This window comes from Oncorhynchus masou, chromosome 21 (genome assembly GCF_036934945.1).
Source record: "Oncorhynchus masou masou isolate Uvic2021 chromosome 21, UVic_Omas_1.1, whole genome shotgun sequence".
In the NCBI taxonomy this organism is placed as follows: Eukaryota; Metazoa; Chordata; class Actinopteri; order Salmoniformes; family Salmonidae; genus Oncorhynchus; species Oncorhynchus masou.
Genome location: NC_088232.1, coordinates 51,837,188 through 51,981,366, shown reverse-complemented (window position 1 = coordinate 51,981,366; position 144,179 = coordinate 51,837,188). Strand labels below are relative to the sequence as shown.

Here is a 144,179-nt window from a genome sequence, read left to right as displayed (position 1 = left end):
GGAGTGAGGGTTTTTAAGTAAGCAGAAAAGGTCTTTAAACTATGGTTGAACCGACAAAACATAGCTCTGGGGTGTTTTAGATAAGGCAGTGAGTGCATTCCTAGGTTTTCCATTAATTAGAACTGTCAGCTAAGTGGTGATCGATAATGGTGAGGGATCAAAAGTTAATTTAGTTGTGTTGTGTGTCCTGTGTATGTGCTAGTGGGTCAGAATGAACTTTGAATGAACTTTTAAAGTTCCCTTGTCTCGGTCGAGAGGAGGAGATTCATTACAGAAGCATTGAAATGACGTCATGTTATTGTATATAAACTGTTGCTCGTGGTAACGTGGCAGCGCGCTCCGAGAATAAATACTTTTATCTATTATTGATAAGACTGGTCTCCGTCTATTTTATGCAAACAAGAATCTTACAAATTCTCATAAAATAGATTAAGGGAATTCAATTAATGAAAACATATTGGAATAATTAAATTACAGTAACAGCAGTCCCCAGGTTTTTTTTATATGCAAAATAATAAATTAAACAGAGGATGTTGACGCCAGTCTGTGTGTTCAGTACCCGGTAGGTTTTAATTTAAACCATCCATAGTTAAACCCAACAAGTCATTTGATATTTAATAACCCAGAAATCAATTGACACCTCAGCTTATTACATCAAACAAATGCTGATAATAGATTAAATAAGAAACCCAAGATTTAACTTTTATAGATTCTTGGTTCTGTCAATAAAGATATTCAACTGATAATTCCATGTTGAATGTTTCTTTCCTTCTTATCTATTTCAGGCTGCATAGCTACACTGATCTCTGCAGAGGTAGGTTGTCTCCCAATGCCAGATCATTTCACACTCTTATACTGGTAGATTAACATAGTGTAAAGAAATTGCTCTATTCTCAGTGTATTGACATGCAATGTTGTAGTCTGTATTAAGGAATAAGGTATCATTGTTATTATTATAAAAAGATAATTTGTCTTAATTATTGCTTGTACTATTTATATCCCAACAATATTATGGGCTATATGGTTGTGTATTTCAGAGTAATGTAACACACATGAACGGTAGGTAATTTATTAAATATAATTTCAATAAAAATCTGTATTAAGTAGCTACTACGATGTTAAATAAACTGATATTTTGTAATTAGATAACAACCAATAAACTGGTTAAAAGCTACAATTGAATAACATTAACATTGAGTCATTTAGCAGACACTCTTATCCAGAGTAACTTACAGGAGCAATTAGGGTTAAGTGCCTTGCTCAAGGGCACATACAATTTTTTCACCAAGTCGGCTCAGAGATTTAAACCAACAACCTTTTTGTTTACTTGCCCAATGCTCTTAACCGCTAGACTTCCGCCCAACAACAAAGCATTCATTCATCCAAATGACAATGACTCATGACTCAGTGATATTCCACAACTACCATTTGTCATTGATTACTTATGTCACTTTTCCTCTGCTACTTGTCAAAATCTTAGAGCCACATCAGTGGAGCCCGGAAAACAGGTTAGTGTTCACAAGCATGTAGCCACACTCGCATCTGCTAACCATCAAATTTGATTTGAGTTATTGAGCGATATTGTCGCTGTTTTTTGTTGTTGTGGTAAATTCCATGCCATAGTGGCTTTGACCTCTATATGGACAAAATGAAGCCTGTTATTTCAATTTTTTTTTCTGGAACAGAATGACGAACAATGCCTCACAAGGGGCCTGCAATTCAACAACACTGAATCAAGCCATTTCTAGGGTAAGTCTGTCCAGGTAGAGATGAGGTAAACATTAACAAAAAAAATGAAGGATGAGTATTATTGGAATCGAGCTTTTACAGCATTGCTACAAGTGTCCATGTTTTTTAATGACAGAAGCTTCATAAAACGTAGGCCTATGTAATAGGCAGTAATATCAGCACAACCAATCAGAACCGTTAAAACATCAGCAACATGGTCCTATTTGTTGTTCGATAGTGCCCTCTGGTGGCAAACCAATTAATAGCACCTACACCTGTTATTTGTAAACATTCATGCACAAAAAAAATTGTTATCTTGTTACATTTGTTCTCTGTACAAATGTATTAACGTATCTGTCTTCCTATTTAGATTTCTAAAGCTGTAGACACCCTGACTAACCAACTGTCCTGTGAGGGAGGGAACAACCAAAGCTTTCCCGAAGAGAAGTTCAGCGTGCTGCAACAGGACCTCAGACAGATTATGAAACTGGCCTTAAAAGTCTTCCTTCATTTGGTACTTAATCTTTTCATACTAAGACCTCACTCGCACATTTTACTAAACTAAGAATCGTATTATTATTAAATAAGAATCATATCAGTATTAACTAAGAATCATATCAGTATTAACTAAGAATCATATTAGTATTAACTAAGAATCCCTATGGCAACTGCTTGGTCTCGGTCCACATGTCACTCAGAGTTAGTATTAAATCAAGAATCATATATAGATAGGTGGTGTCAAAGGAAGGCCCCAAAAAATTGTCAAAAACTCCAGCCACACTAGTCGTAGACTGTTCTAAGAATCATATTAGTAAGTCTAACCAAAGAATAACAGATTCTATCAAGTATTAACTAACAGAATCAAATGGCTACCCAGACTATTTGCGTTGTCCCGCTCCCCCCACCCCCTACACTGCTGCTTCTCTATGTTTATATTATGCATAAAAACTCATACATGTACATATTACCTCAATTACATCGACGAACCTGTGACCACCGCACATTGACTCTGTACCAGTATTAACCTAAGAATGACTCTATACCAGTACCCCCTTAACTCCAAGAATCCAGTACCCCTTGTATATAACCTCCACATTGACTCTATACCAGTACCCCCTGTATATAGCCTCCACATTGACTCTGTACCATCATATATAGTCCACATTGACTATACCAGTATCCCCTGTATATAGCCTCCACATTGACTCTGTACCAGTAACCCCTGTATATAGCCTCCACATTGACTCTGTACCAGTAACCCCTGTATATAACCTCCACATTGACTCTATACCAGTACCCCTGTATATAACATCACATTGACTCTATACCAGTACCCCCTGTATATAACATCCACATTGACTCTATACCAGCATCCCCTGTATGTATCCACATTGACTCTAAAGTACCCCCTGTATATAACCTCCACATTGACTCTATAGGACCAAAAACTCCCCCTGTATGTAACCTCCAAATTGACTCTATACCAGTACACCCTGTATATAACCTCCACATTGTCTATACCAGTACCCCCTATATAAGCCTCTACATTGACTCTGTACCGTACCCTCTATAGCCTATTGACTCTATACCAGTACCCCTATATAGCCTCCACAATGACTCTGTACCAGTACCCCTGTATATAGCCTCCACATTGACTCTATACCAGTACCCCCTGTATATAGACACCAAAATGACTCTGTACCAGTACCCCTGTATATAGCCTCCACATTGACTCTGTACCAGTAACCCCTGTATATAACCTCCACATTGACTCTATACCAGTACCCCCTGTATATAGCCTCCACAATGACTCTGTACCAGTACCCCCTGTATATAGCCTTCACATTGACTCTGTACCGTAATACCCTGTATATAGCCTCCACATTAACTCTATACCAGTACCCCCTGTATATAACATCCACATTGACTCTATACCAGCATCCCCTGTATATAACCTCCACATTGACTCTATACCAGTACCCCCTGTATATAACCTCCACATTGACTCTATACCAGTACCCCCTGTATATAACCTCCAGATTGACTCTATACCAGTACCCCCTGTATATAACCTCCACATTGACTCTATACCAGTACCCCCTGTATATAGCCTCCACATTGACTCTGTACCGTAATACCCTGTATATAGCCTCCACATTGACTCTATACCAGTACCCCCTGTATATAGCCTCCACATTGACTCTGTACCAGTACCCCTGTATATAGCCTCCACATTGACTCTATACCAGTACCCTCTGTATATAGCCACCACATTGACTCTATACCAGTACTCCCTGTATATAGCCTCCACATTGACTCTATACCAGTACCCCTGTATATAGCCTCCACATTGACTCTGTACCAGTACCCTCTGTATATAGCCTCCACATTGACTCTGTACCAGTACCCCCTGTATATAGCCTCCACATTGACTCTGTACCGTAATACCCTGTATATAGCCTCCACATTGACTCTATACCAGTACCCCTGTATATAGCCTCCACATTGACTCTGTACCGTAATACCCTGTATATAGCCTCCACATTGACTCTATACCAGTACCCCCTGTATATAGCCTCCACAATGACTCTGTACCAGTACCCCCTGTATATAGCCTCCACATTGACTCTATACCAGTACCCCCTGTATATAGCCTACACATTAACTCTATACCAGTATCCACTGTATATAACCTCCACATTGACTCTATACCAGTACCCCCTGTATATAGCCTCTACATTGACTCTGTACCAGTACCCCCTGTATATAGCCTCCACATTGACTCTATACCAGTACCCCCTATATATAGCCTCTACATTGACTCTGTACCGTAATACCCTGTATATAGCCTCCACATTGACTCTATACCAGTACCCCCTGTATATAGCCTCCACAATGACTCTGTACCAGTACCCCCTGTATATAGCCTCCACATTGACTCTATACCAGTACCCCCTGTATATAGCCTCCACATTGACTCTGTACCAGTACCCCCTGTATATAGCCTCCACATTGACTCTATACCAGTACCCCCTGTATATAGCCTCCACATTGACTCTGTACCAGTACCCCCTGTATATAGCCTCCACATTGACTCTGTACCGTAATACCCTGTATATAGCCTCCACATTGACTCTATACCAGTACCCCCTGTATATAGCCTCCACATTGACTCTATACCAGTACCCCCTGTATATAACCTCCACATTGACTCTATACCAGTAACCCCTGTATATAACCTCCACATTGACTCTATACCAGTACCCCCTGTATATAGCCTCCACATTGACTCTATACCAGTACCCTGTATATAGCCTCCACATTGACTCTATACCAGTACCCCTGTATATAGCCTCCACATTGACTCTGTACCAGTACCCCCTGTATATAGCCTCCACATTGACTTTGTACCGTAATACCCTGTATATAGCCTCCACATTGACTCTATACCAGTACCCCCTGTATATAGCCTCCACATTGACTCTATACCAGTACCCCCTGTATATAGCCTCCACATTGACTCTGTACCAGTACCCCCTGTATATAGCCTCCACATTGACTCTGTACCAGTACCCCCTGTATATAGCCTCCACATTGACTCTATACCAGTACCCCCTGTATATAGCCTCCACATTGACTCTATACCAGTACCCCCTGTATATAACCTCCACATTGACTCTATACCAGTACCCCCTGTATATAACCTCCACATTGACTCTATACCAGTACCCCCTGTATATAGCCTCTACATTGACTCTGTACCAGTACCCCCTGTGTATAGCCTCCACATTGACTCTGTACCGTAATACCCTGTATATAACATCCACATTGACTCTACACCAGTGCCCCCTGTATATAACCTCCTGATTGACTCTATACCAGTACCCCCTGTATATAACCTCCACATTGACTCTATACCAGTAACCCCTGTATATAACCTCCACATTGAATAAATACCAGTACCCCCTGTATATAGCCTCCACATTGACTCTATACCAGTACCCACTGTATATAACCTCCACATTGACTCTATACCAGTACCCCCTGTATATAGCCTCTACATTGACTCTGTACCAGTACCCCCTGTGTATAGCCTCCACATTGACTCTGTACCGTAATACCCTGTATATAGCCTCCACATTGACTCTGTACCAATACCCTGTATATAACCTCCACATTGACTCTGTACCGTAATACCCTGTATACAGCCTCCACATTAACTCTATACCAGTACCCCTGTATATAACATCCACATTGACTCTATACCAGTATCCCCTGTATATAACCTCCACATTGACTCTATACCAGTACCCCCTGTATATAACCTCCACATTGACTCTATACCAGTAACCCCTGTATATAACCTCCACATTGACTCTATACCAGTACCCCCTGTATATAGCCTCCACATTGACTCTGTACCAGTACCCCTGTATATAGCCTCCACATTGACTCTATACCAGTACCCCCTGTATATAGCCTCCACATTAACTCTATACCAGTACCCCTGTATATAACATCCACATTGACTCTATACCAGTACCCCCTGTATATAACCTCCACATTGACTCTATACCAGTACCCCCTGTATATAGCCTCCACATTGACTCTATACCAGTACCCCCTGTATATAGCCTCCACATTGACTCTATACCAGTACCCCCTGTATATAGCCTCCACATTGACACTATACCAGTACCAACCTGTATATAGCCTCCACATTAACTCTATACCAGTACCCCCTGTATATAGCCTCCACATTGACTCTGTACCAGTACCCCCTGTATAGCCTCCACATTGACTCTCCAGTACCCCCTGTATATAACCTCCACATTGACTCTATACCAGTACCCCTGTATATAGCCTCCACATTGACTCTATACCAGTACCCCCTGTATATAGCCTCCACATTGACTCTGTACCGTACCCCTGTATATAGCCTCCACATTGAATCTATACCAGTACCCCCTGTATATAGCCTCCACATTGACTCTATACCAGTACCCCCTGTATATAGCCTCCAAATTGACTCTATACCAGTATCCCCTGTATATAACCTCCACATTGACTCTATACCAGTACCCCCTGTATATAACCTCCACATTGACTCTATACCAGTACCCCCTGTATATTACCTCCACATTGACTCTATACCAGTACCCCTGTATATAGCCTCCACATTGACTCTATTCCAGTACCCCCTGTATATAGCCTCCACATTGACTCTATACCAGTACCCCCTGTATATAGCCTCCACATTGACTCTATACCAGTACCCCTGTATATAACCTCCACATTGACTCTATACCAGTATCCCCTGTATATAACCACCACATTGAATCTATATCAGTACCCCCTGTATATATCATCCACATTGACTCTATACCAGTACCCCTGTATATATCCTCCACATTGACTCTGTACCGTAATACCCCTGTATATAGCCTCCACATTGACTCTATACCAGTACCCCTGTATATAACCTCCACATTGACTCTGTACCAGTACCCCTGTATATAGCCTCCACATTGACTCTATACCAGTACCCCCTGTATATAGCCTCCACATTGACTCTGTACCAGTACCCCTGTATATAGCCTCCACATTGACTCTATACCAGTACCCCCTGTATATAGCTTCCACATTGACTCTATACCAGTACCCCTTGTATATAGCCTCCACCTTGACTCTATACCAGTACCCCCTGTATATAACCTCCACATTGACTCTATACCAGTACCCCCTGTATATACCTCCACATTGACTCTATACCAGTACCCCTGTATATAACCTCCACATTGACTCTATACCAGTACCCCCTATATATAGCCTCTACATTGACTCTGTACCAGTACCCCCTGTATATAGCCTCCACATTGACTCTGTACCGTAATACCCTGTATATAGCCTCCACATTGACTCTATACCAGTAACCCCTGTATATAGCCTCCACAATGACTCTGTACCAGTACCCCCTGTATATAGCCTCCACATTGACTCTGTACCAATACCCTGTATACAGTCTCCACATTAACTCTATACCAGTACCCCTGTATATAACATCCACATTGACTCTATACCAGCATCCCCTGTATATAACCTCCACATTGACTCTATACCAGTACCCCTGTATGTAACCTCCACATTGACTCTATACCAGTACCCCCTGTATATAACCTACACATTGACTCTATACCAGTACCCCCTGTATATAGCCTCCACATTGACTCTGTACCAATACCCTGTATATAGCCTCCACATTGACTCTATACCAGTACCCCCTGTATATAGCCTCCACATTAACTCTATACCAGTACCCCCTGTATATAACATCCACATTGACTCTATACCAGTACCCCCTGTATATAACCTCCACATTGACTCTATACCAGTACCCCCTGTATATTACCTCCACATTGACTCTATACCAGTACCCCCTGTATATAACCTCCACATTGACTCTATACCAGTACCCCCTGTATATAGCCTCCACATTGACTCTGTACCGTAATACCCTGTATATAGCCTCCACATTGACTCTATACCAGTACCCCTGTATATAGCCTCCACATTGACTCTGTACCAGTACCCCCTGTATGTAGCCTCCACATTGACTCTATACCAGTACCCCCTGTATATAACCTCCACATTGACTCTATACCAGTACCCCCTGTATATAACCTCCACATTGACTCTATACCAGTACCCCTGTATATACCTCCACATTGACTCTATACCAGTACCCCCTGTATATAACCACCACATTGAATCTATATCAGTACCCCCTGTATATATCATCCACATTGACTCTATACCAGTACCCCCTGTATATATCCTCCACATTGACTCTATACCAGTACCCCTGTATATAGCCTCCACATTGACTCTATACCAGTACCCCCTGTATATAACCTCCACATTGACTCTGTACCAGTACCCCTGTATATAGCCTCCACATTGACTCTATACAAGTACCCCTGTATATAGCCTCCACATTGACTCTGTACCAGTACCCTCTGTATATAGCCTCCACATTGACTCTATACCAGTACCCCCTGTATATAGCTTCCACATTGACTCTATACCAGTACCCCTGTATATAGCCTCCACCTTGACTCTATACCAGTACCCCCTGTATATAACCTCCACATTGACTCTATACCAGTACCCCCTGTATATAACCTCCACATTGACTCTATACCAGTACACCCTGTATATAACCTCCACATTGACTCTATACCAGTACCCCTATATATAGCCTCCACATTGACTCTGTACCAGTACCCCCTGTATATAGCCTCCACATTGACTCTGTACCAATACCCTGTATATAGCCTCCACATTGACTCTATACCAGTACCCCCTGTATATAGCCTCCACATTGACTCTGTACCAGTACCCCCTGTATATAGCCTTCACATTGACTCTGTACCGTAATACCCTGTATATAGTCTCCACATTAACTCTATACCAGTACCCGCTGTATATAGCCTCCACATTGACTCTATACCAGTACATCCTGTGTATAACATCCACATTGAGTCTATACCAGTACCCCCTGTATATAACCTCCACATTGACTCTATACCAGTACCCCTGTATATAACCTCCACATTGACTCTATACCAGTACCCCCTGTATATAGCCTCCACATTGACTCTGTACCGTAATACCCTGAATATAGCCTCCACATTGACTCTATACCAGTACCCTCTGTATATAGCCTACACATTGACTCTGTACCAGTACCCCTGTATATAGCCTCCACATTGACTCTATACCAGTACCCCCTGTATATAACCTCCACATTGACTCTATACCAGTACCCCCTGTATATAACCTCCACATTGACTCTATACCAGTACCCCCTGTATATAACCTCCACATTGACTCTATACCAGTACCCCCTGTATATAGCCTCCACATTGACTCTATACCAGTACCCCCTGTATATAGCCTCCACATTGACTCTGTACCAGTACCCCTGTATATAGCCTCCACATTGACTCTATACCAGTACCCCTGTATATACCTCCACATTGACTCTATACCAGTACCCCTGTATATAACCTCCACATTGACTCTACATCAGTACCCCTGTATATATCATCCACATTGACTCTATACCAGTACCCCTGTATATATCCTCCACATTGACTCTGTACCAGTACCCCCCTGTATATAGCCTCCACATTGACTCTATACCAGTACCCCTGTATATAACCTCCACATTGACTCTGTACCAGTACCCCTGTATATAGCCTCCACATTGACTCTATACCAGTACCCCCTGTATATAGCCTCCACATTGACTCTGTACCAGTACCCCTGTATATAGCCTCCACATTGACTCTATACCAGTACCCCCTGTATATAGCCTCCACATTGACTCTATACCAGTACCCCCTGTATATAGCCTCCACATTGACTCTATACCAGTACCCCCTGTATATAACCTCCACATTGACTCTATAACAGTACCCCCTGTATATAGCCTCCACATTGACTCTATACCAGTACCCCCTGTATAGAACCTCCACATTGACTCTATACCAGTACCCCCTATATAGCCTCCACATTGACTCTGTACCAGTACCCCTGTGTATAGCCTCCACATTGACTCTGTACCGTAATACCCTGTATATAGCCTCCACATTGACTCTATACCAGTACCCCTGTATATAGCCTCCACATTGACTCTGTACCAGTACCCCCTGTATATAGCCTTCACATTGACTCTGTACCGTAATACCCTGTATACAGTCTCCACATTGACTCTATACCAGTACCCCCTGTATATAACATCCACATTGACTCTATACCAGTACCCCCTGTATATAACCTCCACATTGACTCTATACCAGTACCCCCTGTATATAACCTCCACATTGACTCTATACCAGTACCCCCTGTATATAACCTCCACATTGACTCTATACCAGTACCCCCTGTATATAGCCTCCACATTGACTCTGTACCGTAATACCCTGTATATAGCCTCCACATTGACTCTATACCAGTACCCCTGTATATAGCCTCCACATTAACTCTATACCAGTACCCCCTGTATATAACATCCACATTGACTCTATACCAGTACCCCCTGTATATAACCTCCACATTGACTCTATACCAGTACCCCCTGTATATAACCTCCACATTGACTCTATACCAGTACCCCTGTATATAACCTCCACATTGACTCTATACCAGTACCCCTGTATATAGCCTCCACATTGACTCTGTACCGTAATACCCTGTATATAGCCTCCACATTGACTCTATACCAGTACCCCTGTATATAGCCTCCACATTGACTCTGTACCAGTACCCCTGTATGTAGCCTCCACATTGACTCGATACCAGTACCCCTGTATATAACCTCCACATTGACTCTATACCAGTACCCCTGTATATAGCCTCCACATTGACTCTATACCAGTACCCCTGTATATTACCTCCACATTGACTCTATACCAGTATCCCCTGTATATAACCACCACATTGAATCTATATCAGTACCCCTGTATATATCATCCACATTGACTCTATACCAGTACCCCCTGTATATATCCTCCACATTGACTCTGTACCGTAATACCCTGTATATAGCCTCCACATTGACTCTATACCAGTACCCCCTGTATATAACCTCCACATTGACTCTGTACCAGTACCCCTGTATATAGCCTCCACATTGACTCTATACAAGTACCCCCTGTGTATAGCCTCCACATTGACTCTGTACCAGTACCCCTGTATATAGCCTCCACATTGACTCTATACCAGTACCCCCTGTATATAGCCTCCACATTGACTCTATACCAGTACCCCTTGTATATAGCCTCCACCTTGACTCTATACCAGTACCCCCTGTATATAACCTCCACATTGACTCTATACCAGTACCCCTGTATATTACCTCCACATTGACTCTATACCAGTACCCCTGTATATAACCTCCACATTGACTCTATACCAGTACCCCTGTATATAGCCTCTACATTGACTCTGTACCAGTACCCCTGTGTATAGCCTCCACATTGACTCTGTACCGTAATACCCTGTATACAGTCTCCACATTAACTCTATACCAGTACCCCTGTATATAACATCCACATTGACTCTATACCAGTATCCCCTGTATATAACCTCCACATTGACTCTATACCAGTACCCCCTGTATATAACCTCCACATTGACTCTATACCAGTACCCCTGTATATAACCTCCACATTGACTCTATACCAGTACCCCTGTATATAGCCTCCACATTGACTCTGTACCGTAATACCCTGTATATAGCCTCCACATTGACTCTATACCAGTACCCCTGTATATAGCCTCCACATTAACTCTATACCAGTACCCCTGTATATAACATCCACATTGACTCTATACCAGTACCCCCTGTATATAACCTCCACATTGACTCTATACCAGTACCCCTGTATATTACCTCCACATTGACTCTATACCAGTACCCCTGTATATAACCTCCACATTGACTCTATACCAGTACCCCTGTATATAGCCTCCACATTGACTCTGTACCAGTACCCTGTATATAGCCTCCACATTGACTCTATACCAGTACCCCCTGTATATAGCCTCCACATTGACTCTGTACCAGTACCCCTGTATATAGCCTCCACATTGACTCTATACCAGTACCCCTGTATATAACCTCCACATTGACTCTATACCAGTACCCCTGTATATTACCTCCACATTGACTCTATACCAGTACCCCCTGTATATAGCCTCCACATTGACTCTGTACCAGTACCCCCTGTATGTAGCCTCCACATTGACTCTGTACCAGTACCCCTGTATATAGCCTCCACATTGACTCTGTACCAGTACCCCCTGTATATAGCCTCCACATTGACTCTATACCAGTATCCCCTGTATATAACCACCACATTGACTCTATATCAGTACCCCTGTATATATCATCCACATTGACTCTATACCAGTACCCCTGTATATATCCTCCACATTGACTCTATACCAGTACCCTGTATATAGCCTCCACATTGACTCTATACCAGTACCCCCTTATATAACCTCCACATTGACTCTATACCAGTACCCCTGTATATAGCCTCCACATTGACTCTATACCAGTACCCCCTGTGTATAGCCTCCACATTGACTCTATACCAGTACCCCTGTATATAGCCTCCACATTGACTCTATACCAGTACCCCTTGTATATAGCCTCCACATTGACTCTATACCAGTACCCCTGTATATAACCTCCACATTGACTCTATACCAGTACCCCTGTATATTACCTCCATATTGACTCTATACCAGTACCCCCTGTATATAACCTCCACATTGACTCTATACCAGTACCCCTGTATATAGCCTCCACATTGACTCTATACCAGTACCCCCTGTATATAGCCTCCACATTGACTCTGTACCAGTACCCCTGTATATAGCCTCCACATTGACTCTATACCAGTACCCCTGTATATAGCCTCCACATTGACTCTGTACCAGTACCCCCTGTATATAGCCTCCACATTGACTCTATACCAGTACCCCTGTATATTACCTCCACATTGACTCTATACCAGTATCCCCTGTATATAACCTCCACATTGAATCTATATCAGTACCCCTGTATATATCATCCACATTGACTCTATACCAGTACCCCTGTATATATCCTCCACATTGACTCTGTACCGTAATACCCTGTATATAGCCTCCACATTGACTCTATACCAGTACCCCTGTGTATAGCCTCCACATTGACTCTGTACCAGTACCCTCTGTATATAGCCTCCACATTGACTCTATACCAGTACCCCCTGTATATAGCTTCCACATTGACTCTATACCAGTACCCCTTGTATATAGCCTCCTGATTGACTCTATACCAGTACCCCTTGTATATAACCTCCACATTGACTCTATACCAGTACCCCTATATATAACCTCCTGATTGACTCTATACCAGTACCCCCTGTATATAGCCTCCACATTGACTCTATACCAGTACCCCTGTATATAGCCTCCACATTGACTCTGTACCGTAATACCCTGTATATAGCCTCCACATTGACTCTATACCAGTACCCCTGTATATAGCCTCCACATTGACTCTGTACCAGTACCCCCAGTATATAGCCTCCACATTGACTCTATACCAGTACCCCTGTATATAGCCTCCACATTGACTCTATACCAGTACCCCTGTATATAACCTCCACATTGACTCTATACCAGTACCCCTTGTATATAACCTCCACATTGACTCTATACAAGTACCCCCTATATAACCTCCTGATTGACTCTATACCAGTACCCCTGTATATAACCTCCTGATTGACTCTATACCAGTACCCCTGTATATAACCTCCACATTGACTCTATACCAGTACCCCTGTATGTAGCCTCCACATTGACTCTGTACCAGTACCCCCTTTATATAGCCTCCACATTGACTCTGTACCGTAATACCCTGTATATAGCCTCCACATTGACTCTGTACCAGTACCCCCTTATATAACCTCCACATTGACTCTGTACCAGTAATACCCTGTATATAGCCTCCACATTGACTCTATACCAGTACCCCCTGTATATAGCCTCCACATTAACTCTATACCAGTACCCCCTGTATATAGCCTCCACATTGACTCTATACCAATACCCCTGTATATAGCCTCCACATTGACTCTGTACCAGTACCCCTCTGTATATAGCCTCCACATTGACTCTGTACCAGTACCCCTGTATATAGACTCCACATTGACTCTGTACCAATACCCTGTATATAGCCTCCACATTGACTCGATACCAGTACCCCTGTATATAGCCTCCACATTAACTCTATACCAGTACCCCTGTATATAGCCTCCACATTGACTCTGTACCAGTACCCCCTGTATATAGCCTCCACATTGACTCTGTACCAATACCCTGTATATAGCCTCCACATTGACTCTATACCAGTACCCCCTGTATATAACATCCACATTGACTCTATACCAGTACCCCTGTATATAACCTCCACATTGACTCTATACCAGTACCCCCTGTATATAACCTCCACAATTGACTCTATACCAGTAACCCCTGTATATAACCTCCACATTGACTCTATACCAGTACCCCTGTATATAGCCTCCATTGACTCTATACCAGTACCCCTGTATATAGCCTCCACATTGACTCTGTACCAGTACCCTGTATATAGCCTCCACATTGACTCTATACCAGTACCCCCTGTATATAGCCTCCACATTGACTCTGTACCAGTACCCCCAGTATATAGCCTCCACATTGACTCTGTACCGTAATACCCTGTATATAGCCTCCACATTGACTCTATACCAGTACCCACTGTATATAGCCTCCACATTGACTCTATACCAGTAACCCCTGTATATAACCTCCTGATTGACTCTATACCAATACCCCCTGTATATAACCTCCACATTGACTCTATACAAGTACCCCTATATATAACCTCCTGATTGACTCTATACCAGTACCCCTGTATATAACCTCCTGATTGACTCTATACCAGTACCCCCTGTATATAACCTCCACATTGACTCTATACAAGTACCCCTGTATATAACCTCCACATTGACTCTATACCAGTACCCCCTGTATATAACCTCCACATTGACTCTATACCAGTACCCCCTGTATATAACCTCCACATTGACTCTATACCAGTACCCCCTGTATATAACCTCCACATTGACTCTATACCAGTACCCCCTGTATATTACCTCCACATTGACTGTACACCAGTACCCCCTGTATATAGCCTCCACATTGACTCTATACCAGTACCCCCTGTATATAGCTTCCACATTGACTCTGTACCATAATACCCTGTATATAGCCTCCACATTGACTCTATACCAGTACCCCTGTATATAGCCTCCACATTGACTCTATACCAGTACTCCCTGTATATAGCCTCCACATTGACTCTATACCAGTACCCCTGTATATAGCCTCCACATTGACTCTATACCAGTACCCCCTGTATATAGCCTCCACATTGACTCTATACCAGTACCCCCTGTATATAACCTCCACATTGACTCTATACCAGTACCCCCTGTATATAGCCTCCACATTGACTCTATACCAGTACCCACTGTGTATAACATCCACATTGACTCTATACCAGTACCCCCTGTATATAACCTCCTGATTGACTCTGTACCGTAATACCCTATATATAGCCTCCACATTGACTCTATACCAGTACCCCTGTATATAGCCTCCACATTGACTCTGTACCGTAATACCCTATATATAGCCTCCACATTGACTCTATACCAGTACCCCCTGTATATAGCCTCCACATTGACTCTATACCAGTACCCCTGTATATAACCTCCACATTGAATATATACCAGTACCCCCTGTATATTACCTCCACATTGACTCTATACCTGTACCCCTGTATATAACCTCCACATTGACTGTACACCAGTACCCCCTGTATATAGCCTCCACATTAACTCTATACCAGTACCCCTGTATATAGCCTCCACATTGACTCTGTACCGTAATACCCTGTATATAGCCTCCACATTGACTCTATACCAGTACCCCCTGTATATAGCCTCCACATTGACTCTATACCAGTACCCCCTGTATATAACCTCCTGATTGACTCTATACCAGTACCCCCTGTATATAACCTCCACATTGACTCTATACAAGTACCCCCTATATATAACCTCCTGATTGACTCTATACCAGTACCCCCTGTATATAACCTCCTGATTGACTCTATACCAGTACCCCCTGTATATAACCTCCACATTGACTCTATACAAGTACCCCTGTATATAACCTCCACATTGACTCTATACCAGTACCCCCTGTATATAACCTCCTGATTGACTCTATACCAGTACCCCTGTATATAACCTCCACATTGACTCTATACCAGTACCCCCTGTATATAACCTCCACATTGACTCTATACCAGTACCCCCTGTATATAACCTCCACATTGACTCTATACCAGTACCCCCTGTATGTAACCTCCACATTGACTCTATACCAGTACCCCCTGTATATAACCTACACATTGACTCTATACCAGTACCCCCTGTATATAGCCTCCACATTGACTCTGTACCAATACCCTGTATATAGCCTCCACATTGACTCTATACCAGTACCCCTGTATATAGCCTCCACATTAACTCTATACCAGTACCCCTGTATATAACCTCCACATTGACTCTATACCAGTACCCCTGTATATAACCTCCACATTGACTCTATACCAGTACCCGCCTGTATATTACCTCCACATTGACTCTATACCAGTACCCCCTGTATATAACCTCCACATTGACTCTATACCAGTACCCCCTGTATATAGCCTCCACATTGACTCTGTACCGTAATACCCTGTATATAGCCTCCACATTGACTCTATACCAGTACCCCTGTATATAGCCTCCACATTGACTCTGTACCAGTACCCCTGTATGTAGCCTCCACATTGACTCGATACCAGTACCCCTGTATATAACCTCCACATTGACTCTATACCAGTACCCCCTGTATATTACCTCCACATTGACTCTATACCAGTACCCCTGTATATAGCCTCCACATTGACTCTGTACCAGTACCCCTGTATATAGCCTCCACATTGACTCTGTACCAGTACCCCCTGTATATAGCCTCCACATTGACTCTGTACCAGTACCCCTGTATATAGCCTCCACATTGACTCTATACCAGTATCCCCTGTATATAACCACCACATTGACTCTATATCAGTACCCCTGTATATATCATCCACATTGACTCTATACCAGTACCCCCTGTATATATCCTCCACATTGACTCTGTACCGTAATACCCTGTATATAGCCTCCACATTGACTCTATACCAGTACCCCTTTATATAACCTCCACATTGACTCTGTACCAGTACCCCTGTATATAGCCTCCACATTGACTCTATACCAGTACCCCTGTGTATAGCCTCCACATTGACTCTGTACCAGTACCCTCTGTATATAGCCTCCACATTGACTCTATACCAGTACCCCCTGTATATAGCTTCCACATTGACTCTATACCAGTACCCCTTGTATATAGCATCCACATTGACTCTATACCAGTACCCCTGTATATAACCTCCACATTGACTCTATACCAGTACCCCTGTATATAGCCTCCACATTGACTCTATACCTGTACCCCTGTATATAACCTCCACATTGACTCTATACCAGTACCCCTGTATATAGCCTCCACATTGACTCTGTACCGCAATACCCTGTATATAGCCTCCACATTGACTCTATACCAGTACCCCTGTATATAGCCTCCACATTGACTCTGTACCAGTACCCCTGTATATAGCCTCCACATTGACTCTATACCAGTACCCCTGTATATAACCTCCACATTGACTCTATACCAGTACCCCCTGTATATTACCTCCATATTGACTCTATACCAGTACCCCCTGTATATAACCTCCACATTGACTCTATACCAGTACCCCCTGTATATAGCCTCCACATTGACTCTATACCAGTACCCCCTGTATATAGCCTCCACATTGACTCTGTACCAGTACCCCCTGTATGTAGCCTTCACATTGACTCTATACCAGTACCCCCTGTATATAACCTCCACATTGACTCTATACCAGTATCCCCTGTATATAACCTCCACATTGAATCTATATCAGTACCCCCTGTATATATCATCCACATTGACTCTATACCAGTACCCCCTGTATATATCCTCCACATTGACTCTGTACCGTAATACCCTGTATATAGCCTCCACATTGACTCTATACCAGTACCCCCTGTATATAACCTCCACATTGACTCTGTACCAGTACCCCTGTATATAGCCTCCACATTGACTCTATACAAGTACCCCCTGTGTATAGCCTCCACATTGACTCTGTACCAGTACCCTCTGTATATAGCCTCCACATTGACTCTATACCAGTACCCCTGTATATAGCTTCCACATTGACTCTATACCAGTACCCCTTGTATATAGCCTCCACATTGACTCTATACCAGTACCCCCTGTATATAACCTCCACATTGACTCTATACCAGTACCCCCTGTATATAACCTCCACATTGACTCTATACCAGTACCCCTGTATATAACCTCCACATTGACTCTATACCAGTACCCCCTATATATAGCCTCTACATTGACTCTGTACCAGTACCCCTGTATATAGCCTCCACATTGACTCTGTACCGTACCCCTGTATATAGCCTCCACATTGACTCTATACCAGTACCCCCTGTATATAGCCTCCACATTGACTCTGTACCAGTACCCCCTGTATATAGCCTTCACATTGACTCTGTACCAGTAATACCCTGTATACAGCCTCCACATTAACTCTATACCAGTACCCCTGTATATAACATCCACATTGACTCTATACCAGTATCCCCTGTATATAACCTCCACATTGACTCAATACCAGTACCCCCTGTATGTAACCTCCACATTGACTCTATACCAGTACCCCCTGTATATAACCTCCACATTGACTCTATACCAGTACCCCCTGTATATAGCCTCCACATTGACTCTATACCAGTACCCCTGTATATAGCCTCCACATTGACTCTATACCAGTACCCCTGTATATAGCCTCCACATTAACTCTATACCAGTACCCCCTGTATATACCTCCACATTGACTCTATACCAGTACCCCCTGTATATAACCTCCACATTGACTCTATACCAGTACCCCTGTATATAGCCTCCACATTGACTCTGTACCGTAATACCCTGTATATAGCCTCCACATTGACTCTATACCAGTACCCCTGTATATAGCCTCCACATTGACTCTGTACCAGTACCCCTGTATATAGCCTCCACATTGACTCGATACCAGTACCCCTGTATATAACCTCCACATTGACTCTATACCAGTACCCCTGTATATTACCTCCACATTGACTCTATACCAGTACCCCTGTATATAGCCTCCACATTGACTCTGTACCAGTACCCCCTGTATGTAGCCTCCACATTGACTCTGTACCAGTACCCCCTGTATATAGCCTCCACATTGACTCTGTACCAGTACCCCTGTATATAGCCTCCACATTGACTCTATACCAGTATCCCCTGTATATAACCACCACATTGACTCTATATCAGTACCCCCTGTATATATCATCCACATTGACTCTATACCAGTACACCCTGTATATAACCTCCACATTGACTCTATACCAGTACCCCTGTATATAGCCTCCACATTGACTCTGTACCAGTACCCCCTGTGTATAGCCTCCACATTGACTCTGTACCGTAATACCCTGTATATAGCCTCCACATTGACTCTATACCAGTACCCCTGTATATAGCCTCCACAATGACTCTGTACCAGTACCCCCTGTATATAGCCTCCACATTGACTCTGTACCGTAATACCCTGTATACAGCCTCCACATTAACTCTATACCAGTACCCCCTGTATATAACATCCACATTGACTCTATACCGGCATCCCCTGTATATAACCTCCACATTGACTCTATACCAGTACCCCTGTATGTAACCTCCACATTGACTCTATACCAGTACCCCTGTATATAACCTCCACATTGACTCTATACCAGTACCCCTGTATATAGCCTCCACATTGACTCTGTACCGTAATACCCTGTATATAGCCTCCACATTGACTCTATACCAGTACCCCCTGTATATAGCCTCCACATTAACTCTATACCAGTACCCCTGTATATAACATCCACATTGACTCTATACCAGTACCCCTGTATATAACCTCCACATTGACTCTATACCAGTACCCCCTGTATATTACCTCCACATTGACTCTATACCAGTACCCCCTGTATATAACCTCCACATTGACTCTATACCAGTACCCCCTGTATATAGCCTCCACATTGACTCTGTACCGTAATACCCTGTATATAGCCTCCACATTGACTCTATACCAGTACCCCCTGTATATAGCCTCCACATTGACTCTGTACCAGTACCCCCTGTATATAGCCTCCACATTGACTCTATACCAGTACCCCTGTATATAACCTCCACATTGACTCTATACCAGTACCCCTGTATATTACCTCCACATTGACTCTATACCAGTACCCCCTGTATATAGCCTCCACATTGACTCTGTACCAGTACCCCTGTATGTAGCCTCCACATTGACTCTGTACCAGTACCCCCTGTATATAGCCTCCACATTGACTCTGTACCAGTACCCCTGTATATAGCCTCCACATTGACTCTATACCAGTATCCCTGTATATAACCACCACATTGAATCTATATCAGTACCCCCTGTATATATCATCCACATTGACTCTATACCAGTACCCCTGTATATATCCTCCACATTGACTCTGTACCGTAATACCCTGTATATAGCCTCCACATTGACTCTATACCAGTACCCCCTGTATATAACCTCCACATTGACTCTGTACCAGTACCCCTGTATATAGCCTCCACATTGACTCTATACAAGTACCCCCTGTATATAGCCTCCACATTGACTCTGTACCAGTACCCCTGTATATAGCCTGCACATTGACTCTATACCAGTACCCCTGTATATAGCTTCCACATTGACTCTATACCAGTACCCCTTGTATATAGCCTCCACCTTGACTCTATACCAGTACCCCCTGTATATATCCTCCACATTGACTCTGTACCGTAATACCCTGTATATAGCCTCCACATTGACTCTATACCAGTACCCCCTGTATATAACCTCCACATTGACTCTGTACCAGTACCCCTGTATATAGCCTCCACATTGACTCTATACAAGTACCCCCTGTGTATAGCCTCCACATTGACTCTGTACCAGTACCCTCTGTATATAGCCTGCACATTGACTCTATACCAGTACCCCCTGTATATAGCTTCCACATTGACTCTATACCAGTACCCCTGTATATAGCCTCCACCTTGACTCTATACCAGTACCCCTGTATATAACCTCCACATTGACTCTATACCAGTACCCCTGTATATTACCTCCACATTGACTCTATACCAGTACACCCTGTATATAACCTCCACATTGACTCTATACCAGTACCCCCTGTATATAGCCTCTACATTGACTCTGTACCAGTACCCCCTGTGTATAGCCTCCACATTGACTCTGTACCGTAATACCCTGTATATAACATCCACATTGACTCTACACCAGTACCCCCTGTATATAGCCTCCACAATGACTCTGTACCGTAATACCCTGTATATAGCCTCCACATTAACTCTATACCAGTACCCCCTGTATATAACATCCACATTGACTCTATACCAGCATCCCCTGTATATAACCTCCACATTGACTCAATACCAGTACCCCTGTATGTAACCTCCACATTGACTCGATACCAGTACCCCCTGTATATAACCTCCACATTGACTCTATACCAGTACCCCCTGTATATTACCTCCACATTGACTCTATACCAGTACCCCCTGTATATAGCCTCCACATTGACTATGTACCAGTACCCCTGTATATAGCCTCCACATTGACTCTGTACCAGTACCCCCTGTATATAGCCTCCACATTGACTCTGTACCAGTACCCCTGTATATAGCCTCCACATTGACTCTATACCAGTATCCCCTGTATATAACCACCACATTGACTCTATACCAGTACCCCCTGTATATATCATCCACATTGACTCTATACCAGTACACCCTGTATAACCTCCACATTGACTCTATACCAGTACCCCTATATATAGCCTCTACATTGACTCTGTACCAGTACCCCCTGTGTATAGCCTCCACATTGACTCTGTACCGTAATACCCTGTATATAGCCTCCACATTGACTCTATACCAGTACCCCCTGTATATAGCCTCCACATTGACTCTGTACCAGTACCCCTGTATATAGCCTTCACATTGACTCTGTACCGTAATACCCTGTATACAGCCTCCACATTAACTCTATACCAGTACCCCTGTATATAACATCCACATTGACTCTATACCGGCATCCCCTGTATATAACCTCCACATTGACTCTATACCAGTACCCCTGTATGTAACCTCCACATTGACTCTATACCAGTACCCCTGTATATAACCTACACATTGACTCTATACCAGTACCCCTGTATATAGCCTCCACATTGACTCTGTACCGTAATACCCTGTATATAGCCTCCACATTGACTCTATACCAGTACCCCTGTATATAGCCTCCACATTAACTCTATACCAGTACCCCTGTATATAACATCCACATTGACTCTATACCAGTACCCCTGTATATAACCTCCACATTGACTCTATACCAGTACCCCCTGTATATTACCTCCACATTGACTCTATACCAGTACCCCTGTATATAGCCTCCACATTGACTCTATACCAGTACCCCCTGTATATAGCCTCCACATTGACTCTGTACCGTAATACCCTGTATATAGCCTCCACATTGACTCTATACCAGTACCCCCTGTATATAGCCTCCACATTGACTCTGTACCAGTACCCCTGTATGTAGCCTCCACATTGACTCGATACCAGTACCCCCTGTATATAACCTCCACATTGACTCTATACCAGTACCCCTGTATATTACCTCCACATTGACTCTATACCAGTACCCCCTGTATATAGCCTCCACATTGACTCTGTACCAGTACCCCTGTATGTAGCCTCCACATTGACTCTGTACCAGTACCCCTGTATATAGCCTCCACATTGACTCTGTACCAGTACCCCTGTATATAGCCTCCACATTGACTCTATACCAGTATCCCCTGTATATAACCACCACATTGACTCTATATCAGTACCCCTGTATATATCATCCACATTGACTCTATACCAGTACCCCCTGTATATATCCTCCACATTGACTCTGTACCGTAATACCCTGTATATAGCCTCCACATTGACTCTATACCAGTACTCCCTGTGTATAGCCTCCACATTGACTCTGTACCAGTACCCTCTGTATATAGCCTCCACATTGACTCTATACCAGTACCCCTGTATATAGCTTCCACATTGACTCTATACCAGTACCCCTTGTATATAGCCTCCACCTTGACTCTATACCAGTACCCCTGTATATAACCTCCACATTGACTCTATACCAGTACCCCCTGTATATTACCTCCACATTGACTCTATACCAGTACCCCCTGTATATAACCTACACATTGACTCTATACCAGTACACCCTGTATATAGCCTCCACATTGACTCTATACCAGTACCCCCTGTATATAGCCTCCACATTGACTCTGTACCAGTACCCCTGTATGTAGCCTCCACATTGACTCTGTACCAGTACCCCCTGTATATAGCCTCCACATTGACTCTGTACCAGTACCCCCTGTATATAGCCTCCACATTGACTCTATACCAGTACCCCCTGTATATTACCTCCACATTGACTCTATACCAGTATCCCCTGTATATAACCACCACATTGAATCTATATCAGTACCCCTGTATATATCATCCACATTGACTCTATACCAGTACCCCTGTATATATCCTCCACATTGACTCTGTACAATACCCTGTATATAGCCTCCACATTGACTCTATACCAGTACCCCCTGTATATAACCTCCACATTGACTCTGTACCAGTACCCCTGTATATAGCCTCCACATTGACTCTATACCAGTACCCCCTGTGTATAGCCTCCACATTGACTCTGTACCAGTACCATCTGTATATAGCCTCCACATTGACTCTATACCAGTACCCCCTGTATATAGCTTCCACATTGACTCTATACCAGTACCCCTTGTATATAGCCTCCACCTTGACTCTATACCAGAACCCCCTGTATATTACCTCCACATTGACTCTATACCAGTACCCCTGTATATAACCTCCACATTGACTCTATACCAGTACCCCTGTATATAGCCTCCACATTGACTCTGTACCGTAATACCCTGTATATAGCCTCCACATTGACTCTATACCAGTACCCCTGTATATAGCCTCCACATTGACTCTGTACCAGTACCCCCAGTATATAGCCTCCACATTGACTCTGTACCGTAATACCCTGTATATAGCCTCCACATTGACTCTATACCAGTACCCCTGTATATAGCCTCCACATTGACTCTATACCAGTACCCCTGTATATAACCTCCTGATTGACTCTATACCAGTACCCCTTGTATATAACCTCCACATTGACTCTATACAAGTACCCCCTATATATAACCTCCTGATTGACTCTATACCAGTACCCCTGTATATAACCTCCACATTGACTCTATACCAGTACCCCCTGTATATAACCTCCTGATTGACTCTATACCAGTACCCCCTGTATATAACCTCCACATTGACTCTGTACCAGTACCCCCTGCATATAGCCTCCACATCGACATTGTACCGTAATACCCTGTATATAGCTTCCACATTGAATCTATACCAATACCCCTGTATATAGCCTCCACATTGACTCTGTACCATAATACCCTGTATATAGCCTCCACATTGACTCTATACCAGTACCCCCTGTATATAGCCTCCACATTGACTCTATACCAGTACCCCCTGTATATAGCCTCCACATTGACTCTATACCAGTACCCCCTGTATATAGCCTCCACATTGACTCTATACCAGTACCCCCTGTATATAGCCTCCACATTGACTCTGTACCGTAATACCCTGTATATAGCCTCCACATTGACTCTATACCAGTACCCCCTGTATATAGCCTCCACATTGACTCTGTACCAGTACCCCCTGTATGTAGCCTTCACATTGACTCTATACCAGTACACCCCTGTATATAACCTCCACATTGACTCTATACCAGTACCCCCTGTATATTACCTCCACATTGACTCTATACCAGTACCCCTGTATATAGCCTCCACATTGACTCTGTACCAGTACCCCTGTATGTAGCCTCCACATTGACTCTGTACCAGTACCCCCTGTATATAGCCTCCACATTGACTCTGTACCAGTACCCCCTGTATATAACCTCCACATTGACTCTATACCAGTATCCCCTGTATATAACCACCACATTGACTCTATATCAGTACCCCTGTATATATCATCCACATTGACTCTATACCAGTACCCCCTGTATATATCCTCCACATTGACTCTGTACCGTAATACCCTGTATATAGCCTCCACATTGACTCTATACCAGTACCCCCTTTATATAACCTCCACATTGACTCTGTACCAGTACCCCTGTATATAGCCTCCACATTGACTCTATACCAGTACCCCCTGTGTATAGCCTCCACATTGACTCTGTACCAGTACCCCTTGTATATAGCCTCCACCTTGACTCTATACCAGTACCCCCTGTATATAACCTCCACATTGACTCTATACCAGTACCCCCTGTATATTACCTCCATATTGACTCTATACCAGTACCCCTGTATATAACCTACACATTGACTCTATACCAGTACCCCCTGTATATAGCCTCCACATTGACTCTATACCAGTACCCCTGTATATAGCCTCCACATTGACTCTGTACCAGTACCCCTGTATGTAGCCTCCACATTGACTCTGTACCAGTACCCCTGTATATAGCCTCCACATTGACTCTGTACCAGTACCCCCTGTATATAGCCTCCACATTGACTCTATACCAGTACCCCTGTATATTACCTCCACATTGACTCTATACCAGTATCCCCTGTATATAACCACCACATTGAATCTATATCAGTACCCCTGTATATATCATCCACATTGACTCTATACCAGTACCCCTGTATATATCCTCCACATTGACTCTGTACCGTAATACCCTGTATATAGCCTCCACATTGACTCTATACCAGTACCCCCTGTATATAACCTCCACATTGACTCTGTACCAGTACCCCCTGTATATAGCCTCCACATTGACTCTATACCAGTACCCCTGTGTATAGCCTCCACATTGACTCTGTACCAGTACCATCTGTATATAGCCTCCACATTGACTCTATACCAGTACCCCCTGTATATAGCTTCCACATTGACTCTATACCAGTACCCCTTGTATATAGCCTCCACCTTGACTCTATACCAGAACCCCCTGTATATTACCTCCACATTGACTCTATACCAGTACCCCCTGTATATAACCTCCACATTGACTCTATACCAGTACCCCCTGTATATAGCCTCCACATTGACTCTATACCAGTACCCCTGTATATAGCCTCCACATTGACTCTGTACCGTAATACCCTGTATATAGCCTCCACATTGACTCTATACCAGTACCCCTGTATATAGCCTCCACATTGACTCTGTACCAGTACCCCCAGTATATAGCCTCCACATTGACTCTGTACCAGTACCCTGTATATAGCCTCCACATTGACTCTATACCAGTACCCCTGTATATAGCCTCCACATTGACTCTATACCAGTACCCCTGTATATAACCTCCTGATTGACTCTATACCAGTACCCCTTGTATATAACCTCCACATTGACTCTATACAAGTACCCCTATATATAACCTCCTGATTGACTCTATACCAGTACCCCCTGTATATAACCTCCTGATTGACTCTATACCAGTACCCCTGTATATAACCTCCACATTGACTCTATACCAGTACCCCCTGTATGTAGCCTCCACATTGACTCTGTACCAGTACCCCCTTTATATAGGCTCCACATTGACTCTGTACCGTAATACCCTGTATATAGCCTCCACATTGACTCTGTACCAGTACCCCCTTTATATAACCTCCACATTGACTCTGTACCGTAATACCCTGTATATAGCCTCCACATTGACTCTATACCAGTACCCCCTGTGTATAGCCTCCACATTGACTCTGTACCGTAATACCCTGTATATAGCCTCCACATTGACTCTATACCAGTACCCCCTTTATATAACCTCCACATTGACTCTGTACCAGTACCCCTGTATATAGCCTCCACATTGACTCTATACCAGTACCCCCTGTATATAGCCTCCACATTGACTCTGTACCAGTACCCCTTGTATATAGCCTCCACCTTGACTCTATACCAGTACCCCCTGTATATAACCTCCACATTGACTCTATACCAGTACCCCCTGTATATTACCTCCATATTGACTCTATACCAGTACCCCTGTATATAACCTCTTGACTCTATACCAGTACCCCCTGTATATAGCCTCCACATTGACTCTATACCAGTACCCCTGTATATAGCCTCCACATTGACTCTGTACCAGTACCCCTGTATGTAGCCTCCACATTGACTCTGTACCAGTACCCCCTGTATATAGCCTCCACATTGACTCTGTACCAGTACCCCCTGTATATAGCCTCCACATTGACTCTATACCAGTACCCCCTGTATATTACCTCCACATTGACTCTATACCAGTATCCCCTGTATATAACCACCACATTGAATCTATATCAGTACCCCCTGTATATATCATCCACATTGACTCTATACCAGTACCCCCTGTATATATCCTCCACATTGACTCTGTACCGTACCCTGTATATAGCCTCCACATTGACTCTATACCAGTACCCCTGTATATAACCTCCACATTGACTCTGTACCAGTACCCCCTGTATATAGCCTCCACATTGACTCTATACCAGTACCCCTGTGTATAGCCTCCACATTGACTCTGTACCAGTACCATCTGTATATAGCCTCCACATTGACTCTATACCAGTACCCCCTGTATATAGCTTCCACATTGACTCTATACCAGTACCCCTTGTATATAGCCTCCACCTTGACTCTATACCAGAACCCCTGTATATTACCTCCACATTGACTCTATACCAGTACCCCTGTATATAACCTCCACATTGACTCTATACCAGTACCCCTGTATATAGCCTCCACATTGACTCTATACCAGTACCCCTGTATATAACCTCCACATTGACTCTGTACCGTAATACCCTGTATATAGCCTCCACATTGACTCCATACCAGTACCCCCTGTATATAGCCTCCACATTGACTCTGTACCAGTAAACCCTGTATATAGCCTCCACATTAACTTTGTACCGTAATACCCTGTATATAGCCTCCACATTGACTCTATACCAGTACCCCCTGTATATAGCCTCCACATTGACTCTATACCAGTACGCCTGTATATAACCTCCTGATTGACTCTATACCAGTACCCCCTGTATATAACCTCCACATTGACTCTATACCAGTACCCCCTATATATAACCTCCTGATTGACTCTATACCAGTACCCCCTGTATATAACCTCCTGATTGACTCTATACCAGTACCCCCTGTATATAACCTCCACATTGACTCTATACCAGTACCCCCTGTATGTAGCCTCCACATTGACTCTGTACCAGTACCCCCTTTATATAGGCTCCACATTGACTCTGTACCGTAATACCCTGTATATAGCCTCCACATTGACTCTGTACCAGTACCCCCTTTATATAACCTCCACATTGACTCTGTACCAGTAATACCCTGTATATAGCCTCCACATTGACTCTATACCAGTACCCCCTGTATATAGCCTCCACATTAACTCTATACCAGTACCCCCTGTATATAGCCTCCACATTGACTCTATACCAGTACCCCTGTATATAACCTCCTGATTGACTCTATACCAGTACCCCTGTATATAACCTCCAGAATTGACTCTATACCAGTAACCCCTGTATATAACCTCCACATTGACTCTATACCAGTACCCCTGTATATAGCCTCCACATTGACTCTATACCAGTACCCCCTGTATATAGCCTCCACATTGACTCTGTACCGTAATACCCTGTATATAGCCTCCACATTGACTCTATACCAGTACCCCCAGTATATAGCCTCCACATTGACTCTGTACCGTAATACCCTGTATATAGCCTCCACATTGACTCTATACCAGTACCCCTGTATATAGCCTCCACATTGACTCTATACCAGTACCCCTGTATGTAGCCTCCACATTGACTCTGTACCAGTACCCCCTTTATATAGCCTCCACATTGACTCTGTACCGTAATACCCTGTATATAGCCTCCACATTGACTCTGTACCAGTACCCCCTTTATATAACCTCCACATTGACTCTGTACCGTAATACCCTGTATATAGCTCCACATTGACTCTATACCAGTACCCCCTGTATATAGCCTCCACATTAACTCTATACCAGTACCCCTGTATATAGCCTCCACATTGACTCTATACCAATACCCCTGTATATAGCCTCCACATTGACTCTGTACCAGTACCCTCTGTATATAGCCTCCACATTGACTCTGTACCAGTACCCCCTTTATATAGCCTCCACATTGACTCTGTACCAGTACCCCCTTTATATAACCTCCACATTGACTCTGTATAATACCCTGTATATAGCCTCCACATTGACTCTATACCAGTACCCCTGTATATAGCCTCCACATTAACTCTATACCAGTACCCCTGTATATAGCCTCCACATTGACTCTATACCAATACCCCCTGTATATAGCCTCCACATTGACTCTGTACCAGTACCCTCTGTATATAGCCTCCACATTGAATCTGTACCAGTACCCCCTTTATATAGCCTCCACATTGACTCTGTACCGTAATACCCTGTATATAGCCTCCACATTGACTCTATACCAGTACCCCCTGTATATAGCCTCCACATTAACTCTATACCAGTACCCCCTGTATATAGCCTCCACATTGAATCTGTACCAGTACCCCCTTTATATAGCCTCCACATTGACTCTGTACCGTAATACCCTGTATATAGCCTCCACATTGACTCTATACCAGTACCCCTTGTATATAACATCCACATTGACTCTATACCAGTACCCCCTGTATATAACCTCCTGATTGACTCTATACCAGTACCCCCTGTATATAGCCTCCACATTGACTCTGTACCGTAATACCCTGTATATAGCCTCCACATTGACTCTATACCAGTACCCCCTGTATATAGCCTCCACATTAACTCTATACCAGTACCCCCTGTATATAGCCTCCACATTGACTCTATACCAATACCCCCTGTATATAGCCTCCACATTGACTCTGTACCAGTACCCTCTGTATATAGCCTCCACATTGACTCTGTACCAGTACCCCCTGTATATAGCCTCCACATTGACTCTGTACCGTAATACCCTGTATATAGCCTCCACATTGACTCTATACCAGTACCCCCTGTATATAGCCTCCACATTAACTCTATACCAGTACCCCCTGTATATAGCCTCCACATTGACTCTGTACCAGTACCCCCAGTATATAGCCTCCACATTGACTCTGTACCGTAATACCCTGTATGTAGCCTCCACATTGACTCTGTACCAGTACCCCTTTATATAGCCTCCACATTGACTCTGTACCGTAATACCCTGTATATAGCCTCCACATTGACTCTATACCAGTACCCCTGTATATAGCCTCCACATTAACTCTATACCAGTACCCCCTGTATATAGCCTCCACATTGACTCTATACCAATACCCCCTGTATATAGCCTCCACATTGACTCTGTACCAGTACCCTCTGTATATAGCCTCCACATTGACTCTGTACCAGTACCCCCTTTATATAGCCTCCACATTGACTCTGTACCGTAATACCCTGTATATAGCCTCCACATTGACTCTATACCAGTACCCCCTGTATATAGCCTCCACATTGACTCTATACCAGTACCCCCTGTATATAGCCTCCACATTGACTCTGTACCAGTACCCCCTGTATATAGCCTCCACATTGACTCTGTACCGTAATACCCTGTATATAGCCTCCACATTGACTCTATACCAGTACCCCCTGTATATAACATCCACATTGACTCTATACCAGTACCCCCTGTATATAACCTCCTGATTGACTCTATACCAGTACCCCCTGTATATAACCTCCGATTGACTCTATACCAGTAACCCCTGTATATAACCTCCACATTGACTCTATACCAGTACCCCTGTATATAGCCTCCACATTGACTCTATACCAGTACCATCTGTATATAGCCTCCACATTGACTCTGTACCGTAATACCCTGTATATAGCCTCCACATTGACTCTATACCAGTACCCCCTGTATATAGCCTCCACATTGACTCTGTACCAGTACCCCCAGTATATAGCCTCCACATTGACTCTGTACCGTAATACCTGTATATAGCCTCCACATTGACTCTATACCAGTACCCCCTGTATATAGCCTCCACATTGACTCTATACCAGTACCCCCTGTATATAACCTCCTGATTGACTCTATACCAGTACCCCTGTATATAACCTCCACATTGACTCTATACAAGTACCCCTATATATAACCTCCTGATTGACTCTATACCAGTACCCCTGTATATAACCTCCACATTGACTCTATACCAGTACCCCCTGTAAATAACCTCCTGATTGACTCTATACCAGTACCCCCTGTATATAACCTCCACATTGACTCTATACCAGTCCCCCTGTATATTACCTCCACATTGACTCTATACCAGTACCCCTTGTATATAACATTCACATTGACTCTATACCAGTACCCCCTGTATATAGACACCACATTGAATATATACCAGTACCCCTGTATATAGCCTCCACATTGACTCTGTACCAGTACCCCCTGTATATAGCCTCCACATTGACTCTATACCAGTACCCCCTGTATATAGCCTCCACATTGACTCTATACCAGTACCCCCTGTATATAACCTCCTGATTGACTCTATACCAGTACCCCCTGTATATAACCTCCACATTGACTCTATACAAGTACCCCCTATATATAACCTCCTGATTGACTCTATACCAGTACCCCCTGTATATAACCTCCACATTGACTCTGTACCAGTACCCCCTGTATATAACCTCCTGATTGACTCTATACCAGTACCCCCTGTATATAACCTCCACATTGACTCTATACCAGTACCCCCTGTATATTACCTCCACATTGACTGTATACCAGTACCCCCTTTATATAACCTCCACATTGACTGTACACCAGTACCCCTGTATATAGCCTCCACATTGACTCTATACCAGTACCCCCTGTATATAGCCTCCACATTGACTCTATACCAGTACCCCCTGTATATATCATCCACATTGACTCTGTACCATAATACCCTGTATATAGCCTCCACATTGACTCTATACCAGTACCGCCTGTATATAGCCTCCACATTGACTCTATACCAGTACTCCCTGTATATAGCCTCCACATTGACTTTGTACCGTAATACATTATATATAGCCTCCACATTGACTCTATACCAATACCCACTGTATATAGCCTCCACATTGACTCTGTAACAGTACCCCCTTATATAGACTCCACATTGACTCTGTACCGTAATACCCTGTATATAGCCTCCACATTGACTCGATACCAGTACCCCTGCATATAGCCTCCACATTAACTCTATACCAGTACCCCTGTATATAACATCCACATTGACTCTATACCAGTACCCCCTGTATATAACCTCCACATTGACTCTATACCAGTACCCCCTGTATATAACCTCCACTTTGAATATATACCAGTACCCCCTGTATATTACCTCCACATTGACTCTATACCAGTACCCCCTGTATATAACCTCCACATTGACTCTATACCAGTACCCCCTGTATATAGCCTCCACATTGACTCTATACCAGTACCCCCTGTATATAACATCCACATTGACTCTATACCAGTACCCCCTGTATATAACCTCCACATTGACTCTGTACCGTAATACCCTGTATATAGCCTCCACATTGACTCCATACCAGTACCCCCTGTATATAGCCTCCACATTGACTCTGTACCGTAATACCCTGTATATAGCCTCCACATTGACTCTATACCAGTACCCCCTGTATATAGCCTCCACATTGACTCTATACCAGTACCCCCTGTATATAGCCTCCACATTGACTCTGTACCAGTATCCTCTGTATATAGCCTCCACATTGACTCTGTACCAGTACCCCCTTTATATAGCCTCCACATTGACTCTGTACCGTAATACCCTGTATATAGCCTCCACATTGACTCTATACCAGTACCCCCTGTATATAGCCTCCACATTGACTCTATACCAGTATCCCCTGTATATAACCTCCACATTGACTCTATACCAGTACCCCCAGTATATAGCCTCCACATTGACTCTGTACCGTAATACCCTGTATATAACATCCACATTGACTCTATACCAGTACCCCCTGTATATAACCTCCACATTGACTCTATACCAGTACCCCCTGTATATAACCTCCTGATTGACTCTATACCAGTACCACCTGTATATAACCTCCACATTGACTCTATACCAGTACCCCCTGTATATAACCTCCACATTGACTGTACACCAGTACCCCCTGTATATAGCCTCCACATTGACTCTATACCAGTACCCCCTGTATATAGCCTCCACATTGACTCTGTACCATAATACCCTGTATATAGCCTCCACATTGACTCTATATCAGTACCCCTGTATATAGCCTCCACATTGACTCTGTACCAGTACCCCCAGTATATAGCCTCCACATTGACTCTGTACCGTAATACCCTGTATATGGCCTCCACATTGACTCTATACCAGTACCCCTGTATATAGCCTCCACATTGACTCTATACCAGTACCCCCTGTATATAACCTCCTGATTGACTCTATACCAGTACCCCCTGTATATAACCTCCACATTGACTCTATACAAGTACCCCCTATATATAACCTCCTGATTGACTCTATACCAGTATCCCCTGTATATAACCTCCACATTGACTCTGTACCAGTACCCCTGTATATTACCTCCACATTGACTCTATGCCAGTACCCCTGTATATAGCCTCCACATTGACTCTGTACCGTAATACCCTGTATATAGCCACTACATTGACTCTATACCAGTACCCCCTGTATATAGCCTCCACATTGACTCAGTACCAGTACCACCTGTAATATAGCCTCCACATTGACTCTGTACCGTAATACCCTGTATATAGCCTCCACATTGACTCTATACCAGTACCCCCTGTATATAGCCTCCACATTGACTCTTTACCAGTACCACCTGTAATATAGCCTCCACATTGACTCAGTACCGTAACCCCTGTATATAGCATCCACATTGACTCTGTACCGGTCATCCCTGTATATAGCCTCCACATTGACTCTGTACTGGTAACCCCTGTATATAGCCTCCACATTGACTCTGTACTGGTAACCCCTGTATATAGTCTCCAAATTGACTCTGTACCGGTAACCCCTGTATATAGTCTCCACATTGTCTCTTGTACCAGTACCCCTGTATATAGCCTCCACATTGACTCTGTACCGGTAACCCCTGTATATATCCTCCACATTGACTCTGTACTGTAATACCCTGTATACAGCTCCACATTGACTCAGTACCGGTAACCCCTGTATATAGCCTCCACATTGACTCTGTATCGGTAACCCCTGTATATAGTCTCCACATTGTCTCTTGTACCAGTACCCCCTGTATATAACCTCCTGATTGACTCTATACCAGCACCCCTGTTTATAACCTCCACATTGACTCTATACAAGTACCCCCTATATATAACCTCCTGATTGACTCTATACCAGTACCCCCTGTATATAACCTCCACATTGACTCTATACCAGTACCCCCTGTATATTACCTCCACATTGACTCTATGCCAGTACCCCTGTATATAGCCTCCACATTGACTCTGTACCGTAATACCTATATATAGCTCTACATTGACTCTATACCAGTACCCCCTGTATATAGCCTCCACATTGACTCTGTACCAGTACCACCTGTAATATAGCCTCCACATTGACTCTGTACCGAAATACCCTGTATATAGCCTCTACACTGACTCTATACCAGTACCCACTGTAATATAGCCTCCACATTGACTCAGTACCGTAATACCCTGTATATAGTCTCCACATTGACTCAGTACAGGTAACCCCTGTATATAGCCTCCACATTGACTCTGTACCGTAAAACCCTGTATATAGCCTCCACATTGACTCTGTGCCGTAATACCCTGTATATAGCCTCCACATTGACTCAGTACCGGTAACCCCTGTATATGGCCTCCACATTGACTCTGTACCGTAATACCCTGAATATAGCCTCCACATTGACTCTATACCAGTACCCCCTGTATATAGACTCCACATTGACTCTGTAACAGTACCCCCTGTATATAGCCTCCACATTGACTCTGTACCAGTAATACCCTGTATATAGCCTCCACATTGACTCTATACCAGTACCCCCTGTATATAGCCTCCACATTGACTCTGTACCGTAATACCCTGTATATAGCCTCCACATTGACTCTATACCAGTACCCCCTGTATATAGCCTCCACATTGACTCTATACCAGTACCCCCTGTGTATAACATCCACATTGACTCTATACCAGTACCCCCTGTATATAACCTCCTGATTGACTCTATACCAGTACCCACCGTATATAACCTCCACATTGACTCTGTACCAGTACCCCCTGTATATAGCCTCCACATTGACTTTGTACCGTAATACCCTGTATATAGCCTCCACATTGACTCTATACCAGTACCCCCTGTATATAGCCTCCACATTGACTCTATACCAGTACCCCCTGTATATAGCCTCCACATTGACTCTGTACCAGTACCCCCAGTATATAGCCTCCACATTGACTCTGTACCATAATACCCTGTATATAGCCTCCACATTGACTCTATACCAGTACCCCTGTATATAACATCCACATTGACTCTATACCAGTACCCCCTGTATATAACCTCCTGATTGACTCTATACCAGTACCCCCTGTATATAACCTCCACATTGACTCTATACCAGTAACCCCTGTATATAACCTCCACATTGACTCTATACCAGTACCCCCTGTATATAGCCTCCACATTGACTCTATACCAGTACCCCCTGTATATAGCCTCCACATTGACTCTGTACCAGTACCCCCAGTATATAGCCTCCACATTGACTCTGTACCATAATACCCTGTATATAGCCTCCACATTGACTCTATACCAGTACCCCTTGTATATAGCCTCCACATTGACTCTATACCAGTACCCCTGTATATAACCTCCTGATTGACTCTATACCAGTACCCCTTGTATATAACCTCCACATTGACTCTATACAAGTACCCCCTATATAACCTCCTGATTGACTCTATACCAGTACCCCCTGTATATAACCTCCTGATTGACTCTATACCAGTACCCCCTGTATATAACCTCCACATTGACTCTATACAAGTACCCCCTGTATATAACCTCCACATTGACTCTGTACCAGTACCCCCTGTATATAGCCTCCACATTGACTTTGTACCGTAATACCCTGTATATAGCCTCCACATTGACTCTATACCAGTACCCCCTGTATATAGCCTCCACATTAACTCTATACCAGTACCCCCTGTATATAGCCTCCACATTGACTCTGTACCAGTACCCCCATTATATAGCCTCCACATTGACTCTGTACCGTAATACCCTGTATATAGCCTCCACATTGACTCTATACCAGTACCCCCTGTATATAACATCCACATTGACTCTATACCAGTACCCCCTGTATATAACCTCCTGATTGACTCTATACCAGTACCCCCTGTATATAACCTCCACATTGACTCTATACCAGTACCCCCTGTATATAACCTCCACATTGACTCTATACCAGTACCCCCTGTATATAACCTCCACATTGACTCTATACCAGTACCCCCTGTATATAGCCTCCACATTGACTCTGTACCGTAATACCCTGTATATAGCCTCCACATTGACTCTATACCAGTACCCCTGTATATAGCCTCCACATTGACTCTGTACCAGTACCCCCAGTATATAGCCTCCACATTGACTCTGTACCGTAATACCCTGTATATAGCCTCCACATTGACTCTATACCAGTACCCCCTGTATATAGCCTCCACATTGACTCTATACCAGTACCCCCTGTATATAACCTCCTGATTGACTCTATACCAGTACCCCCTGTATATAACCTCCACATTGACTCTATACAAGTACCCCCTATATATAACCTCCTGATTGACTCTATACCAGTACCCCCTGTATATAACCTCCTGATTGACTCTATACCAGTACCCCCTGTATATAACCTCCACATTGACTCTATACAAGTACCCCCTGTATATAACCTCCACATTGACTCTATACCAGTACCCCTGTAAATAACCTCCTGATTGACTCTATACCAGTACCCCTGTATATAACCTTCACATTGACTCTATACCAGTCCCCCTGTATATTACCTCCACATTGACTCTATACCAGTACCCCTTTATATAACCTCCACATTGACTCTATACCAGTACCCCCTGTATATAGCCTCCACATTGACTCTATACCAGTACCCCCTGTATATAGCCTCCACATTGACTCTGTACCATAATACCCTGTATATAGCCTCCACATTGACTCTATACCAGTACCGCCTGTATATAGCCTCCACATTGACTCTATACCAGTACCCCTGTATATAGCCTCCACATTGACTCTATACCAGTACCCCCTGTATATAGCCTCCACATTGACTCTATACCAGTACTCCCTGTATATAGCCTCCACATTGACTCTATACCAGTACCCCTGTATATAGCCTCCACATTGACTCTATTCCAGTACCCCTGTTTTTAGCCTCCACATTGACTCTATACCAGTACCCCTGTATATAGCCTCCACATTGACTCTATACCAGTACCCACTGTATATAGCCTCCACATTGACTCTATACCAGTACCCCCTGTATATAGCCTCCACATTGACTCTATACCAGTACCCACTGTGTATAACATCCACATTGACTCTATACCAGTACCCCCTGTATATAACCTCCTGATTGACTCTGTACCGTAATACCCTATATATAGCCTCCACATTGACTCTATACCAGTACCCCCTGTATATAGCCTCCACATTGACTCTGTACCGTAATACCCTATATATAGCCTCCACATTGACTCTATACCAGTACCCCCTGTATATAGCCTCCACATTAACTCTATACCAGTACCCCCTGTATATAACATCCACATTGACTCTATACCAGTACCCCCTGTATATAACCTCCACATTGACTCTATACCAGTACCCCCTGTATATAACCTCCACATTGAATATATACCAGTACCCCCTGTATATTACCTCCACATTGACTCTATACCAGTACCCCCTGTATATAACCTCCACATTGACTCTATACCAGTACCCCCTGTATATAGCCTCCACATTGACTCTATACCAGTACATCCTGTGTATAACATCCACATTGAGTCTATACCAGTACCCCCTGTATATAACCTCCACATTGACTCTGTACCGTAATACCCTGTATATAGCCTCCACATTGACTCTGTACCAGTACCCCTTTATATAGCCTCCACATTGACTCTGTACCGCAATACCCTGTATATAGCCTCCACATTGACTCTATACCAGTACCCCCTGTATATAGCCTCCACATTGACTCTATACCAGTACCCCCTGTATATAGCCTCCACATTGACTCTGTACCGTAATACCCTGTATATAGCCTCCACATTGACTCTGTACCAGTACCCCCTTTATATAGCCTCCACATTGACTCTGTACCGTAAAACCCTGTATATAGCCTCCACATTGACTCTATACCAGTACCCCCTGTATATAGCCTCCACATTGACTCTATACCAGTACCCCCTGTATATAGCCTCCACATTGACTCTGTACCAGTACCCCCTGTATATAGCCTCCACATTGACTCTGTACCGTAATACCCTGTATATAGCCTCCACATTGACTCTATACCAGTACCCCCTGTATATAACATCCACATTGACTCTATACCAGTACCCCCTGTATATAACCTCCTGATTGACTCTATACCAGTACCCCCTGTATATAACCTCCACATTGACTCTATACCAGTAACCCCTGTATATAACCTCCACATTGAATAAATACCAGTACCCCCTGTATATAGCCTCCACATTGACTCTATACCAGTACCCCCTGTATATAGCCTCCACATTGACTCTGTACCGTAATACCCTGTATATAGCCTCCACATTGACTCTATACCAGTACCCCCTGTATATAGCCTCCACATTGACTCTGTACCAGTACCCCCAGTATATAGCCTCCACATTGACTCTGTACCAGCCTCCACATTGACTCTATACCAGTACCCCCTGTATATAGCCTCCACATTGACTCTATACCAGTACCCCCTGTATATAACCTCCTGATTGACTCTATACCAGTACCCCCTGTATATAACCTCCACATTGACTCTATACAAGTACCCCCTATATATAACCTCCTGATTGACTCTATACCAGTACCCCCTGTATATAACCTCCACATTGACTCTATACCAGTACCCCCTGTATATTACCTCCACATTGACTCTATGCCAGTACCCCCTGTATATAGCCTCCACATTGACTCTGTACCGTAATACCCTGTATATAGCCTCTACATTGACTCTATACCAGTAACCCCCTGTATATAGCCTCCACATTGACTCTGTACCAGTACCACCTGTAATATAGCCTCCACATTGACTCTGTACCGTAATACCCTGTATATAGCCTCTACATTGACTCTATACCAGTACCCCCTGTATATAGCCTCCACATTGACTCTGTACCAGTACCACCTGTAATATAGCCTCCACATTGACTCAGTACCGTAATACCCTGTATATAGTCTCCACATTGACTCAGTACAGGTAACCCCTGTATATAGCCTCCACATTGACTCTGTACCGTAATACCCTGTATATAGCCTCCACATTGACTCAGTACCGGTAACCCCTGTATATAGCATCCACATTGACTCTGTACCGGTAACCCCTGTATATAGCCTCCACATTGACTCTGTACTGGTAACCCCTGTATATAGCCTCCACATTGACTCTGTACTGGTAACCCCTGTATATAGTCTCCACATTGACTCTGTACCGGTAACCCCTGTATATAGTCTCCACATTGTCTCTTGTACCAGTACCCCTGTATATAGCCTCCACATTGACTCTGTACCGGTAACCCCTGTATATAGCCTCCACATTGACTCTGTACTGTAATACCCTGTATACAGCCTCCACATTGACTCAGTACCGGTAACCCCTGTATATAGCCTCCACATTGACTCTGTACCGGTAACCCCTGTATATAGTCTCCACATTGTCTCTTGTACCAGTACCCCCTGTATATAACCTCCTGATTGACTCTATACCAGCACCCCCTGTTTATAACCTCCACATTGACTCTATACAAGTACCCCTATATATAACCTCCTGATTGACTCTATACCAGTACCCCTGTATATAACCTCCACATTGACTCTATACCAGTACCCCCTGTATATACCTCCACATTGACTCTATGCCAGTACCCCCTGTATATAGCCTCCACATTGACTCTGTACCGTAATACCCTGTATATACCTCTACATTGACTCTATACCAGTACCCCCTGTATATAGCCTCCACATTGACTCTGTACCAGTACCACCTGTAATATAGCCTCCACATTGACTCTGTACCGTAATACCCTGTATATAGCCTCTACACTGACTCTATACCAGTACCCACTGTAATATAGCCTCCACATTGACTCTGTACCGGTAACCCCTGTATATAGTCTCCACATTGACTCTTGTACCAGACTCTGTATAACCCCTGTATATAGCCTCCACATTGACTCTGTGCCCCTGTATAATACCGTAAAACCCATTGACTATACCGGTAACCCCTGCCTCCACATTGACTCTGTACCGGTAACCCCTGTATATAGCCTCCACATTGACTCTGTACCGGTAACCCCTGTATTTAGCCTCCACATTGACTCTGTACCGGTAACCCCTGTATATAGCCTTCACATTGACTCTGTACCGGTAACCCCTGTGTTTAGCCTCCACATTGACTCTGTACCGGTAACCCCTGTATATAGCCTCTACATTGACTCTGTACCGGTAACCCCTGTATATAGCCTCTACATTGACTCTGTACCGGTAACCCCTGTATTTAGCCTCAACATTGACTCTGTACCGGTAACCCCTGTATTTAGCCTCCACATTGACTCTGTACCGGTAACCCCTGTATATAGCCTCCACATTGACTCTGTACCGGTAACCCCTGTATTTAGCCTCCACATTGACTCTGTACCGGTAACCCCTGTATATAGCCTCGCTACTGTTATTTTACTGCTGCTATTTAATTATTTGTTATATTTTACTTAACACTTTTTTCTTACAACTGCATTGTTGGTTAAGGGCTTTAAGGGCTTGTAAGTAAGAATTTCTCTGTAAGGTCTACCCCTGATGCATTCGTCCCATGTGACTAATACAATTTGATCTGATTTGATTTCACGGTCACACCTGGTCATGAATTAAAATCAACATGGACGATGTTTGATTTTCAGAAAGTGTAAACGATGTAAACTGTCCAATTTATTTCAGGGCACCAATGAATCAATGTCTGAGGTCCTGGATGTCTTTGGAGCTTTGAACAGTCTCAACAGTGATAACGATCAAAATGTGCAATTCATCCGCCTGTGGTTCAACGTCCAGCTGGTACCTCTTTTACCCCACATTACCGGAGACTTCCTGTCCCTGTTGAGCACAAGAGACTTCAGCTGCAGCTCCTATCAGGCACTGTGCGTTGACAATCATTCTGATTCCTATATTACTAAGGAAATAGTCCTCTTCAATGTTGTTTCATCTAAAATCTTTTCTATTTAAGGGTCATGGGATTGAGTGGTGAACTGGTATCCATTAATGAAGAGCAGAAACAATTGATCTACACTCACTTTATCCGTCTTTTCCTGTTCAGAAAGGGATCATCAGGTATTTAACATTTTAAGAATAGCAGAATTTGCCAATTGCTCTAACATGTAAGATTTAATTGTGTTGTTAATTTCTTTGTCAAATAATGAATTCAGAAAGTAAAGTGATGTTTTAATTGGCAGATCCAGATCCTGGATGCTTGGGAAATGTAAATGAAAGTGCAGACTGGTTGTTGAAAAACTTTGGAAACTTTTCAACCATTGCTGATTTAAAGGATCTGTATGAACTAAACCAGCATTTCTCTGCGGTGAGTATTTCATAATCTCATGAGGCACTGACGATGAAAATCATGGAAAAAGAGAAATCCATGATTAACACATGTTGTTGTTTTTTTTAGCTGGAGGTTTTGAAAATCCTTTCACCCAACCAGAAAGCTGAATTGATACTGGACCCAAGCACTGGCGCTCTGGAGAATGAGACTCTTGTGAAGAACGTTTTCATCAGCTTGCTGGAATCTCCAAGGGAAGAGCAGCTCAATGAGTTCTTTGTGACTTTTGTTGAAGTCACCAAGCAGGTCAGTCCATCACTCTCTGGCTGGAATGGACCTTGTACAGTGAGACCTGGCTCTCGACAAAGTCATCTGACAAAACAATCAGGATGAATGGATGTCCTCCTAAACCATGAACCATTTATTTTCCAGGAAAACATCACTATCATCACAAACACAACCGTAAGAGACACAATGCTCGACCTGACCTTGATGGCTCTTGCTCCCAAATTCAACGTTTTTGAGCCAAAAGACTTCCAGCTGTGGTTCCAAGTCAATCTGGTTGTTCTGCTGGCCAGCTTCCATCCTGGCAGATTGGTTGATATTCCCCTAAACATCACCTGTGAATCCTACAATGCCATGTAAGAGACTACTTTACCCCAAACAAATGTACAAGGGACTGCCTCGTAAAGTACAGATTGACAAAAGACTGCACTAATGTCTCTTTCCGTTTTCTCTCAGATTTACGGGTCTCGACCAAAGTTTGGAATCTCTTCCGCCTCACCTCTCACAGGGTGTAAAGTCAAGCTTGGATGCACTGATGAAGACATTCCAACGTATGTGATAAACTGCTATTTTTCAACAACAGACACTGTATCATCTGAGCCCAGCATTTATAGAACATTTAAAAATCTCCAAAAAGGTATTCTGTTACTTTGCTGACTCATATGCTTCAAAATCTTCCCGTTGATTGACTGACCTTATTTAAATTATCCCCCTCAAAGGTTGCTCAAGGCCTCCAGCCTTAATTGTGGTAAGTACTCTCTGAGTGGGATCTTATTTCAAATAGACCTTTTGTTTACGATATGGGAAAGGTCATGCATCTGGTATCTGCACTGTGGCATTGTTCAGAAAGCCAAAGCATCTCTTTTGTTTTCTCATTTAATTTCACACTGGTAACAATATTATTTCCCCCCAAATATAGTGCAAAGAAACATTGGTCAATGGTAAGTTGATGCTAGCTGTGCAATTGACATTTTCTTGAATCAGATTGGCAATTTATGATTTGTGTCTGAAGAACTATTGTTTTTATGTTCTCTTTTGCAGAGAAACAACTTTGTGCTGGATTTAACAGGTGGGTTCAGTGCTGTCTTGCACAGTGCAGGTTGTAAGACATTGAGACACACAAGGTATCACTTGTCAACTAATAATGTATTTTTCATTACTGTTTCCTACAGCACACAACTGAAGCAACAAATGTCGATTGGGAATTCCAATGCATCCCTTTGCAATTTCAACATCTCTGAATATGCCTGTTCCTCAGTAAGCTTTTTCAATTCACCACTAAATGTTGTCAGTAGCAACAGATACATTTCTCTCATCCTCATCTTCTTTATTGATGTTACTTATGTTGATGTCACAGTTGTCTAATTTGGTTCACGTCCCTGCATTCTTTTCTTTAAGACAACCCTTCTGTCAGCGGACAACTTGGTGACGATCCTGAAATGCCAATTGTCCAGCAAAAAGACTTACTCAACAGAAATGTGGAAGCTGTTCTTCCAAAACAATGCTGCTATTCTGGACCAGGCTCTTCTGGATTACTCCAGCATGGTATGTTGAATCCTAGAATTACAACAAAATGTTGGCAATATGTGTGGATTTTGTCAATACACATCTGTTTATACCTTTCCAGAACCCCAACACCAGCAGTCCAGCTATGCCAAATGTCCTTGATGCCATTGGAGATGTCAAACTCAACAACTTCATGAATGCACAGCTGAACAACGCCAGTTTCGTTGACAAGTTGTTCAAGAAGATGCTCCGTCCATTCTTGGCATCTCCATCTAGGAATTTCCTCTCCTGTCTCAGCTCAAAGAACTTCAGTTGTCAGACCTACCAAATTGTGTATGTAAAGCCATGATACCCAATGCCATCGTCAATACAACTGGTGATATGCCTACAATTGAATAAGAAGTCACACTGGTAACATGGGCTCTGTTCTCTTTCAGCATTGAGGCTCTAAGCAACCAATCAGCCTCCATGGACAGAGAGCAACAACGAGTGATCTTCACTCATTACATCTATCCATTCCTTTCAAGAAATGACTCATCAGGTAATAAATGGTTCTGGAAAGCACAAAAACATACACACTTCTCTGGGCCAATCCATTGAACTCATCTGCTTAGGGGAACTTAAAGTCCATTTGTTTAACTCTGCTTTTGTTTCAGATCCCGGCTGTGTCTCAAACACCAGTGGAAGCATGGACTGGCTCCAGAGGAACTTTGGCATCTTTTCTGTTTTTGCAGAACTGCAGGAGTTACAAGTCCTTAATCCCGACTTCTCCAGCGTAAGTTTCCTAGGTGTTTGTCTGGATGGTTATCCCCTCAATAACATTACCGTGCCACTCACTGACATGTGCCACCTTTCTTTTTCTATTTGTAGAAGGAATCACTGTCGCTGCTTACCCCAACCCAAGTGGCACAATTGACATTGACCTCTGGGGCATTGAATGACACAGATGACATTAAACTTCTGTTTACGCGGCTGGAGGAAGGAGACGCTTTCAAAAATGTTGACGAGTTTCTGACGCAACTGACCGCAAAGGAAGAGGTAATGCCCTTTTAAGATAAACAAACTGCATGATTTCATCTTGACAAATAGCAATCCCCATGTCTTCCTGTGTCTCCCTTTGTGGATAGTGAAGGACAACAAATGAACAACGAGCAACCTATCAATCTTCTACTTTCATTTATTACCGCCAAAGCTCGATGGAATGCCGTGATGAGTTGTGCAATGTTGAGGAACTCTGGTCATGTGTTTCAACAGATTCCTGACATCCATCCAGCCGTGAGAGATTTGATGATGAATCAGACGTTCAGCATCATCAGCCTTCAATTCCCAGAGTTCGAAACGCTGGACTGGATTGCATGGTTCGAAGTAAAGCTGATTCCCATCCTCCCCAGTTTTAATGAAGTCATGCTCACCATTGCTACCTCAAACGTCAACTGCACCAACTACCAAGTCATGTGAGTAGGGGACCAATTCCTGCTAAAATTAGCCATGGATTCGACAACTAAAATCTATTGCAAATGTGGGGTGGAAGCGTCATGAGTGTATCTTTTCCCATTTACAGTGTAAATGGAATGGACAGAGCTTTCTCTGAAATGACTCAGGATAGAAGAGAAGGAATCGCAAGAGTCCTGCTGAAATACCTGAGGAAATCTGTGCACCTCATCAATGGACCAGGTAGGACTCACCAAGCAGGTTGTTGTGCTCATTTGCTTTCTGTTTGATTCTTCATCGCTTCTGCTGGATGAAGTGTGCTTTGTTTGAAAGGAGTAAACAGTTGCCATGCTGCTTCCTTGTCTATTGAATATGGCATCAATGTACTCCACTTTTCAATAACCAAAACGGCCATACATGTCTTTTAGCTTGCAGGCAGGACATCCACGATGACAATGACTGGCTTGCAATCAACCTGGGTTCATACTCCGAGTACACAACCTATTCGGATCTCAAAGACTTCAACATCTCAGGGGTAAAACAATTGTTTGCCAGTGTTCTTTGCATGACCAGAATTGACTAGTTTGACACTGCTCATGTGTGGAATTATGGCTATTTAGAGGGCTAATGCATTGTATTCTGTTGCCTTCTTCTTCCCAGGTGGCAGTTCTAGACTCCCTCTCACCAAACCAGAAAGCTGAATTGATACTGGACCCAAGCACTGGCGCTCTGGAGAATGAGACTCTTGTGAAGAACGTTTTCATCAGCTTGCTGGCATCTCCAAGGGAAGAGCAGCTCAATGAGTTCTTTGTGACTTTTGTTGAAGTCACCAAGCAGGTCAGTCCATCACTCTCTGGCTGGAATGGACCTTGTACAGTGAGACCTGGCTCTCGACAAAGTCATCTGACAAAACAATCAGGATGAATGGATGTCCTCCTAAACCATGAACCATTTTTTTTTCCAGGAAAACATCACTATCATCACAAACACAGCCGTAAGAGACACAATGCTAGACCTGACCTTGATGGCTCTTGCTCCCAAATTCGACGTTTTTGAGCCAAAAGACTTCCAGCTGTGGTTCCAAGTCAATCTGGTTGTTCTGCTGGCCAGCTTCCATCCTGGCAGATTGGTTGATATTCCCCTAAACATCACCTGTGAATCCTACAATGCCATGTAAGAGACTACTTTACCCCAAACAAACGTACAAGGGACTGCCTCGTAAAGTACAGATTGACAAAAGACTGCACTAATGTCTCTTTCCTTTTTCTCTCAGATTTACGGGTCTCGACCAAAGTTTGGAATCTCTTCCGCCTCACCTCTCACAGGGTGTAAAGTCAAGCTTGGATGCACTGATGAAGACATTCCAACGTATGTGATAAACTGCAATGTTTCAACAACAGACACTGTATCATCTGAGCCCAGCATTTATAGAAAATTTAAAAAATCTCCAAAAAGGCATTCTGTTATTTTGCTAACTCATATGCTCCGAAATCTTCCCGTTGATTGACTGACCTTATTTAAATTATCCCCCTCAAAGGTTGCTCAAGGCCTCCAGCTTTAATTGTGGTAAGTATTCTCTGAGTGGGATCGTATTTCAAATAGACCTTTTGTTTACGGTATGGGAAAGGTCATGCATCTGGTATCTGCATTGTGGCATTGTTCAGAAAGCCAAAGCATCTCTTTTGTTTTCTCATTTAATTTCACACTGGTAACAATATTATTTCCCCCCCATATAGTGCAAAGAAACAATGGTCAATGGTAAGTTGATGCTAGCTGTGCAATTGACATTTTCTTGAATCAGATTGGTAATTTATGATGTGTCTGAAGAACTATTGTTTTTATGTTCTCTTTTGCAGAGAAACAACTTTGTGCTGGATTTAACAGGTGGGTTCAGTGCTGTCTTGCACAGTGCAGGTTGTAAGACATTGAGACACACAAGGTATCACTTCTCAACTAATAATGTATTTTTCATTACTGTTTCCTACAGCACACAACTGAAGCAACAAATGTCGATTGGGAATTCCAATGCATCCCTTTGCAATTTCAACATCTCTGAATATGCCTGTTCCTCAGTAAGCTTTTTCAATTCACCACTAAATGTTGTCAGTAGCAACAGATACATTTCTCTCATCCTCATCTTCTTTATTGATGTTACTTATGTTGATGTCACAGTTGTCTAATTTGGTTCACGTCCCTGCATTCTTTTCTTTAAGACAACCCTTCTGTCAGCGGACAACTTGGTGACGATCCTGAAATGCCAATTGTCCAGCAAAAAGACTTACTCAACAGAAATGTGGAAGCTGTTCTTCCAAAACAATGCTGCTATTCTGGACCAGGCTCTTCTGGATTACTCCAGCATGGTATGTTGAATCCTAGAATTACAACAAAATGTTGGCAATATGTGTGGATTTTGTCAATACACATCTGTTTATACCTTTCCAGAACCCCAACACCAGCAGTCCAGCTATGCCAAATGTCCTTGATGCCATTGGAGATGTCAAACTCAACAACTTCATGAATGCACAGCTGAACAACGCCAGTTTCGTTGACAAGTTGTTCAAGAAGATGCTCCGTCCATTCTTGGCATCTCCATCTAGGAATTTCCTCTCCTGTCTCAGCTCAAAGAACTTCAGTTGTCAGACCTACCAAATTGTGTATGTAAAGCCATGATACCCAATGCCATCGTCAATACAACTGGTGATATGCCTACAATTGAATAAGAAGTCAAGATAACATAGGTAACATGGGCTCTGTTCTCTTTCAGCATTGAGGCTCTAAGCAACCAATCAGCCTCCATGGACAGAGAGCAACAACGAGTGATCTTCACTCATTACATCTATCCATTCCTTTCAAGAAATGACTCATCAGGTAATAAATGGTTCTGGAAAGCACAAAAACATACACACTTCTCTGGGCCAATCCATTGAACTCATCTGCTTAGGGGAACTTAAAGTCCATTTGTTTAACTCTGCTTTTGTTTCAGATCCCGGCTGTGTCTCAAACACCAGTGGAAGCATGGACTGGCTCCAGAGGAACTTTGGCATCTTTTCTGTTTTTGCAGAACTGCAGGAGTTACAAGTCCTTAATCCCGACTTCTCCAGCGTAAGTTTCCTAGGTGTTTGTCTGGATGGTTATCCCCTCAATAACATTACCGTGCCACTCACTGACATGTGCCACCTTTCTTTTTCTATTTGTAGAAGGAATCACTGTCGCTGCTTACCCCAACCCAAGTGGCACAATTGACATTGACCTCTGGGGCATTGAATGACACAGATGACATTAAACTTGTGTTTACGCGGCTGGAGGAAGGAGACGCTTTCAAAAATGTTGACGAGTTTCTGACGCAACTGACCGCAAAGGAAGAGGTAATGCCCTTTTAAGATAAACAAACTGCATGATTTCATCTTGACAAATAGCAATCCCCATGTCTTCCTGTGTCTCCCTTTGTGGATAGTGAAGGACAACAAATGAACAACGAGCAACCTATCAATCTTCTACTTTCATTTATTACCGCCAAAGCTCGATGGAATGCCGTGATGAGTTGTGCAATGTTGAGGAACTCTGGTCATGTGTTTCAACAGATTCCTGACATCCATCCAGCCGTGAGAGATTTGATGATGAATCAGACGTTCAGCATCATCAGCCTTCAATTCCCAGAGTTCGAAACGCTGGACTGGATTGCATGGTTCGAAGTAAAGCTGATTCCCATCCTCCCCAGTTTTAATGAAGTCATGCTCACCATTGCTACCTCAAACGTCAACTGCACCAACTACCAAGTCATGTGAGTAGGGACCCAAATTCCTGCTAAAATTAGCCATGGATTCGACAACTAAAATCTATTGCAAATGTGGGGTGGAAGCGTCATGAGTGTATCTTTTCCCATTTACAGTGTAAATGGAATGGACAGAGCTTTCTCTGAAATGACCCAGGATAGAAGAGAAGGAATCGCAAGAGTCCTGCTGAAATACCTGAGGAAATCTGTGCACCTCATCAATGGACCAGGTAGGACTCACCAAGCAGGTTGTTGTGCTCATTTGCTTTCTGTTTGATTCTTCATCGCTTCTGCTGGATGAAGTGTGCTTTGTTTGAAAGGAGTAAACAGTTGCCATGCTGCTTCCTTGTCTATTGAATATGGCATCAATGTACTCCACTTTTCAATAACCAAAACGGCCATACATGTCTTTTAGCTTGCAGGCAGGACATCCACGATGACAATGACTGGCTTGCAATCAACCTGGGTTCATACTCCGAGTACACAACCTATTCGGATCTCAAAGACTTCAACATCTCAGGGGTAAAACAATTGTTTGCCAGTGTTCTTTGCATGACCAGAATTGACTAGTTTGACACTGCTCATGTGTGGAATTATGGCTATTTAGAGGGCTAATGCATTGTATTCTGTTGCCTTCTTCTTCCCAGGTGGCAGTTCTAGACTCCCTCTCACCAAACCAGAAAGCTGAATTGATACTGGACCCAAGCACTGGCGCTCTGGAGAATGAGACTCTTGTGAAGAACGTTTTCATCAGCTTGCTGGCATCTCCAAGGGAAGAGCAGCTCAATGAGTTCTTTGTGACTTTTGTTGAAGTCACCAAGCAGGTCAGTCCATCACTCTCTGGCTGGAATGGACCTTGTACAGTGAGACCTGGCTCTCGACAAAGTCATCTGACAAAACAATCAGGATGAATGGATGTCCTCCTAAACCATGAACCATTTTTTTTTCCAGGAAAACATCACTATCATCACAAACACAGCCGTAAGAGACACAATGCTAGACCTGACCTTGATGGCTCTTGCTCCCAAATTCGACGTTTTTGAGCCAAAAGACTTCCAGCTGTGGTTCCAAGTCAATCTGGTTGTTCTGCTGGCCAGCTTCCATCCTGGCAGATTGGTTGATATTCCCCTAAACATCACCTGTGAATCCTACAATGCCATGTAAGAGACTACTTTACCCCAAACAAACGTACAAGGGACTGCCTCGTAAAGTACAGATTGACAAAAGACTGCACTAATGTCTCTTTCCTTTTTCTCTCAGATTTACGGGTCTCGACCAAAGTTTGGAATCTCTTCCGCCTCACCTCTCACAGGGTGTAAAGTCAAGCTTGGATGCACTGATGAAGACATTCCAACGTATGTGATAAACTGCAATGTTTCAACAACAGACACTGTATCATCTGAGCCCAGCATTTATAGAAAATTTAAAAAATCTCCAAAAAGGCATTCTGTTATTTTGCTAACTCATATGCTCCGAAATCTTCCCGTTGATTGACTGACCTTATTTAAATTATCCCCCTCAAAGGTTGCTCAAGGCCTCCAGCTTTAATTGTGGTAAGTATTCTCTGAGTGGGATCGTATTTCAAATAGACCTTTTGTTTACGGTATGGGAAAGGTCATGCATCTGGTATCTGCATTGTGGCATTGTTCAGAAAGCCAAAGCATCTCTTTTGTTTTCTCATTTAATTTCACACTGGTAACAATATTATTTCCCCCCCATATAGTGCAAAGAAACATTGGTCAATGGTAAGTTGATGCTAGCTGTGCAATTGACATTTTCTTGAATCAGATTGGTAATTTATGATTTGTGTCTGAAGAACTATTGTTTTTATGTTCTCTTTTGCAGAGAAACAACTTTGTGCTGGATTTAACAGGTGGGTTCAGTGCTGTCTTGCACAGTGCAGGTTGTAAGACATTGAGACACACAAGGTATCACTTCTCAACTAATAATGTATTTTTCATTACTGTTTCCTACAGCACACAACTGAAGCAACAAATGTCGATTGGGAATTCCAATGCATCCCTTTGCAATTTCAACATCTCTGAATATGCCTGTTCCTCAGTAAGCTTTTTCAATTCACCACTAAATGTTGTCAGTAGCAACAGATACATTTCTCTCATCCTCATCTTCTTTATTGATGTTACTTATGTTGATGTCACAGTTGTCTAATTTGGTTCACGTCCCTGCATTCTTTTCTTTAAGACAACCCTTCTGTCAGCGGACAACTTGGTGACGATCCTGAAATGCCAATTGTCCAGCAAAAAGACTTACTCAACAGAAATGTGGAAGCTGTTCTTCCAAAACAATGCTGCTATTCTGGACCAGGCTCTTCTGGATTACTCCAGCATGGTATGTTGAATCCTAGAATTACAACAAAATGTTGGCAATATGTGTGGATTTTGTCAATACACATCTGTTTATACCTTTCCAGAACCCCAACACCAGCAGTCCAGCTATGCCAAATGTCCTTGATGCCATTGGAGATGTCAAACTCAACAACTTCATGAATGCACAGCTGAACAACGCCAGTTTCGTTGACAAGTTGTTCAAGAAGATGCTCCGTCCATTCTTGGCATCTCCATCTAGGAATTTCCTCTCCTGTCTCAGCTCAAAGAACTTCAGTTGTCAGACCTACCAAATTGTGTATGTAAAGCCATGATACCCAATGCCATCGTCAATACAACTGGTGATATGCCTACAATTGAATAAGAAGTCAAGATAACATAGGTAACATGGGCTCTGTTCTCTTTCAGCATTGAGGCTCTAAGCAACCAATCAGCCTCCATGGACAGAGAGCAACAACGAGTGATCTTCACTCATTACATCTATCCATTCCTTTCAAGAAATGACTCATCAGGTAATAAATGGTTCTGGAAAGCACAAAAACATACACACTTCTCTGGGCCAATCCATTGAACTCATCTGCTTAGGGGAACTTAAAGTCCATTTGTTTAACTCTGCTTTTGTTTCAGATCCCGGCTGTGTCTCAAACACCAGTGGAAGCATGGACTGGCTCCAGAGGAACTTTGGCATCTTTTCTGTTTTTGCAGAACTGCAGGAGTTACAAGTCCTTAATCCCGACTTCTCCAGCGTAAGTTTCCTAGGTGTTTGTCTGGATGGTTATCCCCTCAATAACATTACCGTGCCACTCACTGACATGTGCCACCTTTCTTTTTCTATTTGTAGAAGGAATCACTGTCGCTGCTTACCCCAACCCAAGTGGCACAATTGACATTGACCTCTGGGGCATTGAATGACACAGATGACATTAAACTTGTGTTTACGCGGCTGGAGGAAGGAGACGCTTTCAAAAATGTTGACGAGTTTCTGACGCAACTGACCGCAAAGGAAGAGGTAATGCCCTTTTAAGATAAACAAACTGCATGATTTCATCTTGACAAATAGCAATCCCCATGTCTTCCTGTGTCTCCCTTTGTGGATAGTGAAGGACAACAAATGAACAACGAGCAACCTATCAATCTTCTACTTTCATTTATTACCGCCAAAGCTCGATGGAATGCCGTGATGAGTTGTGCAATGTTGAGGAACTCTGGTCATGTGTTTCAACAGATTCCTGACATCCATCCAGCCGTGAGAGATTTGATGATGAATCAGACGTTCAGCATCATCAGCCTTCAATTCCCAGAGTTCGAAACGCTGGACTGGATTGCATGGTTCGAAGTAAAGCTGATTCCCATCCTCCCCAGTTTTAATGAAGTCATGCTCACCATTGCTACCTCAAACGTCAACTGCACCAACTACCAAGTCATGTGAGTAGGGGACAAATTCCTGCTAAAATTAGCCATGGATTCGACAACTAAAATCTATTGCAAATGTGGGGTGGAAGCGTCATGAGTGTATCTTTTCCCATTTACAGTGTAAATGGAATGGACAGAGCTTTCTCTGAAATGACTCAGGATAGAAGAGAAGGAATCGCAAGAGTCCTGCTGAAATACCTGAGGAAATCTGTGCACCTCATCAATGGACCAGGTAGGACTCACCAAGCAGGTTGTTGTGCTCATTTGCTTTCTGTTTGATTCTTCATCGCTTCTGCTGGATGAAGTGTGCTTTGTTTGAAAGGAGTAAACAGTTGCCATGCTGCTTCCTTGTCTATTGAATATGGCATCAATGTACTCCACTTTTCAATAACCAAAACGGCCATACATGTCTTTTAGCTTGCAGGCAGGACATCCACGATGACAATGACTGGCTTGCAATCAACCTGGGTTCATACTCCGAGTACACAACCTATTCGGATCTCAAAGACTTCAACATCTCAGGGGTAAAACAATTGTTTGCCAGTGTTCTTTGCATGACCAGAATTGACTAGTTTGACACTGCTCATGTGTGGAATTATGGCTATTTAGAGGGCTAATGCATTGTATTCTGTTGCCTTCTTCTTCCCAGGTGGCAGTTCTAGACTCCCTCTCACCAAACCAGAAAGCTGAATTGATACTGGACCCAAGCACTGGCGCTCTGGAGAATGAGACTCTTGTGAAGAACGTTTTCATCAGCTTGCTGGCATCTCCAAGGGAAGAGCAGCTCAATGAGTTCTTTGTGACTTTTGTTGAAGTCACCAAGCAGGTCAGTCCATCACTCTCTGGCTGGAATGGACCTTGTACAGTGAGACCTGGCTCTCGACAAAGTCATCTGACAAAACAATCAGGATGAATGGATGTCCTCCTAAACCATGAACCATTTTTTTTTCCAGGAAAACATCACTATCATCACAAACACAGCCGTAAGAGACACAATGCTAGACCTGACCTTGATGGCTCTTGCTCCCAAATTCGACGTTTTTGAGCCAAAAGACTTCCAGCTGTGGTTCCAAGTCAATCTGGTTGTTCTGCTGGCCAGCTTCCATCCTGGCAGATTGGTTGATATTCCCCTAAACATCACCTGTGAATCCTACAATGCCATGTAAGAGACTACTTTACCCCAAACAAACGTACAAGGGACTGCCTCGTAAAGTACAGATTGACAAAAGACTGCACTAATGTCTCTTTCCTTTTTCTCTCAGATTTACGGGTCTCGACCAAAGTTTGGAATCTCTTCCGCCTCACCTCTCACAGGGTGTAAAGTCAAGCTTGGATGCACTGATGAAGACATTCCAACGTATGTGATAAACTGCAATGTTTCAACAACAGACACTGTATCATCTGAGCCCAGCATTTATAGAAAATTTAAAAAATCTCCAAAAAGGCATTCTGTTATTTTGCTAACTCATATGCTCCGAAATCTTCCCGTTGATTGACTGACCTTATTTAAATTATCCCCTCAAAGGTTGCTCAAGGCCTCCAGCTTTAATTGTGGTAAGTATTCTCTGAGTGGGATCGTATTTCAAATAGACCTTTTGTTTACGGTATGGGAAAGGTCATGCATCTGGTATCTGCATTGTGGCATTGTTCAGAAAGCCAAAGCATCTCTTTTGTTTTCTCATTTAATTTCACACTGGTAACAATATTATTTCCCCCCCATATAGTGCAAAGAAACATTGGTCAATGGTAAGTTGATGCTAGCTGTGCAATTGACATTTTCTTGAATCAGATTGGTAATTTATGATTTGTGTCTGAAGAACTATTGTTTTTATGTTCTCTTTTGCAGAGAAACAACTTTGTGCTGGATTTAACAGGTGGGTTCAGTGCTGTCTTGCACAGTGCAGGTTGTAAGACATTGAGACACACAAGGTATCACTTCTCAACTAATAATGTATTTTTCATTACTGTTTCCTACAGCACACAACTGAAGCAACAAATGTCGATTGGGAATTCCAATGCATCCCTTTGCAATTTCAACATCTCTGAATATGCCTGTTCCTCAGTAAGCTTTTTCAATTCACCACTAAATGTTGTCAGTAGCAACAGATACATTTCTCTCATCCTCATCTTCTTTATTGATGTTACTTATGTTGATGTCACAGTTGTCTAATTTGGTTCACGTCCCTGCATTCTTTTCTTTAAGACAACCCTTCTGTCAGCGGACAACTTGGTGACGATCCTGAAATGCCAATTGTCCAGCAAAAAGACTTACTCAACAGAAATGTGGAAGCTGTTCTTCCAAAACAATGCTGCTATTCTGGACCAGGCTCTTCTGGATTACTCCAGCATGGTATGTTGAATCCTAGAATTACAACAAAATGTTGGCAATATGTGTGGATTTTGTCAATACACATCTGTTTATACCTTTCCAGAACCCCAACACCAGCAGTCCAGCTATGCCAAATGTCCTTGATGCCATTGGAGATGTCAAACTCAACAACTTCATGAATGCACAGCTGAACAACGCCAGTTTCGTTGACAAGTTGTTCAAGAAGATGCTCCGTCCATTCTTGGCATCTCCATCTAGGAATTTCCTCTCCTGTCTCAGCTCAAAGAACTTCAGTTGTCAGACCTACCAAATTGTGTATGTAAAGCCATGATACCCAATGCCATCGTCAATACAACTGGTGATATGCCTACAATTGAATAAGAAGTCAAGATAACATAGGTAACATGGGCTCTGTTCTCTTTCAGCATTGAGGCTCTAAGCAACCAATCAGCCTCCATGGACAGAGAGCAACAACGAGTGATCTTCACTCATTACATCTATCCATTCCTTTCAAGAAATGACTCATCAGGTAATAAATGGTTCTGGAAAGCACAAAAACATACACACTTCTCTGGGCCAATCCATTGAACTCATCTGCTTAGGGGAACTTAAAGTCCATTTGTTTAACTCTGCTTTTGTTTCAGATCCCGGCTGTGTCTCAAACACCAGTGGAAGCATGGACTGGCTCCAGAGGAACTTTGGCATCTTTTCTGTTTTTGCAGAACTGCAGGAGTTACAAGTCCTTAATCCCGACTTCTCCAGCGTAAGTTTCCTAGGTGTTTGTCTGGATGGTTATCCCCTCAATAACATTACCGTGCCACTCACTGACATGTGCCACCTTTCTTTTTCTATTTGTAGAAGGAATCACTGTCGCTGCTTACCCCAACCCAAGTGGCACAATTGACATTGACCTCTGGGGCATTGAATGACACAGATGACATTAAACTTGTGTTTACGCGGCTGGAGGAAGGAGACGCTTTCAAAAATGTTGACGAGTTTCTGACGCAACTGACCGCAAAGGAAGAGGTAATGCCCTTTTAAGATAAACAAACTGCATGATTTCATCTTGACAAATAGCAATCCCCATGTCTTCCTGTGTCTCCCTTTGTGGATAGTGAAGGACAACAAATGAACAACGAGCAACCTATCAATCTTCTACTTTCATTTATTACCGCCAAAGCTCGATGGAATGCCGTGATGAGTTGTGCAATGTTGAGGAACTCTGGTCATGTGTTTCAACAGATTCCTGACATCCATCCAGCCGTGAGAGATTTGATGATGAATCAGACGTTCAGCATCATCAGCCTTCAATTCCCAGAGTTCGAAACGCTGGACTGGATTGCATGGTTCGAAGTAAAGCTGATTCCCATCCTCCCCAGTTTTAATGAAGTCATGCTCACCATTGCTACCTCAAACGTCAACTGCACCAACTACCAAGTCATGTGAGTAGGGACCAAATTCCTGCTAAAATTAGCCATGGATTCGACAACTAAAATCTATTGCAAATGTGGGGTGGAAGCGTCATGAGTGTATCTTTTCCCATTTACAGTGTAAATGGAATGGACAGAGCTTTCTCTGAAATGACTCAGGATAGAAGAGAAGGAATCGCAAGAGTCCTGCTGAAATACCTGAGGAAATCTGTGCACCTCATCAATGGACCAGGTAGGACTCACCAAGCAGGTTGTTGTGCTCATTTGCTTTCTGTTTGATTCTTCATCGCTTCTGCTGGATGAAGTGTGCTTTGTTTGAAAGGAGTAAACAGTTGCCATGCTGCTTCCTTGTCTATTGAATATGGCATCAATGTACTCCACTTTTCAATAACCAAAACGGCCATACATGTCTTTTAGCTTGCAGGCAGGACATCCACGATGACAATGACTGGCTTGCAATCAACCTGGGTTCATACTCCGAGTACACAACCTATTCGGATCTCAAAGACTTCAACATCTCAGGGGTAAAACAATTGTTTGCCAGTGTTCTTTGCATGACCAGAATTGACTAGTTTGACACTGCTCATGTGTGGAATTATGGCTATTTAGAGGGCTAATGCATTGTATTCTGTTGCCTTCTTCTTCCCAGGTGGCAGTTCTAGACTCCCTCTCACCAAACCAGAAAGCTGAATTGATACTGGACCCAAGCACTGGCGCTCTGGAGAATGAGACTCTTGTGAAGAACGTTTTCATCAGCTTGCTGGCATCTCCAAGGGAAGAGCAGCTCAATGAGTTCTTTGTGACTTTTGTTGAAGTCACCAAGCAGGTCAGTCCATCACTCTCTGGCTGGAATGGACCTTGTACAGTGAGACCTGGCTCTCGACAAAGTCATCTGACAAAACAATCAGGATGAATGGATGTCCTCCTAAACCATGAACCATTTTTTTTTCCAGGAAAACATCACTATCATCACAAACACAGCCGTAAGAGACACAATGCTAGACCTGACCTTGATGGCTCTTGCTCCCAAATTCGACGTTTTTGAGCCAAAAGACTTCCAGCTGTGGTTCCAAGTCAATCTGGTTGTTCTGCTGGCCAGCTTCCATCCTGGCAGATTGGTTGATATTCCCCTAAACATCACCTGTGAATCCTACAATGCCATGTAAGAGACTACTTTACCCCAAACAAACGTACAAGGGACTGCCTCGTAAAGTACAGATTGACAAAAGACTGCACTAATGTCTCTTTCCTTTTTCTCTCAGATTTACGGGTCTCGACCAAAGTTTGGAATCTCTTCCGCCTCACCTCTCACAGGGTGTAAAGTCAAGCTTGGATGCACTGATGAAGACATTCCAACGTATGTGATAAACTGCAATGTTTCAACAACAGACACTGTATCATCTGAGCCCAGCATTTATAGAAAATTTAAAAAATCTCCAAAAAGGCATTCTGTTATTTTGCTAACTCATATGCTCCGAAATCTTCCCGTTGATTGACTGACCTTATTTAAATTATCCCCTCAAAGGTTGCTCAAGGCCTCCAGCTTTAATTGTGGTAAGTATTCTCTGAGTGGGATCGTATTTCAAATAGACCTTTTGTTTACGGTATGGGAAAGGTCATGCATCTGGTATCTGCATTGTGGCATTGTTCAGAAAGCCAAAGCATCTCTTTTGTTTTCTCATTTAATTTCACACTGGTAACAATATTATTTCCCCCCCATATAGTGCAAAGAAACATTGGTCAATGGTAAGTTGATGCTAGCTGTGCAATTGACATTTTCTTGAATCAGATTGGTAATTTATGATGTGTCTGAAGAACTATTGTTTTTATGTTCTCTTTTGCAGAGAAACAACTTTGTGCTGGATTTAACAGGTGGGTTCAGTGCTGTCTTGCACAGTGCAGGTTGTAAGACATTGAGACACACAAGGTATCACTTCTCAACTAATAATGTATTTTTCATTACTGTTTCCTACAGCACACAACTGAAGCAACAAATGTCGATTGGGAATTCCAATGCATCCCTTTGCAATTTCAACATCTCTGAATATGCCTGTTCCTCAGTAAGCTTTTTCAATTCACCACTAAATGTTGTCAGTAGCAACAGATACATTTCTCTCATCCTCATCTTCTTTATTGATGTTACTTATGTTGATGTCACAGTTGTCTAATTTGGTTCACGTCCCTGCATTCTTTTCTTTAAGACAACCCTTCTGTCAGCGGACAACTTGGTGACGATCCTGAAATGCCAATTGTCCAGCAAAAAGACTTACTCAACAGAAATGTGGAAGCTGTTCTTCCAAAACAATGCTGCTATTCTGGACCAGGCTCTTCTGGATTACTCCAGCATGGTATGTTGAATCCTAGAATTACAACAAAATGTTGGCAATATGTGTGGATTTTGTCAATACACATCTGTTTATACCTTTCCAGAACCCCAACACCAGCAGTCCAGCTATGCCAAATGTCCTTGATGCCATTGGAGATGTCAAACTCAACAACTTCATGAATGCACAGCTGAACAACGCCAGTTTCGTTGACAAGTTGTTCAAGAAGATGCTCCGTCCATTCTTGGCATCTCCATCTAGGAATTTCCTCTCCTGTCTCAGCTCAAAGAACTTCAGTTGTCAGACCTACCAAATTGTGTATGTAAAGCCATGATACCCAATGCCATCGTCAATACAACTGGTGATATGCCTACAATTGAATAAGAAGTCAAGATAACATAGGTAACATGGGCTCTGTTCTCTTTCAGCATTGAGGCTCTAAGCAACCAATCAGCCTCCATGGACAGAGAGCAACAACGAGTGATCTTCACTCATTACATCTATCCATTCCTTTCAAGAAATGACTCATCAGGTAATAAATGGTTCTGGAAAGCACAAAAACATACACACTTCTCTGGGCCAATCCATTGAACTCATCTGCTTAGGGGAACTTAAAGTCCATTTGTTTAACTCTGCTTTTGTTTCAGATCCCGGCTGTGTCTCAAACACCAGTGGAAGCATGGACTGGCTCCAGAGGAACTTTGGCATCTTTTCTGTTTTTGCAGAACTGCAGGAGTTACAAGTCCTTAATCCCGACTTCTCCAGCGTAAGTTTCCTAGGTGTTTGTCTGGATGGTTATCCCCTCAATAACATTACCGTGCCACTCACTGACATGTGCCACCTTTCTTTTTCTATTTGTAGAAGGAATCACTGTCGCTGCTTACCCCAACCCAAGTGGCACAATTGACATTGACCTCTGGGGCATTGAATGACACAGATGACATTAAACTTGTGTTTACGCGGCTGGAGGAAGGAGACGCTTTCAAAAATGTTGACGAGTTTCTGACGCAACTGACCGCAAAGGAAGAGGTAATGCCCTTTTAAGATAAACAAACTGCATGATTTCATCTTGACAAATAGCAATCCCCATGTCTTCCTGTGTCTCCCTTTGTGGATAGTGAAGGACAACAAATGAACAACGAGCAACCTATCAATCTTCTACTTTCATTTATTACCGCCAAAGCTCGATGGAATGCCGTGATGAGTTGTGCAATGTTGAGGAACTCTGGTCATGTGTTTCAACAGATTCCTGACATCCATCCAGCCGTGAGAGATTTGATGATGAATCAGACGTTCAGCATCATCAGCCTTCAATTCCCAGAGTTCGAAACGCTGGACTGGATTGCATGGTTCGAAGTAAAGCTGATTCCCATCCTCCCCAGTTTTAATGAAGTCATGCTCACCATTGCTACCTCAAACGTCAACTGCACCAACTACCAAGTCATGTGAGTAGGGGACAAATTCCTGCTAAAATTAGCCATGGATTCGACAACTAAAATCTATTGCAAATGTGGGGTGGAAGCGTCATGAGTGTATCTTTTCCCATTTACAGTGTAAATGGAATGGACAGAGCTTTCTCTGAAATGACTCAGGATAGAAGAGAAGGAATCGCAAGAGTCCTGCTGAAATACCTGAGGAAATCTGTGCACCTCATCAATGGACCAGGTAGGACTCACCAAGCAGGTTGTTGTGCTCATTTGCTTTCTGTTTGATTCTTCATCGCTTCTGCTGGATGAAGTGTGCTTTGTTTGAAAGGAGTAAACAGTTGCCATGCTGCTTCCTTGTCTATTGAATATGGCATCAATGTACTCCACTTTTCAATAACCAAAACGGCCATACATGTCTTTTAGCTTGCAGGCAGGACATCCACGATGACAATGACTGGCTTGCAATCAACCTGGGTTCATACTCCGAGTACACAACCTATTCGGATCTCAAAGACTTCAACATCTCAGGGGTAAAACAATTGTTTGCCAGTGTTCTTTGCATGACCAGAATTGACTAGTTTGACACTGCTCATGTGTGGAATTATGGCTATTTAGAGGGCTAATGCATTGTATTCTGTTGCCTTCTTCTTCCCAGGTGGCAGTTCTAGACTCCCTCTCACCAAACCAGAAAGCTGAATTGATACTGGACCCAAGCACTGGCGCTCTGGAGAATGAGACTCTTGTGAAGAACGTTTTCATCAGCTTGCTGGCATCTCCAAGGGAAGAGCAGCTCAATGAGTTCTTTGTGACTTTTGTTGAAGTCACCAAGCAGGTCAGTCCATCACTCTCTGGCTGGAATGGACCTTGTACAGTGAGACCTGGCTCTCGACAAAGTCATCTGACAAAACAATCAGGATGAATGGATGTCCTCCTAAACCATGAACCATTTTTTTTTCCAGGAAAACATCACTATCATCACAAACACAGCCGTAAGAGACACAATGCTAGACCTGACCTTGATGGCTCTTGCTCCCAAATTCGACGTTTTTGAGCCAAAAGACTTCCAGCTGTGGTTCCAAGTCAATCTGGTTGTTCTGCTGGCCAGCTTCCATCCTGGCAGATTGGTTGATATTCCCCTAAACATCACCTGTGAATCCTACAATGCCATGTAAGAGACTACTTTACCCCAAACAAACGTACAAGGGACTGCCTCGTAAAGTACAGATTGACAAAAGACTGCACTAATGTCTCTTTCCTTTTTCTCTCAGATTTACGGGTCTCGACCAAAGTTTGGAATCTCTTCCGCCTCACCTCTCACAGGGTGTAAAGTCAAGCTTGGATGCACTGATGAAGACATTCCAACGTATGTGATAAACTGCAATGTTTCAACAACAGACACTGTATCATCTGAGCCCAGCATTTATAGAAAATTTAAAAAATCTCCAAAAAGGCATTCTGTTATTTTGCTAACTCATATGCTCCGAAATCTTCCCGTTGATTGACTGACCTTATTTAAATTATCCCCCTCAAAGGTTGCTCAAGGCCTCCAGCTTTAATTGTGGTAAGTATTCTCTGAGTGGGATCGTATTTCAAATAGACCTTTTGTTTACGGTATGGGAAAGGTCATGCATCTGGTATCTGCATTGTGGCATTGTTCAGAAAGCCAAAGCATCTCTTTTGTTTTCTCATTTAATTTCACACTGGTAACAATATTATTTCCCCCCATATAGTGCAAAGAAACAATGGTCAATGGTAAGTTGATGCTAGCTGTGCAATTGACATTTTCTTGAATCAGATTGGTAATTTATGATTTGTGTCTGAAGAACTATTGTTTTTATGTTCTCTTTTGCAGAGAAACAACTTTGTGCTGGATTTAACAGGTGGGTTCAGTGCTGTCTTGCACAGTGCAGGTTGTAAGACATTGAGACACACAAGGTATCACTTCTCAACTAATAATGTATTTTTCATTACTGTTTCCTACAGCACACAACTGAAGCAACAAATGTCGATTGGGAATTCCAATGCATCCCTTTGCAATTTCAACATCTCTGAATATGCCTGTTCCTCAGTAAGCTTTTTCAATTCACCACTAAATGTTGTCAGTAGCAACAGATACATTTCTCTCATCCTCATCTTCTTTATTGATGTTACTTATGTTGATGTCACAGTTGTCTAATTTGGTTCACGTCCCTGCATTCTTTTCTTTAAGACAACCCTTCTGTCAGCGGACAACTTGGTGACGATCCTGAAATGCCAATTGTCCAGCAAAAAGACTTACTCAACAGAAATGTGGAAGCTGTTCTTCCAAAACAATGCTGCTATTCTGGACCAGGCTCTTCTGGATTACTCCAGCATGGTATGTTGAATCCTAGAATTACAACAAAATGTTGGCAATATGTGTGGATTTTGTCAATACACATCTGTTTATACCTTTCCAGAACCCCAACACCAGCAGTCCAGCTATGCCAAATGTCCTTGATGCCATTGGAGATGTCAAACTCAACAACTTCATGAATGCACAGCTGAACAACGCCAGTTTCGTTGACAAGTTGTTCAAGAAGATGCTCCGTCCATTCTTGGCATCTCCATCTAGGAATTTCCTCTCCTGTCTCAGCTCAAAGAACTTCAGTTGTCAGACCTACCAAATTGTGTATGTAAAGCCATGATACCCAATGCCATCGTCAATACAACTGGTGATATGCCTACAATTGAATAAGAAGTCAAGATAACATAGGTAACATGGGCTCTGTTCTCTTTCAGCATTGAGGCTCTAAGCAACCAATCAGCCTCCATGGACAGAGAGCAACAACGAGTGATCTTCACTCATTACATCTATCCATTCCTTTCAAGAAATGACTCATCAGGTAATAAATGGTTCTGGAAAGCACAAAAACATACACACTTCTCTGGGCCAATCCATTGAACTCATCTGCTTAGGGGAACTTAAAGTCCATTTGTTTAACTCTGCTTTTGTTTCAGATCCCGGCTGTGTCTCAAACACCAGTGGAAGCATGGACTGGCTCCAGAGGAACTTTGGCATCTTTTCTGTTTTTGCAGAACTGCAGGAGTTACAAGTCCTTAATCCCGACTTCTCCAGCGTAAGTTTCCTAGGTGTTTGTCTGGATGGTTATCCCCTCAATAACATTACCGTGCCACTCACTGACATGTGCCACCTTTCTTTTTCTATTTGTAGAAGGAATCACTGTCGCTGCTTACCCCAACCCAAGTGGCACAATTGACATTGACCTCTGGGGCATTGAATGACACAGATGACATTAAACTTGTGTTTACGCGGCTGGAGGAAGGAGACGCTTTCAAAAATGTTGACGAGTTTCTGACGCAACTGACCGCAAAGGAAGAGGTAATGCCCTTTTAAGATAAACAAACTGCATGATTTCATCTTGACAAATAGCAATCCCCATGTCTTCCTGTGTCTCCCTTTGTGGATAGTGAAGGACAACAAATGAACAACGAGCAACCTATCAATCTTCTACTTTCATTTATTACCGCCAAAGCTCGATGGAATGCCGTGATGAGTTGTGCAATGTTGAGGAACTCTGGTCATGTGTTTCAACAGATTCCTGACATCCATCCAGCCGTGAGAGATTTGATGATGAATCAGACGTTCAGCATCATCAGCCTTCAATTCCCAGAGTTCGAAACGCTGGACTGGATTGCATGGTTCGAAGTAAAGCTGATTCCCATCCTCCCCAGTTTTAATGAAGTCATGCTCACCATTGCTACCTCAAACGTCAACTGCACCAACTACCAAGTCATGTGAGTAGGGACCAAATTCCTGCTAAAATTAGCCATGGATTCGACAACTAAAATCTATTGCAAATGTGGGGTGGAAGCGTCATGAGTGTATCTTTTCCCATTTACAGTGTAAATGGAATGGACAGAGCTTTCTCTGAAATGACTCAGGATAGAAGAGAAGGAATCGCAAGAGTCCTGCTGAAATACCTGAGGAAATCTGTGCACCTCATCAATGGACCAGGTAGGACTCACCAAGCAGGTTGTTGTGCTCATTTGCTTTCTGTTTGATTCTTCATCGCTTCTGCTGGATGAAGTGTGCTTTGTTTGAAAGGAGTAAACAGTTGCCATGCTGCTTCCTTGTCTATTGAATATGGCATCAATGTACTCCACTTTTCAATAACCAAAACGGCCATACATGTCTTTTAGCTTGCAGGCAGGACATCCACGATGACAATGACTGGCTTGCAATCAACCTGGGTTCATACTCCGAGTACACAACCTATTCGGATCTCAAAGACTTCAACATCTCAGGGGTAAAACAATTGTTTGCCAGTGTTCTTTGCATGACCAGAATTGACTAGTTTGACACTGCTCATGTGTGGAATTATGGCTATTTAGAGGGCTAATGCATTGTATTCTGTTGCCTTCTTCTTCCCAGGTGGCAGTTCTAGACTCCCTCTCACCAAACCAGAAAGCTGAATTGATACTGGACCCAAGCACTGGCGCTCTGGAGAATGAGACTCTTGTGAAGAACGTTTTCATCAGCTTGCTGGCATCTCCAAGGGAAGAGCAGCTCAATGAGTTCTTTGTGACTTTTGTTGAAGTCACCAAGCAGGTCAGTCCATCACTCTCTGGCTGGAATGGACCTTGTACAGTGAGACCTGGCTCTCGACAAAGTCATCTGACAAAACAATCAGGATGAATGGATGTCCTCCTAAACCATGAACCATTTTTTTTTCCAGGAAAACATCACTATCATCACAAACACAGCCGTAAGAGACACAATGCTAGACCTGACCTTGATGGCTCTTGCTCCCAAATTCGACGTTTTTGAGCCAAAAGACTTCCAGCTGTGGTTCCAAGTCAATCTGGTTGTTGCTGGCCAGCTTCCATCCTGGCAGATTGGTTGATATTCCCCTAAACATCACCTGTGAATCCTACAATGCCATGTAAGAGACTACTTTACCCCAAACAAACGTACAAGGGACTGCCTCGTAAAGTACAGATTGACAAAAGACTGCACTAATGTCTCTTTCCTTTTTCTCTCAGATTTACGGGTCTCGACCAAAGTTTGGAATCTCTTCCGCCTCACCTCTCACAGGGTGTAAAGTCAAGCTTGGATGCACTGATGAAGACATTCCAACGTATGTGATAAACTGCAATGTTTCAACAACAGACACTGTATCATCTGAGCCCAGCATTTATAGAAAATTTAAAAAATCTCCAAAAAGGCATTCTGTTATTTTGCTAACTCATATGCTCCGAAATCTTCCCGTTGATTGACTGACCTTATTTAAATTATCCCCCTCAAAGGTTGCTCAAGGCCTCCAGCTTTAATTGTGGTAAGTATTCTCTGAGTGGGATCGTATTTCAAATAGACCTTTTGTTTACGGTATGGGAAAGGTCATGCATCTGGTATCTGCATTGTGGCATTGTTCAGAAAGCCAAAGCATCTCTTTTGTTTTCTCATTTAATTTCACACTGGTAACAATATTATTTCCCCCCCATATAGTGCAAAGAAACATTGGTCAATGGTAAGTTGATGCTAGCTGTGCAATTGACATTTTCTTGAATCAGATTGGTAATTTATGATGTGTCTGAAGAACTATTGTTTTTATGTTCTCTTTTGCAGAGAAACAACTTTGTGCTGGATTTAACAGGTGGGTTCAGTGCTGTCTTGCACAGTGCAGGTTGTAAGACATTGAGACACACAAGGTATCACTTCTCAACTAATAATGTATTTTTCATTACTGTTTCCTACAGCACACAACTGAAGCAACAAATGTCGATTGGGAATTCCAATGCATCCCTTTGCAATTTCAACATCTCTGAATATGCCTGTTCCTCAGTAAGCTTTTTCAATTCACCACTAAATGTTGTCAGTAGCAACAGATACATTTCTCTCATCCTCATCTTCTTTATTGATGTTACTTATGTTGATGTCACAGTTGTCTAATTTGGTTCACGTCCCTGCATTCTTTTCTTTAAGACAACCCTTCTGTCAGCGGACAACTTGGTGACGATCCTGAAATGCCAATTGTCCAGCAAAAAGACTTACTCAACAGAAATGTGGAAGCTGTTCTTCCAAAACAATGCTGCTATTCTGGACCAGGCTCTTCTGGATTACTCCAGCATGGTATGTTGAATCCTAGAATTACAACAAAATGTTGGCAATATGTGTGGATTTTGTCAATACACATCTGTTTATACCTTTCCAGAACCCCAACACCAGCAGTCCAGCTATGCCAAATGTCCTTGATGCCATTGGAGATGTCAAACTCAACAACTTCATGAATGCACAGCTGAACAACGCCAGTTTCGTTGACAAGTTGTTCAAGAAGATGCTCCGTCCATTCTTGGCATCTCCATCTAGGAATTTCCTCTCCTGTCTCAGCTCAAAGAACTTCAGTTGTCAGACCTACCAAATTGTGTATGTAAAGCCATGATACCCAATGCCATCGTCAATACAACTGGTGATATGCCTACAATTGAATAAGAAGTCAAGATAACATAGGTAACATGGGCTCTGTTCTCTTTCAGCATTGAGGCTCTAAGCAACCAATCAGCCTCCATGGACAGAGAGCAACAACGAGTGATCTTCACTCATTACATCTATCCATTCCTTTCAAGAAATGACTCATCAGGTAATAAATGGTTCTGGAAAGCACAAAAACATACACACTTCTCTGGGCCAATCCATTGAACTCATCTGCTTAGGGGAACTTAAAGTCCATTTGTTTAACTCTGCTTTTGTTTCAGATCCCGGCTGTGTCTCAAACACCAGTGGAAGCATGGACTGGCTCCAGAGGAACTTTGGCATCTTTTCTGTTTTTGCAGAACTGCAGGAGTTACAAGTCCTTAATCCCGACTTCTCCAGCGTAAGTTTCCTAGGTGTTTGTCTGGATGGTTATCCCCTCAATAACATTACCGTGCCACTCACTGACATGTGCCACCTTTCTTTTTCTATTTGTAGAAGGAATCACTGTCGCTGCTTACCCCAACCCAAGTGGCACAATTGACATTGACCTCTGGGGCATTGAATGACACAGATGACATTAAACTTGTGTTTACGCGGCTGGAGGAAGGAGACGCTTTCAAAAATGTTGACGAGTTTCTGACGCAACTGACCGCAAAGGAAGAGGTAATGCCCTTTTAAGATAAACAAACTGCATGATTTCATCTTGACAAATAGCAATCCCCATGTCTTCCTGTGTCTCCCTTTGTGGATAGTGAAGGACAACAAATGAACAACGAGCAACCTATCAATCTTCTACTTTCATTTATTACCGCCAAAGCTCGATGGAATGCCGTGATGAGTTGTGCAATGTTGAGGAACTCTGGTCATGTGTTTCAACAGATTCCTGACATCCATCCAGCCGTGAGAGATTTGATGATGAATCAGACGTTCAGCATCATCAGCCTTCAATTCCCAGAGTTCGAAACGCTGGACTGGATTGCATGGTTCGAAGTAAAGCTGATTCCCATCCTCCCCAGTTTTAATGAAGTCATGCTCACCATTGCTACCTCAAACGTCAACTGCACCAACTACCAAGTCATGTGAGTAGGGACCAACTTCCTGCTAAAATTAGCCATGGATTCGACAACTAAAATCTATTGCAAATGTGGGGTGGAAGCGTCATGAGTGTATCTTTTCCCATTTACAGTGTAAATGGAATGGACAGAGCTTTCTCTGAAATGACCCAGGATAGAAGAGAAGGAATCGCAAGAGTCCTGCTGAAATACCTGAGGAAATCTGTGCACCTCATCAATGGACCAGGTAGGACTCACCAAGCAGGTTGTTGTGCTCATTTGCTTTCTGTTTGATTCTTCATCGCTTCTGCTGGATGAAGTGTGCTTTGTTTGAAAGGAGTAAACAGTTGCCATGCTGCTTCCTTGTCTATTGAATATGGCATCAATGTACTCCACTTTTCAATAACCAAAACGGCCATACATGTCTTTTAGCTTGCAGGCAGGACATCCACGATGACAATGACTGGCTTGCAATCAACCTGGGTTCATACTCCGAGTACACAACCTATTCGGATCTCAAAGACTTCAACATCTCAGGGGTAAAACAATTGTTTGCCAGTGTTCTTTGCATGACCAGAATTGACTAGTTTGACACTGCTCATGTGTGGAATTATGGCTATTTAGAGGGCTAATGCATTGTATTCTGTTGCCTTCTTCTTCCCAGGTGGCAGTTCTAGACTCCCTCTCACCAAACCAGAAAGCTGAATTGATACTGGACCCAAGCACTGGCGCTCTGGAGAATGAGACTCTTGTGAAGAACGTTTTCATCAGCTTGCTGGCATCTCCAAGGGAAGAGCAGCTCAATGAGTTCTTTGTGACTTTTGTTGAAGTCACCAAGCAGGTCAGTCCATCACTCTCTGGCTGGAATGGACCTTGTACAGTGAGACCTGGCTCTCGACAAAGTCATCTGACAAAACAATCAGGATGAATGGATGTCCTCCTAAACCATGAACCATTTTTTTTTCCAGGAAAACATCACTATCATCACAAACACAGCCGTAAGAGACACAATGCTAGACCTGACCTTGATGGCTCTTGCTCCCAAATTCGACGTTTTTGAGCCAAAAGACTTCCAGCTGTGGTTCCAAGTCAATCTGGTTGTTCTGCTGGCCAGCTTCCATCCTGGCAGATTGGTTGATATTCCCCTAAACATCACCTGTGAATCCTACAATGCCATGTAAGAGACTACTTTACCCCAAACAAACGTACAAGGGACTGCCTCGTAAAGTACAGATTGACAAAAGACTGCACTAATGTCTCTTTCCTTTTTCTCTCAGATTTACGGGTCTCGACCAAAGTTTGGAATCTCTTCCGCCTCACCTCTCACAGGGTGTAAAGTCAAGCTTGGATGCACTGATGAAGACATTCCAACGTATGTGATAAACTGCAATGTTTCAACAACAGACACTGTATCATCTGAGCCCAGCATTTATAGAAAATTTAAAAAATCTCCAAAAAGGCATTCTGTTATTTTGCTAACTCATATGCTCCGAAATCTTCCCGTTGATTGACTGACCTTATTTAAATTATCCCCCTCAAAGGTTGCTCAAGGCCTCCAGCTTTAATTGTGGTAAGTATTCTCTGAGTGGGATCGTATTTCAAATAGACCTTTTGTTTACGGTATGGGAAAGGTCATGCATCTGGTATCTGCATTGTGGCATTGTTCAGAAAGCCAAAGCATCTCTTTTGTTTTCTCATTTAATTTCACACTGGTAACAATATTATTTCCCCCATATAGTGCAAAGAAACATTGGTCAATGGTAAGTTGATGCTAGCTGTGCAATTGACATTTTCTTGAATCAGATTGGTAATTTATGATGTGTCTGAAGAACTATTGTTTTTATGTTCTCTTTTGCAGAGAAACAACTTTGTGCTGGATTTAACAGGTGGGTTCAGTGCTGTCTTGCACAGTGCAGGTTGTAAGACATTGAGACACACAAGGTATCACTTCTCAACTAATAATGTATTTTTCATTACTGTTTCCTACAGCACACAACTGAAGCAACAAATGTCGATTGGGAATTCCAATGCATCCCTTTGCAATTTCAACATCTCTGAATATGCCTGTTCCTCAGTAAGCTTTTTCAATTCACCACTAAATGTTGTCAGTAGCAACAGATACATTTCTCTCATCCTCATCTTCTTTATTGATGTTACTTATGTTGATGTCACAGTTGTCTAATTTGGTTCACGTCCCTGCATTCTTTTCTTTAAGACAACCCTTCTGTCAGCGGACAACTTGGTGACGATCCTGAAATGCCAATTGTCCAGCAAAAAGACTTACTCAACAGAAATGTGGAAGCTGTTCTTCCAAAACAATGCTGCTATTCTGGACCAGGCTCTTCTGGATTACTCCAGCATGGTATGTTGAATCCTAGAATTACAACAAAATGTTGGCAATATGTGTGGATTTTGTCAATACACATCTGTTTATACCTTTCCAGAACCCCAACACCAGCAGTCCAGCTATGCCAAATGTCCTTGATGCCATTGGAGATGTCAAACTCAACAACTTCATGAATGCACAGCTGAACAACGCCAGTTTCGTTGACAAGTTGTTCAAGAAGATGCTCCGTCCATTCTTGGCATCTCCATCTAGGAATTTCCTCTCCTGTCTCAGCTCAAAGAACTTCAGTTGTCAGACCTACCAAATTGTGTATGTAAAGCCATGATACCCAATGCCATCGTCAATACAACTGGTGATATGCCTACAATTGAATAAGAAGTCAAGATAACATAGGTAACATGGGCTCTGTTCTCTTTCAGCATTGAGGCTCTAAGCAACCAATCAGCCTCCATGGACAGAGAGCAACAACGAGTGATCTTCACTCATTACATCTATCCATTCCTTTCAAGAAATGACTCATCAGGTAATAAATGGTTCTGGAAAGCACAAAAACATACACACTTCTCTGGGCCAATCCATTGAACTCATCTGCTTAGGGGAACTTAAAGTCCATTTGTTTAACTCTGCTTTTGTTTCAGATCCCGGCTGTGTCTCAAACACCAGTGGAAGCATGGACTGGCTCCAGAGGAACTTTGGCATCTTTTCTGTTTTTGCAGAACTGCAGGAGTTACAAGTCCTTAATCCCGACTTCTCCAGCGTAAGTTTCCTAGGTGTTTGTCTGGATGGTTATCCCCTCAATAACATTACCGTGCCACTCACTGACATGTGCCACCTTTCTTTTTCTATTTGTAGAAGGAATCACTGTCGCTGCTTACCCCAACCCAAGTGGCACAATTGACATTGACCTCTGGGGCATTGAATGACACAGATGACATTAAACTTGTGTTTACGCGGCTGGAGGAAGGAGACGCTTTCAAAAATGTTGACGAGTTTCTGACGCAACTGACCGCAAAGGAAGAGGTAATGCCCTTTTAAGATAAACAAACTGCATGATTTCATCTTGACAAATAGCAATCCCCATGTCTTCCTGTGTCTCCCTTTGTGGATAGTGAAGGACAACAAATGAACAACGAGCAACCTATCAATCTTCTACTTTCATTTATTACCGCCAAAGCTCGATGGAATGCCGTGATGAGTTGTGCAATGTTGAGGAACTCTGGTCATGTGTTTCAACAGATTCCTGACATCCATCCAGCCGTGAGAGATTTGATGATGAATCAGACGTTCAGCATCATCAGCCTTCAATTCCCAGAGTTCGAAACGCTGGACTGGATTGCATGGTTCGAAGTAAAGCTGATTCCCATCCTCCCCAGTTTTAATGAAGTCATGCTCACCATTGCTACCTCAAACGTCAACTGCACCAACTACCAAGTCATGTGAGTAGGGACCAAATTCCTGCTAAAATTAGCCATGGATTCGACAACTAAAATCTATTGCAAATGTGGGGTGGAAGCGTCATGAGTGTATCTTTTCCCATTTACAGTGTAAATGGAATGGACAGAGCTTTCTCTGAAATGACTCAGGATAGAAGAGAAGGAATCGCAAGAGTCCTGCTGAAATACCTGAGGAAATCTGTGCACCTCATCAATGGACCAGGTAGGACTCACCAAGCAGGTTGTTGTGCTCATTTGCTTTCTGTTTGATTCTTCATCGCTTCTGCTGGATGAAGTGTGCTTTGTTTGAAAGGAGTAAACAGTTGCCATGCTGCTTCCTTGTCTATTGAATATGGCATCAATGTACTCCACTTTTCAATAACCAAAACGGCCATACATGTCTTTTAGCTTGCAGGCAGGACATCCACGATGACAATGACTGGCTTGCAATCAACCTGGGTTCATACTCCGAGTACACAACCTATTCGGATCTCAAAGACTTCAACATCTCAGGGGTAAAACAATTGTTTGCCAGTGTTCTTTGCATGACCAGAATTGACTAGTTTGACACTGCTCATGTGTGGAATTATGGCTATTTAGAGGGCTAATGCATTGTATTCTGTTGCCTTCTTCTTCCCAGGTGGCAGTTCTAGACTCCCTCTCACCAAACCAGAAAGCTGAATTGATACTGGACCCAAGCACTGGCGCTCTGGAGAATGAGACTCTTGTGAAGAACGTTTTCATCAGCTTGCTGGCATCTCCAAGGGAAGAGCAGCTCAATGAGTTCTTTGTGACTTTTGTTGAAGTCACCAAGCAGGTCAGTCCATCACTCTCTGGCTGGAATGGACCTTGTACAGTGAGACCTGGCTCTCGACAAAGTCATCTGACAAAACAATCAGGATGAATGGATGTCCTCCTAAACCATGAACCATTTTTTTTTCCAGGAAAACATCACTATCATCACAAACACAGCCGTAAGAGACACAATGCTAGACCTGACCTTGATGGCTCTTGCTCCCAAATTCGACGTTTTTGAGCCAAAAGACTTCCAGCTGTGGTTCCAAGTCAATCTGGTTGTTCTGCTGGCCAGCTTCCATCCTGGCAGATTGGTTGATATTCCCCTAAACATCACCTGTGAATCCTACAATGCCATGTAAGAGACTACTTTACCCCAAACAAACGTACAAGGGACTGCCTCGTAAAGTACAGATTGACAAAAGACTGCACTAATGTCTCTTTCCTTTTTCTCTCAGATTTACGGGTCTCGACCAAAGTTTGGAATCTCTTCCGCCTCACCTCTCACAGGGTGTAAAGTCAAGCTTGGATGCACTGATGAAGACATTCCAACGTATGTGATAAACTGCAATGTTTCAACAACAGACACTGTATCATCTGAGCCCAGCATTTATAGAAAATTTAAAAAATCTCCAAAAAGGCATTCTGTTATTTTGCTAACTCATATGCTCCGAAATCTTCCCGTTGATTGACTGACCTTATTTAAATTATCCCCCTCAAAGGTTGCTCAAGGCCTCCAGCTTTAATTGTGGTAAGTATTCTCTGAGTGGGATCGTATTTCAAATAGACCTTTTGTTTACGGTATGGGAAAGGTCATGCATCTGGTATCTGCATTGTGGCATTGTTCAGAAAGCCAAAGCATCTCTTTTGTTTTCTCATTTAATTTCACACTGGTAACAATATTATTTCCCCCCCATATAGTGCAAAGAAACATTGGTCAATGGTAAGTTGATGCTAGCTGTGCAATTGACATTTTCTTGAATCAGATTGGTAATTTATGATTTGTGTCTGAAGAACTATTGTTTTTATGTTCTCTTTTGCAGAGAAACAACTTTGTGCTGGATTTAACAGGTGGGTTCAGTGCTGTCTTGCACAGTGCAGGTTGTAAGACATTGAGACACACAAGGTATCACTTCTCAACTAATAATGTATTTTTCATTACTGTTTCCTACAGCACACAACTGAAGCAACAAATGTCGATTGGGAATTCCAATGCATCCCTTTGCAATTTCAACATCTCTGAATATGCCTGTTCCTCAGTAAGCTTTTTCAATTCACCACTAAATGTTGTCAGTAGCAACAGATACATTTCTCTCATCCTCATCTTCTTTATTGATGTTACTTATGTTGATGTCACAGTTGTCTAATTTGGTTCACGTCCCTGCATTCTTTTCTTTAAGACAACCCTTCTGTCAGCGGACAACTTGGTGACGATCCTGAAATGCCAATTGTCCAGCAAAAAGACTTACTCAACAGAAATGTGGAAGCTGTTCTTCCAAAACAATGCTGCTATTCTGGACCAGGCTCTTCTGGATTACTCCAGCATGGTATGTTGAATCCTAGAATTACAACAAAATGTTGGCAATATGTGTGGATTTTGTCAATACACATCTGTTTATACCTTTCCAGAACCCCAACACCAGCAGTCCAGCTATGCCAAATGTCCTTGATGCCATTGGAGATGTCAAACTCAACAACTTCATGAATGCACAGCTGAACAACGCCAGTTTCGTTGACAAGTTGTTCAAGAAGATGCTCCGTCCATTCTTGGCATCTCCATCTAGGAATTTCCTCTCCTGTCTCAGCTCAAAGAACTTCAGTTGTCAGACCTACCAAATTGTGTATGTAAAGCCATGATACCCAATGCCATCGTCAATACAACTGGTGATATGCCTACAATTGAATAAGAAGTCAAGATAACATAGGTAACATGGGCTCTGTTCTCTTTCAGCATTGAGGCTCTAAGCAACCAATCAGCCTCCATGGACAGAGAGCAACAACGAGTGATCTTCACTCATTACATCTATCCATTCCTTTCAAGAAATGACTCATCAGGTAATAAATGGTTCTGGAAAGCACAAAAACATACACACTTCTCTGGGCCAATCCATTGAACTCATCTGCTTAGGGGAACTTAAAGTCCATTTGTTTAACTCTGCTTTTGTTTCAGATCCCGGCTGTGTCTCAAACACCAGTGGAAGCATGGACTGGCTCCAGAGGAACTTTGGCATCTTTTCTGTTTTTGCAGAACTGCAGGAGTTACAAGTCCTTAATCCCGACTTCTCCAGCGTAAGTTTCCTAGGTGTTTGTCTGGATGGTTATCCCCTCAATAACATTACCGTGCCACTCACTGACATGTGCCACCTTTCTTTTTCTATTTGTAGAAGGAATCACTGTCGCTGCTTACCCCAACCCAAGTGGCACAATTGACATTGACCTCTGGGGCATTGAATGACACAGATGACATTAAACTTGTGTTTACGCGGCTGGAGGAAGGAGACGCTTTCAAAAATGTTGACGAGTTTCTGACGCAACTGACCGCAAAGGAAGAGGTAATGCCCTTTTAAGATAAACAAACTGCATGATTTCATCTTGACAAATAGCAATCCCCATGTCTTCCTGTGTCTCCCTTTGTGGATAGTGAAGGACAACAAATGAACAACGAGCAACCTATCAATCTTCTACTTTCATTTATTACCGCCAAAGCTCGATGGAATGCCGTGATGAGTTGTGCAATGTTGAGGAACTCTGGTCATGTGTTTCAACAGATTCCTGACATCCATCCAGCCGTGAGAGATTTGATGATGAATCAGACGTTCAGCATCATCAGCCTTCAATTCCCAGAGTTCGAAACGCTGGACTGGATTGCATGGTTCGAAGTAAAGCTGATTCCCATCCTCCCCAGTTTTAATGAAGTCATGCTCACCATTGCTACCTCAAACGTCAACTGCACCAACTACCAAGTCATGTGAGTAGGGGACAAATTCCTGCTAAAATTAGCCATGGATTCGACAACTAAAATCTATTGCAAATGTGGGGTGGAAGCGTCATGAGTGTATCTTTTCCCATTTACAGTGTAAATGGAATGGACAGAGCTTTCTCTGAAATGACTCAGGATAGAAGAGAAGGAATCGCAAGAGTCCTGCTGAAATACCTGAGGAAATCTGTGCACCTCATCAATGGACCAGGTAGGACTCACCAAGCAGGTTGTTGTGCTCATTTGCTTTCTGTTTGATTCTTCATCGCTTCTGCTGGATGAAGTGTGCTTTGTTTGAAAGGAGTAAACAGTTGCCATGCTGCTTCCTTGTCTATTGAATATGGCATCAATGTACTCCACTTTTCAATAACCAAAACGGCCATACATGTCTTTTAGCTTGCAGGCAGGACATCCACGATGACAATGACTGGCTTGCAATCAACCTGGGTTCATACTCCGAGTACACAACCTATTCGGATCTCAAAGACTTCAACATCTCAGGGGTAAAACAATTGTTTGCCAGTGTTCTTTGCATGACCAGAATTGACTAGTTTGACACTGCTCATGTGTGGAATTATGGCTATTTAGAGGGCTAATGCATTGTATTCTGTTGCCTTCTTCTTCCCAGGTGGCAGTTCTAGACTCCCTCTCACCAAACCAGAAAGCTGAATTGATACTGGACCCAAGCACTGGCGCTCTGGAGAATGAGACTCTTGTGAAGAACGTTTTCATCAGCTTGCTGGCATCTCCAAGGGAAGAGCAGCTCAATGAGTTCTTTGTGACTTTTGTTGAAGTCACCAAGCAGGTCAGTCCATCACTCTCTGGCTGGAATGGACCTTGTACAGTGAGACCTGGCTCTCGACAAAGTCATCTGACAAAACAATCAGGATGAATGGATGTCCTCCTAAACCATGAACCATTTTTTTTTCCAGGAAAACATCACTATCATCACAAACACAGCCGTAAGAGACACAATGCTAGACCTGACCTTGATGGCTCTTGCTCCCAAATTCGACGTTTTTGAGCCAAAAGACTTCCAGCTGTGGTTCCAAGTCAATCTGGTTGTTCTGCTGGCCAGCTTCCATCCTGGCAGATTGGTTGATATTCCCCTAAACATCACCTGTGAATCCTACAATGCCATGTAAGAGACTACTTTACCCCAAACAAACGTACAAGGGACTGCCTCGTAAAGTACAGATTGACAAAAGACTGCACTAATGTCTCTTTCCTTTTTCTCTCAGATTTACGGGTCTCGACCAAAGTTTGGAATCTCTTCCGCCTCACCTCTCACAGGGTGTAAAGTCAAGCTTGGATGCACTGATGAAGACATTCCAACGTATGTGATAAACTGCAATGTTTCAACAACAGACACTGTATCATCTGAGCCCAGCATTTATAGAAAATTTAAAAAATCTCCAAAAAGGCATTCTGTTATTTTGCTAACTCATATGCTCCGAAATCTTCCCGTTGATTGACTGACCTTATTTAAATTATCCCCCTCAAAGGTTGCTCAAGGCCTCCAGCTTTAATTGTGGTAAGTATTCTCTGAGTGGGATCGTATTTCAAATAGACCTTTTGTTTACGGTATGGGAAAGGTCATGCATCTGGTATCTGCATTGTGGCATTGTTCAGAAAGCCAAAGCATCTCTTTTGTTTTCTCATTTAATTTCACACTGGTAACAATATTATTTCCCCCATATAGTGCAAAGAAACAATGGTCAATGGTAAGTTGATGCTAGCTGTGCAATTGACATTTTCTTGAATCAGATTGGTAATTTATGATGTGTCTGAAGAACTATTGTTTTTATGTTCTCTTTTGCAGAGAAACAACTTTGTGCTGGATTTAACAGGTGGGTTCAGTGCTGTCTTGCACAGTGCAGGTTGTAAGACATTGAGACACACAAGGTATCACTTCTCAACTAATAATGTATTTTTCATTACTGTTTCCTACAGCACACAACTGAAGCAACAAATGTCGATTGGGAATTCCAATGCATCCCTTTGCAATTTCAACATCTCTGAATATGCCTGTTCCTCAGTAAGCTTTTTCAATTCACCACTAAATGTTGTCAGTAGCAACAGATACATTTCTCTCATCCTCATCTTCTTTATTGATGTTACTTATGTTGATGTCACAGTTGTCTAATTTGGTTCACGTCCCTGCATTCTTTTCTTTAAGACAACCCTTCTGTCAGCGGACAACTTGGTGACGATCCTGAAATGCCAATTGTCCAGCAAAAAGACTTACTCAACAGAAATGTGGAAGCTGTTCTTCCAAAACAATGCTGCTATTCTGGACCAGGCTCTTCTGGATTACTCCAGCATGGTATGTTGAATCCTAGAATTACAACAAAATGTTGGCAATATGTGTGGATTTTGTCAATACACATCTGTTTATACCTTTCCAGAACCCCAACACCAGCAGTCCAGCTATGCCAAATGTCCTTGATGCCATTGGAGATGTCAAACTCAACAACTTCATGAATGCACAGCTGAACAACGCCAGTTTCGTTGACAAGTTGTTCAAGAAGATGCTCCGTCCATTCTTGGCATCTCCATCTAGGAATTTCCTCTCCTGTCTCAGCTCAAAGAACTTCAGTTGTCAGACCTACCAAATTGTGTATGTAAAGCCATGATACCCAATGCCATCGTCAATACAACTGGTGATATGCCTACAATTGAATAAGAAGTCACACTGGTAACATGGGCTCTGTTCTCTTTCAGCATTGAGGCTCTAAGCAACCAATCAGCCTCCATGGACAGAGAGCAACAACGAGTGATCTTCACTCATTACATCTATCCATTCCTTTCAAGAAATGACTCATCAGGTAATAAATGGTTCTGGAAAGCACAAAAACATACACACTTCTCTGGGCCAATCCATTGAACTCATCTGCTTAGGGGAACTTAAAGTCCATTTGTTTAACTCTGCTTTTGTTTCAGATCCCGGCTGTGTCTCAAACACCAGTGGAAGCATGGACTGGCTCCAGAGGAACTTTGGCATCTTTTCTGTTTTTGCAGAACTGCAGGAGTTACAAGTCCTTAATCCCGACTTCTCCAGCGTAAGTTTCCTAGGTGTTTGTCTGGATGGTTATCCCCTCAATAACATTACCGTGCCACTCACTGACATGTGCCACCTTTCTTTTTCTATTTGTAGAAGGAATCACTGTCGCTGCTTACCCCAACCCAAGTGGCACAATTGACATTGACCTCTGGGGCATTGAATGACACAGATGACATTAAACTTGTGTTTACGCGGCTGGAGGAAGGAGACGCTTTCAAAAATGTTGACGAGTTTCTGACGCAACTGACCGCAAAGGAAGAGGTAATGCCCTTTTAAGATAAACAAACTGCATGATTTCATCTTGACAAATAGCAATCCCCATGTCTTCCTGTGTCTCCCTTTGTGGATAGTGAAGGACAACAAATGAACAACGAGCAACCTATCAATCTTCTACTTTCATTTATTACCGCCAAAGCTCGATGGAATGCCGTGATGAGTTGTGCAATGTTGAGGAACTCTGGTCATGTGTTTCAACAGATTCCTGACATCCATCCAGCCGTGAGAGATTTGATGATGAATCAGACGTTCAGCATCATCAGCCTTCAATTCCCAGAGTTCGAAACGCTGGACTGGATTGCATGGTTCGAAGTAAAGCTGATTCCCATCCTCCCCAGTTTTAATGAAGTCATGCTCACCATTGCTACCTCAAACGTCAACTGCACCAACTACCAAGTCATGTGAGTAGGGGACAAATTCCTGCTAAAATTAGCCATGGATTCGACAACTAAAATCTATTGCAAATGTGGGGTGGAAGCGTCATGAGTGTATCTTTTCCCATTTACAGTGTAAATGGAATGGACAGAGCTTTCTCTGAAATGACTCAGGATAGAAGAGAAGGAATCGCAAGAGTCCTGCTGAAATACCTGAGGAAATCTGTGCACCTCATCAATGGACCAGGTAGGACTCACCAAGCAGGTTGTTGTGCTCATTTGCTTTCTGTTTGATTCTTCATCGCTTCTGCTGGATGAAGTGTGCTTTGTTTGAAAGGAGTAAACAGTTGCCATGCTGCTTCCTTGTCTATTGAATATGGCATCAATGTACTCCACTTTTCAATAACCAAAACGGCCATACATGTCTTTTAGCTTGCAGGCAGGACATCCACGATGACAATGACTGGCTTGCAATCAACCTGGGTTCATACTCCGAGTACACAACCTATTCGGATCTCAAAGACTTCAACATCTCAGGGGTAAAACAATTGTTTGCCAGTGTTCTTTGCATGACCAGAATTGACTAGTTTGACACTGCTCATGTGTGGAATTATGGCTATTTAGAGGGCTAATGCATTGTATTCTGTTGCCTTCTTCTTCCCAGGTGGCAGTTCTAGACTCCCTCTCACCAAACCAGAAAGCTGAATTGATACTGGACCCAAGCACTGGCGCTCTGGAGAATGAGACTCTTGTGAAGAACGTTTTCATCAGCTTGCTGGCATCTCCAAGGGAAGAGCAGCTCAATGAGTTCTTTGTGACTTTTGTTGAAGTCACCAAGCAGGTCAGTCCATCACTCTCTGGCTGGAATGGACCTTGTACAGTGAGACCTGGCTCTCGACAAAGTCATCTGACAAAACAATCAGGATGAATGGATGTCCTCCTAAACCATGAACCATTTTTTTTTCCAGGAAAACATCACTATCATCACAAACACAGCCGTAAGAGACACAATGCTAGACCTGACCTTGATGGCTCTTGCTCCCAAATTCGACGTTTTTGAGCCAAAAGACTTCCAGCTGTGGTTCCAAGTCAATCTGGTTGTTCTGCTGGCCAGCTTCCATCCTGGCAGATTGGTTGATATTCCCCTAAACATCACCTGTGAATCCTACAATGCCATGTAAGAGACTACTTTACCCCAAACAAACGTACAAGGGACTGCCTCGTAAAGTACAGATTGACAAAAGACTGCACTAATGTCTCTTTCCTTTTTCTCTCAGATTTACGGGTCTCGACCAAAGTTTGGAATCTCTTCCGCCTCACCTCTCACAGGGTGTAAAGTCAAGCTTGGATGCACTGATGAAGACATTCCAACGTATGTGATAAACTGCAATGTTTCAACAACAGACACTGTATCATCTGAGCCCAGCATTTATAGAACATTTAAAAAATCTCCAAAAAGGCATTCTGTTATTTTGCTAACTCATATGCTCCGAAATCTTCCCGTTGATTGACTGACCTTATTTAAATTATCCCCCTCAAAGGTTGCTCAAGGCCTCCAGCTTTAATTGTGGTAAGTATTCTCTGAGTGGGATCGTATTTCAAATAGACCTTTTGTTTACGGTATGGGAAAGGTCATGCATCTGGTATCTGCATTGTGGCATTGTTCAGAAAGCCAAAGCATCTCTTTTGTTTTCTCATTTAATTTCACACTGGTAACAATATTATTTCCCCCCCCATATAGTGCAAAGAAACAATGGTCAATGGTAAGTTGATGCTAGCTGTGCAATTGACATTTTCTTGAATCAGATTGGTAATTTATGATGTGTCTGAAGAACTATTGTTTTTATGTTCTCTTTTGCAGAGAAACAACTTTGTGCTGGATTTAACAGGTGGGTTCAGTGCTGTCTTGCACAGTGCAGGTTGTAAGACATTGAGACACACAAGGTATCACTTCTCAACTAATAATGTATTTTTCATTACTGTTTCCTACAGCACACAACTGAAGCAACAAATGTCGATTGGGAATTCCAATGCATCCCTTTGCAATTTCAACATCTCTGAATATGCCTGTTCCTCAGTAAGCTTTTTCAATTCACCACTAAATGTTGTCAGTAGCAACAGATACATTTCTCTCATCCTCATCTTCTTTATTGATGTTACTTATGTTGATGTCACAGTTGTCTAATTTGGTTCACGTCCCTGCATTCTTTTCTTTAAGACAACCCTTCTGTCAGCGGACAACTTGGTGACGATCCTGAAATGCCAATTGTCCAGCAAAAAGACTTACTCAACAGAAATGTGGAAGCTGTTCTTCCAAAACAATGCTGCTATTCTGGACCAGGCTCTTCTGGATTACTCCAGCATGGTATGTTGAATCCTAGAATTACAACAAAATGTTGGCAATATGTGTGGATTTTGTCAATACACATCTGTTTATACCTTTCCAGAACCCCAACACCAGCAGTCCAGCTATGCCAAATGTCCTTGATGCCATTGGAGATGTCAAACTCAACAACTTCATGAATGCACAGCTGAACAACGCCAGTTTCGTTGACAAGTTGTTCAAGAAGATGCTCCGTCCATTCTTGGCATCTCCATCTAGGAATTTCCTCTCCTGTCTCAGCTCAAAGAACTTCAGTTGTCAGACCTACCAAATTGTGTATGTAAAGCCATGATACCCAATGCCATCGTCAATACAACTGGTGATATGCCTACAATTGAATAAGAAGATAACATAGGTAACATGGGCTCTGTTCTCTTTCAGCATTGAGGCTCTAAGCAACCAATCAGCCTCCATGGACAGAGAGCAACAACGAGTGATCTTCACTCATTACATCTATCCATTCCTTTCAAGAAATGACTCATCAGGTAATAAATGGTTCTGGAAAGCACAAAAACATACACACTTCTCTGGGCCAATCCATTGAACTCATCTGCTTAGGGGAACTTAAAGTCCATTTGTTTAACTCTGCTTTTGTTTCAGATCCCGGCTGTGTCTCAAACACCAGTGGAAGCATGGACTGGCTCCAGAGGAACTTTGGCATCTTTTCTGTTTTTGCAGAACTGCAGGAGTTACAAGTCCTTAATCCCGACTTCTCCAGCGTAAGTTTCCTAGGTGTTTGTCTGGATGGTTATCCCCTCAATAACATTACCGTGCCACTCACTGACATGTGCCACCTTTCTTTTTCTATTTGTAGAAGGAATCACTGTCGCTGCTTACCCCAACCCAAGTGGCACAATTGACATTGACCTCTGGGGCATTGAATGACACAGATGACATTAAACTTGTGTTTACGCGGCTGGAGGAAGGAGACGCTTTCAAAAATGTTGACGAGTTTCTGACGCAACTGACCGCAAAGGAAGAGGTAATGCCCTTTTAAGATAAACAAACTGCATGATTTCATCTTGACAAATAGCAATCCCCATGTCTTCCTGTGTCTCCCTTTGTGGATAGTGAAGGACAACAAATGAACAACGAGCAACCTATCAATCTTCTACTTTCATTTATTACCGCCAAAGCTCGATGGAATGCCGTGATGAGTTGTGCAATGTTGAGGAACTCTGGTCATGTGTTTCAACAGATTCCTGACATCCATCCAGCCGTGAGAGATTTGATGATGAATCAGACGTTCAGCATCATCAGCCTTCAATTCCCAGAGTTCGAAACGCTGGACTGGATTGCATGGTTCGAAGTAAAGCTGATTCCCATCCTCCCCAGTTTTAATGAAGTCATGCTCACCATTGCTACCTCAAACGTCAACTGCACCAACTACCAAGTCATGTGAGTAGGGGACAAATTCCTGCTAAAATTAGCCATGGATTCGACAACTAAAATCTATTGCAAATGTGGGGTGGAAGCGTCATGAGTGTATCTTTTCCCATTTACAGTGTAAATGGAATGGACAGAGCTTTCTCTGAAATGACTCAGGATAGAAGAGAAGGAATCGCAAGAGTCCTGCTGAAATACCTGAGGAAATCTGTGCACCTCATCAATGGACCAGGTAGGACTCACCAAGCAGGTTGTTGTGCTCATTTGCTTTCTGTTTGATTCTTCATCGCTTCTGCTGGATGAAGTGTGCTTTGTTTGAAAGGAGTAAACAGTTGCCATGCTGCTTCCTTGTCTATTGAATATGGCATCAATGTACTCCACTTTTCAATAACCAAAACGGCCATACATGTCTTTTAGCTTGCAGGCAGGACATCCACGATGACAATGACTGGCTTGCAATCAACCTGGGTTCATACTCCGAGTACACAACCTATTCGGATCTCAAAGACTTCAACATCTCAGGGTAAAACAATTGTTTGCCAGTGTTCTTTGCATGACCAGAATTGACTAGTTTGACACTGCTCATGTGTGGAATTATGGCTATTTAGAGGGCTAATGCATTGTATTCTGTTGCCTTCTTCTTCCCAGGTGGCAGTTCTAGACTCCCTCTCACCAAACCAGAAAGCTGAATTGATACTGGACCCAAGCACTGGCGCTCTGGAGAATGAGACTCTTGTGAAGAACGTTTTCATCAGCTTGCTGGCATCTCCAAGGGAAGAGCAGCTCAATGAGTTCTTTGTGACTTTTGTTGAAGTCACCAAGCAGGTCAGTCCATCACTCTCTGGCTGGAATGGACCTTGTACAGTGAGACCTGGCTCTCGACAAAGTCATCTGACAAAACAATCAGGATGAATGGATGTCCTCCTAAACCATGAACCATTTTTTTTTCCAGGAAAACATCACTATCATCACAAACACAGCCGTAAGAGACACAATGCTAGACCTGACCTTGATGGCTCTTGCTCCCAAATTCGACGTTTTTGAGCCAAAAGACTTCCAGCTGTGGTTCCAAGTCAATCTGGTTGTTCTGCTGGCCAGCTTCCATCCTGGCAGATTGGTTGATATTCCCCTAAACATCACCTGTGAATCCTACAATGCCATGTAAGAGACTACTTTACCCCAAACAAACGTACAAGGGACTGCCTCGTAAAGTACAGATTGACAAAAGACTGCACTAATGTCTCTTTCCTTTTTCTCTCAGATTTACGGGTCTCGACCAAAGTTTGGAATCTCTTCCGCCTCACCTCTCACAGGGTGTAAAGTCAAGCTTGGATGCACTGATGAAGACATTCCAACGTATGTGATAAACTGCAATGTTTCAACAACAGACACTGTATCATCTGAGCCCAGCATTTATAGAAAATTTAAAAAATCTCCAAAAAGGCATTCTGTTATTTTGCTAACTCATATGCTCCGAAATCTTCCCGTTGATTGACTGACCTTATTTAAATTATCCCCCTCAAAGGTTGCTCAAGGCCTCCAGCTTTAATTGTGGTAAGTATTCTCTGAGTGGGATCGTATTTCAAATAGACCTTTTGTTTACGGTATGGGAAAGGTCATGCATCTGGTATCTGCATTGTGGCATTGTTCAGAAAGCCAAAGCATCTCTTTTGTTTTCTCATTTAATTTCACACTGGTAACAATATTATTTCCCCCCCATATAGTGCAAAGAAACAATGGTCAATGGTAAGTTGATGCTAGCTGTGCAATTGACATTTTCTTGAATCAGATTGGTAATTTATGATTTGTGTCTGAAGAACTATTGTTTTTATGTTCTCTTTTGCAGAGAAACAACTTTGTGCTGGATTTAACAGGTGGGTTCAGTGCTGTCTTGCACAGTGCAGGTTGTAAGACATTGAGACACACAAGGTATCACTTCTCAACTAATAATGTATTTTTCATTACTGTTTCCTACAGCACACAACTGAAGCAACAAATGTCGATTGGGAATTCCAATGCATCCCTTTGCAATTTCAACATCTCTGAATATGCCTGTTCCTCAGTAAGCTTTTTCAATTCACCACTAAATGTTGTCAGTAGCAACAGATACATTTCTCTCATCCTCATCTTCTTTATTGATGTTACTTATGTTGATGTCACAGTTGTCTAATTTGGTTCACGTCCCTGCATTCTTTTCTTTAAGACAACCCTTCTGTCAGCGGACAACTTGGTGACGATCCTGAAATGCCAATTGTCCAGCAAAAAGACTTACTCAACAGAAATGTGGAAGCTGTTCTTCCAAAACAATGCTGCTATTCTGGACCAGGCTCTTCTGGATTACTCCAGCATGGTATGTTGAATCCTAGAATTACAACAAAATGTTGGCAATATGTGTGGATTTTGTCAATACACATCTGTTTATACCTTTCCAGAACCCCAACACCAGCAGTCCAGCTATGCCAAATGTCCTTGATGCCATTGGAGATGTCAAACTCAACAACTTCATGAATGCACAGCTGAACAACGCCAGTTTCGTTGACAAGTTGTTCAAGAAGATGCTCCGTCCATTCTTGGCATCTCCATCTAGGAATTTCCTCTCCTGTCTCAGCTCAAAGAACTTCAGTTGTCAGACCTACCAAATTGTGTATGTAAAGCCATGATACCCAATGCCATCGTCAATACAACTGGTGATATGCCTACAATTGAATAAGAAGTCACACTGGTAACATGGGCTCTGTTCTCTTTCAGCATTGAGGCTCTAAGCAACCAATCAGCCTCCATGGACAGAGAGCAACAACGAGTGATCTTCACTCATTACATCTATCCATTCCTTTCAAGAAATGACTCATCAGGTAATAAATGGTTCTGGAAAGCACAAAAACATACACACTTCTCTGGGCCAATCCATTGAACTCATCTGCTTAGGGAACTTAAAGTCCATTTGTTTAACTCTGCTTTTGTTTCAGATCCCGGCTGTGTCTCAAACACCAGTGGAAGCATGGACTGGCTCCAGAGGAACTTTGGCATCTTTTCTGTTTTTGCAGAACTGCAGGAGTTACAAGTCCTTAATCCCGACTTCTCCAGCGTAAGTTTCCTAGGTGTTTGTCTGGATGGTTATCCCCTCAATAACATTACCGTGCCACTCACTGACATGTGCCACCTTTCTTTTTCTATTTGTAGAAGGAATCACTGTCGCTGCTTACCCCAACCCAAGTGGCACAATTGACATTGACCTCTGGGGCATTGAATGACACAGATGACATTAAACTTCTGTTTACGCGGCTGGAGGAAGGAGACGCTTTCAAAAATGTTGACGAGTTTCTGACGCAACTGACCGCAAAGGAAGAGGTAATGCCCTTTTAAGATAAACAAACTGCATGATTTCATCTTGACAAATAGCAATCCCCATGTCTTCCTGTGTCTCCCTTTGTGGATAGTGAAGGACAACAAATGAACAACGAGCAACCTATCAATCTTCTACTTTCATTTATTACCGCCAAAGCTCGATGGAATGCCGTGATGAGTTGTGCAATGTTGAGGAACTCTGGTCATGTGTTTCAACAGATTCCTGACATCCATCCAGCCGTGAGAGATTTGATGATGAATCAGACGTTCAGCATCATCAGCCTTCAATTCCCAGAGTTCGAAACGCTGGACTGGATTGCATGGTTCGAAGTAAAGCTGATTCCCATCCTCCCCAGTTTTAATGAAGTCATGCTCACCATTGCTACCTCAAACGTCAACTGCACCAACTACCAAGTCATGTGAGTAGGGGACAAATTCCTGCTAAAATTAGCCATGGATTCGACGACTAAAATCTATTGCAAATGTGGGGTGGAAGCGTCATGAGTGTATCTTTTCCCATTTACAGTGTAAATGGAATGGACAGAGCTTTCTCTGAAATGACTCAGGATAGAAGAGAAGGAATCGCAAGAGTCCTGCTGAAATACCTGAGGAAATCTGTGCACCTCATCAATGGACCAGGTAGGACTCACCAAGCAGGTTGTTGTGCTCATTTGCTTTCTGTTTGATTCTTCATCGCTTCTGCTGGATGAAGTGTGCTTTGTTTGAAAGGAGTAAACAGTTGCCATGCTGCTTCCTTGTCTATTGAATATGGCATCAATGTACTCCACTTTTCAATAACCAAAACGGCCATACATGTCTTTTAGCTTGCAGGCAGGACATCCACGATGACAATGACTGGCTTGCAATCAACCTGGGTTCATACTCCGAGTACACAACCTATTCGGATCTCAAAGACTTCAACATCTCAGGGGTAAAACAATTGTTTGCCAGTGTTCTTTGCATGACCAGAATTGACTAGTTTGACAATGCTCATGTGTGGAATTATGGCTATTTAGAGGGCTAATGCATTGTATTCTGTTGCCTTCTTCTTCCCAGGTGGCAGTTCTAGACTCCCTCTCACCAAACCAGAAAGCTGAATTGATACTGGACCCAAGCACTGGCGCTCTGGAGAATGAGACTCTTGTGAAGAACGTTTTCATCAGCTTGCTGGCATCTCCAAGGGAAGAGCAGCTCAATGAGTTCTTTGTGACTTTTGTTGAAGTCACCAAGCAGGTCAGTCCATCACTCTCTGGCTGGAATGGACCTTGTACAGTGAGACCTGGCTCTCGACAAAGTCATCTGACAAAACAATCAGGATGAATGGATGTCCTCCTAAACCATGAACCATTTTTTTTTCCAGGAAAACATCACTATCATCACAAACACAGCCGTAAGAGACACAATGCTAGACCTGACCTTGATGGCTCTTGCTCCCAAATTCGACGTTTTTGAGCCAAAAGACTTCCAGCTGTGGTTCCAAGTCAATCTGGTTGTTCTGCTGGCCAGCTTCCATCCTGGCAGATTGGTTGATATTCCCCTAAACATCACCTGTGAATCCTACAATGCCATGTAAGAGACTACTTTACCCCAAACAAACGTACAAGGGACTGCCTCGTAAAGTACAGATTGACAAAAGACTGCACTAATGTCTCTTTCCTTTTTCTCTCAGATTTACGGGTCTCGACCAAAGTTTGGAATCTCTTCCGCCTCACCTCTCACAGGGTGTAAAGTCAAGCTTGGATGCACTGATGAAGACATTCCAACGTATGTGATAAACTGCAATGTTTCAACAACAGACACTGTATCATCTGAGCCCAGCATTTATAGAAAATTTAAAAAATCTCCAAAAAGGCATTCTGTTATTTTGCTAACTCATATGCTCCGAAATCTTCCCGTTGATTGACTGACCTTATTTAAATTATCCCCCTCAAAGGTTGCTCAAGGCCTCCAGCTTTAATTGTGGTAAGTATTCTCTGAGTGGGATCGTATTTCAAATAGACCTTTTGTTTACGGTATGGGAAAGGTCATGCATCTGGTATCTGCATTGTGGCATTGTTCAGAAAGCCAAAGCATCTCTTTTGTTTTCTCATTTAATTTCACACTGGTAACAATATTATTTCCCCCCCATATAGTGCAAAGAAACAATGGTCAATGGTAAGTTGATGCTAGCTGTGCAATTGACATTTTCTTGAATCAGATTGGTAATTTATGATTTGTGTCTGAAGAACTATTGTTTTTATGTTCTCTTTTGCAGAGAAACAACTTTGTGCTGGATTTAACAGGTGGGTTCAGTGCTGTCTTGCACAGTGCAGGTTGTAAGACATTGAGACACACAAGGTATCACTTCTCAACTAATAATGTATTTTTCATTACTGTTTCCTACAGCACACAACTGAAGCAACAAATGTCGATTGGGAATTCCAATGCATCCCTTTGCAATTTCAACATCTCTGAATATGCCTGTTCCTCAGTAAGCTTTTTCAATTCACCACTAAATGTTGTCAGTAGCAACAGATACATTTCTCTCATCCTCATCTTCTTTATTGATGTTACTTATGTTGATGTCACAGTTGTCTAATTTGGTTCACGTCCCTGCATTCTTTTCTTTAAGACAACCCTTCTGTCAGTGGACAACTTGGTGACGATCCTGAAATGCCAATTGTCCAGCAAAATGACTTACTCAACAGAAATGTGGAAGCTGTTCTTCCAAAACAATGCTGCTATTCTGGACCAGGCTCTTCTGGATTACTCCAGCATGGTATGTTGAATCCTAGAATTACAACAAAATGTTGGCAATATGTGTGGATTTTGTCAATACACATCTGTTTATACCTTTCCAGAACCCCAACACCAGCAGTCCAGCTATGCCAAATGTCCTTGATGCCATTGGAGATGTCAAACTCAACAACTTCATGAATGCACAGCTGAACAACGCCAGTTTCGTTGACAAGTTGTTCAAGAAGATGCTCCGTCCATTCTTGGCATCTCCATCTAGGAATTTCCTCTCCTGTCTCAGCTCAAAGAACTTCAGTTGTCAGACCTACCAAATTGTGTATGTAAAGCCATGATACCCAATGCCATCGTCAATACAACTGGTGATATGCCTACAATTGAATAAGAAGTCAAGATAACATAGGTAACATGGGCTCTGTTCTCTTTCAGCATTGAGGCTCTAAGCAACCAATCAGCCTCCATGGACAGAGAGCAACAACGAGTGATCTTCACTCATTACATCTATCCATTCCTTTCAAGAAATGACTCATCAGGTAATAAATGGTTCTGGAAAACACAAAAACATACACACTTCTCTGGGCCAATCCATTGAACTCATCTGTTTAGGGGAACTTAAAGTCCATTTGTTTAACTCTGCTTTTGTTTCAGATCCCGGCTGTGTCTCAAACACCAGTGGAAGCATGGACTGGCTCCAGAGGAACTTTGGCATCTTTTCTGTTTTTGCAGAACTGCAGGAGTTACAAGTCCTTAATCCCGACTTCTCCAGCGTAAGTTTCCTAGGTGTTTGTCTGGATGGTTATCCCCTCAATAACATTACCGTGCCACTCACTGACATGTGCCACCTTTCTTTTTCTATTTGTAGAAGGAATCACTGTCGCTGCTTACCCCAACCCAAGTGGCACAATTGACATTGACCTCTGGGGCATTGAATGACACAGATGACATTAAACTTCTGTTTACGCGGCTGGAGGAAGGAGACGCTTTCAAAAATGTTGACGAGTTTCTGACGCAACTGACCGCAAAGGAAGAGGTAATGCCCTTTTAAGATAAACAAACTGCATGATTTCATCTTGACAAATAGCAATCCCCATGTCTTCCTGTGTCTCCCTTTGTGGATAGTGAAGGACAACAAATGAGCAACGAGCAACCTATCAATCTTCTACTTTCATTTATAACCGCCAAAGCTCGATGGAATGCCGTGATGAGTTGTGCAATGTTGAGGAACTCTGGTCATGTGTTTCAACAGATTCCTGACATCCATCCAGCCGTGAGAGATTTGATGATGAATCAGACGTTCAGCATCATCAGCCTTCAATTCCCAGAGTTCGAAATGCTGGACTGGATTGCATGGTTCGAAGTAAAGCTGATTCCCATCCTCCCCAGTTTTAATGAAGTCATGCTCACCATTGCTACCTCAAACGTCAACTGCACTAACTACCAAGTCATGTGAGTAGGGACCAACTTCCTGCTAAAATTAGCCATGGATTCGATGACTAAAATCTATTGCAAACGTGGGGTGGGTATCTATAGCAAGCGTCATGAGTATATATTTTCCCATTTACAGTGTAAGAGGAATGGACAGAGCTTTCCCTGAAATGACTCCGGGTAGAAAAGAAGGAATCGCAAGAGTCTTGCTGGAATACCTGAGGATATCTGTTCACCTCATCAATGGACCAGGTAGGACTCATCAAGCAGGTTGTTGTGCTCGTGGTTCTTCTGTTGGATCTGCTGATATGTTGCTTCCATGTTAAAATAAATCCATGAAGGCTTTTCCACATTTTAATAATCAGAATGGCCATGCATGTCTTTTAGATTGCAGGCAGAAAATCCACAATGATGCTGACTGGCTTGCAATCAACCTGGGTTCATACTCCGAATACACAACCTATTCTGATCTCAAAGTCTTCAACATCTCAGGGGTAAAACAATTGTTTTCTACAAAAAACGTTTGAGTGCAACATTGGAATCTTGTAATTTGACGCTGCTCATGTGGAGATGTGGCTAATGCATTTGTATTCTGTTGTTTTCTTCTCTCCAGGTGGCAATTCTAGACTCCCTCTCACCAAACCAGAAAGCCCAGCTGATACTGGACCCCAAAAGCCTGGCAAATGAATCTCTTGTGCAAGACGTTTTCCTAGGGGTTCTGGGATCTTCAAGTTTGGCGGAGATTGGTCAATTTTTCCAATCATTTGTGGAGGTTGCTTCAAAGGTTTGTATTTTGCTTCTTGGTATTGAGATGATTGGTTTATTTGAACACTTCTAAACAACATTGTCATTATGGTAAACCAGGAGTGGTCCTAAGCTATTGCCATATATGCAATAGATTGTGAACTTCTCAAAATAGCTAAGGCGAGACTCCAGCCACTCGATTTACCTACTGTTGTTGTTTTTCTAGCAATTCGTTTTCTCTGATGCTGCTAATCTACCTGCTAATCTACCAAGCACCTCCTTACAGAATGTTTATTTTTATTTATTTTTACAGAGAAACCTGACAGCTATTGAGCCAGGACTGCGAGACACCCTCTTAAACCTGACACTGACGGCACTCGCCCCCAAATTGCAGACACTAGATACTCTGGGATTCAAGCTTTGGTTCCAGGTCTATCTCCCGTTATTCCTCCCAAGCATTCATCCTGGGACCTTTTCTGTCATCCCAAGGAATATCAGCTGTGACTCCTATAGTGCAATGTGAGTTTCAGCTCTCAGTGTTTGCAATGATTATTGAGGCTGTGATTTGGCATGTGATTGCCAGATGCTGTGTACTCTAAATATCTATTATACATACTGCACATTAGTACATTTAATAGGTTGTCATTTAATAAAACTTATTTTTTTTATTTACACAGCATCAAGGGGTGTGATAATGTGATCACTACGTTGTCGCTGATCCAGTCCCAGCAAGTCTTCATGTTCACCAAGGATTATTTGACAGGCCAATCCATTGAAGGTAACATAGTTAAAGTTCTCTAACTCAAAATATCATGTTACTATGTTGGCTGCACAAAAGTCTATTTGAATCAAACATGGCGGCAGTATCAAGTTTACATCCATTCAAATAGGCCTTATATGTTAATAAACATGACATCGTCTATTCACAAAGCTGTCTGCCGCCTGAGGCGATTTCACCGACACTCCTACGCTGCCCAAACTCTCTAAATGCAATATAAGCAAGACATTATTTTTTCAGTAACTAAAGATACACTTACTGAATGAAGTTTAGGAAAGTTGCACCCAGCTGTATTTTGAGAAACACAAGAAATGTGGAACAGAATGGTGAGATGGAAAGGCGAGCGCAAGGTGAAAGAATGTGTCGTAGCTGAGTTGGCGTGTGAAAACAGCTGGGTGCAACTTTGCTAAACTGCATACAGTAAGTGTATCTTTTGTATTTGAAAGATTCTCTCTCACTTATATGAAAGTTAAGCTCCAAAGGTTTCGAAAACCATATCGAGGCATATTTGCATTTAGACAGTGTCGCAATTTCACAGAGCGCTGGGATTGTAGTTCATGACTTAGTCATCTGTGATCAGTACCATCAGCTGAGAACCCAAAGGGGGCCTATTGTAAACTGGATTATACCTCACGTGGGTTCTTCAGAGCTAAGATTTAACTGACTTACAAATACAAAATAACTCCATACTTTAAATCAAATCAAATTTTATTTGTCACATACACATGGTTAGCAGATGTTAATGCGAGTGCAGCGAAATGCTTGTGCTTCTAGTTCCGACAATGCAGTAATAATCAACAAGTAATCTAGCTAACAATTCCAAAACTACTACCTTATAGACACAAGTGTAAGGGGATAAAGAATATGTACATAAAGATATATGAATGAGTGATGGTACAGAGCGGCATAGGCAAGATACAGTAGATGGTATCGAGTACAGTATATACATATGAGATGAGTATGTAAACAAAGTGGCATAGTTAAAGTGGCTAGTGATACATGTATTACATAAAGATGCAGTAGATGATATAGAGTACAGTATATACGTATACATATGAGATGAATAATGTAGGGTATGTAAACATTATATTAGGTAGTATTGTTTAAAGTGGCTAGTGATATATTTTACATAATTTCCCATCAATTCCCATTATTAAAGTGGCTGGAGTTGAGTCAGTGTGTTGGCAGCAGCCACTTAATGTTAGTGATGGCTGTTTAACAGTCTGATGGCCTTGAGATAGAAGCTGTTTTTCAGTCTCTCGGTCCCAGCTTTGATGCACCTGTACTGACCTCGCCTTCTGGATGATAGCGGGGTGAACAGGCAGTGGCTCGGGTGGTTGTTGTCCTTGATGATCTTTATGGCCTTCCTGTGACATCGGGTGGTGTAGGTGTCCTGGAGGGCAGGTAGTTTGCCCCCGGTGATGCGTTGTGCAGACCTCACTACCCTCTGGAGAGCCTTACGGTTGTGGGTGGAGCAGTTGCCGTACCAGGCGGTGATACAGCCCAACAGGATGCTCTCGATTGTGCATCTGTAGAAGTTTGTGAGTGCTTTTGGTGACAAGCCGAATTTCTTCAGCCTCCTGAGGTTGAAGAGGCGCTGCTGCGCCTTCTTCACAATGCTGTCTGTGTGGGTGGACCAATTCAGTTTGTCTGTGATGTGTAAGCCGAGGAACTTAAAACTTACTACCCTTTCCACTACTGTTCCATCGATGTGGATAGGGGGGTGTTCCCTCTGCTATTTCCTGAAGTCCACAATCATCTCCTTAGTTTTGTTGACGTTGAGTGTGAGGTTATTTTCCTGACACCACACTCCGAGGGCCCTCACCTCCTCCCTGTAGGCCAGCTCGTCGTTGTTGGTAATCAAGCCTACCACTGTTGTGTTGTCCGCAAACTTGATGATTGAGTTGGAGGCGTGCGTGGCCACGCAGTCATGGGTGAACAGGGAGTACAGGAGAGGGCTCAGAACGCACCCTTGTGGGGCCCCAGTGTTGAGGATCAGCGGAGTGGAGATATTGTTGCCTACCCTCACCAACTGGGGGCGGCCCGTTAGGAAGTCCAGTACCCAGTTGCACAGGGCGGGGTCGAGACCCAGGGTCTCGAGCTTGATGACGAGCTTGGAGGGCACTATGGTGTTAAATGCCGAGCTGTAGTCGATGAACAGCATTCTCACATAGGTATTCCTCTTGTCCAAATGGGTTAGGGCAGTGTGCAGTGTGGTTGAGATTTCATCGCCTGTGGACCTATTTGGGCGGTAAGCAAATTGGAGTGGGTCTAGGGCACATATGTCAGAGTCAAGGCCCGCGGGCCACATCCGGCCCGCGAGAAGGTTTTTTACGGCCCCTGGGATGATCTTGATTTATTATTAGAACCGGCCCGCAGACCGCAGCAAGCCGGCAGCCCGCAGATCTTTTACACGCACCAATACTACATTTCCCACAATGCAACGGTGACGCACCGAGCAGTAGGCTGCTTCATTTCAATATTTATTGGCACAGCAGTCGTCAGCATCACAGTAAAATTAACTTTCAGATACCCATCAAAAATGGCAAAACGGAAGGTGGACACTGAGAACCGGGGTTTCAAACAAGGTGGGAGTCGGAGTATATGTTCACGGAGGTAGCTGGAAAACCTGTGTGTCTTCTGTGTGGAGAAAGTGTGGCGGTACTGAAAGAGTATAATCTGAGACGACATTATGAAACGAAACACGCGGACAAAAACAAGAATATGGACATGGAACAAAGGCTACAAAAGGCAGAGGAATTAAAACGAGGCCTCAAATCTCGACAGGCTCTGTTCAAAAAAGCCAAATCACAAGGCCAGGCTGCTGTCAAGGCCAGTTTTATTTTGGCAGAAGAGATCGCTAAATCAGCCCGGCCATTTACGGAGGGGGATTTCATCAAAAACTGCATGATTAAAGTTTGTGACGAAGTTTGCCCAGAAAAAAGGCAACTCTTTTTAAATGTGAGTCTGAGCAGAAACACCATTGCCGAGAGAGTAGACCAGTTGTCCATCAATCTAAAAGAGCAGCTTGTGAAAAAGGAAAAAGATTTCATTGCATATTCCTTGGCTGTGGATGAGAGCACCGACATTTCTGACATTGCCCAGTTGTCAATTTTCATCCGCGGAGTGGACTCCAGCCTAAGCGTGACAGAGGAGTTTTTGGCTTTACGTCCTATGCATGGCACAACTACGGGGCATGATTTGTATGAAGAGGTGTCAAGATGTGTAAATGAGATGGAGCTGCCTTGGGAAAAACTCGTGGGTTTGACAACCGACGGAGCACCTGCGATGTGTGGACACAGGAGCGGACTGGTGGCGAAGATACGGGAAAAGATGCAAGAGGAAAACGCGACAGGTGAGCTGACAGCTTATCATTGTATCATACACCAGGAAGCGTTGTGCGGTAAAGCCTTGAAAATGGAGCATGTAATGAGCATCATCACGCGCACAGTTAACTTTATCAGAGCCAAAGGTTTGAATCACCGCCAGTTCAAGGCATTTCTGACGGAGTTAGAAACGGAGCATGGTGATTTGCCTTATCACACAGAGGTGCGATGGCTAAGCCAGGGAAAGGTGCTTCAAAGATGTTTCGAGCTTCGTGAGGAGATTTGTCTGTTCTTGGACAGCAAAGGGAAAGACACAACACAACTCCGAGACGAAATGTTTCTGTGTGAAATGGCTTTTCTGTGTGACATTACGAGTCATCTGAATGCAATGAACTTGCAGCTGCAGGGTCGGGATCATGTCATCTCTGATATGTACAGTACAGTGAAGGCATTTAAAACCAAACTGACTCTGTGGGAGACGCAGATGCGGAAAGAAAATTTGAGCCACTTTCCCAGCTGCCAGACCATGAAAGAGAAGCTCTCTACCAGTGCGTTCCCGAGCGCACAGTTGGCTGATAAAATAGGTATGCGTGCCGCTGACTTTCGACGCCGATTTGCTGACTTTGAAGCACAAAAAAGCAGGTTGGAACTGCTCGGTAACCCATTTGCTGTTGACGTGGAAAGCTCACCACCAAACCTCCAAATGGAGTTGATTGACCTCCAATGCAATGATGCACTGAGGGCAAAATATGCGGCAGTGGGTGCTGCGGAGTTCGCCCGTTTCCTCCCCGACACAATGCCCCAGCTGCGCATCCAGGCTGCTCAAACGTTGTCTATGTTTGGCAGCACATACCTGTGTGAACAACTTTTTCTTTGATGAACCTGAACAAAACATCACACAGAAGTCGACTTACTGCTGAACACCTCCACTCAATTCTGAGGATTTCCTCAGCTCAGAGCCTTACCCCGAACATTGATGAACTTGTGGAAAAGATGGGACACCACCAAGTATCACCCTCAACCTCAAACAAGTGAACATTACTGTGCAATCACATATTTAGAGTTTTTACTCAGTTCAAGTTTAAAAGTTAAAGTTTAATATTTGTTTTCACTGCATGTTACTTCTCCTTAAACAAAGTGTTGTTTTTGATTAATAGATTTTTGCACTTTATTTTATTGTATTTCAATCCAATTATATTTTAAAAATATTTCAGTTGAGTGGATGATAGAAAATTGCTATTATTGTTTTTTTCTTTGAAGTAAATTTAGCCCACTTTTGCTAAAATAGAAAATATAGGCTACTGATGGTGCCTTGAATACCGGTTTCTTTCATTTAATGTTCATGTTATGGGGATTTTTATATAAAGGAAATTTGTCTTTTGTGTCTGTTGAAAATTAAAGATTACTGACAGAGCCATAAGAAAATATTGCTTTATTTATCTGATCATATTGGAATATATTTGTTAGGTTTTCAGTAGGTTCAATTAGGTTCACTAGACTATATGCGTCATTTAAAAAATTTTCAATGAACATTCGAACAGTCCGGCCCTCGGCTTGTAGCTAAATTTTTTATTTGGCCCTCCGTCCATTTGACTTTGACACCCCTGGTCTAGGGTGTCAGGAAGGGTGGAGGTGATATGGTCCTTGACTAGTCTCTCAAAGCACTTCATGATCTTTCTTGGGAACAGGAACAATGGTGGCCCTCTTGAAGCATGTGGGAACAACAGACTGGGATAGGGATTGATTGAATATGTCCATAAACACACCAGCCAGCTGGTCTGCGCATGCTCTGAGGGCGCGGCTGGGGATGCCGTCTAGGCCTGCAGCCTTGCGAGGGTTGACACGTTTAAATGTTTTCCTCACGTCGGCTGCAGTGAAGGAGAGTCCGCATGTTTTGGTTGCGGGCCGTGTCAGTGGCACTGTATTGTCCTCAAAGCGGGCAAAAAAGTTATTTAGTCTGCCTGGGAGCAAGACATCCTGGTCCGTGACGGGGTTGGTTTTCTTTTTGTAATCCGTGATTGACTGTAGACCCTGCCACATACCTCTTGTGTCTGAGCCGTTGAATTGAGATTCTTCTTTGTCTCTATACTGACGCTTAGCTTGTTTATATTGCCTTGCAGAGGGAATAGCTACACTGTTTGTATTCGGTCATGTTTCAGGTCACCTTGCCCTGATTAAAAGCAGTGGTTCGCGCTTTCAGTTTCACGCGAATGCTGCCATCAATCCACGGTTTCTGGTTTGGGAATGTTTTAATCATTGCTATGGGAACGACATCTTCAACGCACGTTCTAATGAACTCGCTCACCGAATCAGCGTATTCGTCAATGTTGTTGTTTCATGGAATACGAAACATATCCCAGTCCACGTGATGGAAGTAGTCTTGGAGTGTGGAATCAGATTGGTCGGACCAGCGTCAGACCTTAGCGCGGGAGCTTCTTGTTTTAGTTTCTGTCTGTAGGCAGGGATTAACAAAATCAAATCAAATTTTATTTGTCACATACACATGGTTAGCAGATGTTAATGCGAGTGTAGCGAAATGCTTGTGCTTCTAGTTCCGACAATGCTGTAATAACCAACAAGTAATCTAACTAACAATTCCTAATCTACTGTTTTATACACAGTGTAAGGGGATAAATAATATGTACATAAGGATATATGAATGAGTGATGGTACAGAGCAGCCTAGGCAAGATACAGTAGATGGTATCGAGTACAGTATATACATATGAGATGAGTATGTAAACAAAGTGGCATAGTTAAAGTGGCTAGTGATACATGTATTACATAAGGATGCAGTCGATGATATAGAGTACAGTATATACGTATGCATATGAGATGAATAATGTAGGGTAAGTAACATTATATAAGGTAGCATTGTTTAAAGTGGCTAGTGATATATTTACATCATTTCCCATCAATTCCCATTATTAAAGTGGCTGGAGTTGAGTCAGTGTCAGTGTGTAGGCAGCAGCCACTCAATGTTAGTGGTGGCTGTTTAACAGTCTGATGGCCTTGAGATAGAAGCTGTTTTTCAGTCTCTCGGTCCCAGCTTTGATGCACCTGTACTGACCTCGCCTTCTGGATGATAGCGGGGTGAACAGGCAGTGGCTCGGGTGGTAGATGTCCTTGATGATCTTTATGGCCTTCCTGTAACATCGGGTGGTGTAGGTGTCCTGGAGGGCAGGTAGTTTGCCCCCCGATGATGCGTTGTGCAGACCTCACTACCCTCTGGAGAGCCTTACGGTTGAGGGTGGAGCAGTTGCCGTACCAGGCGGTGATACAGCCCGCCAGGATGCTCTCGATTGTGCATCTGTAGAAGTTTGTGAGTGCTTTTGGTGACAAGCCGAATTTCTTCTGCCTCCTGAGGTTGAAGAGGCGCTGCTGCGCCTTCTTCACGATGCTGTCTGTGTGAGTGGACCAATTCAGTTTGTCTGTGATGTGTATGCCGAGGAACTTAAAACTTGCTACTCTCTCCACTACTGTTCCATCGATGTGGATAGGGGGGTGTTCCCTCTGCTGTTTCCTGAAGTCCACAATCATCTCCTTAGTTTTGTTGACGTTGAGTGTGAGGTTATTTTCCTGACACCACACTCCGAGGGCCCTCACCTCCTCCCTGTAGGCCATCTCGTCGTTGTTGGTAATCAAGCCTACCACTGTTGTGTCGTCCGCAAACTTGATGATTGAGTTGGAGGCGTGCGTGGAGTCTTGGTCAGCTTTTCCGAAAGGAGAGCGGGGCAGGGCCTTATATGCATCGCGGAAGTTAGAATAGCAATGATCCAAGGTTTTTCCAGCCCTGGTTGCGCAATCGATATGCTGATACAATTTAGGGAGTCTTGTTTTTAGATTAGCCTTGTTAAAATCCCCAGCTACAATGAATGCAGCATCAGGATATATGGATTCCAGTTTGCAAAGAGTCAAATAAAGTTCGTTCAGAGCCATCGATGTGTCTGCTTGGGGGGGAATATATACGGTTGTGATTATAATCGAAGAGAATTCCCTTGGTAGATAATGCGGTCTACATTTGATTGTGAGGAATTCTAAATCAGGTGAACAGAAGGACTTGAGTTCCTGTATGTTGTTGTGGCCACACCACGTCTCGTTAACCATGAAGCATACGCCCCCGCCCCTCTTCTTACCAGAAAGATGTTTACATAAAACATTATCGAATAAATACAAATGTAGTCTAAAAGTTATAATTTTTACAGAAGCTAAGTAGAATGGCTAGCTTATAAAAAAAATTAAAATAAAAAAGCTACACAGTATTAAAGCCTAGTTGATTGCTACTGTGCACGTGTTGACATTTCATATTATTTTGAAAGATTAACATTCCATATATATGGTGTACAATAGATCAGAAAAAATCTGGGTTTATCAGCTAGCTAGCTACACAATTGTGGTAACTATATTCTTGACCTTGCTCAGAACAGAGCTAGAACAATAATGGCTGATGTCATAGAGCAGATGCCATTAAAAGAGGCCCAACATCAGTATGGAAAGATTTGTGGAATGGAACAACATCTGGGACCAGATCTAAAAAAAGCAACGTAGAAAGTTGAGAGACGTCAACAACCTTCAACAATGTACCTACGGTGTCTTCAGAAAGACTTGATACATATCAAACAAATAGAAGAACATGTTTCAGTTTAATACAATACGCAAGAAAATCTAGATAGATTAATAATGGCTGTTGATGCTCGAAAAAGGCTTTTCTATTCAAAACTTTTGGAAGCTTTCAACTTTCCAACTAAAAGAATAAATAATTATACATTATCTGATGAAATTGCTTTAGAAAAAGAGGCAACAAGACAGGGAAGTTCCCTCTCCCCCTCCTGTTTGCATTGGCAATTGAACCACTTGCAAAAAATAATTACACAGGACCCAAACGTATCAGTATTGGTAAACATGAATAGAAACTAAACCTATTACAGATGATCTGCTGATATCCCTGACCAATATTGAAAATTCAAATCGCCCCCTATGGTAAAAATATTTTCAGAATACAAAAAAAATCTCAGGATATAACATTTATTTGAAGAAAAATAACAACTAAATAATGGCAATAGGAAAAATACAAATAATACATTAAATAAATATTCTATTCATGGCATTATATCTGCAACGTTAAACAACGTTAAACAACGTTTGACTATAGAACGTGGTCCATATTTTGCACGTCTCTATGGGACATGATTTGTTGCTTCACCACATAACAAAGTAACGTCACATCTATTGGATTAAAATAATAACTAAAGCTATAAATGACGAATAGATTGATTGTCAACAGATTAAAATAATAAAGTTTGGAAACTGAACTAGTGTTCAATTATTTTGGTCCCTCCCCCAAGGATTTTCCTGTGTGAAGACTGTGAGAGATGACAGGGATTGGCTTGGAAACAACTTTGGACAATTCCGGGTCTATGCTTCCTATGTGGACTTTGTGACCCTGAAGAGTGATTTCAATGGAGTAAGTCACAAGGCATTATGTCAGTGAAACATCTTTTTGTATTACAGTATTACAGTCTGAAGCTATTTTCTCTTGGGTCTCATTTCTCTGGGGTCAGATCATTTCAATTTAGGAACTGAAATAGGATGTTAAATGCTGCATTAATTGAGCTAAGTACTAGCTGTTCCTTAATTGAAGTGGTAATAACATAAAAATTGTCTTTTGAGGTCCTGACGTGCAATGTCAGACACTTGTTTAAATGATTTTTGATCTCCAGGTGAAAGCAGCAGATCTCCTCACTCCCATCCAGCTGGCTCAGCTCGCGACGATTCCCTCCCAAGTTGAAGGGGCACAGGGTGTCAACAAGATCATGGCAGCCATCAGTCCGGCTAACTTTGGATTGTTCTTTGACATACTCTCACCTGCCATTCAGGTACGAACAGCATCTGCCTACTAACCTTTCAGTTCCACAGCATTGATGTTTCTGATTAGAATTGAGGTTGTTCTACAATACTAAAATAGTTTTGAGAGACATTACTAACAAAAGTAATGTCTGTTGTTTATTGAGTTTTAGTTATATGTAATATCCACAATTCAGCATGTTGCTGTCAATTATACAATGCTATGTTTGAAAACTGTCTAAAGCAAGCTTTTGCCTTTGAAATTGGTGACACTTAGCTCATTATTGTTTTGCATATGTATTTTCAGTTGTGTTATAACGTTGAATATATTGAATATTGAATGGCTTATTGACATGTTTTGAAACTTCTTCCAGAAACACATGAAGAACTACACAGAAGAGGTGAAATCAGCTTTCCTCCAGGTGGTGCTGGACAGCGGGAACCTGTCCTCCACCGCCATCAACGACACACAATTCCTCGTTTGGCTCAGGGTTCGGCTGAACCCCCTCTTGCTGAACCTCTCATCCAATCAAGTGACACCACTCTTCCGCATCATGAAGGATAGGGGCTGCAACAGCAGCCAAGAAGTGTAAGGAGAGATAACTAAGCCAAATAGCTGTATACAGTGCCGAAAGTATTCAGCCCCCTTGAACTTTGCGACCTTTTGCCACATTTCAGGCTTCAAACATAAAGATATAAAACTGTATTTTTTTGTGAAGAATCAACAACAAGTGGGACACAATCATGAAGTGGAACGACATTTATTGGATATTTCAAACTTTTTTAAAAAATCAAAAACTGAAAAATTGGGCGTGCAAAATTATTCAGCCCCCTTAAGTTAATACTTTGTAGCGCCACCTTTTGCTGCGATTACAGCTGTAAGTCGCTTGGGGTATGTCTCTATCAGTTTTGCACATCGAGAGACTGACATTTTTTCCCATTCCTCCTTGCAAAACAGCTCGAGCTCATTGAGGTTGAATGGAGAGCATTTGTGAACAGCAGTTTTCAGTTCTTTCCACAGATTCTCGATTGGATTCAGGTCTGGACTTTGACTTGGCCATTCTAACACCTGGATATGTTTATTTTTGAACCATTCCATTGTAGATTTTGCTTTATGTTTTGGATCATTGTCTTGTTGGAAGACAAATCTCCGTCCAAGTCTCAGGTCTTTTGCAGACTCCATCAGGTTTTCTTCCAGAATGGTCCTGTATTTGGCTCCATCCATCTTCCCATCAATTTTAACCATCTTCCCTGTCCCTGCTGAAGGAAAGCAGGCCCAAACCATGATGCTGCCACCACCATGTCTGACAGTGGGGATGGTGTGGTCAGGGTGATGAGCTGTGTTGCTTTTACGCCAAACATAACGTTTTGGATTGTTGCCAAAAAGTTTAACTTTGGTTTCATCTGACCAGAGCACCTTCTTCCACATGTTTGGTGTGTCTCCCGGGTGGCTTGTGGCAAACTTTAAACAACACTTTTTATGGATATCTTTAAGAAATGGCTTTCTTCTTGCCACTCTTCCATAAAGGCCAGATTTGTGCAATATACAACTGATTGTTGTCCTATGGACAGAGTCTCCCACCTCAGCTGTAGATCTCTGCAGTTCATCCAGAGTGATCATGGGCCTCTTGGCTGCATCTCTGATCAGTCTTCTCCTTGTATGAGCTGAAAGTTTAGAGGGACGGCCAGGTCTTGGTAGATTTGCAGTGGTCTGATACTCCTTCCATTTCAATATTATCGCTTGCACAGTGCTCCTTGGGATGTTTAAAGCTTGGGGAATCTTTTAGTATCCAAATCCGACTTTAAACTTCATCACAACAGTATCTTGGACCTGCCTGGTGTGTTCCTTGTTCTTCATGATGCTCTCTGCGCTTTTAACGGACCTCGGAGACTATCACAGTGCAGGTGCATTTATACGGAGACTTGATTACACACAGGTGGATTGTATTTATCATCATTAGTAATTTAGGTCAACATTGGATCATTCAGAGATCCTCACTGAACTCCTGGAGAGAGTTTGCTGCACTGAAAGTAAAGGGGCTGAATAATTTTGCACACCCAATGTTTCAGTTTTTGATTTGTTAAAAAAGTTTGAAATATCCAATAAATGTCGTTCCACTTCATGATTGTGTCCCACTTGTTGTTGATTCTTCACAGTTTTATATCTTTATGTTTGAAGCCTGAAATGTGGCAAAAGGTCGCAAAGTTCAAGGGGGCCGAATACTTTCGCAAGGCACTGTATGTGTTCTGATGTGCTATAGCTGTTTATATGTGTTCTGATGTGCTATAGCTGTCTATATGTGTTCTGATGTGCTATAGCTGTCTATATGTGTTCTGATGTGCTATAGCTGTCTATATGTGTTCTGATGTGCTATAGCTGTCTATATGTGTTCTGATGTGCTATAGCTGTCTATATGTGTTCTGATGTGCTACATCAGTTCAAGATAATCAAAATTAACAAATGTAATAGAACATTAAAAATAGCTTTTTAGTGTGATATTTACACATATCTCTCGTTGTTTTTCTTCTGGAAACTCAGAATCTCATTATTAGACACTCTGCAGTCTACACTGACTAAAGACACACAGAGGGAAATCTACAGCAATACCTTACTCCTCCTGAAAGGTACGCATTTGGGTCTAAAGCTGTGTTCTTCGATCCTGGTTCTAGGGACCTAGAGTACAGTAATTCAGGTGTTTGTTTAAAATGCTGGGCTATGTTAATTAAATACATTTATCTAAACTGCCGTTTTTCTTGTCTGACAGAGCCAACGCCACTGCGATGCTATGTAAACGGAAGCTTCTACTCGTTTTTGAGAAGCACGTTCCTTGGCTTTGGATTCCCCGACCTGTCAATGCTTTTCACGCTCATGCCAGACACACGCCAACCTGAGGTAATAGCAGAGGACCTCTTCTTCATCTTCTTCTTCAATAATACAAAATTGTAATTAGAACAACTTGGGCCTAGTTCAAGTGGATGTCCCCTTGCTTTTAATGATCGATTGATCAGTAATCCGTCATTCTCCCGGTGTTGCAGCTCCTGAATTCCATAACCTCCTCTGAGCTGAGTCAGTTCCTCAGTCAACCTGATGTGGTTGGCAACGGTTCCAACATATGTGCTGTCTTCAACAACTACGCCAAGACGCCCGTCTTCCTGGAAACAGTATGCAGAACTTCTACTTCCTGAATTGTATTCTTATTTTTGAATGTACTTGGTTTTGTTGACGATTTGACACATTTTGTCTTTTGTGTTGTGGTCAGCCCAATTTGAATTGAAAATAAACGTGTATATTGAGCATTTTCACCCCAACCCATCTTGTCTCTCACTTCAGGAGGATGTCCCTGATGCTGTGAAGCAGCTGACCCTTCCCTGCGTCTGGTCGTTAGCTCTGAACAGCGGCAATAGGTCAGAGGTGAATGCCTGGTTTGACCTCAGACTGAAGAACTACTTGAGGTTCCTTACAAGGAGCCTCGTCAGCTCATCTAAGGTGCAAAACGCCAGCTGTCTCGCATTCCAGAAAATGTAAGGGCTTCTTTTTTTATGTCATTTTGAATTGACTGAATCCTTTCTTTGCACGTTGGATGATATAATGTGGCAAACACTAACTGCATGCACAGCCTTTGTTCTGATCACATCCTTGTTTTGCTTCAGAGTCTCAGTCCTTGGAAGCGATTTCAGCTACAACAGCTCTGACTTTGCACAGAGTGATGTGTACATCACCATTAAGTCCTACCTGGGCACAGGTAAGACTTCGTGTCACTGGAAAGTTTGACACTGGATAAAAACTCTACTAAACATTCCTGTGTAGATATGATTATCTACTGTAAAATCCTCCTCATCTGAGATGATTATTCAGTCATAGATTTCAGATTTCATTTCAGGTTAATGACTAACATTTATTGGGGATGATGACAGTATGTGATGGTATCATGTAGCATGATCGCATACAAGTGCATTGACGTAGGCTTGTTCTTCTTTTGTCTCTGTAACCTCAGGTGGACCTAGGTGCTACAGTGCAAACGACCCAGAGCTGAACTCTACCGCCTGGTTTGTGAACTACATGGGTGTTTTTGTGACCTACCTCTCTCTGGAGGACCTCAACACCTTTGTTACCGCGAGTCAGGTAAGTCCCTGATTTAGGCTGTCATGAGGATTTGGGCTGGCTTTCATGAGGATTTAGGCTGGCTGTCATGAGGATTTGGGCTGGCTGTCATGAGGATTTGATGTGATTTAGGGGCTAAATTAGGGCTGGGCGATTTGGCCAAAATCTCATATCCCTATGTAGGTCATTTCATATCCCGATAACAATACATATCACGATATAGCACATTTTCTGTAAATTCAATTGAATAAATAGTTGTTATAAAATGACCACATGTAAAGGCCTATTTCATATTACATTTTGAATTAAACTCATCAAATAAAAGGTACTTACTCATATTTGATTATTTCTCCTTTTATTTAGAGCCTTTGTGCAAATTTTCAATTTGCCCATATAACAAAATATAAAATATTAATGTATAAAATAACATGTAAAAAATTAAAAAAACACTTCAGCTATAGTTGCAAAAAAAAAATATAGGCCTAAAATATTTTTTTTTTTTGGGGGGGGGGGGGCTTGCCTGTTTTGCATGTTGTTTTGGCATTAATATGTGACAGCATATCAATGTGCATTTGGTGCCTTGTGTCGAGTGTTGGCACCAACTCACGAAACCCCCGTTCGTTCCTCCACCGTGTAAATTGGGGCCATGTCTTTGCAGATGTAAGTTGTAACGGCAGCTGTTATCTCCTTCCCTCTCCGTGATTCTTTGCCATATGCTGTGCCGCGGGCAAAAGCCTCTTGCAACGTCTGAGTCGGGGGTTTGTTTTGAGCCCTCGACTGTACTTTTTTGGGGGGGTCTCATCCGTAGACTCTCCGTACTGTTCCACATGACTCCTGTGTCGGTGGTAAAAGAGGTTTGTGGTGTTTGAGCCTGATGTCAGGACTCCGGCCTGCAGCATATTTTGCAGAGGACGGTTTTCTGGTCCGTGTCAGACTTTTCATACCCAAACCACGTCCATGTGACCAAAGTAGCACCTCTTTTATGCACGTGCTCTGTGTCTCTGTGCACTGTGTCACGTTCACTCTCTTCCGTGTTAGTTTGTGTTGCAAATTTCCTTCCACACGTTCACAAAGTGTCGTCCAATTGACTAAAAATAGCGCCGTAAAGAGTGTGATTTGCGACACAACGAAATTATCGCTAGAGCATAATATGAAACGATAGAAAAATGTCTATCGTCACACCATATAAATCAGCATATCGCCCAGCCCGAGGCTAGATGTAATCTCAGGGGAAATACAACAATACACATTTTAACAAAACAGGATAACCATCCTGTGGTAAGACATTTCCTGAAACACAATGTTATTTTGTGTTTGAAGATCAATGTATTCTTGGAGAACCAGGCCAATATCAAGCTCTTCAACAACACGGCTATACCTGCTGACGTCACTTCCTACTACATCACGCAGCTATACACACTGAACCCCACGTTCAACCCTCTGCAGTGAGTATCCATTTAGAGTGGCTGTTGTAGTAGTAGTAGTGGTGGTAGTAATGGTGGTAGTGATAGTAGTAGTGGTAGTAGTGGTAGTAGTAGTGGTAGTAATAGTAGTGGTAGTAATGGTAGTAGTGGTAGTAGTTGTAGTAGTGGTAGTAGTTGTAGTAGTGGTAGTGGTAGTAGTGGTAGTAATGGTGGTAGTGGTAGTAATGGTAGTAGTTGTAGTAGTAGTGGTGGTAGTAGTGGTAGTAGTAGTAGTAGTGGTAGTAGTAGTGGTGGTGGTGGTAGTAGTAGTAGTAGTGGTAGTGATAGTAGTAGTGGTGGTGGTAGTAGTAGACTTAGTAGTAGTAGTGGTAGTGGTAGTAGTAGTAGTGGTGGTAGTAGTAGTGGTAGTAGTAGTAGTGGTGGTGGTGGTAGTAGTAGTGGTAGTAGTAGTAGTAGTAGTAGTAGTAGTAGTGGTGGTAGTGGTAGTAGTAGTGGTAGTGGTAGTTGTAGTAGTAGTGGTGGTAGTGGTAGTAGTGGTAGTGGTAGTTGTAGTAGTAGTAGTAGTGGTGGTAGTGGTGGTAGTAGTGGTAGTAGTGGTAGTGGTAGTGATAGTAGTAGTAGTAGTGGTAGTAGTAGTGGTAGTAGTAGTAGTGGTAGTAATGGAAGTAGTGGTAGCAGTAGTAGTAGTAGTGGTAGTGGTGGTGGTAGTAATAGTGGTAGTAGTTGTAGTAGTAGTGGTGGTAGTAGTAGTGGTAGTAGTAGTGGTAGTAGCAGTAGTGGTGGTGGTGGTAGTAGCAGTAGTGGTGGTGGTGGTAGTAGCAGTAGTGGTGGTGGTAGTGGTAGTAGTAGTAGTATTAGTAATAGTAGCGGTAGTAGTGGTGGTAGTGGTGGTAGTGGTAGTAGTAGTGGTAGTAGTAGTGGTAGTAATGGTGGTAGTGGTAGTAGTGGTAGTGGTGGTAGTAGTAGTAGTAGTAGTGGTAGTAGTAGTGGTAGTAGTGGTAGTAGTACTACGATGGTCATAGTAAGGATGTTAGTAGAACTGTATGAGTAAGTAAGGATAGTAGTAATATATGTACTGTTGTGGCAGCAATAACAGAAGCTATTGTAGCAGCATTTCTCTAGTAATAGCATTATGACGATAATGGTTAGAACCCAGCTGAAATGACACTGTAACAATGGTTTGTCTGGATATCTTGTTTTCCTTCAGACTGCCTGGCTTCTTCCTGTGTGAGGTCCCAAGTACGGCCTATAACTCCCTGAGCCAGACAGCCAGTATGGAAATCCTGGACCGTCTGCAGCTGTTCTGCAATGGAACTAAAGACCCTCAGGTACATGATTAGAAATAAAATGGAGGGCCCTCAGGTACATGATTAGAAATAAAATGGAGGGCCCTCGGGTACCCGATTAGAAATTGAATGGAGGGCCCTCGGGTACCCAATTAGAAATAAAATGGAGGGCCCTCAGGTACATGATTAGAAATAAAATGGAGGGCCCTCGGGTACCCAATTAGAAATAAAATGGAGGGCCCTCAGGTACATGCTTAGAAATAAAATGGAGGGCCCTCAGGTACCCAATTAGAAATTGAATGGAGGGCCCTCGGGTACCCAATTAGAAATAAAATGGAGGGCCCTCAGGTACATGATTAGAAATAAAATGGAGGGCCCTCGGGTACATGATTAGAAATAAAATGGAGGGCCCTCAGGTACATGATTAGAAATTGAATGGAGGGCCCTCGGGTACATGATTAGAAATAAAATGGAGGGCCCTCGGGTACATGATTGGAAATAAAATGGAGGGCCCTCGGGTACATGATTAGAAATAAAATGGAGGGCCCTCGGGTACCCAATTAGAAATAAAATGGAGGGCCCTCGGGTACATGATTAGAAATAAAATGGAGGGCCCTCGGGTACATGATTAGAAATAAAATGGAGGGCCCTCAGGTACATGATTAGAAATAAAATGGAGGGCCCTCGGGTACATGATTAGAAATAAAATGGAGGGCCCTCAGGTACATGATTAGAAATAAAATGGAGGGCCCTCGGGTACAGGATTAGAAATAAAATGGAGGGCCCTCGGGTACATGATTAGAAATAAAATGGAGGGCCCTCGGGTACATGATTAGAAATAAAATGGAGGGCCCTCGGGTACATGATTAGAAATAAAATGGAGGGCCCTCGGGTACCCAATTAGAAATAAAATGGAGGGCCCTCAGGTACATGATTAGAAATAAAATGGAGGGCCCTCAGGTACATGATTAGAAATTGAATGGAGGGCCCTCGGGTACATGATTAGAAATAAAATGGAGGGCCCTCGGGTACATGATTGGAAATAAAATGGAGGACCCTCAGGTACCCAATTAGAAATAAAATGGAGGACCCTCAGGGTCATGATTAGAAATAAAATGGAGGACCCTCAGGTACCCAATTAGAAATAAAATGGAGGACCCTCAGGGTCATGATTAGAAATAAAATGGAGGACCCTCAGGGTCATGATTAGAAATAAAATGGAGGACCCTCAGGGTCATGATTAGAAATAAAATGGAGGACCCTCAGGGTCATGATTAGAAATAAAATGGAGGACCCTCAGGGTCATGATTAGAAATAAAATGGAGGACCCTCCGGTACATGATTAGAAATAGAACAAGGATAACAGACATAGTTCTGAGTTTCACATGATATGCTTATGTCAAGTGACAATTTTAGCATGTAAATCTTGGTGGGGCAAACAAAACAATTTGGGATGCATGCCAGAAAAGCCACTACACAACACTAAACAATACATTAACTGCACTATAAAGGTGACAAACGGTGCCCACAAACTGGTTAGAGTCCCAACACCTTACCACTGCTACAGTTCATTCAGCCTCATTTGCTGCCTTAAAAAACATAGCTGATATGGCTGATTTGCTTAAACAAATGTGGTGTCGACTGACAATTGAGATGTACAAACTATGGCAAAGGGGACAACAGACGAATAAGAGGAAATCCATAATTTCGATTACGACCTTAATGAGCGAGAAATGACGGATGTAAACGAAAGGAGGATACCTAGTCAGTTGTACAACTGAATGCATTCAACTGAAATCAGAATAAGAGGTGCTGCCTTAATCGACATCCACGTCTTCGGCGCCCCAGGGTAAAATGGGTTAAGTGCCTTGCTCAGGGGCAAAACGGTGTCCGCTCTGGGATTCGAACCAGCAACCTTTCGATTACTGGCCCGACACGCTAACCACCAAGCTACCTGCCGCCACGTTGTCTTCACAACTATTTGTTCAACCATTTTGAAATGTACAGCGACAGGATTCAGAACATGGCCGTTCTTACAAATAAACAAACAATGAAAGCTTTTACAATATTCAATGATTACATTTCTCTAAAACAGGTTATAGGCAAACAAGCCCACACCGGGGAACGAAGTGTTTACAATACCGCGTTGGTGTAAATAGACCTAATTATTAGGGTGAGGCACATGGGCTACTAACAGCTTACTACACAACATACACTTAGTATAACTTTCTCAGCTACAGTATTACGTATCTCCCTGGCATATTACATAATTTATGCAGCAGTATACAATACATGTTTGGACTCACCTTGACGTGTGATGTGCTCACTTAAACATGTGGGTGGCGCGGTAGTTTTGTAATCAAACTTTGTCATCAAAGTCTGGCATTCTCTGGATTTATGGTGGGAACTCTGCAAAAAAACACAACCACTCGGTTGAATAGCAGGTTACTTTTACTGATTTCTTTACACTGCTTGCAGTTAGCCACGAATTCCTTCCAAACGACTCACTGTTGAATTAGCGATTTCCAACTTGTTGTGTAATCTTTATGTGCGATGGCCCGATGAGCACCGACATCTATAATTTATCTTCATTATTTATCTTAATATGATAAGGATTTGCTAGTAGATTGTCGACTTGATTTACGACAATGACTGCTAGCTAAGACTTTGAAATGACAATGTCAATCAAAGCGAAACGGGATTTGTTGTCATTCGATCTGTGGCCAATGACCTTGAGCCTTCTTGGACTGGCACTTTAATATTTATTTAACTAGGCAATTCAGTTAATAAGAAATTATTATTTACAATGACAGCCTACCTGGGAACAGTGGATTAGTGACAGATGTTTACTTGGTCAACTCTGGGTTTCGATCTAGCAACCTTTCGGTTCCTGGCCTAACCACTAGGCTACCTACCACTGAACTAGGCTACAGGCTACCTGCCACTGAACTAGGCTACCTGCCACTGAACTAGGCCACCTGCCACTGAACTAGGCTACCTACCACTGAACTAGAACTACCACTGGCTACCACTGAACTAGGCACCTACCACTGAACTAGGCTACCTGCCACTGAATTAGGCTACCTACCACTGAACTAGGCTACAGGCTACCTGCCACTGAACTAGGCTACCTGGCACTGAACTAGGCTGCCTGCCACTGAACTAGGCTACCACTGAACTAGGCTACAGGCTACCTGCCACTGAACTAGGCTACCTGCCACTGAACTAGGCCACCTGCCACTGAACTAGGCTACCTACCACTGAACTAGGCTACCTGCCACTGAACTAGGCTACCTGCCACTGAACTAGGCTACAGGCTACCTACCACTGAACTAGGCTACCTGCCACTGAACTAGGCTACAGGCTACCTACCACTGAACTAGGCTACCTACCACTGAACTAGGCTACCTGCCACTGAACTAGGCTACAGGCTACCTACCACTGAACTAGGCTACCTGCCACTGAACTAGGCTACCTGCCACTGAACTAGGCTGATACACCAGTATTTTGGAGCGGCCTTACTCCAGAATGCAAAAAAGAGATGTTTGTATGCGGATTTAATAACTCAATTATTTATTTATTTTTTTACATTGTTTGCAAACTGATGTGTGACACTTATTAATGCTAAAATAACAAGCAAAACAGGATAGCCTGTCGTAATCATAAATTCATCAACCCTATTTAGTGGTTGACTCAGTGTGACAACCAGGTCACAGTGGATGTTGATTCAAATGAGGATGACATGGGTAATTATGGCTTAACCAAATCGTTATCTTTGTGTTTGCATTCTGTTTTGTTTAAAGACTAAACTACTTTTTTTTTTTCCCCCGGCAGGTATCTGCTGCACTCGTGGCTAATTTCCACACTATCACGGAGAGCACCCTAGCAACCATTGGGAACAGCAGCAGTGGCCTGACGACCACCCAGATATCCTCCATCTCTTCCTCGGCACTCGTGTCGTCCCTGGCCACACTCGGCTCCGTGAGCAGCTGGAATCTGGGCCAGGCCAGTGCAGTCATCCAGAGCATCATTACCGGAGGCTTCCCGGTGAGGGCGCCATCTTCCCTAGAATCAGAGAATCATAGTTGCTTCTATAATCCTTTTGAGTACTTTCCTTTATTTTCGTAACAGCCTGCTATTTTATAATTCCTTGTTCTGCTGTATAGTTGGGATCAAAGTCTGTTTGATAAGATAACATATATTTCTTTTCTTTTTAATGAACTTGGATAATCATACTTGAATGAGCCTGATCAGATGAGTAATACTATTTGATTGACAGATCGACACTGCCTCCTCGTTGTTGTCGTTGGGCACACTCGTTGCGGGGGTTCCGTCAGCGGTGACAGCGAGCATCCCATCCACTGAGCTGTTGACAGCATCCCAGAGCTCTGTGTTTATCACCAACATGCTGGCTGCCCCACAGATTGTACAGGAAATCTACGTCAACAAGGTATCAGGTGTATCAGACAATGTTGTATCGGCTACAGATATTTATTTTATTTTTTGTTTTGTACAGTTTGTAGGGCACACTGAAATACGAAGAACTATGCACATTGTCAAAATACTATATTTACCCTAAATTCTACAACATGTTGTTTGTTCTAAAAAAAAAGGTTGTCTTTCCATTGTCATTCCTTATTAGATAATCACCATCAACCAAAGCCCCAACGCGTTGGTTGTGAACGTACCTGATGCCATGGCCACACTGATCCCCAGGGCTCTCCTGACCTTCTCTCAGGAACCTGTGGACGTACAGGCTATTAACAGAAAGACATGGAAGCAAGAGCAGGTCAGTGTCTTGTCATCATTTACGAACAGGGCTTCCCGATGAGCACATGACAAGAGCAGGTCAGTGTCTTGTCATCATTTACGAACAGGGCTTCCCGATGAGCACATGACAAGAGCAGGTCAGTGTCTTGTCATCATTTATGAACAGGGCTTCCCGATGAGCACATGACAAGAGCAGGTCAGTGTCTTGTCATCATTTATGAACAGGGCTTCCCGATGAGCACATGACAAGAGCAGGTCAGTGTCTTGTCATCATTTTTGAACAGGGCTTCCCGATGAGCACATGACAAGAGCAGGTCAGTGTCTTGTCATCATTTATGAACAGGGCTTCCCGATGAGCAGACAAGAGCAGGTCAGTGTCTTGTCATCATTTATGAACAGGGCTTCCCGATGAGCTCAGTGTCTTGTCATCATTTATGAGCACATGACACATGACAAGAGCAGGTCAGTGTCTTGTCATCATTTATGAACAGGGCTTCCCGATGAGCACATGACAAGAGCAGGTCAGTGTCTTGTCATCATTTTTGAACAGGGCTTCCCGATGAGCACATGACAGGCAGGTCAGTGTCTTGTCATCATTTACGAACAGGGCTTCCCGATGAGCACATGACAAGAGCAGGTCAGTGTCTTGTCATCATTTATGAACAGGGCTTCCCAGAAGATCAGTGTCTTGTCAGAACAGGGCTTCCCGATGAGCACATGACAAGAGCAGGTCAGTGTCTTGTCATCATTTATGAACAGGCCTTCCCGATGAGCACATGACAAGAGCAGGTCAGTGTCTTGTCATTATTTATGAACAGGCCTTCCCGATGAGCACAAGACAAGACGGTGAAAAAAGACATAGGAAACAACATATTTTCATCTTCTTTCTGCACACTGGGTTTGTTCATTCCTAGCAGGTTTCACGTGAACAATTTATGCGTGTATAGATTCATGGCGTGTATAGATATATAATTGTCATTATCAAGACTCTTTCCTTGTCTTTGTGTTGTAGGCTGTTATATTCTTCGGGGACGTAGTGAGCAACACAAGCATCGACTCGGAGGAGTAAGTTAAGAATGCATTAACATGACATATAAACAAACCCAGATCAACTGTCCTATTGTGTCTTTCTGTCCTTCTACTTCCTGTCATGTTATCTCTCTCTCTCTCGTCTTAGTCTCTCCCCTTAGTATCTGTCCTCTTAGTATCTGTCCTCTTAGTCTCTGTCCTCTTAGTCTCTGTCCTCTTAGTCTCTTATCCTCTTAGTATCTGTCCTCTTAGTCTCTGTCCTCTTAGTCTCTTCTCCCCTTAGTATCTGTCCTCTTAGTCTCTTCTCCTCTTAGTCTCTTCTCCCCTTAGTGTCTGTCCTCTTAGTCTCTGTCCTCTTAGTCTCTGGCCTCTTAGTATCTGGTCTCTTAGTATCTGGTCTCTTAGTATCTGGCCTCTTAGTATCTGGCCTCTTAGTATCTGGCCTCTTAGTCTCTTCTCCTCTTAGTCTCTTCTCCTCTTAGTCTCTTCGCCTCTTAGTCTCTGTCCTCTTAGTCTCTGTCCTCTTAGTCTCTTCTCCCCTTAGTATCTGTCCTCTTAGTATCTGTCCTCTTAGTCTCTTCTCCCCTTAGTCTCTGACCTCTTAGTCTCTGTCCTCTTAGTCTCTTTTCCTCTTAGTCTCTTTTCCTCTTAGTCTCTTCTCCTCTTAGTCTCTGTCCTCTTAATCTCTTCTCCTCTTAGTCTCTGTCCTCTTAGTCTCATCTCCCCTTAGTATCTGTCCTCTTAGTCTCTTTTCCTCTTAGTCTCTTTTCCTCTTAGTCTCTGTCCTCTTAGTCTCTGTCCTCTTAGTCTCTGTCCTCTTAGTATCTGGCCTCTTAGTATCTGGCCTCTTAGTCTCTGTCCACTTAGTCTCTTCTCCTCTGAGTCTCTTCGCCTCTTAGTCTCTTCTCCCCTTAGTATCTGTCCTCTTAATCTCTTCTCCTCTTAGTCTCTGTCCTCTTAGTCTCTTCTCCTCTTAGTCTCTGTCCTCTTAGTCTCTTATCCTCTTAGTATCTGTCCTCTTAGTCTCTGTCCTCTTAGTCTCTTCTCTTCTTAGTCTCTGTCCTCTTAGTCTCTTCTCCTCTTTGTCTCTGTCCTCTTAGTCTCTCTCCTCTTAGTATATTCTCCTCTTAGTCTCTTCTCCCCTTAGTATCTGTCCTCTTAGTCTCTTTCCTTTTAGTCTCTGTCCTCTTAGTATCTGGCCTCTTAGTCTCTGTCCTCTTAGTCTCTTCTCCTCTTAGTCTCTGTCCTCTTAGTCTCTGTCCTCTTAGTCTCTTCTCCTCTTAGTCTCTGTCCTCTTAGTCTCTTCTCTTCTTAGTCTCTGTCCTCTTAGTCTCTTCTCCTCTTTGTCTCTTCTCCTCTTAGTCTCTCTCCTCTTAGTCTCTTCTCATCTTAGTCTCTTCGCCTTTTAGTCTCTTCTCCCCTTAGTATCTGTCCTCTTAGTCTCTTCTCCTCTTAGTCTCTTCTCCTCTTAGTCTCTGTCCTCTTAGTCTCTTCTCCTCTTAGTCTCTGTCCTCTTAGTCTCTTTTCCTCTTAGTCTCTTCTCATCTTAGTCTCTCTCCTCTTACAGTCTATTTTCCTCTTAGTCTCTTCTCCTCTTAGTCTCTCTCCTCTTGCAGTCTCTTCTCCTCTCAGTCTCTCTCCTCTTACAGTCTCTTCTCCTCTTAGTCTCTCTCCTCTTAACAGTCTCTCTCCTCTTACAAACAGGCTCTCTCCATCCGTGTTGCAAGGGTTCACATGTACATCAGCACAGTCCATGACAATCAAAACGGTGCACAGACTGGTTCATGCCTGCAGACCGAGGATCCTTAGGGAGAAAGTGGCGCTGAAAGAAACACAGGTCTGTGAGACATGAAGACGTCAGAGTTATGACGATGATGATAGCTAATACATCTCACACAGGATTACCTCTTATATCTTTTTTTCCACAGTTGACCTGCATGTACAATTTACTGAAAGACAACCTTGACCAGAGTTTTACAGAGTATCCATCAGACATGCTACTATATTACAAGTAAGTCTAATCGTGATAATTATGTTATCGTGTTAATTATCTAATCATGTTTGTTATTTAAACCTGTTAATTATATATCCCGTTAAAGCTGCAATATGTAAACTTTTGGGAAACCCAAACAAATTCACATAGAATTGTCTGTTATATATCTGTCATTCTCGTTGTACGCAAGTCTAAGATGCTGTCGATATATTCTGAATAGTGCATCTTTAATTATCTAATGCTGTTCATGATCTAATCCTGTTCATAATCTAATCCTGTTCATGATCTAATCCTGTTCATGATCTAATCCTGTTCATGATCTAATCCTGTTCATAATCTAATCCTGTTCATGGTTTAATCCTTTTCGTGGTTTAATCCTTTTCGTGGTTTAATCCTTTTCGTGGTTTAATCCTGTTCATGATCTAATCCTTTTCGTGGTTTAATCCTTTTCGTGGTTTAATCCTTTTCGTGGTTTAATCCTGTTCATGATCTAATCCTTTTCGTGGTTTAATCCTGTTCATGATCTAATCCTGTTCATAATCTAATCCTTTTCATGATCTAATCCTTTTCGTGGTTTAATCCTGTTCATGATCTAATCCTGTTCATGATCTAATCCTGTTCATGATCTAATCCTGTTCATGATCTAATCCTTTTCGTGGTTTAATCCTTTTCGTGGTTTAATCCTTTTCGTGGTTTAATCCTGTTCATGATCTAATCCTGTTCATGATCTAATATGGTTAATGATTTTAACATTCAATACTATACAATAATAACAATAATAATAATAATAATAATCCAGACATAAACTTTAAAGAAAGTATTTCCTGGTGGTTCAGAGAGCATTTTAGTTCAGAAAAAAACTACCAGGAAATATAATCGGATTTTATAATCCTGTTGATGGTTCATATGAGTGATGTGTGGGTCAATGGGTTTAGGGAACATTTCATTAGCTAATTTGTATTAATCCGTAATAATTGTTCATTTCATTCCAGCTATGCAAAGGTTGAAAAAAGCAATTGCAGGTCCTACTTCAACGCGGCAGGATATGCAGACTTCTCTGTCCTCTCCAGCGTGCTGAACAAGGATGAAATGTTACTGGACAATGCAAAAAGCTGCTTGGTGAGTGGCTGCAGAGTTGTGTCCTCTGTCTATAGATACACTATATATACAAAAGTATACAACCGTTGCTAACTGGCGTATACAATCGAGCACACGGACATGCAATCTCCATAGACAAACATTGGCAGTAGAATGGCCCGTACTGAAGAGCTCAGTGCCTTTCAACGAGGCACTGTAATAGGATGCCACCTTTTTCAACAAGTCAGTTTGTCAAATTTCTGCCATGCTAGAGCTGCCCTGGTCAACTGTAAGTGCTGTTATTGTGAAGTGGAAACATCTAGTGGTGGTAGGCCACACATGCTCACAGAACAGGACCACAGAGTGCTGTCCTTAGTTGCAACACTCACTGCCGGGTTCCAAACTGCCTCTGGAACCAACGTCAGCACAAGAACTGTTCGTCAAGAGCTTCATGAAATGGGTTTCCATGGCCAAGTAGCCACACACAAGCCTAAGATCACCATGCACAATGCCAAGCGTTGGCTGCAGTGGTGTAAAGCTTGCCGTCATTGGACTGGAGCAGTGGAAACATGTTCTCTGAAGTGACGAATCACGCTTCACCATCTGGCAGTCCGACAGACAAATCTGGGTTTGGTGTAGGCCAGGAGAACGCTACCTGCCCCAATGCATAGTGCCAACTGTAAAGTTTGGTGGAGGTATAATGGTCTGGGGCTGTTTTTCATGGCCTCTTTAGTTCCAGTGAAGGGAAATCTTAACGCCACAACATACAATGACATTCTAGATGATTCTGTGCTTACAACTTTGTGGCAACAGTTTGGGGAAGGCTTTCCTGTTTCAGCATGACAATGCCCCCTTGCACAAAGCGAGGTCCATACAGAAATGGTTTGTCAAGATCGGTGTGGAAGAACTTCTGTGGGTCTTCACAGAGTCCTGACCTCAACCACGCCGACTGCGAGCAAGGCCCAATCGCCCAACATCAGAGCCCGACCTCACTAATGCTCTTGTGCTCGCAGCAATGTTCCAACATCTAGTGGAAAGCCTTCCCAGAAGAGTGGAGGCTGTTATAGCAGGAAAGGGGGGACCAACTCCACATTAATGCCCATGATTTTGGAATGAGATGTTTGACGAGCAGGTGTCCACATACTTTTGTAGTGTATCTCCTGTGACCTTTTTAAGAAGTGCAGTGGCGCAGGATGTGACTCCTAAAGGTACATACCCAGACCCCTCATCTAAGTTCGATAACAGTCCACAGCTTTAATAAAACAATGATGGAATGTTGGAATGCAGTAACCGGTAAACATGTTTCCTCATTAGCGTCTTAGTGTTTCTACGTTACCATAGTAGCATGAGTCAGAAAAGTCTGGTTCTCTTAAACCAACAACAACACTATCATCCCAAGACCAGAACTATCACCCCTTTAGTTCACGTTTTGTGCTATGGAATTGTGTAAAGGTTGTGGTTTCCTTAGCCAAAGTTATAGCCAATTACAATTACAGAATGTTGAAAAAGTTGGAGGTCAACAACATTTTATAGAAACATATGATTCAAATGAATCACCTCTAATTAATTTCATTAACGCATCACTTTGTTGTGTAATTTCTAGGGAATTAGTGAAGTGAGTCTTAGCAAAAACCACCTGGAGGTGCTGGGAAACATGGTGTGCACTATGAACGGCTCCTACATCCTAAACTCTGACCCCTTCATTCTGGAGAAACTGAAGAACTGCAAGGACTTCACCGAAGCTCAAGTCGCGGCCATGGAAACGCTCCTCATTTCAGGGAAAACACAGTATGGGTATGTGAATGAGAACTTTTGTGAACAAAGTTTGTTTTGACTTTGATTAAATCACAAAAGTTGTACATGCAATAACAATACAATTTACAATATTAACTTTTGGTTTTCAGAAAAACAACTAGATGGAATCAACAAACGTTGGAAGACCTTGAAACCCTGCCACTGTATCTGACCCAAAACTTCTGGAGACTGTTCACAACAGTACGTTTATGCTTTACCATTTTTTTGTGTGTTTACGCCTTTAAATTATCTTTGTAAAAGGGTGCAAATTATTGATCTAAAAATGTTTGCTTTGGTATTCACAGGAGGTGAAAGGGAAGTTCCTTAAGTCCTTTATGCCCCAGCTGAGGAAGCAGGAAACAGTGAAGAGGAAGCTGAAGACACTGTTCAAGCAGATCAACTCCCTCAGCAGATCCAAGCGGGGAGCAGGTAAACCCACTATGCCCTAAAACATCTTGGAGAAACAGCTTAGAGAATGATACATTTGCTATGAGATTTTCATTGGTATCATATTTGCATACTGGTCTGGTGTTGCTCACCATTGGTTGCTTTTCAAAAGGATGCATCACTGGCAACATCACCCAGTCGGTCATCGCAGACACCTCGTTCCCCTTTGGCTATGACATGACCCAGTTTGACCTCTGTCTGGACATCAGCGTTCTGAAAGACAATCTGGCCGCTTTCACTAAACAAGTCGACGATAACAACTTCCAGAAGATCATTTTAGTCAAACTAAACCAGGTAATGATGACATCAAAATGGCCGTCTGACTTTTGTTTCTTTGACTCCCAGAATGGAATGAAAAATTATTGTATTCATAACAGGGTAGTGACCGTGCATAGATATGAGAAGGGATAGGTACGAGAATGTCATTACTCTCAGAAGACCAGTCCGGTTTATTGAATCGTTAGATCAAATGAGTGGAGGACCATAATCATAATAAATGCAAAAATTGTGTTCCACAGGCTTATCCATCTGGAATTGTTGACGAGCAGCTTAAGGTGCTGGGCTCTGTGTCGCGTGTGGCCACTCTTGATGACATCACAAAGTGGAGCATCACCAAAATCGACACACTGTCAGCACTGATGGCCTTTGGTGATGGTCCATGGGAAACAGCGAAGGTATATTAAGGAAAGAGATGTTTGTACCTTTTTTTTTGTATGTCGCTTTTCTCTAATACAGGTCTCTTTCTGTTGATGCATTCAGAGTAAGGCAATCATCACAACATACTTGAACACGTCAGGTAACTCCTTGGGGAGCTCTGAGTTAAATGCCGTTGGCGCTAATCTGTGTTCTCTGGATGTGAGTGTACTGAAGACCATCACATCAAGCAGTCTGAAGTGAGTATATCTGACCTGCTCAGCAAAAAAAACTGCTAATGAATTATTTCACAGTTCTGTTAACCAACTCATGGGTAACAATGAGACAATATGTCAGCTAAACTGTAGTCCTGGGTAACAATGAGACAATATGTCAGCTAAACTGTAGTCCTGGGTAACAATGAGACAATATGTCAGCTAAACTGTAGTCCTGGGTAACAATGAGACAATATGTCAGCTAAACTGTAGTCCTGGGTAACAATGAGACAATATGTCAGCTAAACTGTAGACCTGGGTAACAATGAGACAATATCTCAGCTAAACTGTAGTCCTAAAAAACAATGAGACAATATGTCAGTTAAACTGTAGTCCTGGGTAACAATGAGACAATATGTCAGCTAAACTGTAGTCCTAAATAACAATGAGACAATATGTCAGCTAAACTGTAGTCCTGGGTAACAATGAGACAATATGTCAGTTAAACTGTAGTCCTAAATAACAATGAGACAATATGTCAGCTAAACTGTAGTCCTAAATAACAATGAGACAATATGTCAGCTAAACTGTAGTCCTAAATAACAATGAGACAATATGTCAGCTAAACTGTAGTCCTGGGTAACAATGAGACAATATGTCAGCTAAACTGTAGTCCTAAATAACAATGAGACAATATGTCAGCTAAACTGTAGTCCTAAATAACAATGAGACAGTATGTCAGCTAAACTGTAGTCCTGGGTAACAATGAGACAATATGTCAGCTAAACTGTAGTCCTGGGTAACAATGAGACAATATGTCAGCTAAACTGTAGACCTGGGTAACAATGAGACAATATGTCAGTTAAACTGTAGTCCTAAATAACAATGAGACAATATCTCAGCTAAACTGTAGTCCTGGGTAACAATGAGACAATATGTCAGTTAAACTGTAGTCCTAAATAACAATGAGACAATATGTCAGTTAAACTGTAGTCCTAAATAACAATGAGACAATATGTCAGTTAAACTGTAGTCCTGGGTAACAATGAGACAATATGTCAGTTAAACTGTAGTCCTAAATAACAATGAGACAATATCTCAGCTAAACTGTAGTCCTAAATAACAATGAGACAATATGTCAGTTAAACTGTAGTCCTAAATAACAATGAGACAATATGTCAGTTAAACTGTAGTCCTAAATAACAATGAGACAATATCTCAGCTAAACTGTAGTCCTAAATAACAATGAGACAATATGTCAGTTAAACTGTAGTCCTGGGTAACAATGAGACAATATGTCAGTTAAACTGTAGTCCTAAATAAATAACAATGAGACAATATGTCAGCTAAACTGTAGTCCTGGGTAACAATGAGACAATATGTCAGCTAAACTGTAGTCCTGGGTAACAATGAGACAATATGTCAGCTAAACTGTAGTCCTAAATAACAATGAGACAATATGTCAGCTAAACTGTAGTCCTGGGTAACAATGAGACAATATGTCAGCTAAACTGTAGTCCTAAATAACAATGAGACAATATGTCAGCTAAACTGTAGTCCTAAATAACAATGAGACAATATGTCAGCTAAACTGTAGTCCTAAATAACAATGAGACAATATGTCAGCTAAACTGTAGTCCTAAATAACAATGAGACAATATGTCAGCTAAACTGTAGTCCTAAAATGAACAATGAGACAATATGTCAGCTAAACTGTAGTCCTAAATAACAATGAGACAATATGTCAGCTAAACTGTAGTCCTGGGTAACAATGAGACAATATGTCAGCTAAACTGTAGTCCTGGGTAACAATGAGACAATATGTCAGTTAAACTGTAGTCCTAAATAACAATGAGACAATATGTCAGCTAAACTGTAGTCCTAAATAACAATGAGACAATATGTCAGCTAAACTGTAGTCCTAAATAACAATGAGACAATATGTCAGCTAAACTGTAGTCCTGGGTAACAATGAGACAATATGTCAGTTAAACTGTAGTCCTAAATAACAATGAGACAATATGTCAGCTAAACTGTAGTCCTAAATAACAATGAGACAATATGTCAGCTAAACTGTAGTCCTGGGTAGCAATGAGACAATATGTCAGCTAAACTGTAGTCCTGGGTAACAATGAGACAATATGTCAGCTAAACTGTAGTCCTAAATAACAATGAGACAATATGTCAGTTAAACTGTAGTCCTAAATAACAATGAGACAATATCTCAGCTAAACTGTAGTCCTGGGTAACAATGAGACAATATGTCAGTTAAACTGTAGTCCTAAATAACAATGAGACAATATGTCAGTTAAACTGTAGTCCTAAATAACAATGAGACAATATGTCAGTTAAACTGTAGTCCTGGGTAACAATGAGACAATATGTCAGTTAAACTGTAGTCCTAAATAACAATGAGACAATATGTCAGCTAAACTGTAGTCCTAAATAACAATGAGACAATATGTCAGCTAAACTGTAGTCCTGGGTAACAATGAGACAATATGTCAGTTAAACTGTAGTCCTAAATAACAATGAGACAATATGTCAGCTAAACTGTAGTCCTAAATAACAATGAGACAATATGTCAGCTAAACTGTAGTCCTGGGTAACAATGAGACAATATGTCAGCTAAACTGTAGTCCTAAATAACAATGAGACAATATGTCAGCTAAACTGTAGTCCTAAATAACAATGAGACAATATCTCAGCTAAACTGTAGTCCTAAATAACAATGAGACAATATGTCAGCTAAACTGTAGTCCTGGGTAACAATGAGACAATATGTCAGCTAAACTGTAGTCCTGGGTAACAATGAGACAATATGTCAGCTAAACTGTAGTCCTAAATAACAATGAGACAATATGTCAGCTAAACTGTAGTCCTGGGTAACAATGAGACAATATGTCAGCTAAACTGTAGTCCTAAATAACAATGAGACAATATGTCAGCTAAACTGTAGTCCTAAATAACAATGAGACAATATGTCAGCTAAACTGTAGTCCTAAATAACAATGAGACAGTATGTCAGCTAAACTGTAGTCCTAAATAACAATGAGACAATATGTCAGCTAAACTGTAGTCCTAAATAACAATGAGACAATATGTCAGCTAAACTGTAGTCCTAAATAACAATGAGACAATATGTCAGTTAAACTGTAGTCCTGGGTAACAATGAGACAATATCTCAGCTAAACTGTAGTCCTAAATAACAATGAGACAATATGTCAGTTAAACTGTAGTCCTAAATAACAATGAGACAATATGTCAGTTAAACTGTAGTCCTGGGTAACAATGAGACAGTATGTCAGTTGAACTGTAGTCCTAAATAACAATGAGACAATATGTCAGCTAAACTGTAGTCCTGGGTAACAATGAGACAATATGTCAGCTAAACTGTAGTCCTGGGTAACAATGAGACAATATGTCAGCTAAACTGTAGTCCTGGGTAACAATGAGACAATATGTCAGCTAAACTGTAGTCCTAAATAACAATGAGACAATATGTCAGCTAAACTGTAGTCCTGGGTAACAATGAGACAATATGTCAGCTAAACTGTAGTCCTGGGTAACAATGAGACAATATGTCAGCTAAACTGTAGTCCTGGGTAACAATGAGACAATATGTCAGCTAAACTGTAGTCCTGGGTAACAATGAGACAATATGTCAGTTAAACTGTAGTCCTAAATAACAATGAGACAATATGTCAGCTAAACTGTAGTCCTAAATAACAATGAGACAATATGTCAGCTAAACTGTAGTCCTGGGTAACAATGAGACAATATCTCAGCTAAACTGTAGTCCTAAATAACAATGAGACAATATGTCAGTTAAACTGTAGTCCTAAATAACAATGAGACAATATGTCAGCTAAACTGTAGTCCTGGGTAACAATGAGACAATATGTCAGCTAAACTGTAGTCCTGGGTAACAATGAGACAATATGTCAGCTAAACTGTAGTCCTGGGTAACAATGAGACAATATGTCAGCTAAACTGTAGTCCTAAATAACAATGAGACAATATGTCAGCTAAACTGTAGTCCTGGGTAACAATGAGACAATATGTCAGCTAAACTGTAGTCCTAAATAACAATGAGACAATATGTCAGCTAAACTGTAGTCCTGGGTAACAATGAGACAATATGTCAGCTAAACTGTAGTCCTGGGTAACAATGAGACAATATGTCAGTTAAATTGTAGTCCTGGGTAACAATGAGACAATATGTCAGCTAAACTGTAGTCCTAAATAACAATGACACAATATGTCAGCTAAACTGTAGTCCTGGGTAATAATGAGACAATATGTCAGCTAAACTGTAGTCCTGGGTAACAATGAGACAGTATGTCAGTTGAACTGTAGTCCTGGGTAACAATATTTTTTGTTGTTGCATCTTCTAAGAAATGCCAATTCCCTGGACGTGACCTCTTGCTCCACTGAACAGAAGAGGGCTGTATACGACATCAGCAAGAGTTCTTTTAGCTCCCAGCGTATCTCTAATCCAACATATTACCAACTCATCAGCCCCTACCTAGGTAAACACACACACACACATACACACACACACACACACACACACACACACACACACACACACACACACACACACACACACACACACACAGATATGAGTCTTTGCTTTTTTCCCACTTACGTTTGGTGCGCTTGATTTAGCTTACAAGGGGGGGGGGGCAGGTGGACATGGTTTGTTCTGTTGGGACTATTCCAATGGTTTCATTGCACCGGAAAACTAAATGGGTAAAGCTATCGGAGTATGACAATCTGAGGAACCCTATTCATTACTTGCTGAAAGTGTGCTTTCCTTTTTTTTTGCCAGGCGGTGCTCCCATTAAAGACATAAGGAGTCTTGCAGCTCAGAATGTGAACATGGACATAACGACATTCAAAGGTCTTGAGAGCACCGTAATTGCCGTGAGTATCAGATAGCTCTGGACCCGCTCTACCTGCTGCTACAATGTAAATACAGGAATCCTGTTTCATCTGTTTATTTATTTTATTTTATTTCATTCAGAGTCTGACCGTGAGCGAGGTGAAAGGACTTCTGGGTGCTAACGTGGATGATCTGAAGACATTTGAGAACGACGCGGTTGTTCATGCGTGGTTAATGGCGCAGCCTCAATCTGATCTGGACCTGCTGCGGCTAGGTCTGACCGGAGGCAAAGAACCTTCCACCGCGGTGGTGCCGACAGCGGTGGTCCCCCTCAACACCACCAGCACCACGCTGGCACACAACGCTGGCACAGCCAAGCCACTGCCAATCACCACAACTCAGAGTAAGGAAACATGGACCACCCGCCCACCAACTCTTTACATTACATATAGGCATTATTCCTGATGAACCCTTAAAGGGGCAATCTGCAGTTGTTATATCTATTTTATACTCCTAAATTAATGATATATAGGCATTGATTCTTGAAGAATAGCAATTAGAAATGCCACGTGAGCTCAGTTCAACTGTCACACTCTATGAGAACCTAAAATATAAGCTTGTTTTGCTCCAATATTTGTAAATATTGTAAATGTAAACAATCACTGTAAAGCCTCATAACATGGTTATAACAATACGTTTGATATCATGGATGGTCAGTCCTTGCATCCATAGCTCTGTCTATGAATTTGAGAGTTATTACTTTTCTTCATGGGCCCATCCCAGAACAGAGGGATGAGGGATGTCAGAACAGAGGGATGAGGGATGTCAGAACAGAGGGATGAGGGATGTCAGAACAGAGGGATGAGGGATGTCAGAACAGAGGGATGAGGGATGTCAGAACAGAGGGATGAGGGATGTCAGAACAGAGGGATGAGGGATGTCAGAACAGAGGGATGAGGGATGTCAGAACAGAGGGATGAGGGATGTCAGAACAGAGGGATGAGGGATGTCAGAACAGAGGGATGAGGGATGTCAGAACAGAGGGATGAGGGATGTCAGAACAGAGGGATGTCTTGTCGTTATTGTTTCAACTAAAGATTTACCCTTTGAAGACTACTGATAGACTTATCTTTTAACAAGTCCACTATACTGTACGTTCTTGTCCCTGCTAATACTTTTCTGTTAGAACTTTTCTGTTAAAAGGTGACAGGGGACATTAACATTAACTGAATAATATATGAATGTGTTACAGGGTAATTACACAGGATCAATTACACAGGATCAATTACACAGGATCAATTACACAGGATCAATTACACAGGATCAATTACACAGGATAAATTACACAGGATCAATTACACAGGATAAATTACACAGGATAAATTACACAGGATCAATTACACAGGATCAATTACACAGGATCAATTACACAGGATCAATTACACAGGATCAATTACACAGGATCAATTACACAGGATCAATTACACAGGATAAATTACACAGGATAAATTACACAGGATAAATTACACAGGATAAATTACACAGGATAATTCCATTACTGTATGTTAAAGTATCTCAAAATGATTTGACCTCTCAGATGGTGTCGGTAATGGAGGAGCACATCCCGAGAAAGAACTAGGAGCCCTCTCTCTCTGTCTGGCACTGGTCACCGTCATCCTGCAGATGATGTGAGACGAGATGATGAGACCACAGTGTGACCAGATGATGTGAGACGAGATGATGAGACCACAGTGTGACCAGATGATGTGAGACGAGATGATGAGACCACAGTGTGACCAGATGATGTGAGACGAGATGATGAGACCATAGTGTGGGCCAAGCATCTTCTAAAATGAACAACAACAACCTGTTTTACTTTTAGAATTGTTGAATCGTCTGGTACTACTTATAACCAAGTTTACAAATATTTTATTTAGCCAATCACGTTTTAATAATTTATTGTTTTTTTGTCATTCTTGTTTAGCATCACTCTTGTACGTAATTATCACAAGTATATATCTATATATATGTGTTCTTATTTGAACATTCCATAAGATTGCACATTTACATGTTTATATATTTAAATTATATTTTTGTCAAGGAATGTAAAATTCATAAAGTATGTACACCTGTCCTTGTACTTAACCCACAAATATGACCTATGTAAAGTTTAGGGCTCTATTCAATCAGTATCGCTGGCCAACAGAAATATAAAGGTAGATTCTGATTGAGCTAAAATATGCAGTGTTTACCGCGAATGCAGTCTCTGCTAACATGGGAACATTGCCTTTAAATTTGAATCACGCTGTAAATGCCGAACTTCCGTGATACGGATTAAATAGAGCCCATTATTCATATTTTTTCTTCAAATTAATAAAAATGCAAATATACCATCGGTGCTCAGCTCACATTACTGGATAGTAAAGTCTTGAAAACAAAATACAATACATTTCTGTATAGCGCACGTCACTGTTACGCAGTATGTTCTGCTTGCAGTACTTCAGCTAAGCCACATGGTGACAGTGTAGTATATTCTGAATCGTTCTGAAAAGTGAACAGAGGTAGCATTGAAGAAAAAGAAGATGAATAGAAGAATGAAGGAATAGCACCTGTGGTGTAAAGTACTTTAAGTAAAAATACTTTAAACTACTACTTAAGTAGTACTTCACTATTTATATTTTTGACAACTTTCGCTTTTACTTTAATACATTCCTAATGGAAATATTGTACTTTTTACTCCATATATATTTTCCCTGACAATCAAAAGTACTCGATACATTTTGGATGCTTAGCAGGACAGGCAAATAGCCATATTCACACACTTATCAAGAGATTACGTGGTCATCACTACTGCCTCTGTTCTGGCAGACTCACTAAACACAAATGCATGGAGTGTGACCCTGGCTAACCAAAAAAAAGTAAACAAGAAAATGGTGCCGTCTGCTTTGCTTAATATAACGAATTTGAAATGATTTAAACTTTTACTTTTGATACTTAAGTAAATTTTAGCAATTACGTTTACTTTTGATAATTAAGTATATTTAAAATCAAATACTTTTACTCAAGTTGTATTTTACTGGGTGACTTTCACTTCTACTTCAGTAACTTTCCCTTAAGGTATCTATATTTTTACTCAAGTATGACAATTAGGTACTTTTTCCACCACTGTAATAGAACATGTGCTATGTATGCTGGATGGAAGACTGATGTCAACGTCTGACCCTCATAGAAAAACACTCGGTTCAATCTGATTCTTGATGGATAGAAGTTTCCTGTCAGTCGGGCTCACCTACGTGAGCTGTATCACATTTTATTCTGTTATGTGAACAAATGACAGCACCTGATTTGTTCTGCACTTAAACCAGGAAGCAAGAAAGTAAACAAAAACATTAATAAATCCCCACATGGATACGGTATATAGAAAAGTTAATGTAAAGTACCAGGATGTAATGTAAGGGATTTCTTCCATTGACGATGAGGCGGACCAAAGCGCAGCGTGGTTATTTTGATTCATGTTTTAATAAATCACTTCACATGAACAAACTTACAAAAACAAGAAATGTGAAACCCCCAAACCGTCCTATCTGGTGCAGAGACAGAGACAGGAACAATCACCCACAAACACACAGTGACACCTGCCTCTGATTGAGAACCATACTAGGCCGAACATAGAAATACCCAAAATATAGAACAAACAAACATAGACTGCCCACCCAACTCACGCCCTGACCATACTAAATAAAGACAAAACAAACAGACTGCCCACCCAACTCACGCCCTGACCATACTAAATAAAGACAAAACAAACAGACTGCCCACCCAACTCACGCCCTGACCATACTAAATAAAGACAAAACAAACAGACTGCCCACCCAACTCACGCCCTGACCATACTAAATAAAGACAAAACAAACAGACTGCCCACCCAACTCACGCCCTGACCATACTAAATAAAGACAAAACAAACAGACTGCCCACCCAACTCACGCCCTGACCATACTAAATAAAGACAAAACAAACAGACTGCCCACCCAACTCACGCCCTGACCATACTAAATAAAGACAAAACAAACAGACTGCCCACCCAACTCACGCCCTGACCATACTAAATAAAGACAAAACAAACAGACTGCCCACCCAACTCACGCCCTGACCATACTAAATAAAGACAAAACAAACAGACTGCCCACCCAACTCACGCCCTGACCATACTAAATAAAGACAAAACAAACAGACTGCCCACCCAACTCACGCCCTGACCATACTAAATAAAGACAAAACAAACAGACTGCCCACCCAACTCACGCCCTGACCATACTAAATAAATACAAAACAAACAGACTGCCCACCCAACTCACGCCCTGACCATACTAAATAAATACAAAACAAACAGACTGCCCACCCAACTCACGCCCTGACCATACTAAATAAAGACAAAACAAACAGACTGCCCACCCAACTCACGCCCTGACCATACTAAATAAAGACAAAACAAACAGACTGCCCACCCCAACTCACGCCCTGACCATACTAAATAAATACAAAACAAACAGACTGCCCACCCAACTCACGCCCTGACCATACTAAATAAATACAAAACAAACAGACTGCCCACCCAACTCACGCCCTGACCATACTAAATAAATACAAAACAAACAGACTGCCCACCCAACTCACGCCCTGACCATACTAAATAAATACAAAACAAACAGACTGCCCACCCAACTCACGCCCTGACCATACTAAATAAAGACAAAACAAACAGACTGCCCACCCAACTCACGCCCTGACCATACTAAATAAAGACAAAACAAACAGACTGCCCACCCAACTCACGCCCTGACCATACTAAATAAAGACAAAACAAACAGACTGCCCACCCAACTCACGCCCTGACCATACTAAATAAAGACAAAACAAACAGACTGCCCACCCAACTCACGCCCTGACCATACTAAATAAAGACAAAACAAACAGACTGCCCACCCAACTCACGCCCTGACCATACTAAATAAAGACAAAACAAACAGACTGCCCACCCAACTCACGCCCTGACCATACTAAATAAAGACAAAACAAACAGACTGCCCACCCAACTCACGCCCTGACCATACTAAATAAAGACAAAACAAACAGACTGCCCACCCAACTTACGCCCTGACCATACTAAATAAAGACAAAACAAACAGACTGCCCACCCAACTTACGCCCTGACCATACTAAATAAAGACAAAACAAACAGACTGCCCACCCAACTAACGCCCTGACCATACTAAATAAAGACAAAACAAACAGACTGCCCACCCAACTCACGCCCTGACCATACTAAATAAAGACAAAACAAACAGACTGCCCACCCAACTCACGCCCTGACCATACTAAATAAAGACAAAACAAACAGACTGCCCACCCAACTCACGCCCTGACCATACTAAATAAAGACAAAACAAACAGACTGCCCACCCAACTCACGCCCTGACCATACTAAATAAAGACAAAACAAACAGACTGCCCACCCAACTAACGCCCTGACCATACTAAATAAAGACAAAACAAACAGACTGCCCACCCAACTCACGCCCTGACCATACTAAATAAAGACAAAACAAACAGACTGCCCACCCAACTCACGCCCTGACCATACTAAATAAAGACAAAACAAACAGACTGCCCACCCAACTTACGCCCTGACCATACTAAATAAAGACAAAACAAACAGACTGCCCACCCAACTTACGCCCTGACCTTACTAAATAAAGACAAAACAAACAGACTGCCCACCCAACTAACGCCCTGACCATACTAAATAAAGACAAAACAAACAGACTGCCCACCCAACTCACGCCCTGACCATACTAAATAAAGACAAAACGAAGGAAATAAAGGTCAGAACGTGACATGTAACCTGTAATGTTTTAAAGCCTGTGAATCAGTCCATTTACAGAGTAATGTCATTTACTCACAACCCATCTTGATCACTGTCTTCAAACTGCAGCAGATGTAAAACATTTACATTTGAATCATTTAGCAGACACTCTCGTGCAGATCGACTTTATAGTTGGTGCATCCATGTTAATTAAGATGTGGCTCGGTAACACAACACATTTACATTTACATTTACATTTAAGTCATTTGGCAGACGCTCTTATCCAGAGCGACTTACAAATTGGTGAATTCACCTTATGACATCCAGTGGAACAGCCACTTTACAATAGTGCATCTAAATCATTTAAGGGGGGTGAGAAGGATTACTTTATCCTATCCTAGGTATTCCTTGAAGAGGTGGTGTTTCAGGTGTCTCCGGAAGGTGGTGATTGACTCCGCTGTCCTGGCGTCGTGTGGGAGTTTGTTCCACCATTGGGGGGCCAGAGCAGCGAACAGTTTTGACTGGGCTGAGCGGGAACTGTACTTCCTCAGTGGTAGGGAGGCGAGGAGGCCAGAGGTGGATGAACGCAGTGCCCTTGTTTGGGTGTAGGGCCTGATCAGAGCCTGGAGGTACTGCGGTGCCGTTCCCCTCACAGCTCCGTAGGCAAGCACCATGGTCTTGTAGCGGATGCGAGCTTCAACTGGAAGCCAGTGGAGAGAGCGGAGGAGCGGGGTGACGTGAGAGAACTTGGGAAGGTTGAACACCAGACGGGCTGCGGCGTTCTGGATGAGTTGTAGGGGTTTAATGGCACAGGCAGGGAGCCCAGCCAACAGCGAGTTGCAGTAATCCAGACGGGAGATGACAAGTGCCTGGATTAGGACCTGCGCCGCTTCCTGTGTGAGGCAGGGTCGTACTCTGCGGATGTTGTAGAGCATGAACCTACAGGAACGGGCCACCGCCATGATGTTGGTTGAGAACGACAGGCCTGATCAGAGCCACACATCGCCATCACAGGATGTCCATTGTTCCTCAATAAAGTAACTATCAGCAAAGTCAGAGCTAGTAAGACAGGTGTTGTGCAAAGAAGAGGCTGTGGGATTCATCAACATACTCTTTATCAAGTTGAAGTGCAATGAAATACCCTGAAAATGTAGGATTTGTCCGGCAAAGCCCCACTTCTTCTACTCTTCCGATTCTAATTGAAGTCTTCTGACAATCCCCTTGGGCCTGTAGTTTATGCACACATAGTGATGCACATCCACTGAAAAAGGAACAAAAACCTGTGTTGAGATTTGAGTAATAACACAATTCATTGGTCGTCTAAAATTGAAACAGTGAATTGACATCTTAACATATTGAAGGTGCTCTGGATAACTGCATATCAGACAGTTCAGTCCAGCAGACGGTGTAATCATGTACTTGTTGGGTGCCCATTTAGATACGAAAATACGTCCTAAACACAAGTGACCTTCGTTTAACACAGAGTGTTATGATGTTTGACATCAAAAGGAGCAAGGCCTTTTAGGGCATTAGGCTTTTAATCCAGCCGAGCGCAGCCCGGCACTAACACACCTGATTCAGATGTTCACCCAGTCATAGTCTTTAGTCTGGACCATGACTAACAGAATCAAGTGTGTTACTGCAGGGTTTGAGATTAAGCCTGAACAACTAGTACGGCAGAGTTGGAGATTAAGCCTGCCCAACTGCCCACAGATTTGAAACATGTTTTCCCTCATCCCTCTGTTAGGTTCTTATTTTTCAGAGTAAATAACTCACGGACACTAGAGAAGCTTAGTAAACCAAGTGTAATTCTTCCCAAAGGGTCGACATAGCTGTATTCAGAAAAAAAAAATCACACAAGAACTGATATTTAACGATGTTTAACCCTTTCTCCTAGGCTGAGTCTCCTCTTCCACAACCGAACAGCTAATGCATCCCTGATGCTAGACAGAACCTTAGTGATATCTGTTCTTCCTCACTTCATCTAACCTGACCTCACTTCTCCTCCCAGAGGATCCCTGATGTCTGACAATAATATACCCTGACATAATGTAAACATTAGTGGCATTGTTAGTTTCTAAGATCTCCACCCGTCTCTCCTCATCAATGCCTGCCACACGTAATCGCTTCCCTGCACTCAACACATTACAAACGTAGTTGCACCCACTATATACCTTCCTCCTATAACCCTTAACCTCTGGTCTAGACCATCCACTATATACCTTCCTCCTATAACCTTTAACCTCTGGTCTGGACCCTCCACTATATACCTTCCTCCTATAACCTTTAACCTCTGGTCTAGACCCTCCACTATATACCTTCCTCCTATAACAATTAACCTCTGGTCTAGACCATCCACTATATACCTTCCTCCTATAACCCTTAACCTCTAGTCTAGACCCTCGACTATATACCTTCCTCCTATAACCTTTAACCTCTGGTCTATACCCTCCACTATATAACTTCCTCCGATAACCTTTAACCTCTGGTCTAGACCCTCCACTATATACATTCCTCCTATAACCTCTGGTCTAGACCCTCCACTATATACCTTCCTCCTATAACCTTTAACCTCTGGTCTAGACCCTCCACTATATACCTTCCTCCTATAACCTTTAACCTCTGGTCTAGACCCTCCACTATATACCTTCCTCCTATAACCTTTAACCTCTGGTCTAGACCCTCCACTATATACCTTCCTCCTATAACCTTTAACCTCTGGTCTAGACCCTCCACTATATACCTTCCTCCTATAATCTCTGGTCTAGACCCTCCACTATATACCTTCCTCCTATAACCTTTAACCTCTGGTCTAGACCCTCCACTATATACCTTCCTCCTATAACCTCTGGTCTAGACCCTCCACTATATACCTTCCTCCTATAACCCTTAACCTCTGGTCTAGACCCTCCACTATATACCTTCCTCCTATAACCCTTAACCTCTGGTCTAGACCCTCCACTATATACCTTCCCCCTATAACCCTTAACCTCTGGTGTAGACCCTCCACTATATACCTTCCTCCTATAACCCTTAACCTCTGGTGTAGACCCTCCACTATATACCTTCCTCCTATAACCCTTAACCTCTAGTCTAGACCCTCCACTATATACCTTCCTCCTATAACCCTTAACCTCTAGTCTAGACCCTCCACTATATACCTTCCTCCTATAACCCTTAACCTCTAGTCTAGACCCTCCACTATATACCTTCCTCCTATAACCCTTAACCTCTAGTCTAGACCCTCTACTTCTACACTCCATCAGTGACATGAAGTAACATTTCATATTCTCGGAAATTTACACCTCTAAAACATAACATTTTTTAAATTATTCATTAATTTAACATTTAACGGGATTTAACAGTTTTTACTTATGGTAACTTCATAAATGCGTCAAGTCACCCAAGTCATAGACTGTTCTCTCTGCTACCCCACAGTAAGCGGTACCGGAGCGCCAAGTCTAGGACCAAAATGCTCCTTAACAGCTTCTACCCCAAAGCCATAAGACTGCTGAACAATTAATCAAATGGCCACCAGACTATAATATTGACCACCCTCCATTTGTTTTTACACTGTTGCTACAGTGTTTATTATCTATGCATAGTCACTTCAACCCTACCTACATGTACAAATGACCTCAATTAACCGGTAGCCCCTGCATATAGCCTGCACATTGACTCTGTACCGGTACCCCCTGTATATAGTCTCCACATTGTCTCTGTACCGGTACCCCCTGTATATAGTCTCCACATTGTCTCTGTACCAGTACCCCCTGTATATAGCCTCCACATTGACTCTGTACCGGTATCCCCTGTATATAGCCTCCACATTGACTCTGTACCGGTACCCCCTGTATATAACCTCCACATTGACTCTGTACCGGTACCACCTGTATATAGTCTCCACATTGTCTCTGTACCGGTATCCCCTGTATATAGCCTCCACATTGACTCTGTACCGGTATCCCCTGTATATAGCCTGCACATTGACTCTGTACCGGTACCCCCTGTATATAGTCTCCACATTGTCTCTGTACCGGTACCCCCTGTATATAACCTCCACATTGACTCTGTACCGGTACCCCCTGTATATAACCTCCACATTGACTCTGTACCGGTACCCCCTGTATATGGCCTCCACATTGACTCTGTACCGGTACCCCCTGTATATAGCCTCCACATTGACTCTGTACCGGTACCCCCTGTATATAGCCTCCACGTTGACTCTCTACCGGTACCCCCTGTATATAGCCTCCACATTGACTCTGTACCGGTACCCCCTGTATAAAGCCTCCACACCGAGTCAGTGTGCGGGGGTACAGGTTAATTGAGGTCATTTGTACATGTAGGTGGGGGTGAAGTGACTATGCATAGATAATAAACAGTGAGTAGCAGCAGTGTACAAAAGGGAGGGAGATTGATGTAAATAGTCTGGTGGCCATTTGATTAATTGTTCAGCAGACTTATGCCTTGGGGTAGAAGCTGTTAAGGAGCCTTTTGGTCCTAGCCTTGGCACTCCGGTACCGCTTGCCGTGCGGAAGCAGAGAGAACAGTCTGACTTGGCTGACAGGAGTCTCTGAAAATGGTATGGCCTTTTACACAGCCTATTATATAGGTTCTGGATGACAGGAAGCTTGGCCCCAGTGATGTACTGGGCCGTACGCACTACCCTCTGTAGCGCCTTACAGTCAGATGCCGAGCAGTTGCCATACCAGGCAGCGATGCAACCAACTCTCGATGGTGCAGCTGTAGAACCTTTTAAGGATCTTTTATTTATTTTTTATTTTACCTTTATTTAACTAGGCAAGTCAGTTCAGAACAAATTCTTATTTTCAATGACGGCCTAGGAACAGTGGGTTAACTGCCTGTTCAGGGGCAGAACGACAGATTTGTACCTTGTCAGCTTGGGGGTTTGAACTTGCAACCTTCCGGTTACTAGTCCAATGCTCTAACCCCACATGTTGTATGTCTAGGGACCCATGCCAAATCTTTTTGTTCTCCTGAGGGGGAAAAGGTTTTGTCGTTCCCTCTTCACAACTTTCTTGGTGTGTTTGGACCATGATAGTTCTTTGGTGATGTGAACACCAAGGAACTTGAAACTCTCAACCTGCTCCACTACAGGTAGTATACTCCTCAACGCCATTGGATGAATCCCGGAACATATTCCAGTCTGTGTTAGCAAAACAGTCCTGTAGTGTAGCATCCGTGTCATCTGACCACTTCCGTATTCAGCGAGTCACTGGTACTTCCTGCTTTAGTTTTTGCTTGTAAACAGGAATCAGGAGGATAGCATTATGGTCAGATTTGCCAAATGGAGGGCGGGGGAGAGTTTTGTATGCATCTCTGTGTGTGGAGTAAAGGTGGTCTGGAGTTTTTTTCCTTTGGTTGCACATGTGACATGCTGGTAAGAATTTGGTGAAACTGATTTAAGTTTGCCTGCATTAACGTCCGCGGCCATTAGGGGCACCGCTTCTGGATGAGCATTTTCTTGTTTGCTTATGGCCTTATAGAGTTGGTCGAGTGTAGGCTTAGTGCCAGCATTGGTGTGTGGTGGTAAATAGATGGCTACGAATAATATAGATGAGAACTCTCTTGGTAGATAGCGTGGTCTACAGCTTATCATAAGGTACTCTACCTCAGGCGAGCAATACCTCAAGACTTATTCTGTTATTGACAAAACGACACACACCCCCACCCCTTCTCTTACCAAATGTAGTATCTCTGTTCTTCCAGTGCATGGAAAATCCCTCCAGCTCTATATTTTCTGTGTCGTCGTTCAGCCACGACTCGGTGTCCCGTTGGTAGGATAATCGTAGGTCATCAATTTTATTTTCCAATGATTGCATGTTAGCAAGTAGAACGGAAGACAGTGGCAATTTACTCGCTCGCCTACGAATTCTCAGAAGGCAGCCTGATCTGCGTCCTATTTTCCTCGTCTTTTCTTCACGTATATGACATGGATTTGGGCCTGTTCCCGGGAGAGCATATATCCTTCTCGTCGGACTCATTAAAGGAAAAAGATTTTTCCAGTTCGTGGTGAGAAGTTAATTTTGTCATAAGAGACGGTAACAGCAACATTATGTACAAAATAAGTTACAAAATAAGTTACAAACAATACAAAAGAAACTAACAAAATAGCACAATTGGTCAGGGGCATGTAAAATATCAGCCATCCTCTTCGGCGCCATTTTGTGACACACCTTGTGTGTTAGTGGCGGACGGCTGGCTTGGGTCTCCAATCTATTCCGTTGTCTGTTCTCATCCACAACACCCTCTTGCAGGTACTACCTTCTTCATCTTCTCTGCTTCCTAAAGCAGGATAAGTGGAAAAAAAGAGAACGAGAGGGGGTAAAAAGAGGCAGGGGTGTTAAACTGTACAGGCCGTGCTGGAATCATGATTCCTGTGCTGAAGGTTAATGTTCCCACACGGCCATATCTCCATGTTACGTCGCTTGTTTACGGAAGACAGACAGAAGATATAGGCCGATGTCTGTGCTGATTCCCGCTATCCCAGCCAAAACTGTTCTGAACACCTCTGGCCCCCAATGGGGAACAAACTCAACTGGGGACAGCGAAGTCAATCTGGGGAGACACCTGAAACCCCACTGGGGAAGGAAGCCAATGGGAGGAATCCTTCTCACTGGGATTTAGATGCACTATTGTAAAGTGGCTGTTCCACTGGATGTCAGAGGAATTCACAAATTTGGAGAAATGACAATTGGGGAGGAAGCCAACTGTAATGTAGGAAACCAACTGGGGAGGAAATCAACTGGGGAGGAAGTCAACTGGGGAGGAAGCCAACTGGGGAGGAAGCCAACTGGGGAGGAAGCCAACTGGGGAGGAAGCCAACTGGGGAGGAAGCCAACTGGGGAGGAAGCCAACTGGGGAGGAAGCCAACTGGGGAGGAAGCCAACTGGGGAGGAAGTCAACTGGGGAGGAAGTCAACTGGGGAGGAAGTCAACTGGGGAGGAAGTCAACTGGGGAGGAAGTCAACTGGGGAGGAAGCCAACTGGGGAGGAAGCCAACTGGGGAGGAAGCCAACTGGGGAGGAAGCCAACTGGGGAGGAAGCCAACTGGGGAGGAAGTCAACTGGGGAGGAAGCCAACTGGGGAGGAAGCCAACTGGGGAGGAAGCCAACTGGGGAGGAAGTCAACTGGGGAGGAAGTCAACTGGGGAGGAAGCCAACTGGGGAGGAAGCCAACTGGGGAGGAAGCCAACTGGGGAGGAAGTCAACTGGGGAGGAAGTCAACTGGGGAGGAAGTAACTGGGGAGGAAGCCAACTGGGGAGGAAGCCAACTGGGGAGGAAGTCAACTGGGGAGGAAGTCAACTGGGGAGGAAGTCAACTGGGGAGGAAGCCAACTGGGGAGGAAGTCAACTGGGGAGGAAGTCAACTGGGGAGGAAGTCAACTGGGGAGGAAGCCAACTGGGGAGGAAGTCAACTGGGGAGGAAGTCAACTGGGGAGGAAGTCAACTGGGGAGGAAGCCAACTGGGGAGGAAGTCAACTGGGGAGGAAGTCACCTGGGGAGGAAGTCACCTGGGGAGGAAGCCAACTGGGGAGGAAGTCAACTGGGGAGGAAGCCAACTGGGGAGGAAGCCAACTGGGGAGGAAGTCAACTGGGGAGGAAGTCAACTGGGGAGGAAGTCAACTGGGGAGGAAGCCAACTGGGGAGGAAGACAACTGGGGAGGGAAGGAAGTCAACTGGGGAGGAAGTCAACTGGGGAGGAAGTCAACTGGGGAGGAAGCCAACTGGGGAGGAAGCCAACTGGGGAGGAAGCCAACTGGGGAGGAAGCCAACTGGGGAGGAAGCCAACTGGGGAGGAAACCAACTGGGGAGGAAGTGTAGTTCATCAACTGGATATGGATCTAAACTGCTACAGTAAGTGTATTTTTATTATTTGGAAAGATTATTTCTCGCTGACATGAAAGGGGTATATCAGCATTCGTTTTGAAAACCGCTTTGAAAGCGATTATTTATTGACGTTTCTAAACGTTAAAACACACAGCGTCAGAATTGTAGTTTTCACCGAGCCAAATGTGGGTGAATATAATGACTGAAAACCTTACATAAGAAGATGGTTCTCGAGTGTTACCTGTCACCCAGTCATTTATGATGCAGGTCTACCACTTTATTTAGGCTTTTCAATGTCTTATAGGCCTATCATGCAAACATGCAAAAGTTTCAATCAATCATTCACTTGTGTGTCATGCCTATAATTTCCACTCGGACATCACAGTGCCACCTCTCCCTGTCTTCCCCAACACACCTCTCTCTGTCTTCCCCAACCTCCCCCCTATCTTCCCCAAACACTTCTCCCTGTAGTCCCTGTCCCCCGTCCCCCGTCTTCATCAGCACACACCTACAGTAGGGCTCTATTTTCGGCTGCCGTTAAGGTGGCGCTAGTGTCATCACGTCCTCACAAACCCATGACACATTCGACATTGCCGCTGACTTTAAAGGCAATTTGAGACTGACTGATCTACAAATCACTTTGCATCATAACTAACTACTCAATATATTTGTTTAGATCAATCAGTCAGTCACAATTTACTCATGATACATTGCGGCTTTGATGCTCTCGAACATGGCAGCAGTTCGCCTAAAACTGGGGATTTGTGCAGAATCAATGAGATAATAAGATACAGTTAATCATAACAGATAAGAGCTTAATATTTTATCTATTGTAAAAACTATACAGCCAACATACAACTCAAACTTTGGCAGAAAAGCAACTACATGTCCACATCCTATCTTTTAATGTGGGTTGATAGTCTGTGTTAGTTGTTAGTCTTTCAAAAATAGAAACCTATTTAAAACATTTGGAATTGATGTGGACTGTTTCCAGGCAGCACAGTCACATTCATGCCTGATTTTTTTTTAAAGAAAAAAACTATTGTGGACAGAGAGACTCATTGAACTGCACTGCGAAGCAGAAGTTGTCGAGTGGCTGAAGGGGCCCCTTGTGCCATTTCCTGCAATTGAAGTTGCGCCACTTCCATTCTTTAAACAAACACAGGAAGTGCTCTGCAGCCACATATATTTACATACCACAGGAACTAAAGAACAATTCACTGACCCTGCTCAAGATCACTCCAATGGTACACTCTTAGAATTTTGTGTTGTTGTTTCCTGGTAGAACTCTTTATAGGTTCCAAGTAGAACCATTTTGGGTTCCATGTACAACCCTTTTGTCACGTCCTGACCTTAGTTCCTTTTTTATGTCTCTATTTTAGTTTGGTCAGGGCGTGAGTTGAGGTGGGCATTCTGTGTTTTGTTCTTTGTGTTAGATTTCTATGTGTTTGGCCTGGTATGGTTCCCAAACAGAGGCAGCTGCCAATCGTTGTCTCTGATTGAGAACCATACCTAGAGAACCATACTATGGGTTGTGGGTAGTTGTTTTTGTGTGTATTGCACCTTGCAGAACTGTTCGTTTGTTGTGTTGTTGTTTTTTGTTCAAGTATTCATATATTTTTTTTAAGTATTATGAATACTTACCACGCTGCACCTTGGTCCTCTTTCTCCTTCTCCCGACGACAATCATTACACCTTTCCACAGAGGGTTCTACATGTAACCCAAACTGGTTCTACCTGGAACCAAGAATGTCCTCCAATGGGGTCACCCGAAGAAGCCCTCTGGAACCCTTTTCTCTAAGAGTGTAGTAGACAGCAACCTCAAATGGCTATATGATAAACGACACACCTATGGGAATCGGCTGAAATATCAGCATTTACTTTTCTCAACCACATAAAACCATGGACACATAACAATAACAAGACAGCTAATACCACTAACATTATAGAACAAGATCACATATAGACACATTGAACATCTGTCAGTGGTTGGTTTTAATCAGTTATTCAGGTATAACAAAAAAATAAATGCTATCCTGTCTGCCAAGGGTAAAAACAGCATTTAAGATGTTGGTGAGACTGACTGAGCCTCCACCAGTAGCCCTCAATAATTGCCTGACAGTATGTCCCCTTGCTGTACACACACAACCTGACCCATGAGCCTGCATGGGTGTGAACTTCCTAGCATCTCTTCCCCATCCTGTCTATCAATTGTTTTAGATATTAACTATTGTGCTTTTTCCGGGCTTTCATGTCAGCAGAGGTTTTAAATGAGTTAGAAAAGGTTGTCTGGAAAAGGGCCCAGTTCTCTGTCACAAATTGGAACCTATTTTTTATTCTTATTTTTTTTAATTATTGCTTTTTGGGGAAGACATTTCTGTCCGTCCATTTAGAATGTAAATGAAGGCTTTATTCTCTCAATTTAAATGAGATTAGTCGTTTCACATAACAAAATTAATAACCAAATCAACAACTATAGACTATGGAAAATGAAAGAAATATATTATGAAAAATTATTACAAACAAATCGTTATTTTCATATGAATTAATACATCGGGAAATCATTCAATGCCATGTTTTAGCGCTTTCATGTTTTTTGCAAGCTCTACACTATTTGATGCAGATCGGTTGTTGTTTTTCAGCTGGAAGATGGTTACCTGACTTTGTATAGGAGAAACAAGCAGTCTGATATTACGTTTACTCAGCACGGGAGCCATCTGGATAACAAGTCAAAACAATGAGGGTGCTGCTATTGTTTGGGTTTTCCACAACGGAACTTGCTTCAGCAGGAGACAAAAACCAACTGGGGGAGAAAAAAAAACGTTTTAAGTGTATATAGAAAACAGGATGCAGGAGCTTGAATGTACAATTCAAAGTTGCAACACGTTGTACTTTGGCAACGAATAGAGAGCCTCATTTGTCATCCGTTTGCCAATAAGGCATAAATGTAGCATATAAAATATTTAAATCAATGGTTGTTGTTGGATTATGTTGGAATGATGCTTTTGCTAATTTTACTGCAAATCTCTGTCTGGGGAGCCACTGGAGCAGACACTGGCGGAGAAGAAACCGTGTGCACATCCAATGCCTGTTTCACTTTTCATATAGAGGGAGTCAGCTTCGAAGACGCTCGTATGAAATGTGTAGATAACGGGGGTTACTTGGTAACAACTAAAGACAAAGCTGAGGAAGCAGAGTTTCAATCAATCCTTACACAGATCGACTTCAGGAATCGCAATTTGGACTACAAATGTTGGATCGGACTGCAATTACATAAGGGGGACTGCATTATAACGGGCTTGAGTCTCAGAGGTTTTAAGTGGATATCTGGAAGTGAAACTTCCCAATATTCCAACTGGGAGAAGGAACCTCGCAGCACCTGCACAGAAGAGCGTTGCGTATTGGTATACTATTCTTTATCCGGTCGCAATGATTTAAAATGGACGGATGGATCTTGCAAAGAAAAGGCTTTTTACGCTTGCAAATTCTACTTCAAGGGAATGTGTAAACCTTTGTTGTTGGCAGGAGGGGAGCAAGTGAATTACAAGCTCCCATTCTCAGCAAAGCCATTACATGAGGATAATAACTTGACCGCGTTTCCATTTGGAACATTTGCTGAAATAAGATGTAATGGCAATGACCACTTTTCTATTTGTAAGTTAACGGATGGTGTCTATGGCTGGACCATCCCCGGTCCGTTTTGCGCCACGGATAAACAGAGTTGTGGCTATACAAACGGTGGATGTGATCATGTGTGCTTTGATAGTGACCCCGGTGGTATTCGTTGTGGATGCAAGGACGGTTATGTGTTAGGACAGGACAGAGTATCTTGTGACTTAAAGGAATATTGTCACAGTTCTCCATGTCAATACCAATGCGTAACTGGACCAACGGGGTACTCCTGCGTATGCCCAAGCGGCTTCCAATTGGATAAAGACCAATTTGGTTGTATCGATGTCGATGAATGCCAAATGAATGCCTGCGACGGTAATCATTGCGTCAATACCCAAGGTAGTTACACTTGTAAGTGCAATAAAGGCTACAGAATGGTTGAGGGCAAATGCCACGATATAGACGAGTGCACTGAAACTAGATGTCCCCAAATATGTCTTAACTCTGAAGGATCCTTCTCCTGCCATTGCATCGCAGGGTTCACTGTGTCCGAGGACGGTCATACTTGTATAGATATAGACGAATGCCTCAGTAATCAATGCGAGGACAAATGCACTAATACAATTGGTAGTTTCATGTGTTCTTGCCATCAGCACTTCCGGTTACACCCTAATGGAATCACCTGCATTCGAGATGTGACTGTTGTTTCCACTGTTGAAACGTCAAATGTTTATAGAGACAACTACCAACACGACGAGACCATTGACACTATAACCATATCTAATGTTGAATTACAGAACGAGCCTCAGTTCACCGACGGACCACCTCAAGGCACTATTACGCAGGACATTACGCGCGAGGAGCCATCCAGCAAAACCACTGGAACGAGTTGGTTTACGCATAATGGCTCCTTTTTGAGCTCGTGGCTGTTTATTGGCATTATTTCTTCTCTTGTTCCACTACTTCTTCTAATTGCAGTAACCTCTGGTATTGTCATGTTTCGATGTAGTCGTTCAAAAAGAGAAGCGAAGAAGAAAATCGCCACTGCTGACAGTTATTGTTGGGTGGCTTCGGGTATAGAGACTCAGTTAGAAAAATTTGACGGGTCACTTGAAAGCACGGCGTGAAATAGTGTCAACTCGGGAATGTAAAAACAATATAATTCTGACATTGCATTATTTACGAATATATAAATAAAACGTGTTCATAAAATAATGTTTTTTTTAAGTATGCCTGAGATCCTTGACTGTGCTTCAAAAAAAGCACATATTTTATATGATCATTCATAAAGGTTACAATCGCAAGAGGGTTAGGGTAAAGGGTTAGCTAACATACTTAGAAGTTGCAATGTAGCTACA

The 144,179-nt window shown here is 42.6% G+C and overlaps 2 protein-coding genes and 1 long non-coding RNA gene across 3 annotated transcripts; all 3 read left to right on the top strand.

Annotated features, from left to right (window-relative positions):
* Positions 1-43,319: 43,319 nt before the first annotated feature.
* Positions 43,320-43,858, top strand: LOC135507438 (uncharacterized). The gene is made up of 3 exons (XR_010450666.1): positions 43,320-43,477; positions 43,578-43,672; positions 43,841-43,858. It is a non-coding gene; the product is annotated as an uncharacterized LOC135507438 (long non-coding RNA).
* A 187-nt stretch (positions 43,859-44,045) lies between these two features.
* Positions 44,046-127,882, top strand: LOC135507528 (uncharacterized). The gene is made up of 205 exons (XM_064927036.1): positions 44,046-44,062; positions 44,163-44,190; positions 44,294-44,378; positions 44,520-44,666; positions 44,749-44,960; positions 45,065-45,168; positions 45,284-45,402; positions 45,498-45,665; positions 45,882-46,081; positions 46,189-46,301; positions 46,487-46,593; positions 46,719-46,895; positions 47,023-47,231; positions 47,332-47,426; positions 47,596-47,624; positions 47,795-47,816; positions 47,915-47,942; positions 48,046-48,130; positions 48,272-48,418; positions 48,501-48,712; positions 48,823-48,926; positions 49,042-49,160; positions 49,256-49,423; positions 49,640-49,839; positions 49,948-50,060; positions 50,246-50,352; positions 50,478-50,654; positions 50,782-50,990; positions 51,091-51,185; positions 51,355-51,383; positions 51,554-51,575; positions 51,676-51,703; positions 51,807-51,891; positions 52,033-52,179; positions 52,262-52,473; positions 52,584-52,687; positions 52,803-52,921; positions 53,017-53,184; positions 53,401-53,600; positions 53,708-53,820; positions 54,006-54,112; positions 54,238-54,414; positions 54,542-54,750; positions 54,851-54,945; positions 55,114-55,142; positions 55,313-55,334; positions 55,435-55,462; positions 55,566-55,650; positions 55,792-55,938; positions 56,021-56,232; positions 56,343-56,446; positions 56,562-56,680; positions 56,776-56,943; positions 57,160-57,359; positions 57,467-57,579; positions 57,765-57,871; positions 57,997-58,173; positions 58,301-58,509; positions 58,610-58,704; positions 58,873-58,901; positions 59,072-59,093; positions 59,192-59,219; positions 59,323-59,407; positions 59,549-59,695; positions 59,778-59,989; positions 60,100-60,203; positions 60,319-60,437; positions 60,533-60,700; positions 60,917-61,116; positions 61,224-61,336; positions 61,522-61,628; positions 61,754-61,930; positions 62,058-62,266; positions 62,367-62,461; positions 62,631-62,659; positions 62,829-62,850; positions 62,951-62,978; positions 63,082-63,166; positions 63,308-63,454; positions 63,537-63,748; positions 63,859-63,962; positions 64,078-64,196; positions 64,292-64,459; positions 64,676-64,875; positions 64,983-65,095; positions 65,281-65,387; positions 65,513-65,689; positions 65,817-65,945; positions 66,124-66,218; positions 66,587-66,608; positions 66,707-66,734; positions 67,080-67,210; positions 67,293-67,485; positions 67,834-67,952; positions 68,048-68,215; positions 68,432-68,631; positions 68,739-68,851; positions 69,037-69,143; positions 69,269-69,445; positions 69,573-69,692; positions 69,882-69,976; positions 70,343-70,364; positions 70,463-70,490; positions 70,836-70,966; positions 71,049-71,241; positions 71,590-71,708; positions 71,804-71,971; positions 72,188-72,387; positions 72,495-72,607; positions 72,793-72,899; positions 73,025-73,201; positions 73,329-73,448; positions 73,638-73,732; positions 74,101-74,122; positions 74,223-74,250; positions 74,596-74,726; positions 74,809-75,001; positions 75,350-75,468; positions 75,564-75,731; positions 75,948-76,147; positions 76,255-76,367; positions 76,553-76,659; positions 76,785-76,961; positions 77,089-77,208; positions 77,398-77,492; positions 77,859-77,880; positions 77,979-78,006; positions 78,352-78,482; positions 78,565-78,757; positions 79,100-79,218; positions 79,314-79,481; positions 79,698-79,897; positions 80,005-80,117; positions 80,303-80,409; positions 80,535-80,711; positions 80,839-80,958; positions 81,148-81,242; positions 81,612-81,633; positions 81,732-81,759; positions 82,105-82,235; positions 82,318-82,510; positions 82,854-82,972; positions 83,068-83,235; positions 83,452-83,646; positions 84,288-84,464; positions 84,592-84,800; positions 84,901-84,995; positions 85,165-85,193; positions 85,364-85,385; positions 85,486-85,513; positions 85,617-85,701; positions 85,843-85,989; positions 86,072-86,283; positions 86,388-86,491; positions 86,606-86,724; positions 86,820-86,987; positions 87,204-87,403; positions 87,511-87,623; positions 87,809-87,915; positions 88,041-88,217; positions 88,345-88,553; positions 88,654-88,748; positions 88,918-88,946; positions 89,117-89,138; positions 89,239-89,266; positions 89,370-89,454; positions 89,596-89,742; positions 89,825-90,036; positions 90,147-90,250; positions 90,366-90,484; positions 90,580-90,747; positions 90,964-91,163; positions 91,282-91,394; positions 91,530-91,636; positions 91,756-91,926; positions 92,200-92,405; positions 92,564-92,664; positions 101,335-101,453; positions 101,710-101,865; positions 102,208-102,422; positions 104,373-104,458; positions 104,599-104,726; positions 104,870-104,995; positions 105,165-105,355; positions 105,485-105,576; positions 105,829-105,956; positions 107,256-107,380; positions 108,567-108,687; positions 112,480-112,692; positions 112,925-113,095; positions 113,288-113,434; positions 114,428-114,480; positions 116,149-116,281; positions 116,373-116,455; positions 117,430-117,556; positions 119,118-119,308; positions 119,419-119,509; positions 119,614-119,737; positions 119,868-120,049; positions 120,274-120,429; positions 120,515-120,648; positions 125,002-125,135; positions 125,438-125,532; positions 125,633-125,894; positions 127,089-127,882. Exons 3-205 carry the CDS (start codon positions 44,313-44,315, stop codon positions 127,181-127,183), a joined length of 25,446 nt encoding a protein of 8,481 aa, XP_064783108.1. The 5' UTR covers positions 44,046-44,062; positions 44,163-44,190; positions 44,294-44,312; the 3' UTR covers positions 127,184-127,882.
* A 13,616-nt stretch (positions 127,883-141,498) lies between these two features.
* On the top strand, positions 141,499-143,836 carry LOC135508499 (complement component C1q receptor-like). Its single transcript, XM_064928747.1, is given in 2 exon segments — positions 141,499-143,610; positions 143,613-143,836. Coding segments are annotated over 2 exon segments (1,518 nt in total). The 5' UTR covers positions 141,499-142,205; the 3' UTR covers positions 143,726-143,836.
* Positions 143,837-144,179: the final 343 nt, after the last annotated feature.

Bases quoted from the DNA above. Each gene is read 5' to 3' on its own strand.
- LOC135507528 (XM_064927036.1), top strand. From the start codon at position 44,313: ATGTCGATTGGGAATTCCAATGCATCCCTTTGCAATTTCAACATCTCT. The intron at 56,447-56,561 runs GTAATAAATGGT...CTTTTGTTTCAG, and splicing joins TTCAAGAAATGACTCATCAG to ATCCCGGCTGTGTCTCAAAC. The intron at 56,944-57,159 runs GTAATGCCCTTT...GTGTTTCAACAG, and splicing joins AACTGACCGCAAAGGAAGAG to ATTCCTGACATCCATCCAGC.